Below are 144179 nucleotides of genomic sequence, written 5' to 3'. Positions count from 1 at the left end.
TGAAATGAATTTTTATAAAAATAAATATCCATGTGGGCAGGGGTCCTTATGAGGACAAAGTGGACTAAATAGAGACTGAGGGAGTATAAAAACACACCTGTCCAGCTTCCTGACAAGTTGGTGCAAAGATTATACTTTAGGATTGCTTGTAGGGGCCAGGCAGTAAATACATGACATCATATTGCACAATGGAGAAAGGTGAGGTTTCCAACAGAGGATTCAACACAGAAATTACCAACATGACAACCTTTGTATTCCACTTTGCTTTAACATCACTGTTGAACTCCAAAGATTTGAAATTTTATAAATCTGTGAGCCCAGGTCCTGATAGGCGAGATTGACGTGTATTTATTAGTATAATTCAATGTGATGGTCTTTGGAATGGATCTTTCAGGATGGATCGATGCTAAACAGCTCCTGAAGATTTTCTCCAAATGAACTGTTTGTCCTAACCACTCTGCAGAGATTTATTCAATGGGCATGATGGTTGGAATATCTGAGAAAGCACCTGGTCTCATAGGGCTTACAAAAAGGAAAATGAGACATGGGCCCAGCTATGGATTTTCCACTGGGCACAGAATCTGTTCCAGGATTAGTGCAGTACAAAATGCTTTAGGTGATCTAATGTATTTCATGCTTTTCATAGTTATAAAGTTTGGAGATGAGTGTCTTTGAAGGCAAACTGCAAGACAATGATCTTGAAATGTGCAAAACTAATGGGCATGTCTGGTATGTTGCTGATTCTTTTGGAGAGATGCTCTATTGGAAAGAACTGCTGCCAACACGTGTGGGAAGCACTGTGCCTCTTGAACTTTTTGCAGCATTTTGAGAAGGCTGATGGACAAGTCAGCTCAGTGTAAGCAGTGAGGAAGTAGGGTTGTGCAGCAATTTAGAGCAGATCAGTGCATGTTTGCCACAGCTCTGTGCTGTGTAAATAGATACCACAGTGGTGGGCACACTGTGGCTGAGGGATGGATTAGATGGACTCAATGCATGAGCAGCAGCTGCACATACTCAGTTTCCCAGGTCTGCCCTAAGCTTCTCTGGTGCTGAGTTAGCCAGTTGTGCACATATGTGTCCTATTATGCATGATGTTGCTCTCTCTTTTAATTTTTATTGACTCCATATTATTTTCCATAAATTCTGATTTTGCAATGATGATCACCTCACTGTCTTCTACAATCTCACTTCTCCATGATGCAAAACAGATTTAACTTCAGTCAGTGCCTACTGCCATCATTCCAGTTTGCTTTTCTGTTCTGGGATGGCACCCATAAATGTACAACACTAGCTATACAGATAGAGTGTACAGGTAGAGGTCTTTGTGTGAACAGGAAAGTTACTACTCAATCATTCTGCTGAAAGGGGCTGCAGGGAGCCACATTCCTGGCCACAGGCACAGACCTGTTCCCCCAGCAGCCTTGGCCATGGCCAGGCAGAGATGGTGGCCAGGTGATCACAAACCTCAAGGCCTACCCTGGCAAATATTTCTTCTGCATGCCACTATGCAGAGACCTGCCAAGTCATGCTAACACCCTTATCTGGGAAAATGTCCCTTCCTTGCTGAATTCTCAGCTTGAAAGCTTCTAAATCAACTGCAAAAAAGCAATATAATCCGAGGATATGCAATATAGTTCTGAGGATAGCTTCAAAATACAAATGCTACAAATAAAATTGGAGGGCTGGGATAAGATTTCTTTGATTTCTCAGAAGGTGTTTCACTTTCTTGATGTTGTCCTTTTTTCACACAGTTCCTAGTCCTCTCTTTGCATCTCTGGTGCAATTGTGCATATTTACTGCAGCAGGTACAGAGGTACATGAATTTTATCTATTTTTTAAATCTTCCTGCCAGTGGAAGTTGTCTCAGCAGTATTTTGTTTAATTTCCACAGCAAAGTGTGTTTTTCTTGTATGAAACAAGCAAGAGGTGCAGAGCCCCATGCTTTTATCTGGTTTATGCCATTTTAGTTATATGGAATAGTAGCTTTATTTTGATGTCATTTCATTTGGTTCTCTGATAATATGCATACTGTGCTGCTAACCTTTCTGATGATCTTTTCCTAAGGAGGCTTAACCAGTACAGAATTCTGATCTGTGCACTCAAGGTGGTAGAGAAACAGAAACATACACTCCCTACAATGAACTCTTTTTCCTGCTTACTGCAATTCAGCCTAACCACCTGCAGAATGCACACCTGTTTTTATATTGCATTGATGCCTGGCTCAGAGAGAGTGGTAGACTCAGGTCCTTTCCAGGTGTATTTGCAATTGTGAATGTCAATAAATTACCCTGAACCACATGGGATCAGTGAAGACCTTTTTACTCGCCTTGAAAGAGCTTGAAGTCTTTTTGCCTGTTTTTATCCAACATAGGATATTGATCTGGAGCTCAAAAAGGAAAAGTGTTAATGTGTCATGAGAAATTCATACTGCAAGTCAGTGTGCACCATTTGTGTGTTGTTGTTTCGCTGATCTGAGGCACAGTTTTAAAAATCTCTTGATGGAACATCTGCCTCTCCCTGAAGTGATTCTTGTGCTCCTGGGCCTGAGCACCACTTACTTTGGAAGCAAGTAAGTACAGTTCCATTAAAATAATCAGGACGGTACTGATTTATAGTACCTAGGGATCTGCCTGTTCTTTACATAAGTAAATGCAAAAATGTGTGTTCTCTGCCCTTGTTTGTCAGTTTTCCAGCAAGGACAGATGGAAATTGTCTGGAAGTAGAGTTTTAACTATATGAACAATTTCTTTATAGAAAGAAGCTGGAGAAAGCCCATATCTTCTGCATTATTTTCCCCAGCTATTCTCTTGCCACATTAATTTGTACCTGTGATGGATATCTCGGGTAAAGGACTTCAGTCTTTACCCAAGTACAGCAGATTTTTAGTAAAATATCTGTTCATGTGCACATATACATACGAAGAGAGAGAGTCCTTATTCATGTGTCTCCTGACAGAGGGTCAGCAGAGACAATAACAGTTTTTCATAAATAACAAAACATAATTATCCTAGGCAAAGAAAGTTTGGTGATGCCTGGTTGTTCTATTATTTCTTCACATATTTATGTGTGCTATTTCTAGTGTATTATGAGACCTTCAGGGGTTTTGGCTGACAGCTCTGTCCTCACTTACTCCAGTGTGACTCCATCAGCTTCCCTGGTACTGAACCAATTGTCCTGGGGTGACTTTATGACTTTACACCTGAGCATACCAGTAAACAAATATTAGTTTCCATGCTTTGTTACACAGATGTGATGCAGAGCAGAAACAAACTGATCCTCAGGCCAAACATGTGGTATGGATTGCAATTACAAAGATCAGTAATGAGGACAACACCCTTCACTTACTCCAGTGGTTTCTGGTAAATCCTCCTTTTTCCTCCTCTGTAAAAAATAAAAATACTATGAAACACTCCACTCCTCTTCATATCCTAAGCAGTGAATCAGTACCCACAGATGTTTAATAGAACTGGTGAAAATTTACACTATCAATCACTTTTTCTTGAGATAGGAAGGAGTGTTTTGGTTCTTGCCAGACACAAATGTGTCTCAAGCTCTGCTGCTGCCATGTGCTGCCCCGGTGAGTCTGCCAGCACTTTCATTAAGAGCTGCTGCCTGAAAAAGTGAAGCCTTGGTGCATGTATGACATTTTGGACTATTTTTTTCCCTTTGGCTATGTTTTAAAGCTAACCACAGCTTCCTGTGCAACCTGACCTCTGTGTTTCCAGCATACCTCGGTGTCATTTCCGTGTGACTCAGATCTGGGCTGGTGTTTGCAGCCTGGCTTTCTCCTCGGGCCTGACCCACAGTGCCAGCATGCACAGGGAGTGAGGTCCCTGCTCCTGGTGGTCCAACCACGTGTAGGTCTTCACTGGTACACAGCAAGAGGTTGTCAGAAGTTTGACAACAATAGCACAGGAATATGCTATTCGAGGCTCTGGGACCAGTTGTTTCAGAATGTCAACAAGCAAGGTTTGTATTTGGGTTTGGTGTTATATGAAAACAAGAATATTGAGGAGTAAATAACCAAAAAAAATTTTTGGAGAGGTTGCAAAGTGCCAAGTGTTGAAGGCTTAAACCAGTCATCATGAACTGGCAGGATGTCTCCGTGGGGAACTATTTATTCTGACCAAAGTTTCTTGCAAGTGTTCCCAAACTAGCACTGTTAGGGTCAGCCTATAGGCTCCACTTAAGCTGCCCACTGGCCTGATTGATTTTTAGGTGCCAAGCTACAGAAAATAAGATTATGTCAGAGGTTAACCCATGACACATATTAGTGACCACAACTGATGTGACAGACATGATGTACAATTGCAGCAGAGAAAGCAAAACCATTTTCATGAAAAATAGAACGTGCCAACCAAGAAATGACTCAGTCTTTGCAGCATTTCAGAGAAAATATCTTTGACATCCTGCCTGTACCCTCATATATACTGTGAATAGTTTAAGACACCCTATCTTGTCTCACAATCTCAGGTCAAAAGGAAATCACTCATTAAAGGAAAAAAAAATGAAATTATTTGAGCACTTTTGAAAGGTGCTGTGCTGGCATGCCTGTGGTATCCAGAAAGCAAGCACAAAGTAGATGGATACATTTCCCTACACTGACATGGTGTTGTTCCTTGCTCTGGTCCCAAAGGACGGCCCCACCTGAGGGTGAGAGCTTTGGCTGAGGAGATCAGACAGTACCCAGAGCAGCCCAGGATGTGATAGATCATCCTGTCCCCAGACTGAGCCTGCACAGGCTCCCATCAGCTCTGGGACAACTGCCCCCACCTTTAGCCTCATGACCCCGGGAACTCTCTGTATCCCACTTGTTGGGCCTTGAAACAATACTCCCTCCCTGCTCAGCTACAGGCACTCCCCAGTGCCTGCTCAGCCGCCCTGCACGCTGCCTGGGGGCTCTCAGTGCACACCAACAGCTGATTTGCGCAGCTGTTGGCCTCTCCATTTGATAGTCAGCAGCATTCAGCATTCTGTCTCATCCTGGTGACCTGCCCTCTGCCAGGCTGCAGCTCCAGGGTGGAGCTGGGGCCCTACGAGGATGTTTCCTCAGCAGGCAGCCATGGAGGCTGCCAGCTCCTGGAACTGGAGGAGAATTTGGCAGCACTGGTCATCACCCATGCCTGAGGCACCTGCAGCCCCAGCAGACAAGGCCTGGTGAAAACACCCTAACCTGTCCTCAGCAGCAGGCTGGGTCTAGATTAATGCCAAAGAACAGAAGTGCAGCTGCAGCTCAAGTACAGAAAATACATTCTGCTTATTGTTACAGCTCTCAGTGACATCAAAGCATCAGCTCTTTACTCCAGCCCTCATCTGTGCTTTTGTGCTGTTCTCATCTTATCTATAAAGGTCTTAAACAAATTTTCCATCTCACTTTGTGGTTTTGACACTTGTAAAACAGGTGTGGTTTTTCCTGGAGCCATGATCTCCAAACACAGCACAAGGAAGATGATGGTGCTTAGATGGAGATCTGGGTCTACCTGACTCAGCCACATTGATTGGTGTTGTGTAGCCCTGTGGTAGTTTGTAGGTAGCAAGCTACTTTGTTACTCTGAAAGAATCTGTCCTCTTTTAGGCTTAAGGTGGGAGTTTTAACAGCCATTTAAGTGTGCTCTTAAGGAATGAGTGATCTCTCACTTCAGTGGTGAAAAAACTCTTCATAACTTCACTCTAATTTACTCATTCACATCAATTTTGAAGATTGTCTGGACTGTCATACCCATATTACAATGAAACAGCACTTAATACTTGATTAAAAAAAGCTAAGCATGAACAGAAACAGAAAAATTACCAGCTCAGTAGACAGAGTACAGGAGTCTGCTGAGTTAGGTATGTGTACAGTTATTTTTAACCCAGTTAAACATTACATGTTCATATGGCATGTTGTGCAACAGATATACACTGGTGTCATGACATTCTGTCCAGACACTTGTTCTAAATTTAGCTCTAAATTTAACCTGAGATGTAGGGCAAATAATTAAATGTCAGCCTTGTGAATCAAACCTGTTGCTTTGTGATTTGAACTTAAAGGAGGCATAAACCTCTGCTTTTCTCTGGTTGCATGCTCAGTCAGTGCAGGACAAGGAACCTTTCTCCATGGCAATATAAAGGACAGTTCATTTGACCAGGGCTTCAGGGATTGTATTTATTCCATACAAATTTGACAGCACACAAAACCAGCACTGGGTAAATAGAGAGGCTGGTGCAGTGTCCTTTAGCACAGCCTATTCTGGAGCCTCTGCTGCTCTTGCAACCACCCATGTCCCAGGCCTGGCCACCTCATCAGGGGAGTGGGCCAGCACAGCAGGATCGATGTGGTGTCCCCTTGCTTTCAGTCTCTGAGCTCCACAGCAGCAGAGTCCCTTGCAGATGAGTTGTCAGCAGCAACCTCCAGCATCCATCCCAAGCCAGGCTGCAGCCCCTCTTTCTAGAGTCCTGCATCCCTCCCCTGGGGCTGTGCACAGGAGGGTCCTGCTCTGCCTTGCCTCTCTGCTAGCACCTGCCTCAGCTTCCCTCCAAGCATACAGGGACCTGCAACTCCTTGGACTTCATTGTGGTAGAAGCTATGGACATTACTGCAAGCTGCTGAATTTAGGCAGGGACATTTTTTGTTTTTTGAGGTCTGTTTATCTGTGGCAAGAGTAAAGCAAAGACAGATCCATATGCAGAAAGCCTCTCATGTTGTTGCAGGAAGAGGAGAGCCATGCAATAGGTCTTACTGCACACAGCAGGCACAGCAGTTAAAAGCAAATCAGTCTGAAAGGAATTAGAGGGTACCACAGAAAAACTCCAAGAGAGACTTTGTTAATAAACTATCCTAAGAGACTAAACAGAGAAGTAAACAGCCATTGCATATATCCAAGGATTCATTTTTAAAACATATTAAAAACTTGTTTTCCATAAAAATTGGTTTTCATCTTTCCATCAATTTGGAGACACTGTTTTTCCCAGGACCTTTGATATTCACAGCAGCTTGTGTCTCAGGTTGCCATTCCCATCCTCCTGCTCCCCTGCAGGAGCCTCAGAGCCCTGGGATTGCAGCAATATCTCTGAATTTTGTGGATTTTGTAAAGGTCAAGGTAAATGCAAGTCTTCCATTAGAATTCTTACTAACATACATTATAACATAAATTATATTTGCACAGCAAAGAGAACTAAATGATAATGTTTGTGATTTCACTCTTCCTCCAAGGAACATGCATTTGTTTATACAGTCTTTGGGTTGTGTTCACTTCATATTAGATTTTCATGTTCCCTCTGACTGATTCTTCTTTCAGGTTGAGTCAGTGGATGTGACCTTATGGTGACATTTGCAGAGTGGCATTGACTGTAGTAGCTGTACACTCTTACAAAGCTCACTGGCAGGGCTGAGTCATTGGATACCTAAAAGTGGTCTTAGGACCTGGATACTGGGTGTTCCCCTTTGTGCTCATGTCACATTTCCAGAGGAGTGAGGACTTCATTTTGATTGGGTTTGGAAGGGAAAATTTTCTGTGAGGAGCTACTGTGCAGAGGTGGAAGTCATGCACTGAGGCAAAGTCTACCCTAATTCAGGATGTGTGACAGCAACCACTGAAACTGAATAAATTCCTCCTGAAAGGGGAAATATAATCATGGTAGAATGATCTCAAGACAGCTACATCTTTCCATCAAAGAAGTATTTAGGCAGCAACATTAGTAAGGAATAATGTATATCATATTCATTACCCCTGGGCATGCATGACCTCCTGCACCTTTTCCCATACAAGTTCCTCTGGCTCCTCTCCTCTCTCAGGGTATTGTAGCCAAAGCAATCATTAGTTCTTGCAAAGGAAATTGAAACCATTTTTTCTTGTGGGAGTTTCTATATTCTCATTATTTGAAGGTGGGTTGTGTAGCAGGAGGCACAGGAGATGTGCTTGTGGTTCTGGTGTTGGCATTTAATCTTTGGGACTGCCCGATGGAAGCACAGCATGGCAACCCTGAGTGCAAAGCTCTGCTCACTGGATATGATGGTAAAGGATGTGTACTCTAGCTCTGTGCACTTAGGGAAATGTGCCACTCAAAATACCTTGCTGTCCTTCTGCAGGAAAAACCTCAGACCAGATGTAAGTAACAAGACAACGGTTAGAGGTAACTGGTGCACAAAGACATACTCTGTTCTCAGGCAAGGTATTATGAGGATTTTCTGTGCAGGAACTGTTACTACCAGAACTAGTCAGTATTTTTTTCCTTTCAGAAGAGCCACACATGTGCCAAGTGTTTGGATGCAGCAATGAGTCACCATTGGTAGACACAGGCCATGGACAGCAGTTTGTGCTGGTGCCCATTCTCACCTTCATCACGTGAAGGCACATCTGTGGCAGCTCTGCACACAGTGAGTCATAACAAGCTCACTGGTCTCCTGGGATGCACAAACCAACTTTGTTTCTTCCTCCAGCCTCAGCTGCCAGACTCAGCTGTGTAGCTTAGTAGAGCTGAAGGGCTTAGTAGTGATGACAGGCTAATTAATTCAACTAATGGAAGTAGAGACAAAGGAAAGAAATTTTAAATGTGCTTTTCTAACTGGCTTCTTCTGGCTATTTTGAGGAAATATGAAGGGGAAAACAATCTTGATTATTATTCCATTTGCTTTCACATGGTCATCCTTCTTTTCTCCTCCCAGATTCAAATCTCTTCTACTGTGCCTTGTTTGTGAGACCCTAGCTGACTCCCCCCCATCAGCATGGGTTGGCCATTTCCATCACTTCTATTTAAAGGAACATATCTAATATGCAGTGTCTGAGTTTGAAATCTGTCCCAGAAAATAGTGGAAATTTACATATTTATTTTTGCAGGTGACATTTGTAATCTATTGAAATGTCTCAGAGTCAAGCTGAAAATGCAGATCTGTAACTTTGCATGCCCCAGGGGAAATATTAGCCAATCTGATGCAATGCTAATAAATCATGATTGTTATTATTATGCTTTGGATGTGTTGTAATAAAGCCACAATATTGTTTTATTGGGAAAAAAAATCAACTCCCAAATGTATGATTTCATTTCTGTATAGTATTATTTCTGTAATTAAAATTCAAACTTATATGAGGTTGTCTCTGAGGATTTCACAGATAGTAATTAAATAAGGTCTTATTCAGCAGTCTCTATCCATATAAGTACTCCCATTCGCTTCCCATCTACAAGGAATTTTGGACTGTTCTCTGAAGTTAATACATTTGATTATTTCCACTTCACTAATGTAGAAAATGATGCACAGAGGAGTTAAATGATTTACTCAAGACAAAAGGGAGAGCTAATGGTATCTGAAAATAGATCTTCTGAAGCAGAGTCCTGTGCTTTTATTGGAAAATGGTGCATCAGCATTCATAGCAGCTTCAAATACATCAAGGGTGCAGAGTTTTGCAAGGAAGGCCAGAAACGTGGGAGGGAAGGGAATGCAGTGTGCCTGCTGTGAGTGGCATGGGGAGCCTCCTGCAATGTTCATAGCCCCAGGGACCTCGAGTGCCCAATGTCTTTTCATAATCAAACAGGCCATCCTGGAAAACCCAGACACCTTTGCCTTTGCCAAGCATGAACCTGCATCACAGTATCAGCAATTTTTCCTGAGTTCAGTGATCAAGGGTGAGATATTGCCAAAAAGCAAGCAGAAGGGTTAAATGTGGGAGATGCTCATGGTTTTAAGCCAAGGCTAGTTACAATCTTGAAATAGTATTGAGGAAAAAAGCAATGGGTGTTGTTTAAAAGTCACAGAGGGTTGGCTGACATCTTGTCAAGGGTGTAAGAGTTTATCACACTCTTGGTGATGACGTTCAGGGCTCCTTTTGTCTGTCACAGTAACTGCTGAATGACTTTAACTTTGGACAGAACAGTCCCAGCACTAGATATGAGGGGCAGATCGTTTTTCAGGCAGCAGGGAAGGAAGATGTGCCATGTACTCACCATATCATGCTGGAGCAAGATGGATTCAGAAGCAAGCACAGAGAGGGAATGATGCTGGTCCTAAAAGACTCTAAAAACAAAGCAGATTAGTTGAAAGGAATCATATATCAGTGGATGATATGTTCTTGCTATGTTTTTTCCCTCTAAGATTGCTCTTGCTAAGCCTTAGATGGGGGTGTTCATGCATTGACAGGGTGCCTTCAGTGAACCTGAGCCTCCACAAGGTACTCAGAAAGGGCTCCAGACCCACTTCCCTCTAGGCTTTATTCTCGGTGTGTGCAATGTTTTGCCATGGAAATGAGTGAAAGAGGAGCTGAAGGAAAATGCATAGGCATAACTTTGATATCCTATTATTATGGTTTCCCTTCATTCATTGTACTAGCTGGACAAACACATGGAAACCTTCCCAAAGTGAGCACTATTATTCCCATGACCCAGATGATCCAAGGGTCAGTTTTCCTATATGTGCCTGACTCTTTTCTAACTCATCCCTGGATCAGTGCTGTCTCCTCCTTGGCCAGCTTGCCTTCTTCAGGATGTGGGGAAGATGTGTACCACTTCACATTTATGGCCTTGAGAAGTCTGAGAGAGAGGCTATTGTTCACATTTAGGTGGTATGAGAGCAGTCCTTTTCCACTAGTAAGCTCTTAAAAATACTACTTGGAACAGGTTCACAAGTGCTGTTGTCATCTTTTGGAATCCTGAAGTCTCCAGCTTCCAGCCTTAAAAATGTATGAACTCCAAGACATCAGTAAATACCCAGTAATGTTTGGTTGTTTTGTTTAAAAAGCATCAGCTAAAACAAAAGTAAATGGAGGTCACTTCTCCCCAAGCAAATAAAACTCTCCAGGACAGCATATTTTACTTGAAAATTATATGGCAATTTTTTTTTTCTTCTTTAGGTTCCAGAAACATATCCATATATGGTCTACTTGTCAGGGACAATAAATAATGATGTAATAGAAAGGTCAGCTTTGTGTCATTTAGCTCCAGGATGTTGATGAAGTGAAGTTCTTCAGATAATGCAACAAAGAAGAACTTCAGGATTGGTACAAGTTTCTGCTGTGCATCTTCAAACAGGAAATCTGAGATTGGGAACAACTTATATTTTGGCTTGTATTCACTGATCATGGGGTGATCCAGAAATAAACTCCAGGCTTCAAAGTGAGCATGTTTCAAAGCTGTCCTGCAGTTGATCGAAACATCCAGGCAAAGCAGGGAGACAAATACCAGCGAGGATTTTCTGAATTAAGACTTAACCAAGGAGATAACCCATTTCAACACTATTCTATATCCTTTTATTTCAGAACAAAAAGGTAATGCAAATCTGCATGTTTTGAACTTATTAAGTACTTTCAATCTCTCAGTTCATTATGTCTATGCAAATATTTATTCCTACAGCAGTTTGTAACCTAACACCCTAACAGTCTTGGGAGCTTTGTGATTTGCTTTTGTTTGTTTTGGGCTTTGGTATTTTTTTCAAATATGCCATAAAACACTGTCTGTTAAACAGAACAGTAGCTCTGTCATTTCCTTATTTTCCTTTTACTCGCAGGTGGTGCCTGTATCTTTGTCCCTAGAATATCTTGCTCAGAAATCAATGCTGTAACTACAAGATACTGAGGTAGAATGTAGCATGCAAGGCACAGTGTGAAAGAGAAAAGATTACATCAGCAAATAATTTCTTTAATTTTTAAATTTCTAGTTGGCTTGACATGAAGCTAATATTGCACTAATTTCTGTTTGAATTAATATGTTCTGAGAAGAAATAAGAGCTTTCAGGTGTATGATTTCCAGTAAAGAATTTGCACAGAATCATGATTTGGTGGCATCAGGGCATATGCCATGCTGATAGGTGACCTGTTTTGACAGCTGGGGCTGAACATGGGGATTTGTTTACTCAGAGGATTCCTTTGGGAAGCCTGGCTTTGCTCCTTCAGCACTGGGCTAGAACTTGAGTGGTTTGCATAAACTGTCACTACTAAGAATCCTTGCCTGTTGCCGCAGCAGGACAGCTGAGGTGTCATCCTTCTGATGTCTCAGCTCTGGCAGATCTGATGGGCACTGAAATCTTTCTGTTTTTAAAAAAATCACCTGCTTCCTTGTAACAACTATCCAATATAATACCCTTGGAAAACTGCAAAGGTTTATCAGGAAACTGATCTAAAATGCAGCAAAAATGCAAGCACTTTAAGTGGTGAAAGTCAGTCTGGTTTCTGTTGCCCACGGAGGATCTGAGCTGAAAGGTGCCACAGTAAAAGCTGAAGTAAGGCTCAGTTTGCTGGGAAAACGTCCAGCCTCTGTGCCTTCCCCCATGTGTGCTCCTGCTGCTTTCAGAAGTAAAGACAAACATGTGAAAGGCAAACACGGATCTGCAGAAGCAGGAGCTCAACCATTCCTCGCAAAAGGCAAAATGTGAAGCTGCTCCTCTTCTCTCTGTTTTGCAGCCCCCAAAGACTTGGTTATGTTTTCACAAATGTGGTTTATTGCACCCTGAGCCATAAATAACAAGGTTCTGTATTCAGTTACAAGCTGACTGGAATAAACTCAGCGCAAAGGCAGGCAAAGTCTGGCTCTGTTCCCTTAATGACCTTGTCACTTACCTGCCATTCTTCTCTGACAGAAATAAGTAATTCTGCTAATTCTGCTGCCTGGGATCTATTGAGGGGGGGGGGGGGGGCTAAGCTTTTCTTTAAAGAAGTGGTATCAACGGGGACCAGTTGTTTCAAATGCTAATGGTATTGAATTGCACGGTTCTGCATGTTCAAAGCCAGCTGTAATCCTTATTTACGTTGCATCAGGGATCAGAGGCCCATTCTCCTAAGCAGTGTGTTGACAGAGCTTGTAGTCTGAACATAGTAGCAACCTAATTGTGTTTGTCTCTGGCTTTTGCCATCGTGTAGGTGATTACTAGTAGTCCCCCTTGTGAGTAGTACCTTTGGTTTCAGAGATCTGCCAGGTACAGCTGCTCATCAACACAGGTTAGAAGGTCACAGCATGCTCCTTGCACAAGTATTTTATTTCCAACCTTACCTTCTGGTCACTGGATGCATCTAAGTTGCCTCTGTATGGCACAGGCCTGATTACACATCTGAATTAACTCTCACTTAAATCAGGATGGCAAAATTAAAATCAAGATCAGACACTATGTGGAAATGGTGGTAAGTTTAGATTCCAGAAGATCTTGTCAGACTGAGTTACTAAATGGCAGCACAGACAGCAGAATCCCAAAACATGTCTCTGCCAAGACAGAGCACTAGTGAAGCCATCAGACCTGAAAGGAAAGCGCTCTCTAATAAGTAATATGGGCCCTATACCCAGAGCTTTAAAAATCAGGTTCTGCAGTCCCAGTAGATGCTGTGTGCTACCTGTGTGTGAGGATGGGCTCTTGGGCTGCCAGAGAAATGCAGAGTATAGCCAAATGTTAAAATACTCCCCCAAATCTGAAGTTAGGATGAAGAATAAACACAGCATTTAACTTTTAAATCTAATTCCAATACTTTAAACCTACAGTAAGCTTGTTTAGAGCAAGGAAATAGATTCAAGATGCATTTAGAAAGACCACTTTGGCCAGATCTTACTAATCCAGACCTGTTCAAATATTTCTAGCAACAAATATAGATTTTTTTTTCATACCTTCATTACAGAAGGTGGAAAATATTTAGCTTATAGCACATTAGCCTAGTGAGTTTTTATAAGTCCGTGGTTGGCAGTTCACTGATGGCCTCAGATGGGGTAAACTTAGCCCTGCTGTGTCAGCTGAGCCAGGCCACTGCCAGGTGATGCCACTGAGTTTGGCTCAGGGAAAGAAGGGTAAACTGAATTAGGCTGTTGTGCATTAGCCTCCAGCCAAGGGCATGTGCTCAGCCTGTTATTGCAGCTCAGCTGTCTCACTGCAGCTTCTCACAGACATAACTCAGACCTGTGCCCCTGCCCTGTAGTCCTGCAGCTTCACACAGAAGCATCCTGAGGTGGAAGGGGACGGTGGTGGCTCTGCTGTGCTCTTCTCTGCAGGGAGCTGTAGGGAAGAGGGCATGTGCCCTGCCTCCTGCCAAACTCAGTCACAGCACACAGGCAAACTGCACACACACACTTGTCTGAGCAAGTGGAGGCAGCAGGGGGATGCAGGGACAGCTTCAAGCCCAACTAGAACACTCTCTGCAGGGGCTCAGGGCAGCCAAGGCTGTCCCTGGCTCTCAGTAAGGATCCAAAATCTCCTGCAGCCCAGGATGTGACCCGTACACCTTCACAGTGTCTGTGCAGTGCCATGGGCAGAATGGAAAGCTTTCTCTATTTTGAGCCCTATGAAGTTTCTCCCTGCAGGATGAGTCAGTGATGGGAGCTGCAGCCAACACTGTTGTTTCTGCACTCTATGGAACTCCTGTCAAAATATTTAGATTAGCGAGGCTCACCAACACGCAGGAGAGGTTCTCCCTTTTCTCTGCAAGTTGGTTGGACCCAGTTAACCCCTACAAAGGATAAGAGGATGAAATAGGAGTGATCCCCACAAATCTAAAATCTTCCCTTTTGCTCCCTTTGCCTTAAGAACGTGTGAAACAAAAGGAGGGAGGGGAAGAAGGTCCAGAATGGGCCTTTATACCTAGATCCATTTGGGATGTGGTGCACAGCTGTATCAGTTAGCTCTTCTGTGCCAGGCTGTGGAGCTGTGTTGGCAGAGGTGTTCTGTACAGTACTTAAAGCCCAGGCTCCCACAGAAGGCACTGCAACACCCAGCTCAGATCACAGCAGCAATGGATTCACTGCCATGAGAATGATGGCAATGGGACTGGGGGGACACAGAGGAGGGATCTGTCCCCACCTGCACTGGTTCACATTGTCCTCAGAGGGGAGCAGCTTCATCTCCATTCTTGCCTTCTCCAAGGATTCACTGTGCATCACCTCCATTAGGAGCTTAAGATCAGATCCTGCCCTCCCTGCTGACGGCTTTGTTTAAGTTTCTGAGTCACCACTGGGGCCAGGTCCCTACATTCAGGCACTGTAGTGCTGGATGCTGCGGACGACTGCTGGATGTTCCTGCCAGCTCCAGCCGGTGATTCCACACATCTGCAGCTCACCAGGCACCACGTGAGTTCCTAGGCTGAGACTGTGGGAGTACTGCCCAGCATGCCAGGGGCTCAGCAAGCCCAACAGCAGCAGAACTTCTGGACAAGCAAAGCTGTGTCATGGTTCCTAGCCAAGAGCTGCTGGAGAGCAGCCAAAGGCAGGTACTGGAGCAGTGGGGACACAGGGAGGCTGTCAGCAGGGTGATGCCTGGGCTTGGATCTTTGGGACAGCAAGGGTCATAGCAGAACTGAGGCACCAACTGGAAAAAGGAAGCAACAGCAGTCATGACAGATCTGGCTGAAAATAAAGGGGAAAAAAAAACCCCCGATAAACAAAAAAACCCCACCAAAACTGGTTTGCATTATTTACAGCAATTGAAGGTTTTATTTTGGCATTTTTCATGGCTGTAAAATACATCCTCTGTTGTTAAAAGTCATAATGTCAGTCTGAAATCTGCTGGGCTTCCCTTTAACCTGAAGTCTTCCCACTTTTTCTGGAGTGGGCTTAGACCCTGAAGTGGCTGTTGATGTGGGAAATATCACCATGTCTGAAGCAAAAAGCCTAAATCCAAGATTTTAAGTTACTTGAGTGATTCAAGCTCTTGCAATTTCTTCAAACTGTATTTGGGGAGCTGCCATTTCCTCCAGGTCAGGACGTGGCTGTGCACACAGCAGCAGGGGCTGCTGCAGCAGGGCACTTTCCTGCTGGTGTGAGCCTTGTGGCCTGCTGGACCCCTCTGGTTTCACTGTGAATGCCCAGGAAACCAGGCTGAGCTGGGTACTGGGTGGGGAGAGCAGCTGTGCAGGGCAAGGGAGCTGACAGCTCCCCTGAGGCAGCTCCTGAGCAGTGGGGAGCTGGGTGGTTCTGCTGGCCCCACGCTCATGGCTCTGCTGGCTGGCCCACATCAGCAGGAGCTGATCCTGGGCAGAGCAGGGGCTGTGAGGAGCTGAAGGCCAACCCTGCTGTGGCACTGATGGGACAGGGACTGGCAGCCCCAGGGTGGGGACAGGGAGCTTTGCTGGCAGCTGCCCTGGTACGCTCAGCCAGCCCCTCACCTCTCTGCTCCTGCATGTCCCCACAGTCCTCTCCTGCTGGGCCCCTGTCCTCCCCTGTCATGTCCCTGTCCTCCTGAGCAGCTTGTTCCCATTTCCCCTCACCCCAGTGGCCCCTGTTATTTTACACAGTTCTTGCTCAGTGCTTATAAAATCAAACCTATTCTGCACTGGCTGTTATCTTCTTAAAGAGGCAAGCTTTTCCACCTCCTCCCATAAAATAAACCCTTAGCCCTTGAACACTGATGGCCAGAGTGCTCTCTGGCATCCAAATGAGATCCTGCTAGAGCATTGTACCATTCATGGTATCGGTACTTCCCTATCACTGCTGGAAATTCTGCAACATTTTGATTGTCTTTGCCTTTTAGAGTCCTGCAGTGGTGGTTCACAGTCATTCTGTGATTGCGGAGTGTGCCCAATGTTTCCCACTTCGCTCATTCGCATCTCACTCATGACCTTGAACTTTGTTCTGTGAAAAAGCAAAAAAATCAGAAGTGAAACAGACCAGTGTGGTGTTGCTCTCCTCGCTAAGTGAAACAAAGCCACTTCAAAGCATAGCTTTGTATGTTGCTTGAAGATCTCCAGATAAGGTGGAAAAAATTGCAAAGCCTCTTTGCACTTCATGGTGGAGAATCTGTACTTACAGAAAACCAGCAAAGAGAAAACCTCTTCCCTTAATTTCCTTCAATTACAGCAAAAAATAAAACAAACAAAAAGAGATTTCCATTGGTCTTCTCCTAAATAAAATTCAAAAACTTGTCTCTTTAATCTTAAGGGGATTTCCTTTACCTATTTTTCTCTTGAGATGTGGTAACTAGAATAAGCAGATAAAAACTTGCCTTGCTTGCAACAACTCCCCCTTTTTAAACACCAGCTAAACCAGTTATTTCTGTGTAATCGAAGGGAGATAGTTCACTAACTTTACATGCAGATTTTAGCTGATAATATGAAGGATTTTTGGTGAAGGATTTCTGAAGGGTTTTCTGGTCAGCCTAATTAAGTGGCAGACCCAAATGACAGTACAAGACAATTGAGGTTTTTTTTTTTTCATTTTCCAGATTTTGATGATTACAATTTTCCTTTTACAGGAAAGCAAAGAATTATAAAAATGGCCACGACGGCAGCAAATACTCAAAGACAAACGATAGGCTGCGAGGAGTACAGTCTGTACAGCAGCCTGAGCGAAGATGAGCTGATAAAGATGGCCATCCAGCAGAGCTTGGAGGAGGACACAGCAGCTCAGCCAGTGGCCCAGAGCCCCCAGAAGTCGCTGGTGGCCCGTGCTGGTGAAGCGGCCGCGCCAAGCCGTGCCAGCCCACACAACCCTCCCTACCGCATCTACCCCTGGCAAAGGTGAGCGAGTGCCCCCCGAGCTCTGCCCAGAGCCCTGCCCGGCAGGGGAAAGCAGGATCCCTGTCCGTGCCCTGTGGGGAAAGCAGGATCCCTGTCCATGCCCTGTGGGGAAAGCAGGATCCCTGTTCCTGCCCTGCAGGGGAAAGCAGGCTCCCTGGGTCTGCCCTGTGGGGAAAGCAGGATCCCTGTCCGTGCCCTGTGGGGAAAGCAGGATCCCTGTCCGTGCCCTGCAGGGGAAAGCAGGCTCCCTGTCCCTGCCCTGTGGGGAAAGCAGGATCCCTGTCCCTGCCCTGCAGAGGAAAGCAGGATCCCTGTCCCTGCCCTGTGGGGAAAGCAGGATCTCTGTCCCTGCCCTGTGGGGAAAGCAGGCTCCCTGTCCCTGCCCTGTGGGGAAAGCAGGATCTCTGTCCCTGCCCTGTGGGGAAAGCAGGCTCCCTGTCCCTGCCCTGTGGGGAAAGCAGGATCCCTGTCCATGCCCTGCAGGGGAAAGCAGGATCCCTGTCCCTGCCCTGTGGGGAAAGCAGGATCCCTGTCCCTGCCCTGCAGGGGAAAGCAGGATCCCTGTCCCTGCCCTGTGGGGAAAGCAGGATCCCTGTCCCTGCCCTGTGGGGAAAGCAGGCTTCCTGGGTCTGCCCTGTGGGGAAAGCAGGCTCCCTGTCCGTGCCCTGCAGAGGAAAGCAGGCTCCCTGGCCGGCAGGGCAAAGCAGGCTCCCTGTCCCTGCCCTGTGGGGAAAGCAGGATCCCTGTCCCTGCCCTGCAGAGGAAAGCAGGCTCCCTGGGTCTGCCCTGCAGAGGAAAGCAGGCTCCCTGTCCCTGCCCAGGAGGGGAAAGCAGGCTCCCTGTCCCTGCCCTGCAGAGGAAAGCAGGCTCCCTGGCCGGCAGGGCAAAGCAGGTTCCCTGTCCCTGCCCATGCTCTCTAATTAGCTCTGCCAGGCGGCTCCTCTGCGAGTCTGTCATTAGTGTCAAAGCCAGAGCCTGCTATAAATCCAATGAGGTCAACAATCTACGTGCTCGCAGCAAGAGGAGGATTTGCTTGATGTTGTCTGTTTTAAGCAATAAAAAAAGGGGCACAGCCACAAGCTTTCATGAACAACAGAAGCCCTCCCAAAGCCAGCTGCTCCTTTCCCCCGCTGTATGCCAAGCTTAGGTTTTGTCAGAGAGGGAGCAAAGCATTTGTTATGAGAAAACATAAAAGAGGCATAAAACCCAGGTATATAAAACAGTGAGACCTGACTACCTGTTAAATACTTCAGTTTTTAAAGGATGTGATTATTTCAAATCAGTCTGACTTCAAGCACACCACTCTTAACCAAGAGCAACTCCAGACACCAAATCGTGGCAGCATCCCCCTCCCCTGCAACACTGAGCTGTGGTCACAGAGACCTGCTGACAGTTTCAAACCCAGACATTGTTCCCCTTTCATTTTATAAAAGGTAGATTTCTCAAGGGGGATGGGAATAGATTCCAAAGTCACCTCCAAAGCAAGGAGAAATATCCTTTTAATCTTTTAAGTTACTTTAGTTTTCCCCTTCTTAATAAACTGAGAGTTACTGAAGATCTGTTCCTCCTCCCTTTTCATAACTCGACCACCCTCTGATGCCTTGCTCATTACCACCTGTGGTTGTTTGGTTTCCAAGGCTGGGAAATTGGGGACAATTTGATGAGCAGCAAGCATGGACATAGGTGTGGAATCAGGATGCTGTGTGGCCAGCAGTCCTGCTGCCAGCAAAGGCTGTGGTTTCTCAGTGTGGTTACTGTGCACCTCTCCAGCCAGCTCTCCTGTAGAGACCTGATGCACAGGAGAATAAGGACTTCCCTGGCCATTTGGTCCTGTCCTCGTTGAAGGTCCTTTGACACCTGCTATTTTGGCAAAAAGCAGCATTAGCAGTTCTGTGCATCATCTGTCCTGTCTCAGCCCAGCAGTGTCCGACCTCTCCCCAGAGGGAAAACATTTGGGCTTGAAGCACCAAATCTGTAGCATTGCTGAACTCTTCTGCCACCTGGGAGAGCAGAGATGGAAACTGAGCTGACATCCAGCGGCTCTGGATCCTCCTCTGCCCCCACCTCTGACTTGTCTGCATGGCACTTTGGAGGTGACGAATGTCACCTCCCCTCACTTTGTGCCTGCTTCCTGTGTGGTGGTGGTAGGGTTAACCACACTGTTGTCTTATATGGTCATTTGAATCCCCTGACGCTTCCTCAGAGGGCCAAAAATAAACTCGAGCCGAGTGAGCAGCTGAATCCAGCGCAGAGCAAGCCGTGGCCATCTGCTTTTATTCAAAGCCCTGACCGGCAGGCTCGCTCTGTCTCTGTGCATGTGTGTCTCTGCTTCTGCCTCAGCATGACCTGTTTCTCCTACTCGGAGTATTTCTCCTTGTTTCATTCATGTCATCGCCACTCCAGATTGGCCCAGCAGACAGGCCGTGCTCAGCCGTCCAGCTCGGGGGCAGCCTGGGGGGTCAGGCGAAGGTGCGACAGCAGCCAGCTCAGCACATCCCAGGCCGTGTAAGTGTCTCCCTCTCCCTCTCCTGCTTTTCCCTGCAGCCACAACAAGCCTTGCTACATCTCTCTCCCCGAGACATGTCTTCTGGGTGGTGATGGTGCCTGCTGGGGGGAAATGTGGTGTTCATCTGGAGGAGGTCTCACTGACACCTGCACCTCCCCCTCGCTGCACTCCTGTTCTTCCTTCCAACCTCCCCGCTGCCCCAGGCCATGCCTGTGCCCTTGCAAGTGACCCACCTCAAATATCCCTTGTTCTCTTCTCCCTCTTCATCTCTCTCCATCCCCCCAGTGCTCATGTCCTGGGGACTCTGGGTCAGTCAGAAGCTCTGAGGTGACAAGGACAACAGGGAAGGGATGTTTGCACTGTGGTTAATTTACATAGGCTGGCTCACTTATCAACAGGATAGACGAGGCAGGCAGATGCTGATAGTAACTGCACTGGTATTAAGTTCAGGGCTCAGCAATGGGCAAAAGTATTTTATAAATGCTCCCAAGATGCCATACCTGTTCCCAGCCATACCTGTGCTGTCCAGTCATACAGAGGAGGGCTTACTTGTCCAAGGAGGAAACTGTCTTGGCTGACTGATCCTCCTGGCCATGTTTTGCTGTTGGCAGGGGCTGCAAATAAGCTTAGTTGAACACAGTCATGGATGAGAAAAGCAGACAGTGGCCCAAGCTCTGTCCCAGTGCCTGTGTGTAGTGGAAATGTGTGGACCATGACAGGTTTATTACAGCTCTCTGCAGTGCAGAATAGATACATGCCCTTAGCTATCAGATGACAAGGAGTAACGTGTTACAGGCAGCACTTCCCTGTGTCCTGCAGAAAAGCAACTCCCCACCTTTTCTATCTATCCAATAAAAATTTTGTTTAATCCATCTTACAAGTCCCTCCCTGGATGCAGGGACTACCCTTCTTCCTTTCTCCTCTCACCCAGCTCTACAATCTCCCCCACCTTCCCCTGCATACTGGCTGATTCAGACTCTGTTCCTGGCCCTTCACTGGCATTGCACTCCCTGACCTTGTGAAAACCTCTTCCTGCTACAACATGAAGCCTGCCTTATCCTTGTCACCTGCCAGCTTCCCTTGGCCACACTGAAATCACATCCTCTCACTAGGTGCTCTGCACTCCTTGCATGCCTTTTTTATGCAGTAGAAGACTTGAGGGCAGGCTGTTCTTCTCCACCAGGTAGCTGCATAGAGTTCAACGTACAAGAAACTAGCCCTCCTCTGCTGCCAGGTAGAGCAAAAATATAGCTGGGAAGTCCTAGGAGAGCATGATGGCATGACTGGCATTTTTACAGCCTTAGTCTCAGATCTAGGCAGGGATGCTATTTGGCTTCACCTGTGGAAGTGGTGTTCCTTCATCCTGCCTGCATCTCTCCAGACTGTCAGGAAAAGAAAGAGCTTCTTGAACCTTTCCATGCTCCACTGAACCTCTTCTTCAACTCTCAGAATTGACCTCACCATACCTCTCATCTGCAAGGGGTATTTATTATCTTGCCTACTGGTCTTCGAAATGCAGTAATTCTTTTGAGTTGCCTATAAGGTTAAGATTTGCTCATATCTTCAAACTTCCTCCATAGTTTTAATGCTAGTATTTTCTATAGCTGATGAAATCCAGGCAGCAGAACGTGGTGGGTTTTTGTAACAGCCAACTATAAGTCAGGCAGAAAACAAGGATTTCACATGGAGATTCATTAAATCTTCTGTTCTGATCTGGAATTTTCTTGGCTAAAGCATCCACAGCCTGGTCCAGCAAACCCCCTCATCTTACTCAGGAATCATTTAAGGTCAAGGAACCCGACAGAAGTTTGCTTCATTCAATATCTGAGGGCTTAAGCAGAATAGTAACTGATTCTTCACACATTTTTAACTCCAGCACAGATCCAAGGTACCCTCCTGCTTTCCCTGAGGTCTCAGATAATGTGATTTACCTTGCATTTGCTGCCAGCCGGCCCATGCGCAGACCCCTGCCATGGCCCACCTGGCATGCAGTAATTCATTAAGCACCAGTAATTATATCATGTGCCCAAATCCTGAGGTCACAGCCCTACATGTGTAACTTGAGCTTTTGTACAGAACAACAGATGGTTTCAGCAGCCTTGTGCAAGAGGTGTTGAAAGATGAAGATACCCCACCTCCGCCTCCTCTCCCAGCCAAAAATGCCAATAGTTGCTGTCAGCAGACTTCAACGAAATGCTCAAACACCTGTATAAAATTCCATTGTATGTACACAATTAGGAATTTTGGGTTTAGTCCCCAGGGTACCCTAAGCAGTATGGAGATACAGCTATGTCCCTGGGACATGCAGCCAGCAGATATCAGAAGGTCAGTTGATTCCTCCCGGGGGAGCTCTGGCCAGGACAGCAGCTGCCTGTTCTAGCTGTTATCTTCTCAGGCAAAATGCCTGGCCTTGTGTCCCATATCTCTTCTCATTCCAGTGTTGCTATTTTTGTGACCCTACTGTCTTGAAATCACTGCTTCCAGCTATAGAGAAGGAGCAGGTGGCACCAAGTACTATTTCACCTGGGAAATGGTGTCTTTTCCCATTCTCTGGCACAAGTGTTGAGATCACCTGTTCCACTCCTGGCCCTGAATTTATCCTCAGAAAACCAGCTTGGTGACTTCTTTCAATGCTAATATCAGTGTTCATAGCATAGATTGTGTGCCTTTGGGCAAACTGAAATTAGTGAGACCTGTGTGAGTTTCAGACTGTTGGTCTGTCCAGCCCCTCCAAGCAACAGAGTTCAGTGCTGGTCCTGTAACTCCCACGAGGTGCAGAGCTTGCACCAGTATACTGCTTTGTGAGGACTCCTGTGCTGACCTGCCCATATTTTTCTGTCTCTGATCCCACTCTGTTGTGGTATTTTAGACTTTTCTCTTGTCATAACTGGAGTTTCTGGTTGTTCCCATCATCACTAGCCTGCGTGACCTCCATCACATGCTGTATTCCTGCCCTGGCAATGGTAATAGACATGCACTTCTCTCCTGCATCTCTCTGTCTTCAGGACTGCAAGATTTTCTCTGTAGAGTTAGTTCAAACCACAAATGCTCCAGTGCTTTCTGCAACTTCTTGTTTTCTGTCTCTGAAACTACAGCCCACGTTCATTTTTTGCAAGTCCCCATTAGAACTGGTAAAGTGTTTCCTTCCTTCGTGCTGAATCTTAGTCATTCAGTGCCTCACAGTAGCAAAGCTGTGGCTGCCTTGTCCCAGCACAGCTCAGCTGGAGCCCAAGCAGATGTCCACACTGGAAGGCACAGCTCACCAGCATGCACAGAGCTGCTGCCCAGCACGGGCGAGGGTCCTGCCTGCCTTGGCTGCAGGTACGAGCTCCCCAGCTCCCTCCCTCTGCCATGCTACCAGCAGCATCAGAAGGGGTGGAAGGAGGGTGGCAGGTCCTGTTCAGGTGCTGCTGACTTGGGGAAAAGTGGCTGTCAGGCAGTGTTGGGACTCCTGCTGTGTCGGGAGACTCACAGGAGCTGTCAGTGTTGCTCTGCAGTGGGATTGGTGTGCCCAGGTCAGCCATGCTCTGCAAACCCTCAGAGAGCTCAGAGAAATGGGCTGCTGCCCGGAGTGTGCAGAATGCATGCTTGGCAGAGGGAGCTGGGTAGGTGGAATTTTTTCAATTTTTCAATCCTCCCTGGATGGAGAAAGGAGAGCCAAGGCCAACACCCCAGTGTTCACATGCTCTAACCAAAGCTCTCCCTACTCCATAAGTGGACTGGCTAAATTCTGAAAACAGGACTGTGTGAGGAAATAAGAAGTATCTTAAAAATACGAGAGTAAGATTTATTGATAATTTCTGTTAAAGCTACCCACAAATCAAATCTAAAAATTTCTTCAAGGATGAGCAGGGGTAATTATCTTCAAAGCTGATCTTATTTGAAAGATCTTACATGGAAGCACCATGCCACATGGGACAGTGTGGTGATGCAACTATCACAGTCATGGACACTCCACACTGTATAGAGCAATGTGAGAGCCAGCCTTCCATAACTCCTGACACCTAAAATATAAGTGTTTGTGTCAGACATTTGTTACACCTACCTAGTTCCCTTACATTCTGAGGAGAGTGATCAGCACCTCCACACAGTGATTCTTCTGATCTGCTGACAGTAACAAAATTAGAGAAGACAAATTTTACCTTTACAGGCCTTATGGTGTCTCACTGTATAAATACATGCTATATAGACTGCAGGGGTTCACTCTTTTGGGCAAATAGTGATGTTGCTGCAGAAAGCTTCTCAGTAATGAAGGAAGGAATAACCAAGTTTTAATCTTGTTTTAAAGAGAAATTGACCCTGTAGTGGCAGCAATCAGGGATGGAGATGAAAAAGCAGTATTCAACATGATGAAATCAGGAAAAAACCTTTCTGTACCTAATAAGGATGGCTGGATACCCCTCCATGAAGCTGCATACTATGGCCAAGTGGGCTGCCTGAGCCTGTTGCAAAAAGGTCAGTGAAGTTAAAACTAACTAATTACAATAGGGAAAAGAAGAACATGAATAAACTAAAAGGCCAAATTATCAGTATTTCAATCCTAGCCTGGGGCTGTATATGAAGCTTCTTTCCAATCTCCCTGCCTAGATACTAATTTCATCTTCTCTTGGAAAGTAGGTTTCCAGACTGAAGCCTCGAAAAGTTAGGATAGTTGGGAGAAAGTGATATGAGATAGATTCTGCCAAGCCCTACATTTCTCATGCATCCTTGAAGCTGAGCTCTCTCCTGCTATGAGCTGCTTGGCTGCTGCAAGCTGTCAGAAGTAACCCCCTTTTCCCCTGGAGGGAGATCCAACCCGGCATCTCTTTGCTGGTGCTTGAAGTTAATTGCTGTAGTTTGTTTTCAAACTTCAGGTGAAGAACAGTTGCTCAACAACTTTTTGCATGACTAGTGGCCAAAGCTGGACATTTTAATTTAAACTGAAGACAGGTTTCGATACTCAACCTGAGTTATAGTAACATTATATTAGTATACATTATATATATACATTAGTGTGTATATTGTACTATATCCATTAGTATATTCCTAAATTACACTGCTTATGGAAATGAATAAACTAAAAATATGTAAAGTAAAGTAAAAACTGAAACCCTCAAGGACTTAGAAGGGTGGTGGTGCTGCAGATCCTTTGCACTACATGCCACAGTGACTCTGGGCTCCCCGTTCCTCCCCAGCGTACCCAGGCACCATCGACCAGCGCACCCTCAATGAGGAGACAGCTCTGTACCTGGCCACCAGCCGGGGCAACCTGGACTGCCTGCTCACCCTGCTGCAGGCTGGGGCTGAGCCTGACATCTCCAACAAGGCCAGAGAAACACCGCTCTACAAAGGTGAGGAGCTGCTCTCACAGAGGTGCCGAGCTCTGCTGGCACCACCAAGGCAGAACTGCAGGATCTCTTGTGATGAGGTGCTGAAAGTCAGTGATGAGCTCTTGTTTTCTGCTTCCCTGTGGTAGTCCTCTATCTCCTGTGCCTGACCTGCCATGCCATGGCCCTTTATCTCATCCTGTCTCTGTAAACAGAAATAGCAGCTGTCCTGCAGGCTGTGATGGGGTGCTGAGAGTGAGGGACATTCTCAGTGGGGCCCTAAGCACAGCAATGTCCCAAACTTTCAGCAAGCTGTCCAGTGAAGGGCTATGTATGCACTGCTGAACAGTAGGACCTAAACAGCTGTTAGATGTACAAGAGATGGGCAATGTGGGGAGGATTACACACACAGTAATTGTAGACATGCCAGTGATTCATATACCGTGGGGGTCAGGCCAGGCTGCGTGATATAGGAGAGTCATAAAGTTATAAACAATTCAGTGAGGTAGATAAAGTGTTTAACACAGACATATTACTTTGCTGCTGGTTGGAAAGAACACTTTCTTCTTTTAGCAGACTAGCAATATATCCATGATATCACAAACACTCAGAGGAGACCTCTCACACCTTCATGTCTCCTTTGCTCACTCTAAAACATTAAAACATATATTACAGGTTAAAACAGCAATCTTGCCTCCCGCTTTGGATGCCTAGCATTACATCTGCTTTTAAAATGCTTTTGTTTTAAAATACTGGCTTTTAGTTGACATGGGAAAGGCTGTTCAGCTGTGCATTAAAGACACAGTAATGACTGTAGTAGTAGTAGTAGCAGTAGTAGTAGTGCTCATAGTAATAATAATCACAACGACAATGATATGAAAACACCCTTTAGCCAGAGAACTGTTACTAAGAATGGGCTAGCCTTGATGCAGTATCTTCTACACTATTCTCCAAGAACAACAAAAAAGAGTTAAAAAGACTGCCATAACAAAATAGTCATCATATAATATGTAAGCAAATGAAATCATATGTAAGCAAATTAAACTCTGCAGAGCTATGGATAGATAATTAGAGAAATGTCTAATTACATAGTTGCTTTCAGTATATGAGTGACACCTGTTTATGGGGGAGAACACTATGGAGCTATTGCTAAGATGAATCAGAACTAAAAGGCGGGACCTCTGTGAGAAAAAGACACTATTATTTCAAGGAAAAAACTGATTGCTATGAAATATGCTTCTCTTCTGTACACTTTACAACAGATGCTAACTGGGGTTTTTCCATGTAGCTACCCCTATGTACCTTTAGGTTGGAGTCCTGCCATTAAGGTGCAAGGGAGGCCCCAAGATTTGGGATTCAAAAAGCTATGGGCAATTGGTAGAATAAAAATCAACAAAATTATATTAATTATTAAGAAACTATATTTAGTTCAGGACGGTCCTGAGCTATAAATTGAGAAAGTGCTACTGACTCACACAACTGTTGATTTGAGCTTTCTGTATTTTCTTGTCTACATGGAGCTTTATCTGCAGTCCATGGCAGTAAGAGAAAGAGTCCGTTTGCACAGAATTTGGAAAGAAAGTGTTCAGGTCATGTGATTTCTCTAACATATTTATTCTTCATAAATTACTTCCTGTACCTTATCACCCCACTGTGTCCCTGGGGTTTCCTGTTGGTACAAAGGTGCTGGGCTGGATTCCCCCAGTACCAGACTTGACACAAGCCCTGCACAGGACACTTAGCCAGGTCCAATTGAAGACTGGCTTCACTGTCACATCCTTTCTGAGCCTCAGACAATATCACTTGGCAGCAGCCTTTGCTCTCGTGTAGACCTAAATGGATCATTGGTCTTACTGTGGCCCACTTGTATGATACTGCCTGGGGCTGCATGAAACAGATACGCAACACGCAGAGTATTTTCAAAAGCCTGTCCTACTGTCTTTCCTTTTTTTCTAAAACAGCTTGTGAGCGCAAGAATGCGGAGGCTGCAAGACTGCTGGTGCAGTTCAATGCAGATACCAACCATCGCTGCAATCGGGGATGGACCGCACTCCATGAGGCTGTCTCCCGAAACGACCTGGAGATCATGGATATCCTGGTGAAAGGGGGTGCCAAGATTGAGTCAGCAAATGCCTATGGGATCACTTCCTTATTTGTGGCAGCTGAGAGTGGGCAGTTGGAGGCTTTGAGATACCTTGCAAGATGTGGTGAGTGCAGCTTACACACATCTATTCATTTAATTCTTAATAATTCAGAGTTTCCCAGTAATTCTCCTTGGCTCAGTTTTTCTGTCTCTGGAGGCCAGGCCTAGCCTGCAGAGGCACTAAGACCCTGCTGCTCCTGCTGGTGGAACTGGGTAGGGTCTTTCACAGAGCATGATCTAGACACATGTGCCTCTTCAGCATTCATTCATGGTCACCTACTTTGAGAAGTCATGTGGTGCTGTCTGACTGCATTTCCTAACAGCTTTCTAAACCCACACTGCTGCAGACATGTAGCCCAAAATCCAGTCAGTCATAAAAGGCAGCTGCAGGTGGTAATAGAGGGCAGAAGCCAACCCCATCTGCTCACGAACATGTGCAGTGATGGGCAAGGTTAGCTGTCCTCATAATGTATTGATAAAATACTACTGCGAGTTTATGGGTTTATATCAAATAGAAGCAGACTCACTCTCCCTATGTGTAAATGTTCAAACATATAAACAGAGTGAATTTTAATCTAATTTACTAAACCAGTCATGTAAAACAGCTTTACAATAAGCACAATAACTTCACTACTATTCTGAAGCATATTTTATTTTCACAATGGACTATTATCTTCAATGAAGGTAAGACTTGGGTCTTGCACTTGCAAAACAAGAGTTTACCAGTAATGAAGATAAGAAAAACTTTTGAAAAAATTAGTATGATTAAGAAAGATGTGAGAATTGGGAACCAAAAATTGTGCTCTGCTGCCCATCTAGTCTTGTCAGAGAGTTTTGTATGACCAGTTAGTCCATCATGATGCCTATGACTTAAGAAACTAAGCCAGAATGTGATTTGTGTTTCAAATTAGATAGATAGTACGATTTCCTTAAAGTTCAATTTTGAGAAAAATACACAAAAAAAAAATCCAATAAAACTGTCCAATTTTTTCAAGCTCTTCAAGCCCTGAATAGCTCTTCTGAGCATCCCAGAAATTATATCATTCATTGTTTATGATGAACAATTTTTCATCATAAAAAGGGTTTCTTTCTCATTAGGAACGTAGTTCCTGTGTTATGTTTTGTCACTGTAATTCTCCTGTTGTTTCCAGCTACAACATCTTCAAAGGGCCAAACACAACACAGATGTTTCAGCTTAGGGTGAGAGCCCAGGGAAATGTTCTCATTGGCAGGGAGTTTTCATGATCAAACAGAAGACTGATCAGTTTCTTTATTGGAGTTTAGAAGCGAAACTCCAGTGAACTGTCATTCCCATTTAGGATACACATAGAGCAGCCTTCCTGAGAACATCATGGTTCTGTACATGACAGCCAAAATTCAGGCTTAAGGGCCTTAAATATCTACAGCAGAAAAAGTTAGATTCCATATTTTTTATGGCAAAAAAGTATTGTCTTAGTTTATACTTGCATGATATTTATTAAGCAAAGTACACATTAGAGCCCAAGAAAGAAATTACCAAATAGTCTAGTAGTTTGTTGGTAATATTCCTCTTTTTTGTAGTAAAACTTACCATTTGAAGCCTAACTCCAGCCCTCATGAGGTGAAGGGATATGGCCTAGGTGCTGAGTTTTGAAATACAATAATCATTGATTAAGGCTCTCCCAAATAAAACCTTAGAATTGTTGATCAGCACCATGCAGATGTCATTTTATAGAGTATTATTTTAGCCTGGATACATACTAAAATTAAAAAGAAGTATAAATACTATAAATCTGTGTAACACAGTGTGACTATATAGAGTATAAATGATAAATATAAATAAATATGCAGTATAAATAGATATCCATAGAATTTTGGAGAGCACCTATTGAGATAATCTAATCCAAACTCCTGCTCAGGAATAGTATATATACATAGTGTAAGCACATAAATATTAATGGAATTGCTGTGTTTGAAGGAAAGGCCATGCCATATAAAGAACAGCCCAATTTAAATTTTTTTTGACCTTTGAGCTGAATAGAGACTGGATTCATGACTGGGACCTAATAGCTGCCACCATGATAAACTGTCCCTCATAAAATTCCCATCATATTAGAGACCAATGTAAATCTATGATATAAAGGTGTAGAACTGATATGACTGTGCCACCTGTGATATGACTTTTTTCACATCCCCATCCAGCACACTTCATAGCTCCAGTGTCATGGAAATATAAGTGTTCATTCAAAGTATGTTCCTCCCATCTCACTTTAACTTTTTGGTGCTAAAAGGGTTTCTTCCTTCCTAGGTGCTGATATAAACACACAAGCCAGTGATAACGCCTCTGCTCTTTATGAAGCCTGTAAAAATGGACATGTGCCCATTGTGGAGTTTCTTTTGTCCCAAGGAGCAGATGCTAACAAAGCCAATAAGGATGGCCTCTTACCTCTTCACATAGCAGCCAAAAAAGGGATTTGCGAGTAAGTTTTAGTTCGTTTCATGGTTTCATCTTTTAGATAAGAATCCAAAGTCCTTACAAAAAGGAAAATGGAATGTCCCAGAACCAATTCTGAGCAACGTGAGCAAGGCAGGTACCAGCTGAGAAGTGGGCTTTCTGCCTGCAGAGCTCAGGCTGGAGAGTGTGTTTGGAGGTTGGGATGGGATGGGGTGAGCAGGAACGTGGGGTGAAAGATTCCTTTAATTTTACCAAGACATCATCTATTACAGCTAAATAATATCATATATCTTGGAAGTGGATTGAACTGAAGTCCTCAAAATATTCTTAAATATTTATTATTTATTATAATATAATATTTATTATTTATTATAATAGAAAAAGTATTGGTGGGGAGTGTTAGTCCTTAATAGCATTTGCAGCATGGTTTGCAATAATTTTCCTACATGGGCCCATTGTGATTCTTCTGCACAAGCAGAAGATGCTGGATTCATCTCTGGTGTGTTCAGGTTTTAATAACAATAATTCAGTTGCTGACAGTAGGAAGTGGTTAAGTGAATCTCTAGGGCATTAGTGAGATTGTCACTAGAATATGGTGTCCAGTTCTGATATCCTTCCTTTCAGAAACCTTTCAGGAAATTGTAAAGGCTTCAGAAAAGAGGAACAAGAATTTCTCATGGTCTAGAAAATATATTTTATTAATGAATGATCAAATATCTCCTATTTGTAACAGACAAATCCATAAAAAGACCCACTGCTTTCTTTCTGAAATTAAATGTGTTTGGGACAGAGATGAGTGTATTTTTTAAACAGGGAGACAAGTAACTAGTGGAAAAAATAAGTAGAAATCAGGTAGAATTACCAGTCCTCTGAAACAGAGATTTTTCTAGGAAAGTAATAAACTATATCCTATGATAAAGAATATCAATTTAGAAGATGCTATCTGGGGATGGGATGTTGCACTGTCATGTAAGTAGTAACCTGGGACATTACAGCATGCTTCTGAGCCTGAACTCCATAGCATTTACTTCTGATCCTAGAGCAAGTTTTAGTTCCTGCTTTTAATCCCTCACTGCTGGAAGAGTAAGTGACCCACAGCTAAGTTTTTATTGCAGTAACAGATCCCTGTGGTGACTGTAGAGGACTCTTCTGACTATCACAGTTTCTACCAAAATATTTCTACAACAGGCAAATGAGAGTGTCTGTCCAACTGCAGTGCCTGTTTCTGGACAGGACAGCTGTATTTGCAGAGAACTGCTCCAGTGGATTCCTACATATCTTTTTATTTATTCCTCAGTATCTGAGGAATAAAAGCTTTTAACATCACTACACCTTCCCAAAATGTTTTTCATTCTAGAATTTAGATTTGTTTTGCAATGCAAATTAAGCTTCTTAAACCACTTTGATAGACCTGAGGATATTAATATTGGTTGGAGTAGGCCTGGCTCCTTGTGCAAGCTGTGTATTCTAGAGGGCAGCTCAGTGTCAAGTTATGTAACAGATTTGTACACTTACATCATGTACATGAACACACTGCACTGACTAACACGTGCACGATTCAAAATTTTCTCCAAGGTTTGAGTCATAAAGTCATTTTCAAGTATGAGAGACAGAACTCAGCTTCAGTTGTTCACTTTCTAAAAAGTTTATCTGAAAGTACAGTAAGTTGATCTGAAATATAAAGAGTATGGGCAAGCTCTCTTTTCCTCCCCTCAGTAGTTTCACACTCTGACCTGAAAAGAATTTACATGGAAACTCCACAACTTAAGTTCACCCTGGATTATGGAAGGAAGGGCCTAAATCAGGGCTCATATCAATTATTCCCAACAACCAGCAGCATAAATGAGACCAGAATTTAGTTCAAACTCTGCCTTCCTTCACTTGTAAAAGACTGAGCACAAATTTTGTGCATAACTGCTGCAAACTAAGTAGAAAAGAAAGACAAAAGAAAAATATATTGTCTTATAAATATTTATCTAAATGACAAAACTTTAGCCTGTTTGGCTGATCATTCTTAATTCCTCTGGTATTCAGTAAAATAACACCCTTCATGGTGACCTCTGTATTCCTGCAGATTTAGTACGTAATTCTACAGGAATTCCACACTTCAACTTTTTGCCAGAGCACGAAGGCTCCCTACCATCAAAAAGCCAAGAATGTGGTCCCAGGGCTCAACTGTCAACTCTTGTTGCTTGGTGTTTGTTTATTTTAAATGACACCTTGTCAATTCTGACCTGAAATTCATAAGGGTCATCTCATAAGCTGCAAGCAGTCATTTAACTCTTTCCCCCTTAGAACTGAGATGTTGAAAAGGGAAGACTTCATGAAGTGGGGGCAGATTTATTAAGTAAATATAAGTCAGTAAACTCTTGGCATGCTCACACTAAGGATGCTCTGCCTCCTCCTCCATATAACCTCTAACAAATAGAAAACACAGAAGCAGGTGTCAGGGATTAGGGAAATCTTGGCACTATTTCAAAACTGTACATGAAGCTCATCCCTGTGACAGACATGGGATGTGGTCTGACTTGTCTGGCCTTGGCTGCCTTCACTTGAGTTGCATTCTCCCTCTAGAGAAACAGGAAATGCTCCAGAGGCACCATATTACTGAACTGACCCACTTTGGAGGGTGAGAAAGAGAGGTTCAAGCTACACAATTAAACTGGTAACAATTTGATGCTTCCTGCTTTTCACACCAAAATAAATGTGGGCTACAGGGACTGTACTGAGCTCTAGGACACTGCAGCATTTGGATGCAGAGCCTCAGCATGTCACCCGTGCAGTGAGGTCCAGGTTCCCGTTGCAGACAGAAATGATCCAGTGCCTCTTTAAGTCAGATGTGAAGAGCTGGCTGAAGCACATATGCTGGAGGGAAAGAACAAAACAGACCCTTAAATCTTCAAAACATTTGATCATGGGATGAGTAATGCTGGTACTTGGCGCAGTGTCCTCACAGTGCTCTGTGCCCTTTTTGTTATTAGGCTCTTACAGAACATTTGCTGAGGGTGGGAAGTTGCCAGCTCACCAGCACCCAAACCTCCCTGCTCCCTGGCAAGTGTCACAGTGCTGGAAAATTAGTGTGACTGCTTGGAGAAAAAAAATAAGTGCTTAATTTCCCAAGATATTTACATAATTTAAAAGCCTTTTTGTTTAAAAATGAGATGTAGAGTAACTTGGAGACATCAACAGTACCTCACGTAAATAGGAACATAATCCTGTAAAATTATATCTTCAACCCTTATTTCAGCTCCTGGGAGCGTTGGAGGCTCAGTGTTTCACAGGATCACAAGATCATCACAGACAAAGGTTTTACTGGCTTAGCTCATTATGCAAATATATGTTTGAGGGCCCAGTGTTGGGACCAGCTATTGCAGTCAAGCTGAAGATATGCAGCATTTTAAAGGAGGCACACTACTTGGTAGGAAAGTGAGCTTTGCATGTTTGTCTGTCACCAGAGCTGATGACTGCTGGGTAGAGTAGTCTGCATGGGAGGAAAGGAGGTGGAGAAGGTGTGCTTGGCTTCCCAGCTCACACAAGTTCCTATTTAAGATATCCCTCTCTACACAGATATTACAACGGGAGTGTGGGCAACTCCTGACACAGCAGGCAGACTCAGGTTGGATGAGCTATAGGCTCTTTCTAAAAGTAAGTTTCCTTGAGGTGACTTGTCTATTTCTACAGAATCATCCTAGAGCCTTGGCTACATTACCCAACTTCATAAGCAGGAAATGAAGGTTTAACCCATAGGGTTGGTCATGCAGCTCCATTGACACCCGTGCAGACATAAAAATGATCATGGGTTTGTGACTGCAGGGCTCCTGTGCATCATATATTTGAAATTCATATTAAATATTAGATCAGCTTGATTTATGTTGGTTTGTTTGAGACCACATCACGCTTTCCAACAGCAATCCCTCATTACTGGGGTTTAGGACTTGGCTACACACCTTCTCTCCCTCAGCTGAAACATGGAAACCAGCCTGGAAAATATTTTTACTTCTTTTTCTCCCTTTTACTAATTGTCTTTTTGGCTCCCTGTGATCTGGGATGGACATTGATAGCCCCATGAACTTGCCATAGCCAAAAGCTGCACTGTGAAGGCCTACAGGATAGAGGACCAATGCAGGCTAATAACTGAATTGTAATAGGGAAGGCCTGGGAACCAAATCTGTTGTTTATCCTAGCTCAGTCCTCTAGACATGGGGTTTCACCTCCTGTCTGGTGTCATGCCTGTTACTGTGGCTGTGACCCACAAAACCTGCCAGCACTTTGTGTTGGCACCCTTCTCTGCTGAGCAGTAAAGCAAAACCTGAGAAGGGGAGATGCATTCTCTCTGCTGGCACCTCAGGCTGGAGATTGTGCACCTTTTCCTCCAGTCCTACCCACAGCATGATGATGAAGGTGCAGAATGTCTGGTAGCTCCGGGCTGGTCGTCTGCCATTTGGGCTGTGGAACCTAAGTTACAACAGGGTGGCTGAGTGCCAGCATGTCATGTCTTCCATTGCAACTGTCCCTGTAGCTGCCATTACATCACAGAAACCGGGTAATAATCTCAAAAAATGTGTTCCTTCATGAAAGGGGAAGGTCAAACAACTCATATTTTTTGCAAGGTCAGTGCACAGGGAGTTGCTGACAGGTTTGAGGTTTGCAGTCTGGTTTCTATGAGTTGTTCCTGAGTTAGTGGGCTCTGCCGTGGGGGTGAGCTATGAATAGCTCTGAATAAAGCTTGCTGCAGGTTTGTAGATCCCCTAGAGCTCACTGCTGCTCACTGAGTCTCCTCCTGGCAGGATTGTGTCCATGCTGATCCCTGTGACCAGCCGCACCCGTGTCAAGCGCAGCGGCATCAGCCCCCTGCACTTGGCGGCCGAGCGCAACAACGACGAGATCCTGGAAGAGCTGATCGAAGCTGGCTACGAGGTCAACACCGCCCTCTCTGATGAACGCTCCTGCCTCTACGAGGACAGACGCACCACCCCACTCTATTTTGCTGTTTTTAACAACAATATCTACGCCACAGAGCTGCTGCTGCAAGCTGGAGCCAACCCCAATGTTGACCTCATTAACCCCTTACTCATCTCCATCCGCCACGGCTGCCTGAAGACCATGAAACTGCTTCTTGACCATGGGGCAAACATTGATGCCTATATATCAAGTCATCCCACCACCTTTCCAGCTACCATCATGTTTTCAATGAAGTACCTTTCTGTGCTGAAGTACCTCCTGGATCTGGGCTGTGATGCAGGCTCCTGTTTTGAGTGTCAGTACGGAAATGGCCCACACCCTGCATTAAATTACAGGCGGGAAAGACTGAATGATCCTCAGGTGACCAGGGAGCCAGCTGTAGTACAGGTAAGCACTGCCCAGTCTACCTGCAGGACTTCTAAGGACATCTCCTACCAGTGGGTTCTAACAACATTAGTGTATTTTTTCTTCCAAATTTTTTGCAGGAGAAAATCATAAATAAGTAGGGATTGCCAGCAAACATTCCAAGTTTGTGTCCAATGACTGCAGGAAGGTAGAGAAAAGCCACTGTGGCCATAGCTTGAATTTACAGTGAATTGTAGCCATCCTGACAGTCTTACCGAGAGTTCTACAATGCTCTTTTCCTCTGGACCTGAGGTGCCAAAAGTGAGGCATATTTTCTTGACAAACATATGGATGATAGCATATGGGAGGTAGAAACCTTCTTTTTTAACTTGCCCTGTAGGATTTGTTTAGTCTGATACAGAATGTTAGCTACTGGTTACATGAAAACAGTCTAGTGCTTCACTCTCTGAGGGTAAACCAGTGAATGTGAACAACTGCAACTTCTGAGTCTACTGGAAAAGCAGTCATGGAAAGAGAGCATAAATTATTACATTAGCTATGTGACTGAGTTATATTTGAAGATTTCACAAGAGATTAGGAGATTTAGGTCTATGATTTAATATTTTTGAAGCCATTTACAGGCTTTAGATATCTACATTTTATACAAGTATCTTTGCAGTCCTTTCTAAAATGCAGCTGGTCTTAGCTTCCATTGAGCTGGAATGGGACTCTCAATCCCTTAAAGGACTTTGCAGAATTTCATATTATACTTTTTTTTCTGATTTCTGTATCTCCTCTCCTTCCAATGTATCTCAAAATCTAATGCTCCACTCAAAATTTTCTGTCCTTCAACATGCTACTCAAAAATGAAATCTCAACATGGCAGTTTTTTTATTTTGCAAAAAATTGAGGACAAAATCAATCAGCTTCTATCTAGTGTAAGTGCAGCTTTGAGGGATTCAGCAGAATCCCAAAGGTATGGTTACCAATATATGTTCTTTTATGGTGTAAAGAATAAAGGAAAACATTAAATGATTCTAGGAAATCTTGACCTTTTTATCAGTCCTGTCTTCTAAAAGACTTTACTCTCAGTTAACATATCTGGGGAAAAAAGCCAATTGAAAAGAAAATCTTATAGAGAGAATTTTAGGAGTCCATCACAGTACTCTCTTCTCCTAAAGAGGACTTTACCCTCAAGAGTCTTTTGTCACAACAAAATTCCTCCAGTATACTATATTTTTTGTCAAAGAAAATTTATAAAATACATCATGTCTCGTTCTTGATCTGTGATATGGTAGCACACTGAGTGAACAGAGAGATGGAATTCCAAGAAAAGTAGTCAGGGTTTGTCTGTAGCCCTCTATGGTATCCTAGCCACTCAAAACCAGTTCCTTCTGGATCTCACCTGAAACAATTGCCTAGGAAAATATTAGGTCACTCACAAAAAGTCATTGCCTCAAAGGTCACATCGTATGAGGCAGAGAAAGAAAAAATTGTATAAAAATTTATGTGTCCAGAGAGAAAGCAGTGAGGAGATATGCACACAGAAAAAAAAAAAAAAGTAATCCCTTCCCTCTAATATTGTTTTTTATTTGCTTTTACTGCTAGGGCTAGGATTTTGGCTAATAAAAGTGAGGTTCCTGTGGTAGCTTCATAATATGTAGTTATGATATGATTTATATTCTGAAATATGGAGCATCTTATGAAACTACAGCCTTGTCCACACAAAGGATGTTCTTCTATTGTGTAAGATTACGAAAGGATAGTAAATCTTAATTATTAGTCTTTATAAAGGCCACGAAGTACTGTAACTGGGTTTGGAAAGTGCACAAATATAAATAATAAGTGATGCTACTAAATGAATGTGTCCTGGAGAAAGTGAACACAGAAGAATGGTTGCTGACCCTCTCCACACCTGGGGAGCTGCTGCTGATGCCGGGCAGTGGGGCGGAGGGCAGCGGCGTCCAGCCACGAGAGGGCATTCGGGTGTCTGCCGAGAGCGCAGCCTCAGCGCCGCCGGCCCCGCGCCAACCCCGCTGCCTGCTGCTGCAGCTGGGCAGTGCTCTTCTTTAGTTTGCTACGCTTATTGTCCTGCAATGTGTTTTGAAACGTGCTCATTCCAGAAGATGTTTTTGTAAACCGAGTTTGTGGACAGGGAAGAGAGAAAAAAGGCAGGCAGGGTGTCTGGTGGAGACAAGAAGAGAGCAAGATCCAGTGTTTTATGGCCCTGCATGTGTCTTCATTTCAACTCTCCTAAAGCAGTCACTGCAAGGAGGTGATGTGCAGGTGCCTGGTCTGTGTCTCACACGGGTAACTGCATGGCAGTGACACAAACACTGCAGTGACAGCCAGACATACAAAACTGCACTCCCTATAAGCAGCCCAGGTAGGAAACTGGGTTATCTGCTGCCATCCTTCTGACACTACTGTCTCTAATTGTCCTGGGAAACATTACATGGTGATGTTTGGTGAAAAATAAGAGTCAGAAGAGTAGTAAACACCTCTGTAAATGTTCTCACCTTGAACAAAATAACCTTATTTTCCACAGCTCTATTTTACTAGGTGAACTAATAACATTTTACTTCTGAATAAGAGTATCCACACAAGAGTTTAATGATTTTGAGTTAGGACTCATGCATGAATAATCAAATTTGATCTAGTTAAAGGAATTTAAACTGAGAGAGCTTTAAGCTAGTGCATTTCCTTTCCTGTTTGATGTGGGCTTAGAAGGTGTTTGCAGACAGGCTGAGTGACTAAGTTGATGGATGGTGCTTCAGCCACCAGCATTCAATAGGGTTCAGCCCTGTGCCTGAATTCTCATCCACAAAGCATGATTTAATTGATGTTAAACTTCCTGACTGCTTGCATGCAGATTTTGTCCACAGATATCTTCACCATATGCAGAGCCCTAAGAGAGACAGATGAAACTGACTGGTATAAAATACATATTTAGATTAAAGTGGGCAGATTTTTTTAAAAATGAGACTGCTGAAAGTCATGTTCTTAAATCTGTTCTTCAGTATCTCCATAAGAAGCCCTCAATGCAATGAATTTTGGTACTCTGCAGCTCACACTGGAGACAATAGAAAATTTGCATGATCCAGAACTGAGCAAGGAAGGCACCCTCTATAAGGCCAAGGATAGTTCTCACACGAGTGAGTAAAATAGCCAGGGATTCATCTGTGCAGAGATTTCTCCACACTTGTTTCTAGTAAGATGTTTGGTCCCCCAAGCTATAGATACAAGCAGGTCCACAGGAAGTAGGAGGTGCTGCATTCTTCTGAATCTCCCTCTTTCCCTAAGATTCCATTTTACCTCCCAGAGCCCCACCCAAGAGGGGAAAGGACCCAGCATGCTATGTCACAGGGCCCTGGACTGCATGGACCTTCCAGTAGCCCCTGACTAGCTTGGGGCAAAGTTCCTCTGCCCTTGTATTTCTGTGGAAGTAGGATCTTGGGACTTGCAAACAATTCAGCATTATTGCATGCTCCAGAGCTCCTGACTTTGCCAGGGATTTGTGTCATCCTATGATTGCAAAGAGGGGGTTCTGCCCTCAGCTGGAAAAGAACAGGCTTTAGTTGAAGTTTTCTGAAGGGAAACTGGTGATTGCACTCACAGCTGGTAGAAGGAGGGTACCGTCAAAGCTATCAGGGCTATTGCAATTGCTGTTTCCACAAGTGCATTTATGTCCCACTGATGGTAGTCCATCTGTTTTGCCTTGAAGTTTTGTGAAATGGTGTCTACTCCAGAGATAAGTCGCTGGGCTGGGCCGATCATCGATGTTCTTCTGGATTATGTGGGAAATGTGCAGCTCTGTTCCCGGCTCAAGGAGCATATTGACAGCTATGAGGACTGGGCTGTCATTAAAGAAAAAGCAGGTATGGTCTCCCAGAAGAGAATCCAGCACAAACAGTCCCACTGTTGGATTCAAAACCTCATTCACCATCTCCTCTTAGTATTCATCCCATAAACTTGAAATCCTTGAAAGGATTTCCCTTCTGTGACTGACCACGTATGAGTGTCAGAAATTTCTGGCATGTCACTGGCCCTGTGGTGAGAAATGCACATCAGCCATCGATCTGACCCACTGGGAATGAGCACAGCAGTGCAGAAAGGCCCATTTGGATGTAGCTGGGGTTCAATCAGATCAGGACAGGTGGGCAGCACAGCCATCTCCACAGCAGCCTAGCAGGCACCAGTGGCCTTTAAAGCCTTTATTAATATTCCACTCTCCTAATAGCCTTTCCCTCAGGAAAAAGTCTTTCATAGATATTTTCAGAATCAGTTTTTTGGCACCAAGCTAAATTTGGTACCTATTGCGTTTATTTTCATTGGGAAGGCTAAACACTTTGAAGTAGCTTTTTAAAATCCTCCTAGAAAGCCCATTGCTGTGGCTGAGATGGGTACAGCACCCCATCCTCCAGGCCCACATCCTTCCCCATGTCATGCCTCAGTATATATGTTTTGCCACCGGACATATTATCCCTTCATTACAGAAAAAACCCTTTTTTTCATTCTTCCTTCTCCCATTTTCCTCCTGATACTCCCCTGCCCAAGCTGAGCTCAAGTCCCTCAAGTTAAAACCCGTTCTGCTCATGTTTCTGACCCACCTGTCTTTCAGAACCTCCACGACCTCTTTCCCACCTTTGCCGCATCAAGGTCCGGAGCCTGGTTGGAAGGAACCGCATTAAACTCCTGGACACGCTGCCCCTCCCCGACAGACTGATCCGCTATCTACAGCACGACTACTCACAGTGACCCCCCAGCACACTGGATGTGCAGCAGCTTCCCAGCGTGGCACCCAGCGTCACCACGGTGGCACAGGTGCACAGCAGGGAGGAATTGCTGCTGGCTTGGTCAAGCACCCTCCCGTGACTAATCTGAGAGAAATGCGCTTTTGAAGCAGGAGTGAGAAGAAAACGGAGGAGACAGCTAACATAGGAGACTGCTGTTAGGTTTTTCAAGAGAAAACACATACAATTCACCTCAGACCTTAGTCTGCAAAGAAGAATAAATGAAAGCCAATACTTACAAATGAGTAGTGCTGAAGCAAGTATCAGTGAGGAACTCAAAAGTGTCCTGAAGCTGTGGTGGAGCTTAGCATCCTTGATGTGGTCACAATTCAGAACTTGTCAAGAATCAACATGTTTGGGAAAGCAATCACATTACCTTCACTGACTGAGATTTTTATTGTAGTTTCTGTTCTATTGTTTGGATTTCTGCTAAGTGTGTTGGTTGCTAATTCTCTGATATTTTGATACCACCTTGCTAACACCTTTACTTCTTTTTTTGTACATTTCTTATTAAGTACTTGATTTATGAACCTTCAAATCTCAGAACTCTTTAATAGACTAAAATCCAGAAATGCTGAATCCTTTAAAAGTCAAGGAAAGGTTTATTTAAGGAGGATGGAAGAATTATATTTGCACATAGTGAGCGGAGTTCATTCTGTATTATATTTGCAATAGGAAGTAAGTGAAATTTTGCTTGAGAGAATTTCCTAGACTAGGGATTTGAAAGCAACCCTTAGCTCTTTCAGGTTTTTTTGGTGTAAATTAGAAGTAGCTGCACTGTAAACAGTACGTTTATGCTTTCATGAAGCTGGTGTCAGAACAGAACAAAGCCCTAGAGGAGCAGGAACAGAGAGAGTGATATGAAGGAGAGAGGCAACACTGCTGAACCAACTTATTCTCTTCCTCCCCCAGAAGATCTTATCTCTATAAAACCCAGCTCTCCAAACTCCTTGGACCTCTGTGGCTGTAACAATACATGACTGAAAGTAAGAGAAATTATTTGAAAATTATGGAATTCAAACTGCAAAACTTATGGAAATTAATACCCAGAATTAGGTTTCCAAATCCTTACTCAGATGCCGAAACAATGGCAAGTTGCTTGCACCAGGTGTTGTTCCACTTAAACCAGGGGAATCATATACAGTGTCAGATATTACTGAGGCAGAATAAAAAATCTCAGAATTTAGCCCTGAATTTTCTGACTTTGGAAGTTTGAAGTATCTTTTAGCTTCCTTTGACACTGATGAAAGTTATTATCTCAGCTTCTTTGAAAATTAGGGCACCTATTTACAGCTCAGATCCACAACTGATTTATGGCAGCTTAACAAGTCACCATCTATCTGCTGAACCACTATAATTGTCCGTGAAATTCTTTTATTGAAGTTTTTAACAAGTCACATTCCCTCACAGCTGGGGAGGCCAAGGAGCCCATGAACAGTTATTGGCAGAGACTACAGATCCCTTGACAGGTGTGACTTGGTGAACTGCTTTGATGAGTGCTTTATTCTTCACTAGGCACCCAAGAAAGAATGGAAGAAACTAAATTTGGAACTACATCTTTGCAGATCTTATGCTAGAAGCACACTCCTTACCTTAGGTGACAGAGGAGCTGTGCACCATGGCCTGCTTGGAGTCCCCACCAGAGACCTTACAGATCTGGTTTTGTTTGTTGGTCTGCATACCATCCACGGGATATGACAGAACTCTAAGTAGGGAAAATACATTGCACTGAGTTTTATTTGTGTGGAGTTTTATACCTTATCACAGGACTAAAGTGTGTTGCACAAATACAAGTAATACAATCTGTCTGGGCACACAGACTGTGATGACTTTGCATGAAATGTCATCACTTGTGGGACAGGATGTGAGCAGAAGAAGCACAGGATTACAGGATTGCTTACTCTGTCCATTGCTGTCCCCTCTAAAAATGCAAAAATTGAAAAACCAACAGAGTTTCAATTCACACTGAACACTGCTCTTGTAAAGCTTTGAAAGAAAGTCAGGTGAGATTCCTCCACTGGTGAAATTTCATCCAGTAACTTCCTTTACTGCCAGTTTAAGATCTACTCCCTTGTCTCCTGCAGGGTGAACAGGAAATTGGTTTAGGTTAGAAAAACATTGGGTGGAGAGAAAAGGAACAAGAAATCACTATATCAGTTCTGCCAGTGAAGGCCCTGTATTGGTAAGCAGTACCTGGAGAAATAGGAAATCACTGTGGAGTTCATGCATCTCTTACTTTTGGGGGCTGTGCAACAAAGGTCTGGGTCTTACATCGATATAAATCAGAAGTCCTTGAAATAAAGTGTAAAAAAGCAGAGTTGTAGAGGGGATGGATACAGACAGAGCTTGGTGGAGGCCACTTCAGAGTCTGGTGAGCAGTGACAGCCCCGGAGACCCTGGCAGGTAGAAGGGCTCACAATCACCAAGTACATAACTCCAGAAGTGGGATTTCATAAGCATCCCAAACTGGGAATTTCCCCATAGCCAACATTTTTGTGTCCACAAAAGTCTGGCAAGTAGCAATTTCTTTTTATGTCCTTGGAGAAGCTGAAACTGGGTTTGAACAGGATAAATATGGAAAGCCCATTTCTTCTTTCAACCAAGAGACCTTTATTTCTATTGGGAGACCCATGTCCTAGTTGCTGTCAAAGATCTGTCCTGAGCAGGAGTCACTGAGCCAGAGAGCACTGGTCTGATGGGAACATAACACAACTGTGGGAAGGATACGGGCATGCTGTGCACAGAAACTGAGGTGAGAAGAGTCTATCTGTTAGAGGGGGAGTCTGGTAATTACAATGTTATTAAGTTCTTTCTGCTTGATCTTTAAAGCAAACCTTCACACACTCAGTTTACATTTATTTGCACTGAAATGGAGCCCACTAGCTCTCCACTCCAGTCACTGACATACTATTTTGTGCACAATACTGAATCTGCACAAATTCAATGTGCCTTTAATGCATCTATTTACATTTACTGTGAAAAGAAAAATACTCCAAAACCCAGGCAAGCCAGGCTTTGTAAGCAGATCAGTAATTCTAGTGCAAGGTAAAGTGGCTTGTTTCACTGAGTGTGATAGTTAGACTCCTTCAGAGATGATGACTTTATGTGAAATGCTCTAGGAATATTTCATGACCAGGTTACTGTACTTTTTTTTACTGCAACATGTGCAATTCACTTGATGTTCTTGTGCACTTTTTTGATTTTTTTGTTTCATTTTGTATGAAAGTTTTTTCATTTACTTCCCCCTTCCCATTATTTATAAAAGCTGTTGTGTTTTTAAAAGTTTAAATCTGCACTGTTCTAGTAAATAGCAGCTCTCAAATGTTATGTTTCCATCTTTCCAACAATGTATGAATAAACAAGTAGATTCTTAAGGACTATCAGCTGTCCTGAATAGCAACATCAACCATCAACCAGCCAAACACAAAAATATCCAGAAAAATTCTGAATCAATCCAAGCTTGAATAATTAATAATTCCATTGTTAATCTCAGGGATGAGAGAACAGTAAGTATTGCTAGAGAGGAGACAGAGTTGCTATAATTTGTAAACCTTTTGCAAAGTCTCACACATCCCCATTCAGGGATTTTGAATATACTTAACAATTGTCCTCTGTTCGTTTGTGTTTTACTTCACTGCTGCTCCAGTTCAAAGCCCCAGCAAGGGCCATTGCCTGCCTTGGGCTGGGGGGGCATCTTCCATGTCACAAAGGATTTTGAAAAATTAACATTAGTTTAAATCTGAGTGTAGGAGCATAAATATTTGAGTCAGAGGTCATTTAGAATGGTCTGTTTCAATCCTTTATCACAACTTTAAAACACATTATTCTACTACATGGAGAATGTGGAGCAATATACATTCAAATAAAAAGGAGTTTTAAAAAAGTAAAAAAAAAAAAGGAATTTAATATTCAAAATATAGAAACTTGGTTTTAACTCTCTTCTTCCTCTGGATTTCTCCAGAAATAAAATTTATATAGAGGCTATCCACTTTGCCAAGTATTTTAATTTTTACTGAAGTCCTTATTCTGGTGTGATCCACAGCACTTAGAAATTTCCCTAATGAACTCAAGGAGGAACACTTAAGCACAGCAACTACTGCAATACCAGCAGTTCATCCCATGACCTGGTCTGGCCACCCAGATGGAAATCCAGACCAATACCAAGGAGGCTGCTCTGTATTGATAGTACTGAAACAGAGTTCAGCATCTGGCTGCATCTGGATTATGGCAGCAACACAGAGCTATTGATGTGAGAAAAGCCCCCCCCCCCACTTCCATGTAACAAAATCCTTACCTACAGGACTGTAAATGAAAAGCTGTTGTTCTCCTACCTTTAACTTCAATGGCTCTGGCTTTTGTTACACCCCTTTTGGAGAGGGACAGTTTCCTCATGGATTTTTTCCAAAAAAGGGAAAGGCATCTGTTTCTATCTTTACTTCTGGATCAAGAGTTAACCTGAAGTCTTCGGCCCCTAGATTGGCTCTTTAGCTCCTCACATCTTGTATTTAGTTGCAGGTATGTGCTACCAAAGGCATTTCCTGCTCTCTCTCCTACAGTCTATACTGGCTTGATACAGAAATCAAGTGCCATAGTGGGGAGAAAGCAATGAAAGCCATCTCTATTTCTACTGTTTGCCTGCACTACAAACACATTGTTTCCATAAAAGTGAACATTGGTGGGATATGTGAGGTTTGAGGAAAGAGTAAACCACTTTTAGCCTGGGAGTAGAATCATAGAATATTTTAAGTTGGAAGGGACTCACAAGGATCATCAAGTCCAACTCTTAAGTGAATGGCTCATAGAGGGATCAAATCCACAACCTTGGCATTATTAGTACCAGGCTCTAACCAATTGAGCTAATCCCAGTGGTAGTTCATATCCTAATAAAAGTTGCAACCTGGTTATATAATACCAAGGCCATTAGAAGATACAAAATTATACTCTTCAATTGCTTCAGATGATATTTTTTTTAAATGACTGCAATGCATTCAAATGAAGCACTTTCTGGTTTTCCCCTTGTAGAGATATCAAGAGTCATGGAGAACTACGCTAGTCACAGACCAACCAACCAAGGCCACTTTTTTATTGAGTCCTGGGGGAAGTTCCCTTTAGCTTCAGCAACAGCAGATTCAGGCCCTGGGAGATCATGGGTGTCCATTCTTTGGCCCTTTTTTGTCCCAAAATATACTTTTCTTGACATCAGTGATTTACTCCAGTATAGCCAAACAGACACATATACCTGCTGTATTAAACCTCTCATATCTCATTTCTGTGTCTTAGTACCACTTTCTCCATGGGTTTAAGAGAAACCTAACTTAAAAACACTTCCTAATAAATTCTCCAATGCCAATTTGCTAAAAAAAAATTAGGAAAATGCTAAGCAAAACATTTACAGCCAGGTCTTGTGAAAACATCTTAAAATCAGGCAAAATAAAAGATATCTCTCAGCCAAAAATCAAGGCAGTCTATTCTTTACTTTTTTCTTCCATCACACCCAATGGTTTTGTGTTAAACTAATAAGATTCCTTATTTATTCTGTTGATGCAGAGCAATTCCTGATGTGGAAATTCATCCCTATTTCATTTGCACCAGCTTAGCTCTGGCTAATTACTTAATAATTAGCTAAGATTTACTTACAGGAAAATTACTTCTGATTTGTATAAATCTGAACAGGCAGAGATTTCAGCCGTCATATCTCCCCACCAGTTGCAAATCAAACCCATGCCTACCCAGTGGGGCAAAACTAAGACTGCATTTGCAGAATCACCAAAATAAAATTACCTTTTTTCTTCCCTTATTTTTTTTCCTTTAATTCTGTCAGTATTTACATACAACAAGAGCTTGAATCAATCACAAGTGGGTTTTATATCAAATACCACCCTTCCAGTCTCTTGCATGCAAAACGAAATGACCTGAATATCTTGACTTCTCTGGAATTACTTTAAAATACAAAAACTCTTTGAATGCGTTTAATTCATTCCATTTCACTGCTGCTGCCGCAGGGCAGCCCCAGAAAAGATGTTCCCACGTGGAGGAGGTCTCCTAGGTGTTACAAGTGCGGCTAGGAATGGCTCGCAGCCTCGCTCGCCGCGGCTCAGACTAAGGCCCTTCGATGAAAGAGACCAGGTCATGCTCCGTGCCACCGGCTTGGCAAGGTTTATTCGCGATTCACCCCCGTGCACAGAGAGGAGAGTGTGCCCAAGTACCTTCCCAGCAGTTCCTAATTCCCTGCCGCCCGCCCACGAGGCACAGGGTGCGACCGCCGGCCTCCTTCCGCTGCCGCTCGGCGCTGCCAGCAGCTCATGCCCGGAGGCTGGCCGGGCGTTTCAAACCCCCCTCGGGAGCTGTCGTGTTCGGCATGACTCCGACTCCCGCCCCGCTAAAGATAGCCAAAAACATTGAAGATGGGAGGGGGGATGGCGGGCTTGGTGGGGATGGGCTTCAGAACCATGGGCCTGTAGAGTTTCTGCCCCGGGCCATCGGCCTCCTTGCAGAAGGGCGGCACCTCCGCCGGCAGCGTGGCCGCACTCTTCCTCCACAGCCCCAGCCCCGGGAAGGGCGACGGGGGCAGCGCGCCCGGGGGCTGGTACACGCCTGGCCCGGGGCAGGGGAAGGGGCAGCAGGTCCAAGCACCCACTCGGCCCGAGAGGGCCCCGGCGGGGTCCTTGTCCCCGGCATGTGGCGCAGTGTCAGGGTGGCTCTCCGGCCCAGCAGCGTCTGGACTCCGTTTGCTTTTCTTCCCCTCATAGGGAGGAGGGTCTCTGGGGGCTTGCAGCCCTCAGGGCTGGCAGCAAAGGCTCTGGCCGTCAGGCTGTGGGCCGGCCGTGGCTCTTCCCAGAAGGAGGCGGGGAGCTGTCGCTTCCTCATAGGCACCTGGTCGGGTCGGGCAGCCTCGGGTTTTTGTTCCTGCAAAACCGTTCCCCGGTGAGGCTCTCCTCTGCCTCGGCTGCCTGCATCACTTTGTCGGCGGCAGCCCCGCCGTGCGGGCTGGGCTCAGGTGCCTCGGGCAGGGGGCCGCGGGCCCGGTCCTCTGCCCCCCTGCGCCAGCCACACTCAGGGGCTTTGCTGGGGTGACACCGTGGGATCCGTGAGTACTTCTGAGAAAACCGCTTGAGCTGCTTCTGCAAATATTTTCTGTGGTCAACTGACCGGCGACAAGGAGCTGATTTATCCAAAGCCGCTTTGATGTCGCTCGAAGCCAGGTTAACGAAGTTCAGTAGAGTTTTTACCTCGCTGTCCGATGCCATCTCACTGGATGCACCGCGCAGAGTTTCCCATGAAAAGTTTATAATCCTTCTTCAGACAAACCTCGGCAAACCTGCGAAACATGACAGGCAGACTTTTGAGCGAGAAGCTTTGGTTCAAACAGCACTAAGCAAACGGAGGGAGGACATGTCAAACTTCTCAGCCACACAAACAAGTTGTCGGTCAGCTCGCTGCCATGCAGGGAAGCTGCCGTGGGACCGGACGCGTGCCCGCAGCCCACGGCCCCGCACGGCTGTCCCGGCACACACCGCACGGGGAGCGGCTCCCACGGACAGCACGGCTGCCCCGGCACACACCGCACGGGGAGCGGCTCACAGGGACAGCACGGCTGCCCCGGCACACACCGCACGGGGAGCGGCTCCCAGGGACAGCACGGCTGCCCCGGCACACACCGCACGGGGAGCGGCTCACAGGGACAGCACGGCTGCCCCGGCACACACAGACCGCACGGGGAGCGGCTCACAGGGACAGCACGGCTGTCCCGGCCCAGACCGCACGGGGAGCGGCTCCCAGGGACAGCACGGCTGCCCCGGCACACACAGACCGCACCGGGAGCGGCTCACAGGGACAGCACGGCTGCCCCGACACACACAGACCGCACCGGGAGCGGCTCACAGGGACAGCACGGCTGCCCCGGCACACACAGACCGCACCGGGAGCGGCTCACAGGGACAGCACGGCTGCCCCGGCACACACCGCACGGGGAGCGGCTCACAGGGACAGCAGATCAGCGCCTAATCTCGTTAGGGAGCGCTGAGCTGGACAGAGCCGCGGTGGCCGCCCTGTAAGCGAGCACGGACACTCACCCGGCGAGCGGCAGATGCTTTTCTCACCGGTGCTGGCGGCAGCGTCGCTGCAGAGGAGAGAGAGGGAGAGGGAGAGAGAGAGAGCCCCTTCCCCGCTAATCTCGTTAGGCAGGTTACACACCGCCAACCTCGGCGGAGGCAGCCGGGGCCCGCCAGTGTTTGGATGTAGTTTAGCAAGCACTTGAGCAAGCTGAATGAATATCGACTCCAGCGAGTTCGGGACTCTCCCAGGCCAATCAGAAGCCACTTTGCCAAATACAAAGCATCCCAATCAGGCATCAGCCTCCCCTCCTTGCATTCTTTGCCATCACAAATTGTCTCCATGGGGACAGCCGCAGAAAGACAGCTAATAAATACAATCATTTCCCCATGATTTCTACCATTCTCCCTATCCCCTTCACCCCGATGGAAACCTTTCATTTTAAAATTACACAATTCAAAGCAAAAATGCTGAAGAACAGTTAGGAAAGTTTAGACACCCTTTTCTCTGCATTCTCGAAAGCTGTCTGGGGGCTGATACTAAACATGCTTCATTGGCACAGGACAATATAATACGGGGGACTGGACTAGCCTACTTTTAACTGTTCCCCATCGGAGCATTTTTTTTTAAGGGTAGGATGATGTCAGAAAAAGGTAGGAAAGGAACAAATCTCTAAAGAGATGTGCAGATATCCATGGAAAGGGAGCTTGAGCGCTCAAGAATCTTGTCTTTATGTTTGCCCCCTCAATTGAGTTACACAAAAGCTGAATTACCCATTCAAACTACCCGAACAAAAGGATGGAGTTGGATAGTACTCTTGCATCTGTAGTCAAACAGTTAGAGACTTAAATCGAGTCGTCATGATGGAGAAAGAGTTAGACAAAGCCCATAGAATTGCCATCAGCAAACATTTTCCTGTGTCATATTAGTGGGTCTCCATGACTCCCCCTGGCCTGGGGACAATAGCACAAGTTTGCACACTCGACTACTGTCACCCTGCCAACGCTGGCAAGGAGCAGAAACAGGACAATCCTTTAAGGGGAAAGCATGCCCGCTGCAGGGAAGGTAAGAAGAGAGGGAAGAAAAGGCGTGTGAAATGCTAATTGAACTGCTTCCTTTACTGATCCAGAGTTATGCGAGCCCTCTGCCTTCTCGAAGGCTTGTCCCTAAGGGGTGACAATTACTTAAAAGCACAGTAAAACCTAGAGCTAGAGGAAAAGGAGAGCAGAAGAGCTGCCCTTGGTGTGCACTGATGACACAGAGCTGGCAGCAGCCTATATGCCAGCCAGCACCTGCTGCCTCCCACAGCTGAAGAAGCTTTGCTCCTGCTCTCTAGTCCCCAGTACCCTGGAGATGGGAAGACTGGATAGGGGCACAGCACCTGTGCACCCACCATCAGGGAGTTACTGCCAGCTCTGAACCAGACACAGATGTGTATTGAGGAAAGCAGGGACTGAAGTCCAAGACATTTTGCAAGTAAAATCTGTTTTACTATTATGAAGCATCAAAGGCCTGAGCACTGAGGGATGAAAACAGCCACATTTTACATGTATTTTACTGACTGTTATTTTATTTTATTTCTGTTTATTCGATTTTCATCACAGGAAGGCAAGATCCAGACTATGCCATTATATAGAAGTCTGGGCAGTGGCCTCAGGGATGACTCTTCATGATCCTTGTATTGGTGCACTCATCCCTACTCACACCTTTTCTCTCAGTCTGGCCTGAGCCCTATGTGGTGGTGCCCAGGCTGAGGTGTTTCTGGTCTAGGGAGACCCTGGGTCAGTAACAGAATGTGCTGCAGAGCTGTTGGCAGCACGGTGGGCTGTAGCACAGTGGCTGATTTGCTACTTGCAGGTGTGCCTCTCTCCTCCTAGTGTCTGTGTGGCCTGCACAGACACTTCTGTGCAGCTAAGGCTGCAGGGAGAGGTTTTGTTTGGCTTATTCAAAGAGATGCACACCAAGGGGTCATGTCTCTCTTTGCAGGAATAAACTGACTCCTGTGCTTGAGGTTTCAAACCCAGCCTGGGACACCACATTTCATGGTGCAGTCTCCCACTAGAGGTAGTTGGTTTCCCAAGGTGGAAAAAGGGAGAGATAGATAAGTGGCAGGTGCCTGGGTGACAAAGATTATGTCAGGATATTAATGAACTATGTCCTCAGAGGCCTGGGAAACTCGTGCCATGTATTATGAGACCTACATCCAATCATGGTGGCTCCAGAACCCTGGGCTGTGCTCTGGGCCTGAGGGCTAGTGGGTTGCTTGGATTGAGGAGGGTGGATGTGACTTGCCTGCCTTCTGGGGGATAACAGACCTGCACACCTCCAACACACTCACTGCAGGAGCCCTTTCTAAGCTCCTGTGCTACAGCCATGCCCATCTCCTCCCAGAAGGATGCTCGTGCAGGATGTGGCTCCTTGGGCACTACATAGCAGGGGTGGAGGGGCTCCCCACGCCTAGCTATGCTCTCTGCTCTGCCATCCCATTCCCCTGCAGCTGGAAACAGTGGGGTGCCAGAGGGGAATGAACCAGCAAGCAGGATTTAAAAACCAGAGCAACCCACCCTTTCAAGGTCAGACTCAGGTTGAGCTGCACAGGGTTTTCTCTAAGAGGCCACCGGAGCCCTTTTGTTCCTCGCTGCTCTCGCCATGTTCATCCCAATGTACATGTGAAAGGAACAATTAACAATAGGGCACTCCTCTATGAGGATCCAATGCACTTTGAAGTGTCCACCAAGCAAAGGCTCAAGAATGATACATCATTTTCCACTGTGAACATGTCAAACTAGTACAGCAATTGAAAAAATGTCTCCACATGCCTTCCCAGCATGCAGACAGGGACCAGCTGGAGAGCTACTTCATATCCGACATGTCACCTCCTGACAGCTGTCTTCTTGGGAATTGTTGGTATGTAAAGTTTTCTAACTCCTTTTTTTAAGTAAAGCACAAGAATAAATTCATTCACTTGAAAATTGCAGCCAGGCCTTTTCTAAAATGAAGCATTTCCTTTGAGACTAAATGAAGAAGAGAGGAAAGAAGATCTTCTTGCACAAATATATCCGCAATTTTTTTTTAATTGGGTCACTAATCATAAGCGTTGTCAACTTTTAGTCACTTCTATACCAAAATCTCACAAAGTTTTTTTCCAGAGTGAGGGGCCCATTTAGCAAAGGTATTCCAGCATTAGGTTATCCTGAGCCATGTGAGCACACCCACTAACCAAAATGCACACCATTAGCTGGGGCAGGGATCCCTCCCCATTAGTGCTACAAGCATTTGAAATAGCAGGAACACCTAAATCATGCTGGTAAAGCAAAAGGCAGCTCAGTGAACGACTGAGCAGTACAGAGGTGATACAGAGGAAGAGAGGAGAAAAATAAATTCCCATTGTTTTATAAATTTTTTAAACTATTTTTCCCCAATTGGGTGACAGTACTGTTACTCCTTGTTGAGCCTAATGGATGTGGACTTTGAAGCAAAGAGAAAATGGGGCTCCAACTGTTTTGAAATGTTAGAAAGTTAGCTGGAACATCTCAGATGTGCCACATGTGAATTGTTCCTTTTCTTTGTCCAGTCAACTATGGGCAGTTAAAAGCAAAGATAATTCAGTTGCATGATCTGTTTTCACTCACCTGCTGCCTCCTAAGTCTCTGCTTTGTCTTCACACTTGAAAAGGAGAGCCAAGAACCTGAGGGGAGGTGATGGTGATTCATGGTGAAACCAGAAGTACTGGCCTGGAGAGTAGTAATATTGGGATGGAGGAAGGCCACTAAACCTCTTCCTGTGGAATCCTGATTTTAGATTGCATGTTGACAGTGACTGAAGTGGAAAGACATTAATGATGCACTGATGGCATAAAAATGGAAGATGTTATTTAACATCACACTGCAAGAACTGGGTGACTGGGTGAATGCAATGGGAGAGGAAAGGATTGCAGTGTTCCTGAGCCACACACCTCAGGAACTGATAGCAGGAATTTCTGTCATGAGGAAAAATGTTATTGTCTGTAAATGAGAAGGGAAATCAGGTCATAGGATAAAAATGAATTTCCCTTCATCTAGTCTGACCTTCAAAGTGTGGGCAGGGGAGAGGGATGAGGGAGAAAGGTGGTGTGGTACTGATGGCACTCAGGATCTCAAACTGGCTAAGAGCCTGGCCCCTGCCTGGGATGGAAGCTTGTCCATTCCAGGACCTGCAGGTTCATTTGAAAGTGATGTCTGACAGTGTGTGACTGCAAAGGGGTGCAGCCAAAGGCCTTACCATTCCTTCCCGCACCCAGCACACAGGCGCTGCAGACAGCAGCAGGGACATCTCTCCCTGGCACTGACACTCACACAGCCTGGTGCTGCCCCAGAGCTGAGTCCTCTAAGCTCAGGGAAAAAGAATATGGGATTTCTCCCCATTCTCGTGCTATCCAGTTGTCCCCTTTCCTCACCCTCCACACCTTGTTGAAACACCTCTGCTCCCAAGAGAACAGCAGCCTGGCACTCCAGCAGATGAAGCTTTGACTCTTTCCCCACCCTCCTTTTTTTTTCCCCTCTTGACAGTCTGCTTTGACCTGAGTGACATCCTCTCTTTGCTTTCAGTCCCTGATTTTCTGCACTTGGGGACAGACTTTGAGCAGGCAGTAAGTGTTGAGGCCGTGCAGACAGCACGGGGGGGCTGCTCTGCCCCAGAGCCTGCCATTCAGGCAGATGGTGGAGGGGGTCGATGTGAATAGCTCCTGTCAGTCTCATTGAGAGAACTTTACAATTGTGCTACGTGTTGGACTGCACGTGACTAATGCCATTCTTCTGCAGGCTGCAGGCAGGACACAGCTGTTTCTTTAAGGAGAATTTTGTTTTTCTGGGCAGAAAAAAAGCACCCATGACAATATTGTAACCATGTATCCAATATTATGCTCCATAATTAGGTATGATCAAAGCCCATCCTGCCTTTCTCTGTCTTTCTTTCTGGTAAATAAGATAATGCTTTTTAAAAAAGCATGGCCTTGGTTTGGTCCTTCTGAAGGTTTAAATTCTATCTCCCCACATGGCAGGTATGCACTGAAAAAAAAGCAACAGGACCAAATATAGGTTTCTTTACATAATTCTGAAGTAAATAAGTATTTCAAGAGCAGGGTGAACTCCATGACAAATGGTACAGGGTGTGTCTGTTGAGGAGAAACAGAAATGCAAAAAGAATTCAAAAAATACAGACATTAATATAAACATATGAAAGGGTGGCAACCTTCTGTTAAAAGCTGCAAAATAAGAAACACGCAATGGGCTTTGGACAGGGAAAGAGAGTGCATGGTACAGAAGAGCCATGCCAGACCAGAAGGGTAGTGTGTTCCTCCTGCCCACATTACAACCAGGCTCACAGCCCCGCTCCCTGCTCCCCTCTCTTTGGCAAGGCTTCTCCCCATGGGTATTTCTGCACTGAAATCCATGCTGGGCTCCTCAGCCCAGCAGCACACTCCTGACACTCCTGCACCTGCATTCTCTTACCACGGGGCATGGCCCTGTACCACAGCCCAGCTGGGGCTGCACTCGCACTTGGCAGCCTCAGCACTTGGACAAGGTGCAGGCAGCCCCAGGCAGTGCTGCCGTGAGCCGGCCCCCATGCCAGGATGACCATGAGGCTTCAGGCAGGCACAGTGTGTGCTTCTATCCCTAACAATTCCTTCTGGCTGCCTCCCTTGCTGTATTTCCAGACACGGTATCTGCCCCTAGCGCTGGTGAATCACCCCATGGAGTGTGGAGCAGGGCAAGAGCCTTGGTTTGGCTGGTGTCTGAGCATCACCCACAGATGTGTGCAGGAACTGGCTCAGCACAGGGGGAGTTCAGAGAGGGTGAGCTTTGCTTAAAGCACTTGGACCATCCCCTCTAAAGGGCGAGCCAGGAGATGTCTGAGCAAAAGGGTGTCTTTGATCTCTTTCTTCTCCTTCCATTAAAGAGCCACTGAGGCTGTAACAAGCTGCATTTCTGTGGCATAGCAGTCCCAGCTCAGAGATTGACCTTGGACCCACACTTGCTTGAGGTATTTCATACATAAGATTGATAGAGACAATAAAAGCTAATACTAGCTACTATTTTAGTTTCTCTTCGTTGAGAAACAGTTAGAAATAACAATGGTCATTATTGACAAACCAAAAAAAAAATGCCTTCCTTACCTATAATGACAGAAATAGCTGATGAACTACAACTCTCTTCTTGGACCAGATCTTCAAATTCTCTTGGTGGTTTGCAGTACAAAAGCTATGGGGGAGCTCTTGCAGTCCCAAAGGTCCTACTGGAGGGATTCTAAGATGAAAACTCAGTATCCACCCTAGCTGGGCTGAACTATCCATGCAGAAGGCTTAGACAAAACTCTAAAGATCTCTAAATCTTCTCTACACCTGTTGTCTTGATTGGTAACTTTAGCACTATTCATGGTTGGGGAATTCAGCCTCCTTTGCAGTAGGCAGCTGTTGCACAAGGAAGTAGAACCAGAATGTACCAAGTTCGATGTCATCCCTCCATCCCAGTTTTGGAAGTGTCCTTCTCTAAAACTGACCTTATGCTTCAAAGGAATATGTGAAGGTGACAAGGGCTGCAGCAGTTTTTGAGGGTCCCTGTGGGAGCCCCTAGAACAGTCCATAGGAGATGAGTGCCAGGAAATGAGAAGAGCCAAGTGCACACTGCACTTGATGAGCAACCTGGGCACAAGGAGCTTTTCAGGGCCTGCCATTCTGCAGGTTGAGTATACGGAGAAGGTTCCACAGAAAAGGCAATAATCATCATAGAGACTGAAGAACCAGGCACTTCTCTGCAGTGCCAGCTGTGGCCACCCTCACTTGCCTTAATGGTCTCCAAGTGCGCACCCTTGAGCTGAGCACCGAGGCTAACTGGGCTATGTCAGGTCTGCCTCTCAGAGTGATGCATTTGATTCCTAGGCTCTGTTGCCCCAGGTAGGTGGCCATCGCCTGTAGGAAACGCCGGGATCAGCCAGGCCGCCCGTGCGCCCTTCCCGGGGGTGGCTGGGAGAGCCCGAGGGGGCCGTGCGGCGGCGGGGCCGCGAGGGGGCGCTGCGGGAGCCCGGCTGGGCCCGGCCGCGCTGCCACGAGCGAGACCGGCGCTCCTGCTGCGCGCCCGGCGCCGGCGGCCTGCGCTCCTGCCGCCGGCCGGCCTCCTGCCCTGCCTGCCTCCTTCCCTGCCTGCCTCCTGCCCTGCCTCCGTGCCTGCTGGTCTGCCTGCCTGCCTCCTTCCCTGCCTGCCTTCTTCCCTGCCTGCCTGCCTCCGTGCCTGCCTGCCTGCCTCCTTCCCTGCCTGCCTCCTTCCTTGCCTGCCTGCCTTCTTCCCTGCCTGCCTGCCTCCTTGCCTGCCTGCCTGCCTCCGTGCCTGCCTGCCTCCTTCCCTGCCTGCCTGCCTCCTTCCCTGCCTGCCTGCCTCCGGGCTGTGCTGCTCTCTGGCCGGGCAGCCGCAGCCTTTACTCCGGCCAGAAAAGCCAGCATCAGGCGTTAATTGTTATTTATAACAAATCCCCTCCCCTCTTCTCCTCCTTCACTCGGCGTTGCGGAGTGCGGTCGGGAGGTGCTCTCCTCTCCCCGCACGGTGCTGCTGTAAAATGCCCCAGGGGAGTAGGAGAAACCATCGCGGGCGAGCAAACAAGCTTTTGTGTCCGCGGGTCCCTTGCTGGGCAGAAGGTTCAGAGACGCCTGAGCAATCCAGCCTCAGAGCTCCCTCAGTTCAGTGGTGCCTGAGCAATCCAGCCTCAGAGCTCCCTCAGTTCAGTGGTGCCTGAGCATGCTCAGCACTTCCCAGGTGCTTGAATCCAGTTCCTCGGGACCAATCCTGCATAAAGCATCAGGAACATTGACAGAGGAAATTTGGGTCTGCAGAACGTACTGCACTGAAGAAATTGAGCAAATCACAAAGCCAATATTAAAGTATTGATGATCAGAATCAGTGTCTGCTGGAGTCAGTATTTGCTCTAGTTGTTCTGGGCTCATACTGAAGCCAAATTTTAAATGAGCATGGATTTTTACAGTTACCAAATTAGGTTCCATCATGAGCTTTCATTAAAAATACAAGAGCTGGGTACTTGGAGCAGATTAGCACTCTGCTTTCCTGGGATATAGGAGTGTTTATATCCACTGGGATCCTATAGTGGGTGTTGATGGGAGGCAGCAAGGTTTGGTATGTGCTTCTGCAGAATGTAATGGACTTAGAACTCTAATATGGTGCATTAAAAAAAACCAAAACCACCAAAACAAAACAAAACAGAATCATGTTTATTTGCCTTAACAAAGTCTTTTTAACCATCTTTTGCAGAGAGAATTCAAATAAAGAAAAAAAAATACTCAATTGTTTATGACAAATAACAAGAATACATTGTCTAAAACCTAATTTTTTCAAGTCTGATGTTAGGTCTGTTATTTTTCTTTTTTCTTTCTGCCCTCAATGAACCTGGTACATCTGTCAGTGTTGCACAAGCTAGATCTGTGCACGCAATTGCCAGGCATGAGCAGAGCTTCATATGAGAGACAGTGATACTGGGAGTCCTGGTCTGATCCATCATGAAAACCAGGGAAATTAATCCAGGTAGATGGTGCTTTTAAGCAGTGCTTCACTCACAAAATTCTATAATAAGTAGCTCATGGTGAATGAGAAGATTTGTAGCTATTTCTGAGAGTAGCTTAAATGTCTGTTACTTGCAGTGTGATTTGCACCTTGGCAATGTAATGTAACAGGCTTTATATCTGATGAGACTTTTATATCTGAGGAGGCTTTTATACTTAAAACACTTACCAGAATTTGTATTGTTTTCTTCATGAAAGCATATTGTGAAGCTCACTCAAGGACAGCAGAGAGTGATACAAGCATCACTTTGGCACAACTTTGGCAATCCTCAGCCTAGTGACTGCTGTTTGTTCTAGCACAGAGGGATGACACAAAGTAAACTAGAAGAGACTCACCAGTTTGCCAGCCTGACTGAAGCCAAGCTCTGCACCTGCTTGTTAGAGAAAGACCTGTAGACTATAGAGCTGCCTGTGCTGAGAATAAATGGGGAAAAAAGGATGAAAATGCAACTTGCTGTCCTGCTAGAAGTCTCCTCACTTATAAGAAGAGGTATAAGCATATTATGTGCATTGCTCCAGATCCCACTTCAGGGAAACACATGAGCACAGATTTTGTGCACTTTACTGATGTTAGCACAGACTTATTCACATGGACTCTACTAAATGAACTTTTGATTAGCAGCAGTCAGTTCTCCCTAACCCACTTCTTTGGTACAATACAAAAGGCTACTCCACTGCACTCCCATGCTCGACAGAATGCTAATTCTTGGATACTGAAGGAGTCCCCATACCTGAGCTCAGTCTAGGTGTACAGGACCCTTAGGATTAATTTTGTTGGAAAATGCAAAAGGATGACATTTCTGATAAACAGGTAATTATTCCTGCATTGTTGCCAGAGCTGAAGCTTTGATGGTGAGGTGGAACAACTGTGGGCAAAGAGAATCACAGACAATGTCTGTAAAGCAGACCCTTGTGGATAAATGGACCCAAGCCAAACAATGAGGACAAAATACCATCCAACTAAGTGTGCTAAAAGAGCTCAAATATGAAATTGCTGAGCTACCAAAGCAGAGCTTAAACCAACCACCATCTCAAGGAGCAAAAGTGAGTAATGTGGTAGGTAGTTGTATGAGTGACAGAATAAATAAAGCAACATTTTCTCTGGACTGGTGGTAAATTTACAAAAGGCGTTTCCAAGGACTTATGTTGGGCTTGGTGCTGTTCACCACCTCTGTATGTGGCATGTCAAAACGTGTGAATACTGGCAAAGTTTGCAGATGATACAAAATTATTCACAATAATCAAAGCTAAAGCTGACTGTTGCAGAAGGAGCTTGTAATACCAACTGACAGTGAAGTGCCAGATGAAATTTAATATTGACAAGTACAAAGTAAGGCACTTAGGGAAAAAATAACTCTACTTATACGTGTGCAGTGACAGTCTCTAGATAGAAACACTTAAGAAAGATCTTAGGTAACTAAAATTAAGATATGAGGCTTTTGAAAACATCGCTTACTGCCCTGCAACAGTCAAAAGGCAAATTGGATTGTAGGAGTTGCTGAATGAGGGAACACAATAAAGTAGAACAGAAAATAATATTACAGTGCTGATCTGATAAGTTTCAAAAAGATATAGAACAGGTAGCAAGGATGGTCATAGTTTTCTAACAGTGTATTTTTCAGGAAAGACTAAATTAGAGCTTTTCAGCTTGGGAAGAAGACTACCTGAGGGGATTGATATAAGTGTATAAAATCACTAATGGCATGGAAAAGGTAAACAGGACAAGGTTTATTTGTGTTTCTCCAATGCAAGAATTAGGGGTAACAAATTGAATTATCCTACAGTAGATCTAAACCATAAGGAAGGAATTTTCCACATTATGCATTAAACGATGGAACTTGTTGCCAAAACAGCAACTTGTTCTTGCACAAATATGTTTAAAAAACTTAGACAAAATCATGTCATATAGGACTAGTATTAAGATGAAATATCCACCTTTAACCTGTAGCTCAGAGGTTCCTGAAATTATCAATCATCAAAAGCACAGACCATTGTGTACTGACTGGCCCTGTCCTTGTGCACGTCTTTAAATATCCACATGGGCTGACATCTGAGGTCAGGTCCTGGACTGTAGAGACCTTTAATCACAATCAGTAGAGCATTTTCTTTTGAAGGAATGGGAAAATGCATCCTGGATATATTATAAAGTAAGAGGAAAGGGTATACTGGAACCATACAAAAAACAAGGTCCATTTCTCTCTACCTACTATTTAAAAGTTTGTTTGGGACAATTTTGCATTGATAGCAATTTTGTTTTGATCCTCATAAAAAGACATCTGCAACTCAGAAAGGTTTAGTTATGATTTCTTTAGAAGATTAAGCTGTTCTAAGGGGAGCTAACATAATTCAAAGAGTCATCTGTCATGAAAAAAATATTTTTTGAGAAGATTTTGTTGTTGCTGTTGTGTTATGGTCTCAGTCACAGCATCTTTCTTTACACCAGAATATCCAGTACTAAGCCCATCAAAACAAAATTCCCAGTCCAGTTCTGAAAGCAGCAACATCCTGCTTACCTCTGAAGCCTCTCTCCAGCATGGCTGAAAGTCAGGGTGGCCATTCATTTCCATACACTTGAGAGTGTGTGTGTGTCTGTGTGTGTGTGTGTGCGCTTGCAGATTTGTGGCACAGGACAAAATCCAGGCAGAGAGAGAGAAAATTACATTCTTATTTGTTTGTTAGCAGGCCCTGTCAGGGGTTCAGATGCAGTAGCTCAGTAGCACAGTATCTGCATCCAGACAGAATGTGGGGTCTAAGACAAAAAGTAGGCAATTGTTGAGGGCACCACACAGTTGCCAGCAGCCAGATGTGGGCTTTACAGCAGGAGCAGACAAGCTCCTGGGGCAGCACAAATTCAATTTTGTTCAACTTGCTGAGTCTCACGTTGCACTGCCTGGTCTGCAAACACAGGAGGCACATTCCCAATGGAGATAAAACCACTGAGATGGAGCTGTTCCTGCTGTCCCACTTTAACACACAGATTTCATGACCGTATTTGAAGACATATTTGACACCTAGACAAAAGCCAAAGAGTTTAAGATTTCCTAGAATGAGACAAATACCCATCCTCAGCCCCACGAGCTTTCAGATACTGCAATGAAGTGTTTGGTAGAAAAACTTTGGTTGCTTTCTGTTCCAAACAGCTCAGCTTTGATAAATGCAGCAGGATTGATCTGTGCTGTGCATCCCTTAACTGAGTTACATGTATAATCCTCCCTGGAACAGAACATTTACATTTCACTGACCTAGTTGAAAAAATGCATTAATTTTAATTTATGCAAAATTCTCCCAATAGAAGAGTGAGAGGAGAGAGGCTATGTCTTATTTGCAGTCCTTGCCTGCTTGGAGCTAGAAGTGAAGCCAACTTTTTAATCAGGATTTTTTGAAAATGCTGAAGCATTTCAATGGATGTCTTGTTCATATAAATCCAGACAGAGCTTTTTTACCTCCCATGTATCTCATACGGTCACAAATACAAAATGTGCCATTAACCCATTTCCTCTCCACTGAATGGTGCCTCTCTGCCTCTGGAGACCCTGGGGCAGTGGGGCACCAGGGACAGTTTAACACAGACTTCAGCCAGACACCTCATTTCAACTCCCCCTGTTGCACACCTCTCTGGAAGCTGAACCCGTATGAAGATGATAGAGAACTTTATTGTTGAAGAAGGAAGTTAATGGTGCATGTTCCTATGTCATCTGATCTGAAAAGCCCCAAGAGCATAGTTAGCCCACAGCCCAGCCCCAGTGCTGCAGCTCTCTCAAAGGATAAATGGCCAGTAGTGCTTGTGAGAACTGGTTGTGTAGCTCAAAATTTGACTGTAGGGTCACTTCATCTCTCTCAGTAAGTCAAACACAACAAGTACATGTACAAAAGGGACTGAGTGGAGGGCGGTTTAATGTTGCCTTAGCATGAAAAATCAGAGGGATAGATGTCCTCATGGTAGAATTCCCTTTACTAAGGATTACTTTGGGGTCTTGACTCAGAAATGTTGCTGCTACTGCAGCCAGCCAGCCCTGTTTCCACATGGGAGGTTGTCAGAGCAAGGAAAAGCTAGGAACCATCATTTTTTGCTCAGCGGGCTTTTTGGCACCTACCAGCATTGCTGTAGTCAGTGTGAAGTAAAGCAACTAAGTAGCTTTTCATGCCAAAATGGCCCAGGAAAAGGAGAGCACCACAACAGCTAAGTCATCTTCTTTCCTCCTGCTTAAAGGGTAGATGTGGAGCAGGTGAGCACGAGGTCCTTTCTCTGTCCCTGGAGGCTCAAACCCAGCCTGCCTTATTCATGCTGACAGCCCAGCTGTGGCTGAGGGGCTTTTCTCTCTGTGCCCAAAGCAGGAGCTCTGAGAGCCTGAACAGTGCCAGAGCTGTCCACTGGAGCCTGTATGTGACCCAGGGGAGCAGCTCAGAAAGCCACTGATCGGGGGAGATGTTCAGATCCAGACTCTGCCATGAGCCCCCCCGGAAACATCAAAGGCAGCCCGTGCTCAGGCAGTTTTGCTGCACAGCATGTGGTCTCGTGTAGTCCTTGACAGCTACCGTGTAAACACAGGAACCACAACCTGAGCAAGGGAGAGGAAAAAAGTAAACGTAGAGGTATCTGCAACTGTGTAATTCTTCCATCTCCTTATCATGTAGTACCCCTGCTGTTTGTAGTCTTGCATCTTTCTTTGTTTCAAATTCACCTTTGTTGTAACTCTAAGAATGAGAAAAACGTCCCTTGTAGATGCAAGTAAGCATCTGTGTTTATTGGAATATCACAGGGATGAATTTTATTACCAATGTGTAAGTGCAAGAGCCACCATGCTTTCAGGAGATTGCTGCCCACCTGACGTGGTATTTTTTCGTGGTTGGTGGTATCTTTAGCTTACAGTAAAGCTCATTTCAGATGGAAAGTACTGTAGATGCTTCACTCATTACCAATGGAAATGCGATGGTGTGTTCTCAGTAAGGCTCTGAATGTGCTTATCTCCAGCTGTTTAACACAGGTATTGCTGAAGAAGGGCAATCCCTGCACTAGACTGCAGCTGCTCTGAGAGATATAGTATCATAAAATGCAGACAGCGATTTGTGGCAATAGAGAATTTTTTCTTCTTTTCCCCAGCGAAAAAGCAGTCATTTTGCACTCTCCCTTATGCAGAATGAAAAAGCTTTTATGAAAAGTAACTTCCTATTTTCTAATAAATGAATACTGATAACATTAGGGGTACAGTATCAGGCAGGTATAAAGAAAGAAAGGCAAGGAAAGCAGAAGGAATAGTGCCCAAAGAAAGTACCCCATCAGCTCCCAGAACATTTCCAAAGATTTATTTGGTAATTAAACCAGCAATATTAATTTCAGATATTAGAACCCAGTTGTCAGCTTCTCAAGCTTAGATAATTCACAAGCTGTCAGATGTCCTTTGGAATGCACATCCTCTCTCACAAACTTACATTTTCTGCAGCTGGACCTTGGAACAGTCTTAGAACAATTGCTTCAAGACAGAAATATGGCTCTGCAATGATACAACTTTCGCTAAAAAGAAAGTAAATAGAAATAAGTAATATCATCTCTCTGTACAATTTAAAATTTGGAGAACTCTGTCAGGACAAAGAGAATTTTATTAACCATTCTTCCAGGCAGGGAAGTGTTGAGAAGAGACCAGAATGGTTCACTAGCATGAGTAGCTATGGCTTGGTAAAAGCAGTCTGCAGGTGGAAATATTCTTTCAGAAGAATCTTTATTTTCCATGGAATTGCTCATGATCTTCAGGAATTTGATTAACTCCTAGTTTATATGGATTTGCTATTATTAATCTGGTTTAAGAATCAACATGTTATTCTGTAATGTCACTCTAGAGGCAAAGCTGACCAAAGACTTGCTTGAGAGAGAAGATTGTTCCGAGGTTTTGAACACACCTGGTGCATCTCATCCAGACACTAGCTGAGAAAGCTGCACAGAATCACGGGTGTTCTCTGTCACCAGGTAGGATTGCTTCAAATAGGTGTAGTGCCCTGTGCCATAGCCTGGACCAGACCCTGTTCTCTGCACAGAGTCTCTACCAGTACGAGCACTTGGCAGACCAAACTGGAGGTGCTGGGAAATGTGTTTTGAAGGAAGAAGTGATCTATCAAGAGACTGGCAAAGTTTTTTACATGAACTGAACTGACCCAGTGTGATCTCACAACATCTAGGAACAAAACTATCCCTAAATGTGTGTTTTGTTTGACTTTTGTTTACCACTTCTAGGACAGGCTTGGTTGAATACTGCAAGGGTTTCTGGCATGGTAGCTTCATTGGCTTGATGCACATGCATTAGTTCTTCTTCATGCATTCCTTTCTTCTCTGCTTGCTATTACTTTAGTTCATATTTATGTGAGCACACTGGACAGAAACTCCTTCAGACTAAAAAAAAAAGCTTTTTTTTCTTTTTAATAAGAATTAATCAATAATTATCCATTCATTATTTCCTGGACCATTTGGGTTACCCATGTTTAATCTAATGGGTTAATTGATTTTATGTCAGTTCAGCTGTGTCACATTGTGTCATGTTTCTTGATTGGGTGACTGAAACCTTTGAAATGGGGTGTAACAAGTAAGGAATACCTTGTTCATGCAGTAGAGTCATTCTCGGGTTTGTGCCTGACTGTTCAAATGATTACATCCAGGTCAATGCAGCCAGCCACCAGCAGGGTGAATGCAGCATGTCAGCTGCACAGAGAGTAAGTGGAGTTTGAAAATGTCACGGCAGACCTGGTCCCACTGCTTTGAATGAAATATCTCCTTTTTACAAACCTTTTGTAAGAAAAAAAGTTAACTGGCCCTACAAAATGATCAGCAATATCATCTCCTTGTTTGTTTTTATGTAACGGTGACTTTCTAAAACCTTTTAAATGCCTGTTTTCACTACTGGACTGAGTCTGATTTTGTTATCTGAATGCACTTCTCAGGAAAGCAGTTACCAAAAAAAAGGGAGCAAAAATGAAGAAAATCACCGTAAAAAAAATTCAGTTGAACAACGTTAAAAATTGAAAATTGATTCAGAAGGAGGTTTTTCTAAATTTGTTTTTGTATTTTAATGCACAAGCATGCCCATCAACTATTCATCCTTATTTCAGCAATTATAGTACACAGAAACCTTAACGGGCCAGGACTTCATTGTCCTTTCCTTTAGTCTTCTGTCCAGGCTGAGCTTTAGCTTGTCCTCTTTGTATTTTCCTTCATCATAGATTCGTTTTATTTCTATCATCATCTTGCTAACAGCTCTTACTTAGATGTAGAGAAAAGTAGGATCTCACCCATATGTTTATCTTGCTGGGAATTATCTGAATAGAAAATGAGCACAAGCAACACTCATTTAGCATGAAAAAGCAAGCTGGAAAGTGTCAGAGAGCTGCAATGAATGAACTCCTCTTGCTAATGACTAGCTGGCCTTGTTATTAATATGGTTATAATAATGTTAAGCTTCTCTACTAAGCCAACAGACAGGGGCTATTGCTTACACTTAATTTCTAAGAAACAGGCCCATCTTTCAATTATGCTGTAATTCATGGTGCCTTTAAATGCCTGGAAAATGCAAGTTCAAGAACATCTCATTGAAGATGCTGCAAAGTTTAACTAAAAGAAAAACCTCTGTTTAGAAAGACCACATTTGCTGGCTTGTGATTCACTTCTTCCCTATTCCCAGATGAAGGGAAGAAATTGATTACCCCTGTGCAGATTTGGAACAAAAACTCATAACAAATAAAACTGAAAGTAAGTGAAGATCATTCTGAGGATGTGACTGAAGTTGTGTTCTTAAAAGCCTCTGCCAGAGCCCTCAAAATGCTGAGTTACCTGGTTATGCTCAGCAGTCACATACTGGTGTGCAGCTGAAATTCTGGTCAGCATCAGGGGACAGGTGTTAGAGCACCTTTATCTTCCTCATGCCTCTGGTCCAAGGGTCCATTTTCAGTCCCTACCGATTTCTGGGGCCTAGATATGGTGCAGTCCATTCTGGGGCTGTGGGCCTCCCAGGGGAGCAGGGCAGCAGGATACTCATGTCTCTCAGGTTTCCCAGGTGTGCAGGGAAATACTGTTACCTCAAGGCTGCTCCTGGACAGTGATGAAAGCAAAACTCAGCCCATGCTGTTTGCATCACTGTACACACACACACCGTACATATCTGAGCTCCCAGCCTTGCCCAGGTCCCAGCAGCCCTACTGCCCCTTCCTGCAGTGCACACGCTGTGGGGCTGGCTCCAGGTACAGCCTGTGTCACCCTGCCTGCTCAGGAGGGCAGCAGAGTCTTCTTCCCTCTTGGTGTTCTTGGCAGGCTCTCTCTGTCTCTTTCTCATGTTCTTTCTGTTGGTCTAATGAGATAGCTCAGCTCCTGCCAGCATGGCAGCAGTGATTTACTGTTCACATTGTGGGTAGGGACAGGGCCTGAAGTATGTCCCTTATTCCCCCATCTCTTGATCCTTCAGCTCCAGTGACTTGCACTGCACTGTGGACATGAGAACACCTTTGTTTAAGGTCCAGCTCTGCAGGACTTACAGGAAGAGCCCTGGTCCCAATGGAGGCTGTTGTTCAGTAACTGTAGGGGTCTCTGTATTAACAGTGAGCATTTCTGACACTCTCAGGACAAAGCACTGGCTGCAGTGACATTTTCAGCCTGTGACATTTCACCTCCCTGTTTAGAATGAAGCAGTCTTTTGAATTTGAGAGTGACTGATATTCATGACCTTTTCATCTCAGAAGTAAAGGACTGTCTTTAAAATATGCTCTGCCTGCATCTTGGGATGTGCAGTGAACTGACCTGCCCTTGAAAACAGGACTTCAAAGGACTTCACTTCCTAGGGTCTTGGTCCTGTGAAGGGAAGTGAGTTGGGGTTTGATCATTCCAGGTAAGAAGTTTCAGTTTCACGAGGGATCAGGGATAGGCAGTTTCACTTTCCATCTTGCTCAGCTGTGACCAATGCCAGGGCATCCTGCATCTCAGGCTGCTGATGGCAGTAGGGCTGGCTGCTGGAGGGGACATGCCAGAGCCTGTGTGCAGGTCCCACCACAGGAAACAGACAGAACTTGCCCTAGTGCCAGCCAGGTTACAGTGACGTGTAGCTTGTTGTCCTCTCAGTGTGTCTTGTACAGAATTCCCACCATTTTGTCGTGGGAATTGCCTCACCCTCTGACAGGGTTTGAGAGCTCATGCTGCCAACAGCTTGTCCCACTAATGGATTTGAAACCACCTGAGTGGTCATGAGGGTTGGAAAACTGAAACCATGTTTTGTAGAGCCACCAAACTTTTGCAGTTGCCACAGCAAGAGGAGCAACCCCTGTGTAAGGTGCAGGGAAATGCTTCCTTAACAGGGATGAAAAATTAATTTAAGGTATGTGCTATCTCCCTGCACAGACTTATAAAGGCAGCATGTACAAATGAAAAAGAGGTTTGAGGTGTTTTAATCACAGCTACAGGGCTCTTAATTTCCTACATACCTAAATACAGAATCTGACAGGTTTAACTGTGGGTCTGATTCCAGTTCCTTGCAAGAAGTAATAAGGCCAGGATTGCTGCTTGCAGGCTTATGAAAATTACAGCAAGACACAATTCTCTATTAAATGATTGAAAAAATTAAAAAATAAATAGAATGAAGGAGTTGGAGAAGATGATCATAGCAATCTTATGATCATAGTGAACCTTTTAAGTTTTAAAATTATGATACTGTAGATATTATTTTCTGTGCTATACAAAAATGTCTGCTAAGCTTTATTATTTTCATTATATCACTAGTAATGCCTAAACCAAGGCAGAGTTTGTTTCCTCTCTACATAGTGGAAGTGAAGTCCGGAGAACTGCAGAGGTGCAACTGAGAAGTAAATTAGGTTGATGATATTTTTGCAGCTTTTGCCTTCATTTAGTGTACCTCCTTTTGCATGAATGCTCTTTTGAAGCTGGAGCTCTGCAGCTGTATGTAGGCACAGGAAAAAAAAAACAAGAAAACTATATCTCAAGTATATATATTATCAACTAGTCTTGAGGCTCATCTGAAGCTGTTGTACCTACTTAGGCAGTGTTTGAAGAGCTTTCAGATCATAATGAATTCATGCACCCTACTTCATTTAAATACACGGAGACGCCTTTTTTAAGTGCATAATCCTGAGCTCTTCTGTTTTGTTTTACACATCAAACAGGAAGGTAGTTGGGATCAGTCCCTGTTCACACTGCTATTATGAGGGAATAAAAACTATTTCAGTGAACTCACTGCAGGGGTGACACCTCAGGATGCAATGTTTGGGGCAGTGAGAAGTTTCCAGGGAATTAATCCAGGGACCCTGATGCCCAGACAGGCTGGGGTTTAAAAGGGGAAAAGCCCACTGCAGACTGTGCCAGAGGTACCTGAGCAGGTCCAGCAGGTCCAGCTCGCTGCAGATAAAGCAGTTGTGGGTGATGGAGAGCTGACAGAACCGCCCTCTCCTGTGCAGGGGATTGTGGATGGTGAACTGTGTGGAAGGGGAGGCTCTGGAGCAGCGTCAGCAGAGCCCATGCTTGTGGCTGTCAGTGACCACTTCTGATCGTGTACCACCTGTGGCTGATTTGTGAAAGTGAGTGCAGCGCGCCGCCCGTGCGTAAATCACAGAGTGTGGCCTTCCCCTGGAATCTCACCAGCCGTAAATGACGAGTCACAACCAGGCCTGCCCAGCATTGAGTTCTGTGAGAGCCCTTAGACAGGGTCCACACCTGACAGACCCAGGCTTTGGAGCATTTTGAACACACTCTTTAAGCTTTGCTGTCCACAGCTTGGTGTTTTGCCCTTGGCAACCTGCTTGAAGAGGTTGTCTAAAGCACAGCAGGTCTTCTTCCCTACATGTGCCCCAGTACTCTCTTTTTGAGCTAGTGATATCCAAGCCTTCCCAATGTTTTTCAACAGACTTTTTCTCATCATAAAAATGAAGGATAGGAAGTGCTATTTGTCTTTACATTAAATTAAAAAATCAAATAAAAATTAAGTAAAAGTTAAATTTAAAGGTGCAAAAAGTAAAAGTGCACCTCAGATCTAGATAGACTAAAGTCATTGCGCTTGTCAGGGGACAGATCGAGATGAAATCTCATCCATGTAGATGAGGCTGACACCTTCCCTGTGATCTGAGGGAGAACAAGGCTAGAAGATCTCCTGTGACAATGACACTAGGAGCTGGCAAAGCAGCAGCAAGTCTGGCTTGCACAGGGGTGTGCATGGTGGCAAGCTTGCCCCAGCAGGCCAGTTAAAGCCACCTCAGGTACCCCTACACAACAGGGCTGGCATGCCAGGAAGCTTCACTCTTTTGAAACAGTACTGACTTCAGCTTGCCCCTCAATCCACACTTCAATGCCCTCCTTCTAATGGAGAAAATCCTTTCACAACCTCCTAGATCCCCTCCCTGACACTGCCCCTTGCTGGTAATTAAATAAGGGACTAATGGAACATGTCATGATGGTAAGTGCTTAAAAGATTTATCTTTCTGTCTTCATCGGAGACATTTTAGTATCAGCTAGCAGTTTCCAGCCATCATGATAATTTATTTAAATGATTTATGTGGAAAAACAAGACATTCCACAATACCTCTAAGACACATCCTGGAGCGTGGCTGTTGCTGGCTAACACGGCCTCTGGGAGCAGAGGTACTCATTTACACCTTGTACTTCTCATCTCTGCAGGGAGGTGATTACCCCTGACAACACCACCCCTTGCCAGGGATTTTAAGCATTTCTGCTTGAACAAATATGAAGCTACGTGGAATTTAAAAAGCACAGTGCACAGGAACAACATGGGAAAGAATTATTTCAACAGTGCTCAATGCTACAAAATGAAACAAAAAGAAACAAAACAATGCAAACAAACAAACTTCAGGAACAGATTTCCCCAAAGTAAAACCAAAATGTATTTAAAGACTTCAGAACAAAAAATGGAGGAGATGGGGACTGATTAATCTGTGGCAATAGTCAGACAGTAGACTCTGCCCTGTTAAAGCTTTCAGGAGCATTGACTGAGAGCTGCTGCAGAAAGTACATTTTTGACCATAAAGCACTAGCAAGCCATTCTGCAAAAACATGTGAGTAATTTATGGGCTCACCATTGCCTCTAGAACTGCCTGGTTTATCCATTTGCAAAGAAATATTGCCAGTTTAACATGACTGCGGTGTACTAAAAGTTGACTTATCCTATTCTGAAGCTCTTCAGTGAGCATGCCATCTGTTCTTCTCTGGACTCAGTGATGTCCCTGCAAGTTACATTAATTTGCAGTCTGGGAGTCCCATCCCAGTCACCTCCAGCTTTACTACAAATGCCTTCCCAATACCAAGGATGTGATATATGCAGACATATTATGACATCCTTGTCTGCATGCACAGAGCTAAGGAGATTTTGAGACTCATTCTCCTGGCCAGCTGGAGTCAAAACAATGTTTAGCAATTTCTGCCTTGCAGACACTGGGAGCAGGAACAGAGTGCAAGAGGCTGGCTCTCCTGGACCTGGGCAGGGAGGTAGGCTGAGTGGAACAAGGGGCAGAGGTCAGGGTCAGGATGCTCAGCTCACACCAGGGCCCAGGGAGCTCTCCCATGTACCCACAGATACGTGTATTCAAGCTTGCTTCCAGTATGGCTGTAAGGTGACAGTTCAAACACCACATCAGAGGGCTCTGGATGCACCTTACCCAGCTGCTCTCTGTGCATACGTGTTTTCCAAAAGTCAGTGAGTAAATTAGGACCTTCAGCAGGTGGCTGTGACTTTATTAAGGCCTTGAGCCTGTGCTGCTACAGTAGGAAGGAGACAGGCAAGAGACCCTCCTGCATGAGGCAGTGTGCACCCACTGACCCCTTTCCCAGAGCACTGGTTGCCTGGCCACTGGCACACAACTCATTGGTGCAGGAGGCAGAAGGGAGCATTCCACCTTGCTCTCTGTTTGCAGTCAGGCTATCAGGACTGAGGGGAACATAATAAGTAGGAGTATTCTTATATCTAAAAAGCAAGTTATTTTCTCCCAGGGACCAGGAGGTCTGTTAAGTGTTACAGAGGGCACAGCCTGTCAAGTCAATCAGCAGATGCAATGCCTTGCCACAAACTCTGCCCAAGAAAGGGATCTCCACATCAAGCACAGAGAGCACAAGCCTGAAGGGAGTGTGTCCTTTTCTCCCACTCCCTGCTGGTGTAATGGAACTATCAAAGCTTTACTGCTACAACCTGAGCCAGCCCAGCTGGTGCTGCCTAGGTGGTAACATGCCCTGCAGCTTGGGTAAATGTTTGCCCTGTGTCTCTCCCCATGTTCCCCCCACCCCCAACCCTATTTCTCTAAGAAATTTCCACAAAACCACCAGCAGTAAGCTTGCTAGGTAATACCTGTTTCCCAAGGTCACTGCCAGTGTGAAAAAAGTTAAACAGCCTTCCATCCAACTGGGGACCTTGTCTCTGAAACACTCAAGGTTCAGGCATTTGTTCTCATTACACTTTGTAAGGCACAGGCTTTCTCAAAAGCAAAAGGTTTTTAATAGACTCCTTAGCCTTGATGAAGTGGTGTTTTTTGATAAATAATAAAATACCCAACTCAGAAATAGCTATTAATTATTCACTGAAATAGCAACTACAGCCTCGATTGCCTCATTGCCAATGCTCCATTGCAGTCTACAACCTCCTTGTGAGGGGAAGAGAAGTGGCAGATGGATCTCTTCTCTTTGGTGACAGTGACAGGACCCAAGGGAATGGCCTGAAGTTGTGTCTGGGAAGGTTTAGGTTGAATATTAGAAAAAGACTCTTTACCCTGAGGGGGTCTGGACACTGGAACAGGTTCCCCAGGGCAGTGGTGACAGCACCAAGCCTGACAGAGTTCAGGAAGAGTTTGGACAATGCTCTCAGGCACATGGTGTGACTCAGGGATTTTTCTGTTCAGAGACAGGAGCTGGACTCTATGAGCATTGTAGGTCCCTTCCAACACAACATATTCTTTGATTCTGTGAAGAACTGGTCTCTCTGTAAACAGACACTCCCCAGGTGACCAGATCATGATCCTGTTGATTTAGTGGGGTTTTTTCCCATTTAGTTCAACAAGAGCAGGAGGAACCACTTTGTTCATTTAAGTTACACTTTCAGACAGATCTACTGACTCCATGGAAGTTACATCAGTCTCTGATGTCAGAACATTTGATTTCGTGCATGCTGGCGTAACTCAGCAATAATCTGAGTAAGTAGGTGAAGTCCAACTTATGTCCATTATTTGCAATGATAAATACCTGCATTATTTGTCATCAGAACAAAACCAGCTGAGTTTATAGGCTCAAATGGGCAAATCACTAGCAATAAAATATCATTATGCCTCTAGCTGAAAGTTTGATAGCTGATAGGCAGTTTGGAATTTTAACAGTGCAAATAAAAAGTAAAGAATACTCTGAAGAGACATCCTAAGGACAACTCTGGACAGACACCAAAATGAAATCAAGAAATAGGTACTAAGCAGGAAAAGAAGTAGGCCTGCTTTTACTATTAGCAGAGTGTTTTGATTCAGATGCAGTAATAAAATGACATTAAGAGGATGGATAAAAACCTGAAGTTCTGGAAAAGGGTATCCTAGGTGTCAGAAAGGCTTGTTGATTCCCATAAGAGTCATATTCACCTGTAAAATCTTATCATCCTAATGTTGTTTTTTTTAATAAACACAAATGGGTTTTTTTACATTTTTAAACAGAATTCATCTTTTATCTGTAAAGACTAATAGCTGGTGGAAAACTGAGTGATCTCAAGGAATACAGGCTGTAGGGAAGGTCCAGAAGGTAAACCAAAACCACAATTTACTGAGCTCAGAGTGCTTAGTATTATTCTTCTGTTTGCATACATGGCCATAACTGGCTTTATCTTCCTTTAACACACTACAGCCTATGAGATACAGCACTTTCCTCTCACCATGCTGTCTCCTGAGCACAGACAATACTGGAGATGATGACTTCTAAAAACTACTGACATGGCCTAAATACCGTGGAATGTTGTATTTTCTTTGTCCAAACCAGGCAGAAAGTCAGGATTGAAGCAAGCTGACATGTCTGGCTGAGATGGGGTGGTCCTGCTCATGGAGTCTGGACTGACAAAAGCACTGAAGGGAACCCCAAGTAGAAAGCATGTAATAAATTCATACCCACAAAATTGTTATCAAATAACAGCAGCACTGCTGTGTTCTCCAGTTTGGAAGGAAACCATATAACCACAGATTTGATTGAGCTTCTGCTGGGAAGTCAGTGTAATCATCACCTTCAAAACAGGTCTGTTGTCTGTTGCATGGAGACAAATTGCTTATGACACTTTGCACTGTTCAATTATTCTTACTATAACAAGATTGAAAAGTTTCTCAGGATGCTTTTTATCCCTTTCCTTCCCTTTGCAGCACTGGCGAGGGTGCTTGGCTTTTTTTTTTTTTTTTTTTTTTACTCTTTGTGTTGAGGAAGTTATCCTTTCCAAGCAACTGGGCCTGAGGCTTTTTGCATCACATGTTGCTGCACAGGTACCTTTGGGAGCTGGCCACAGGCAGGTCAACATGAAAAAAGGTGGCAGAAATCTGCAAGATGTCATTGGCCTCAGATCTTCTATCAGCACACATTACACAAAGCAGAATTTGCCCTTAATATTCTTTTGTTGTTCTTACATCAAAGGGCTAAATTATGCCCACTAATATGTGTAAGAGGCTTTTCAGTTATCTTTCTGATGCAAATTATATCATTTTGCATCATCCACTGATTATCTGTGGTTTGAACAGTACCACAGATGTTGAGCAAAGCCTGTACATCAGTTCTCTCCTCCTCTGAGAACAGCATTCAAGTAAGCAAAATCGAAACATTCCTGTGGGAATTCTAGTTTAGCTGTAGCTCAAGAGGGAAACCACTCTGGGCTTCAGAAAGTTTGTCAGGTATTTGATGAAATTGTGATTAAAGGACTGGGTGTGCCCAGCTCAGCACCTGAATTTATACCAGGTCATCTCCAGCACATACATCCTCTCCCCTTGCTAGATGCCCATATTGAGCACAGTGCACTGTTACATTTAGCAGATGCTTGAGGTCCATTAGATGACAGCCCAGTGTGAGATCTGCCCTCAGCTCTCATTGCACAACATGGAATAAATTGTATTTGATTGTGGCAACATGCTGACAATGCCAAGGTTAATGAACTAACAAAGAATACTTAATGCAGTCAAATTATGATTGTTTTACTAGGTGGCATTTAGGATTTAGAATAATCATTACAAAGTAAAATCTCTACCCACCTCTGACTGGGCTCTTGCAGAGGTGCATAACATTTCAAAATGCAATTGAGCTGAGAAAAAGCAAGCACCCAAAAGGTCTGCAAAGCAACATCAGCCAAACATGATATTACTTACTGTTTTTAAGGAGCAGTGACAGGAAAGTATGGGGGCAAAGAAGGAACTATATAATGAGTCTGCCTGGTGTTATTATCATAATGTAAGTAGACCACCTCTGGTTGTGCCTGTGTTAATTCTCAGTAATCTGACTTATTTGCAAGTTCAAGTTTTTGTTATTCTGTAACATAGCCTGGGACTGTAGTCTACAGTTATTAATTTAATGGTGGTTTCTGGACCATATCTTATTACCCAGTCAGATATATTAAATTATGACAGAAGACTTCTCCAGAAGTCCACTGAGGTCACTCACAGAACACTGCCAGATGGTCAGACATCCAAGACAGGAAAGAGTAAGAGGAGCCTTTTCACCCAATCCCATTTATCCCTTTGAAAGTGTGAAGTTCTGTCAAACTCACCCATTCCTTAGCTTGTGAAAGATAGGGAAGATGTGGCTTTGTAGGACTCTCCTTCCTCCTCTGCTGAAAACCCTACAAGGTTGCAATGGGGCCATAGGCAGGCCTTGATCACACATCAAAGGGCACAGTATGAAAGGCACCTGCAAGAGTTAGAAGAATCAATGTCAGCTCTTTTTCTTTGCCAAAAAGACAAAGTATTGATTCTCTATACTTACTCCTGTAACTTGGCTGACAGGTTCATAGGACAGCAAGAATCTCAGCTAACAACAGTGCTGCTTCAGCCAGTTGTTCTTAATAACCCTGCCAAGGAAAGAAGATTTATAGACAGGATCTGAACAAGGCAAGAGAATACTTTTTTTTTAATGTAAGAACATATTTCAGGACATTTTGCTTGGGTACCAGTTGTCTCATTCTTTTCCACAAAGCTGCAAGAGCAAGTCTTTGTGGAGTGTTTGATGGGTAAGAAGTGATATATGAAGTAGGGTAAGAGGATATACATAAAGCTGGTTGGTCTGTGTGTTCCCTCATATAGCAGCAGCTGTACAATAGCAAAGGTTCTTAAATCATCACCTTCTAGACTCACAACTAACACATTTCCCCTTGAAGTTAATGAGAACACTCTTGCTGATCTGTATGCAGGTTATATGCTTAACACAGTCAAGGTTTGTCCCTCCATACATCCTCTTTACCTAGGGCCACCCTCTTGTTTGGCTATTATTGACATGAGCACACTTTCTTCTTCAAAATTAATAACCAGCTCTTTCCACATGACCTCTCTTCTTTGTCAGACATCTATATCCTGACCTGCTGCTACACTACCAAATCTGGCACAATGCCCTGGCAAATAAAGGCAATACAACAAAAAGGGGAATGAAGGTGATTGGTTGGATGTTACTGCTGTGGTAGAATGTACATCACAAGAAGGAATGTGCCATGCTGACTGTGGGATAGCTCTGATTTACTGTACTTTCAAACCATACCTTAAATGCACTGTGGTTTTTAGGATGTCTGCAATTTTTTTCCTCTCACCTAAAGCAGCCCCTTCTATCCATTATCTTTATGTACCTTCTGTCCTCCAGAGAATATCTGGTGGAAATACCAACCCGCCCAAAGCACCATGCAGGCTGGCACCTTGGGCTTTACAATGCTTTTATGGGAGCTATAAAGAAGACACCCAAAAAATAGACTGATAAATGAGATAGTCTGCACATGCTTGTTATGTGACTGTGACAATGCCAGATGATGGAAATAGATATTTGTCAAGCTTTACTCATCAAAAAGTAGCAGAGAAGGCCAAGCTTTTTTCATTTTTTTCTTTTATTTTTGTAAATCATGCTTCAGTAAACCACATGAGTAAAAATCTTGTTTATAATAAACTTTCAGTCTTATCTATTTGTTGAACAGCATCAAGCAGGCAATGTTTGGAGGACTTCTGAGGACTTAGAGATTCTCAGTTTGGTCTTCCATCATATACTCCATACTGGAACAAAAAGCCAGCACCCTTGGCAAGAAAAAAATCACAGTCTTTTAAAAACATTACACTTCTTGAATTCTGGCAATGCACTGACTAGGAGTGGGCTTTGAACTCTGAGATGACAAGGTGTGCTTTAGTGCCAGGGGGAGGGAGTCCCCTGGAGACATGTACTGCAGAGAGAGAATTTAATCACTAAGGTGTTTTTAGGCTGAAACACCTAAATGGTGGATTAGACTGAAATACAGTCATAGAATGTGCTGACAGGTGTTCTCCAAGTAGGAACCAATTAAAGAAAAAAAGGACATTTCTTTCTGTAAGTACAAATCTAATTTTTTGTTATTCTTCTGAATATACAATATAGAAATTATTCCACCTTAATAGATAGGGATGAATTCTAAATTGTACCTGAGTCTCTCTCAGTACTAACCAATTATTTCTCCCTTTTTCTCACCCAAAAGCCTTAGGCTAGTTTATAAAAAATAACAATATTCTAAAAGATTTGGCTGTCACTTTGCTGAACAGTGGTTTCTAGATAATAGGACAGAATTCACAATCAACCTTAATAGGCCTGTGGTAGAAACTATTAAATACCCCAGTTAGGACTGAGATGGAGCAGTCCCCAAGGGACCTTTGTGCTCTGATCTCACTCCCACTGGAAGAATAAATAAGTGCATAGCCTGTCACCCTGGCTAATAACTCCCAGAGACAGAGGTTACCATTACGCAATGGGAGTTAGCCTATGTTTCACTGATGTCTTGCTACTAAATTTGCCTTCCTGAAAGGCTTTTAATGACTACAAGAAAAAAAGAGATGTCAGACTTGAGGCTTGCGACCCAGCAGTCTGGGTCTTATGACAGCCAGCACTAATCAAGCATAGAAAAATACTTTTTTTAAAATAATGTACCAATAGCTTTTCTTTGGAGGGGAACATGAATTGTAATTGTCCCATCTGCAGTGAGTACAAATATTTCTTGACCAGGAAATATCCTGCACCACACAGGACACTGCAGGGGGTCACCAGGTCCCCAGGAACCATAACAAGGAGGAACCAGAGGAAGGACAAAGATTCAGCATGCAGTGTTCTATGTCATGTTGTAAGGCCCCAAAAAACTCATTCAATGAGACTTTAGAAGGGCTTACAGTTGTTCACGTACTCTAAGTTAGATGCATGGGAGAAATACTGATAAGATATTCTCAAGAGTTCAAAACAGAAAAAAAACCCCAAAACTTTACTGGCAACCTCAGTCAGAGAAGTTTGGCAAAAGGTTTAGAGCAGTATTCAATAAACATAAAACACTTCTCAAAGCATTACCTTCACAAGCTCTTTAAAACCAAACTTCACAGCCAGTTTGGTTTTAAATTGCTCAAAAACTCCAAGAAGATGGAAGTAGAAACAGAAGGAGACAGAAAAGAACAAATATAGCTAAAAACTCCTACCAAATCTGAGGTTCTGACCCCTACTTGAAAAAAAAATTAGAAATAATTGAAGTTACAACATTTCTCTAACACCTTTTGCATTTACAACCCTCAAGTGTTTTACAAACATTAACTTATTGCAGACTCCAGAAGAGCTTCATTACTTTTCCCCTGCTCTGTATTTTACAGATGAAAAAACAATGCAGAAGTGAAATGTCTTTCCCAAGATCACATATGTTCTGCCTTGCAACCACCAATTTTGATGCTCCTGCTCATACCACTATATCACACTGACAAGTTAGTGATACTCCCCAGTGTGAAATGGTCTGCTGGGAATAAAATGTGTAACCCATCAAATACACACTGTTTACTCTTTGCTTACATTTAAAATACCTCTTTAAATAATATGTTTTCAGTGAGCAATTTGAACATCTCATTATTTACACCATTAAATCATGCTAAGGTATTTTTTGAAGTCAAATCTAATTAAATCACTGTTAACTTCAAGCAAGAAGTTGAGCCAGTGATTCATTGAAGGATTTATCTCTGTCAGATTTGCAATTAAACATATTGATCCATTTATATATATTGTGCTCTAGTTAAAACTATCAAGGTTATAAATTCTGAACAGTCACCATACTTGAGGTGAGGAATACCAGTTTCAGGAGGTCAACATTCAGAATAACCTTTCTTTTTGCACTAAAAAGCATTTTTCTCCATGACCTGCGTGTTTAACCTCTGAGGTTTCTCCTTCACAAAGCACAAAGAATTCTGTTTTGCTTGTGTTTTAAAGACTATCAAGAGGCAGTGTACCTTCTTTTTCTTTTCTTCAGTGAGTGACTGCCTTTGAAATCACTGTAAGTGTAAGGCATGAAATATTTCTTTGTGAGTTCAATATACCTCTTCTAAAAGCAGCAGAAATGCCAAACTAATGCCTTTAAAACAGGTTGGTTTTGAGGCTGTTTCCATATTTAGGTGTCTGATTTGGGGTGTCTGGAAAGAGCCTGCTTCAAAGGGTGGATTTTCAGCTTGATATGTTTCCCAAAAGATCGTGTATATTTATGTATGTAGCATGTGTGTGCCTGTGCACTGAGCTCTCTGAGTCGGGGACTGGTTTCTGCTGTGAATGTTCCCAGTCCCCTTGAACGGAATCAAACTTCCAGATTCCAAATTTTGTATTTTGATGGGAAGTGAGCTCAGATGTCCTGGGCTCTCATGGTGTTTAGCCCCACTGTGTCACCTCTTGGGCCACAGCTGCTTCCATTCAGACTAAAGACCATTATCCACTTGAGCATCCTCCTTGGGAACTAGGATTTTTCTCTTACAGAAAATTCCTCCCAGTCTCGTTTCTCCTAACAGTTCATCTCAAGCCTTCAGATTTTTCTCACTCTTGAATCTATTTTTAAAACCATTTTTTTCTATAATATATAATCAGTACTCACCTGACAGGAGAGTGTACTCAAGACTTCAAAAAAGCTGCTTTAGGACCACATGATAATAATTCTTCCTAATCCCAAATATAGACGAGATACAGAGCAGGGCCTACAATAAGTTTTATAGAGAGCATTAGTGTCAGCAGTTTAGAGAGAATTAAAAAGAAAAATAACATTCCATCCCTGAGGAAAAATCCAAGTAGTGCATAAGACTAAAAGGAACATTTCTATTGGGAATTGCTTATGAAAGAGATTTTTAGTTCAAAATAAGGAAATCAGTCAGCACTGCAAAAAGATTGTATTGATCAAAAATAGTCTTCTGAAATATTAGGATTCAAAGAAGAGGCCAAGTAAAAGACACGAATGAAAGTAAGCAACCCAAATGCAGGAGAAACTAAATCTTGCACTTGCAGCAAAGATTGTTTGTGTTCAGACTCCAAATAAGACAGATGCTTCTTGCAGTTGGGAAAATTTGAAACCTGACTTATAGCTATGATCCATAACAGTGCTAGATTTATTGACCAGCTGCTGTGAAAACAGAGCCTTTTTTTTCAGCAAAACCTCAGCTCACCATTTGTGAAGTGTCTCCTGTGTCATTTTCACGATTTCCTAGAAGATGCGATTAACCCAGATGCCAGTGCTGCTCCATTCCCGCATGCTCACCAATCAGTGCAGGATTAATAAGATGCCAGGTGAGACCACTGAACCTCCTGGTGAGCTATTCAAAGAAAAGTGAGTGTGCTAAAAATATTTAGAGATTTATTTGATTTCTCCACATGAAGTCCTCTATAATTTATCACTTCAGTTCACACTTGTTCTGTTTTCTGCTTTGTTTAATTTTAGAAGGGGGTCTTTCTCTCCTGTTTTTTCTGTGGCCACATCACAGGTTTGGGTGTGTGACAGCCATTAGTGCACTCCAGTCCCTGTGTTTAGCTATTTTTCAATCTGCTACACTAGCAAGCTCCTCCAGTTGTTCTGCTGAGCACAGAGATGCTTAAGCTACACAGATCTCAAATGCATGTGTACTGAGCAATAAGGTTAGGATATTCTCTGATTTGTGAGTAATGCTTTTCATAAGTATCCAGAGATATGAATGGGCACAGAGCTGGAACAAGCAGGGGATTGATTCTTATTCTTCTGAGCTGCAGAAAAAGTCTGCTCTGCTTTACTAAATCACAGTAAAACAACCCCCTCATCTAATGTTTATTTTAATTTTATCCAGATTTCCTTAGAACAGGCAGATTTTTCTGTGAGAATCTGAAATCAAAATCAAACATGACATTTTGGGATGTTCACCAAAAGCAGTTGAATGGATGAATGAAAACACCAGTTTTTCTCCAGTAGTTCAATATCTAGGGGTTGGAGACATGACAAGTTTTATAAATAAAAAAAATTGGATTTTTTTAATTTATAAAAAAATGTAAATTGCTGACAAATAGAAGTGATCTATTAAATTTATTTGAAAACTTCTGTTTACTTAGCATTATAAGCATAGGAACAGCACGATGGAGCTGTTGGATGCCATGTAGGCAATAACAGCAACTATTCCAACTATCCTCTGTATGAAAGTCTTCCAAAATCAGCATGGACTGCAAAGTGCAAAAGCTGTATAGGTACATGAACATAAAGGTAGTGGATGTCATTGCCACTCTGGATGACCCTCAACTGGGTCTCTCACTACATATAAGCAAGATAACAAGGCATATTTGTTTCTGATTTTTCTAAATAGACACCAAAGCTGACTGCAGCACAAGGATGAGCAATAGACTGGTTGGTTGTACAGAATAAAATCAAGTTTTTACTACAAATCTATCTCAAAATGGGCAGTTTCAGCCAGATTGAGAAGTCAATATATACCAAGCTACCTTGCAGGTGATGTTGAGGTAGAAAAATAGATAGGTTCATATATACCTGGGAGGAAAATTATCTGGAAAGGTAAGCAGTCAGACCAGTACTGATCTGGTGTAAAATGGATGTCATGAATGATACTCAGAAAAATGTTTTGGTGAATGGGCATATTCACCTGCTTGATCGTTTATATGGAGAGCCATTTGCAGGTGAGTAGGTTTTTTTAAATAAACACATTGCTGTATCACATAAAAAATACATTACATTATATTACATAAAAATACACTGCAGCACCAGTGTAATTGCTATGTAAATAAATACATAAATTAATTTATTCCATTATTCCATTATTCCATTATTCCATTCAAGAGAGAGCTGTGGGTATGTTATATTTATCTCCACTGAGCATTGAATAAAAGCTTAAGGGCCTGTGGAAAGAAGTAAGGGTTGAGTACTTCTGAAAGGTGGAAGCAGGCATTTCCTGTCCTGCGTACTGCTTACTACTGTTGTACTGCTCAGTCACAGTTTCACAGGACTTAACCCCAGACAGAGATTAAATGGCAACCTTTTATGAGTTTAGACAAACTTACTGAGCTGACTGCATGCAAGAGGACATTTTCTTTCTAAGGTGATTTATCTCCTTTATGTGGCTGGAGCGATAAATACTCTGAAAATTAACGCCGTGCTCGCCTGTAAAATAAAAATCCACATTAATCTCGGCTATCAGAGACAACTATAAATCAAATGAAAGCAAAACAGGGCAAGGAGGGGTTGGAAACAAAGTCCCATCCCTGGCAACACAGCGCTAGGCAGACATTATAGCAATGTTGGCTGAGACTAGCTGTCAAGAGGCCCCAGAGAACTGGCTCTTGGGGCACCTGCTGCAGTGTTGAACATGAATCCTCAGGTCTCCATGAGCCATATGCTGGTCCTGGATTCCACCATGGGGAATAATTACCTCTGCTCCAGGAAGGAGACCAGTAGGAAAGCTGAATCTTTTGTCAACAGGAGGAGTAATGAGTAACTGGAGAGCAGAAATACAGAATGCAAAACGTAGCAGAGTCTTTAAATTTTAACGCAAGGTACCATTGGTCCTCATGGGTCAGCAGAACTGAGCAACACACCTGACGTACCTGAGTCACAGGTGTGTGTACCCAATGTGAGAGTTATCCTGGCTGTCTTTCTGCAGCCTCTCTTCTGGAAGAATTACTGAACTCTTCTATAAAAATTGTTTCTAAGTTATCTCTCTTGGGTTAAAAGCCAATGCTGTTCTTTTTGAGCTAGCTCTGAAGAACCTCCCCCATAACTAAACATGCAGGATTCCCTACAAGCAGTACCTCTCGCTGATGCCAATTGAGGGAGCAAGAGTTGTTCCATATTTGAAAGCTAAAGGTAAGGAGATGAAGGAAAAAAGTGTACATAGCTATTTCAGAATGTGTGGGCAGTTATTTCTACTGGATTCTGACATATAGTGGAATTCCTATAATTTTCTTAGCTTGAATAAACATATTCATCAGGGCACCCTTTCATCAAAGAATGCTGCATGCAGATATCTGTGGGTGCATGGATGATACATCCTACAGATGATATACAGATTCATTCTTAGATATATACTTATAAAGCCCCCTGATCTGCAATCTAAACAAGCATCATTTGCTATCAGATTTGCAGCACTCTGATATTCTGTGCTCCAAATTAGTCCTGGGTGAATTCCATCCATGCAGCTCACCCATTTTTCTATTACAGCTAATCCAATTACTTCAGACTCTTATCTTCCTTCCAGTGTGCACATATGCCATCTTCCTCATGGAAGTCATCCTGCAGAAAAGTTAATAAGCATATTTATGTTAGAGAAGTTATGGACCAGAGTGTTTGTGGGCACAGGAATTTATTATCTTTGTGCTAAGCGAAGAAACATATTGATGGAGAAGATGGATGAGCGATTTAAACAAATGAAAAGTAACCATGAATGGATAACTGAGAAGGGCTACGCTTCACCCCCAGTTCATAGAAATAGCACAAAGAGAAATATTCTTGAAAGCAGATGGTTGGCACTGGAGAGAGCTTTTGAACACAAACTTTCTCCCTTTCCAAAATTAAAATATGCAGTGCACCCATTGCTGATGGAGTTTCCCACCCTGTATATGTAGGGTCTGACAGTGCTCACCAGAACTCTCTGCTTCAAGCAAGTCAGAGCTAAAATTTTACTTTGCTCTAACTAAAACTTGTTGTAAAGAGAGAATCAGTGTCTTCTTGTGCTTGAGCTAGTTGCAGAAATGAGTTGGAGCTGTAAGAGATGGATGTTACCAGAGTTGAAAATGCCTGGAGTCCTCTTCACATAGAGGACCCCACTGAAGCCTGAGCGTGAAAATGCACCCACAGAGTTTGTCAGCTTACCCCAAGTAATTCCAGCAAAATCCTTCTGCTTCAATTATTCTCTTTCTGCATCTGTATGGTGACTTATTTTCCAAACTTCCAGTGGCGAGGTCAGGTACCAGATTCAAACACCAAAATGGGGTCCAATAACTGCTTATCTGCAATGTCTCAGAAGACACCTGATGACTCAGGCACATTTTGAAAGAGGAAGGGGCAAGACCTCTGCTAGCTGAGAGCTAATCCTGCTCCAGCACCACAGATTTGGACAGAAAAGGACTAATGCACACCCTGAACAGTGCTGCTGTCCCCACCATGGGGGCCAGGAGTAAATGCCCTGAGACTCTGGAGTTGCACCTCAGAGAGTGCTTCTGCCCTGTCCACCCCTCCCCAGCCAACAGGGCTGGGAAGAAGGGGAGATCAGCACCAGGCTAACCCGTAGAAGGAAAAAGGTGGGGAAAAGGGGGAAAGAGAACCAGCGTGTTTGCTCTGGGACTCAAATCAGCCCTTAGCTGTTCTAAATAGCTCTGTGCAAGACTGTGAGCATAGCAGATGTTGGATTATTACAGCAAAAATAAGCGTTATGAAAATATATTCAAGTGCAGGAGAAGGATGGGGCAAACCAGTATCTGGTAAAACAGCTTTGTTGTGAGGCAATTCTTTATCTCAAGAGTAAACATTTAGTCCTCCAGGCAAGAAATAATCACTGTTAAAATCCTTCATAATTAAAGGAGGATTATATTATATATAATATATATATATATATATATATATATATATATATATATATATATATATTTAGGATCCTGTATTATATATAGGATATATGATCTTCAGGACCTATTTCCTCTCCTGGTGGGAGGAGACATTGCAAAAACATTCAAAAGGACAGTGGGGTATTGTTATCAAAAGCATCATAGCAGGCCCAGGGAGTTCCTAACTCTGGTTCTTCCTGAAGACAACAAAGACAATGGGCTTCTGCCTTCAATATCCAGTACACAATGGCAGAATTACATTTCTAGACGTCTAGGACAAGTGTGTGGAGCTGGACTGTGCATTTCCAGTTCACTGGACACTGGGTTCATATAGGTGCTGCAGGCATGTCAGCTTCTCTCCCACAGCTGGGACTTAGCAGGACTGCTGCTGTCACCTGGTCAATTTTTATAGAGAAAACCAGAAAAAGGCAGCTAAGGAGGTGATTGGAAACAGCAGGGTGTTCCCAAGAAATATTAAACTACCCTTTGCAAATAAACTTATTTCACAGACAGAGGATTGCTTCTCAGTTTCCTTTAATGCTTGCATTTTATGCCTTCTCACTGTTCTTCTCTTTAAGACTGTAAGTTTGCTGGGGCATCCCTGCCTATTCCTCAGCATTTGACCAGGGCCTTATTAAGTGAAGGCCTAATATTATCTTATCCCTTGGCACTGCAGCAATAAGCAAAAGAAAATAACATTCACATTAGACAGCCACTATAGCTTTGGACACAATGAGAGTAAAATGGATGCGCTTGTTCATAAATAGAGAAATGTTTCCTTTGTTTATGGGTTTCCTCCTTGCTCATTATAAAAAATTGTCAATTATTCCTGCCTATAGGTACAGCAAGATTACTCATCACCAAGTTAACAGCAATGCACTCCAAAATTGCTTCTGTAATTCAGGTTTAAAGTCACTACAGCAGCACAAGTCAGAAGGACTAAATGAGAAGGAGGGTATGCTGAATATAGGAAAATACTGTATGCAAATTGTGGTAATTCATGACTGAGTCACAAAAAATATGTATTCAAAATCTGTCATGATTTAAACATTTAAGAATAGATTGCTATGCATTTATGTAATAACTTTCATTAGAGGATCTCAAAATGCTTAGGAGGCACTGAGATGAAAGCATGATGATGTCAGTCTTTCAGGACAGCTCTAGGTGCGTTTCTTTTCAAATCAGCAGCTAGTGGCTCCCAGGGATTTCCAGCACACCAGACTAATACTTGATGGTCTGGGGAAGAGAAAGGGCTGACAAAGATACATCTGATAACTCTTCTAGTCCTTAAATGGGTTCAGGCTCTGTTGATCCTTACAGATGCATTTCTAATATCCTTTAAAATATCCAGTGATAGAGCAATTACAAATATATCTAGCCTCTTTCTTTTCTCTGATTATACCTCAGTGCCTTCATGTAAGCAGCAAGCAAATATGTTGCAAATAAGCAGCAGGAAAATACATTGCAAATACAGTAATACCCCCAAAATTTTCTCACTAGACAAGAATTCTTAGTACTAGCAAAGCCATGCTGTAGCTCATCATTCATCACAACAAAGAAAGCACTGGAATTTTTTAGCACATTCCTTCACTGGTTTGCAGTAGGCTGAGCTGAATGGAAATTTGAAGCAAGAGAGAGCACACCTCAGGCTGTGTGGAACAGAGTGTGGGCACTGATGTTAGGAGTCATAAAGATAGAAACCTAAATCAATGTCTTCCTGGGACCTCCTGACAGCTGTCTCACTGTTTGGTGAGACAAAGACTGCAAGATAGTACTGCAAGGTGTAAGCGCCTCAGCTGGAGGAACTATGGACTGCCAGACCCTACAGAGAGATTTCTTCCTCTTCCTAGTGCATGTATTTGTTAAGATGAAAAAGGAAAAGGAACAGATCAAGGATTTGAATGTTAACAAAAAGACAGAAGACTAATCTTAGAAACATAAAGATAATAACTGAGATTTTATTAATAGGAGATAATTTTTTTTTAGAATGCAATAAGATCTAAATCCACTGGCTGATTCAGAGGTGTGTTGAAACTGCTGATACATGCCTGCTGATGTCAGTGGCCTTAGTAAGAGACATCCCCACATTTTGCATAAGATTCTGCCAGGGAAGCAATTTGGCATTACAGTGCCAACATGTCACATAAAAGAAGTTACAAGCAGTGTAATCTCTGTTTGATTTCATCAAAACATCCATAGCATAGGCCCAAGGTAAAGTATTTCAGAACTTATACCTTTTTTCTTAGGATTGTTGCCTAAACATATTGTTGCCTTTCCCTTATGTCTAGCTGAGAAAATTCTTTGCACTGTGTTTGTCTCCAGGTCTACCCCTGCAGAGAGCGCTGCTGCCAGAAAAATGCCTCTGACCCTAGAAAATACTTAGAGGGGACAACAGAAACCCACTGGCACAGCCTGGTAGGACTGCTTTAGGAATACATGGTTGCTGCCAAGAGATGTGAAATGCTTTGCTGTACCTCAATGTTTGAAATATTTTAAGATGTAGATTTATGAACTTTCATAGCACCATTTATCTATGTCCTTCAAAGGCCAAGCCAGGATTAGTGCAGTTGTCAGTGCTGTAAGACCCATGTGTTTGGCTGTCTTGTGTACAGGGAAGGTAGCATGGTGTGTCAGGCAGTCCCCCTGAGAGCCAGTCTGAGCCACAAGGAGCCATGCTCCCAGCTACTGCGCTAATCTAACAAAATTCTAGCAATACCTCACAGAACACTAACCTACCACCTACTGTCAGCAGGCAGATCCCAGGATATATTCTGCATACCAGAAAGCAGAGGCACCACTTTAGGTATCGTTCTTCTCTTTCTTCAGATATTAAAGACCACACAGGATCTAAGAAATTACAGCAGTGGCTAATTGGATTGGTGTACCTCAAGAAGACTTCAGACACAGGAAATGCAAAAGATTTGGAAAGATTTAACAAGCTGTAAAAGTCTACAAACCACTGACAAATCACTGGATTTTCCTTTCCATCTGCAAATAAAACCAGAATTTACTGGCAGGAGACTACAAATATGTTGGACAGTTCTGAATTCATATATAAAACAAAATCCTGTATTCCATACAAAAAAGGCTTGCTAGAGAACTGGGACCTGCTACCAGTAACGCCACTGGGACCTGCCAGTGATTGTCCCAGAACAGTGTTTGGTGCTCAGCATGCAGATTTCTGAAAGAAACTCTCCCCATGAAACCCAGTGCTCTATGACTGCAGTGGAGGTCACTGGCGAGCTGGTGCTGTCTTTGTGATAGTCCTGCACTAGCTGGGGCTTATAACCAATCAATAGCTCTTGTTATGAGACAGATGGATCCATTATGATCTGACCTGCTCAGACTATGGCTCTTAACCCTTAACCTTAGCTGATGTAAAATACTCACCAAAATTCGCTGTTAGACATCAGAACAGCCTCATATTTCTTTCCCTGCCATTAACAAATGTCACATATTTGTCAACAGATTATCTCATCCACCTCATCACAGTGTATGCCATTGATGTGTTAAGAAACAGCAGAAGGGATTTTAAAAAAATGCACTCTTGTGGAATTTACAAGTAGATGAAGACAAAAAAAAAAGTTCAGGCGTGTTTCCACCAGGATTTTCTGACAACAATTAACACATTTATTGTTTCGCCGGGGCTTAGGGTGTTGAAATGCACAAAGACCAGAGCATGAGGCACACTTCAGCCACAAAAAGAATCCCAAGAGGAATGCAAAACTGCCACAACATGGCATCCTCCACTGCTTTTTCCTTGGAGCCAGCTGTAGCCCAAGGATGCTTTTCCTGCCAAGGGTTAAGGTGAGGGTCGAAGCTAGGGTTAGGGTTTTGAAAACCACAAAGCCCAGAGCTCCCTGCAGCCACAAAAAGCATCCCAAGGGAAGTGCAAAATTGCTACGACATGGCTTCCGCAACAGCATTTTCCTTGGAGCCAACCGTAGCCCAAGGCTCCTTTTCCTGCCTAGGGTTAGGGTTAGGGTTGTGCCTAGGGTTAGGTTAGGTTAGGTTAGGTTGAAAAGCAAAAAGCCCGGAGCTCCAGGCACCTTTCAGCTGAAAAGGCATCCCAAGGGGAGCCCAAAACTGCCACAACATGGCTGCCTCCACAGCTTTTTCCTTGGGACCATCCATAACCCTAAGCTGATTCACCTGCCTAGGGTTAGGGTTACGGTTACGCCTAGGGTTAGGGTTTTTTAAACCAGGAAGCCCTGAGCTCCAGGCACACTGCGGCTGTGAAAGGCATCCATGGGGAGCCCAAAACTGCCACAACATGGCTGCCTCCACAGCTTTTGCCTTGGGACCATCCCTAACCCTAGGCTGCTTTACAGACCTGGGGTTAGGGTTAGGGTTATGGTTGCGCCTATGCCTAACCCTAGGCATAACCCTAACCCTAAGCCCAGGCAGGTAAATCACGCTAGGGTTAGGGATGGTTCCTAGGAAAAAGCTGTGGAGTTGGCCATGTTGTAGCAGTTTTGTGCTCCCCTTGGGATCCCAAGGCTTCTTTTCCTGCCTAGGGCTGGTGTTGGGGTTGAGCCTAGGGTTAGGGTTTTGAAAAACACAAAGCCCACAGCTCCAGGGATCCTGCAGCCACAAAAGGCATTCCAAGGAGAAGGCAAAACTGCCGCAACATGGCTTCCTCCCCAGCTTTTTCCTTGGATCCCTCCATAGCCCAAGACTTCTTTTCCTGCCTAGGGTTAGGGTTAGGGTTTCACCTAGGTTTAGGGTTTTTTAAACCAGCAAGCCCTGAGCTCCAGGCACACTGTGACTACAAAAGGCATCCCAAGGGGAATGCAACACTGCCACGACATGGCTTCCTCCACAGCTTTTTCCTTGGAGTCATTGATAGCGCAAAGCTGCCTTTCCTGCCTAGGATTAAGGTTAGGGTTAGGGTTAGGGTTTTGAAAACCACAAAGCCCAGAGCTCCAGGCACCCTGCAGCTGCAAAAGTCAAACCAAGGGGAGCGCAAAACTGCCTCATCATGGCTTCCTTCACAGCTTTTTCCTTGGAGCCAGCCATAGCCCAAGGCTTCCTTTACTTACCTAGGGTAAGGGTTAGGGTTGCGGCCCCCTACAGCTTGGAACCCAGATAAGAATCCAGATGATCTGTGTGCTTGCAGTAACAATGACAGGCTGGACATTCCACACCTGAGATCTGCAGACTGACAGCTTTCTAAAATCTGGTTCCTAATTTTTCAGGCTAGGTTTCATGTCAACTAGAAACAGAGGTAAAAAATAGTAGAGAGTGGAAAGAAAGAGAAATTAGTGTTGTCTGAAACTGATCGTTTTTCATGGATTTTTTAATGAAACATTGTCAAATATACAGACCTGCAAACAGTATTTTAGTCCCATATTTTCAGTAGTGAAATATGTGACTTGGACTTGTAGTTTTAGGGAGTATTCTGATGCTTAGGATTGATTATTCTGGTAACCAAAATTAGATCAGTCTGACCAAATATGTGCAGGTTTCTCCTTGAAGGATGAGTTAAAAAAAAGAAGCTATAGTGATAATTTTTTTTAGAAGCAGTGATTCTCCATCCTTGCCTTTCATCTGGATCTGCTTAGACTCTTGTACATTTACTTAGCCCTGTCCTTGCCATCCCTCCATTTCCATAAGATGTAGGCAAAAAGAGTCCAAGAGAAAATGTGAATGCAATGCTTTCATACCATCTTTTACACATTCAAATAACAAGTATTTGATCTTTGAGACCAGAGCAGCAATGTATAATGACTGAAAAAGTGACATAGCACTTAAGTGATTTCTGCAACCTGCAGTTCACTCAGCATGCAGAGATTTCATTATAAAGTCACAAGTGAATGAAATTGTAATATATATGTGTTGTGTGAACAATTGATAAAGCTGAAAATAGGACATATTTGGGGCATACAATCTCTTCCTTACATCTAGGATTTTTTCTGGAGAGTTTAATAACTAATCCCACACATTTTACCTGTATATTTATAAACAAAGAGCAAGGATACTGCTGACAAAATCCATTTTTGAAGAGAAAAAAATGTGAGAAACTACTGCAAGTCAATAAGCAGAAGGCCTGTTTATCACTGAAAGTAGCATCTCAGAGTCAGAAAAATACAAGAACAGGCTTGTATGATGTATAGCCACAGCTTTTTTGACCACGAATAAAAATCTATCATGTCCTGTACTTTCAGGTGAGGGAACACAAGCTAAAGGTTACACACAACTTGCCATGTTGGTGCTATTCAGTCCTCACCTAACCTGACATGGAAACATTGATTTTGATTACAGTGTTCCTGGCCTATAGCATGAAAAGGGGGCACCCTGCCACTGTTTTCCAGATGCAGTGCAATAGCCTGAATTTATCTGAGAGACAACTTTAAGAGCACCTATTGAAATTCAGATACTTATGAAACTTAAAACTCATTTCCAAACCTTTAATATGATGAAAATCAAAGAATCATTTGTTATCCAAATGTATTCTAGATATCCTCAAAGTTGGGAATCTTTTCCCAAGTTGGAAATATTGAACAATAGAATAATAGCATCTTCCAAAAATCAAATCTGTTACTTGTATGGTCCTCAGTTTTATTAAATAATTGGGATCATCAAGAAGAATTCTCTCCCCTCCGTGGGCAGAGATTATGGTATTTTAAGAAATACAATTTCAGCCACTGTTTCTGTTGCTGTGATCTTTATTAATTCCTGATCTTCTAAAAATATCGCAATAAATTGTGGATTGCTAGGTAGAAACTTGAAATCCAAAACCAGTAAATTTTCTTTCCATGTGTTGAAAGTACTGCTTTAGATATATGGAGTAATAAAAATATCTTTTAAAAATAGCAACAAAAATATTTTCAGTGCAAGCAAAAGTGATGTTGTACATTTACCTGCTTTAATGTAAATGTAACCTGTTGTTACATTTACCTGCTGATGTTTTTCTAGACTCAAACCCAAAAATTAATCTGGGACAGACCATGCCAGGCTAAAGAAGGCTTTAAAAAGTCAGTGCTAAAATGTTTTCTAGCATGTTTATGTTTTCTAGCATTTCTCCAGGTTGGACACTCTTCTTGAGTTCATTGACTTGCATCCAGAAATGTCATTAGTAAAACACTGCTTAAGTGGATTCTTTCTAGGCCTGACTGACCACAGAGCCTGAGAAGAGGCTGTGTTTGCTTCTCTACTACTGGCTTCAGCTAAAACCCCTCTGGTGTCTCTAAAGACATAGGGATAAAATTCGCCTAAAGTCAGACTGGGGAATATCTATTGATTTTAATAAAGTTTAGAAAGTCAACATCAAAGAGAACCTTCTCCTATGCTCTCTGAACATTTGAATTTATGTGGTAAACTCCATCAATACTGACAAAATAAATAGCCTCTTAAAGGCTATTATGGCTATTTAGATTAAAGAAATATGATAATATTTGTAAGTACAGCTAATCAGTGTCACAAGCCTTACTGATGTTTCCGGAGTAGTTGCTCCATTGGTGCGTTAATCACGATTTCTCTGATTATCAGCAATTGTTTAAAAAATAAAAACATGAAGCAAACAAGATAAATATTCTTCCTTGGTAATCAGATCAAAGATGAAAGGGAAAATGAGTAATGGTCATCATTCCATTGACCATTAATATTTGACTTAAATTTTTCAAGAAACAGCTTGAATGATGCTGTTTGTGCAGTCTTTTTCTGAAAACAAAAAAAGAGAACACCCTTTTAAAATAGTTTAAGTTATTATTTTGAGCTGTAACACTTACAAATCACTTTTCATCTCCAGAGCCCTGAACCAGAGCACGGATCTTTGTTGACCACACCAGCAAAGGATCTGCTACTGTTCCTTGTTTCTGTGATGAGCTAAACATTTAGGAGGACAGGACCTTGTTACTGCCTTTCCCATCAAACACAGGAAGAATTTTGGGTAATTGGATCTCATTGTGCTGTTTTGACAGGCAGGGAATCTGGTATAGGTAATTTTTAAAATATACCCAAGGTAGCAGAGCGAGTTGGTAATAGTGGGACTACACCCCAGGAAATCCTGTTTCTGATTCCAGGATGGCCCTAGCCATTATCCTTTTCCACACTTCAGTAGTGTGACTGCTGCAGACAAATCATCGTGTTCTTCCACAAAGCAGCCCTGGTGCTACAAAATACTTAATGCATTATTAAGCAAAACATATTCCAAGCCTGTCATTGATTCAGGGCCTACAGTCTTGCAAGAATTATATCATTTATCTTCCTTATAAGTGGAAAAAATTCCTGGACTCTATTTTCTCTCCATAGAAACTACAGAGAAGACGAAGTAATTAATGAAAAGTACTGGTGTCATGTGAACAAGAACAGGGCACACATTCAGCCCTTTCTTCAGCCATTCAGACTAATGGGAAATATGCTTCTGCGTGGACCGTATGACTGGGTCCAGAGGCTGGATTTAATACATTTGCAGCCCAATAATTTTCCCAAGTGAACTGTCAATTACCAGTGTGAGACAGAAAAGATGCTGATTACCTGGGCCAAACTCTGCTCTTGTTTGTGTCAGAACAATATCCCTGATTGCGCTTGCTTCCGTGCGACTGTGGGTTGAGTTTGGCTCTGTCTCCTCGGTTCCCTGGGTTGTCTTTGAACCACGGGAACAGTGCTTTGAGACAGCTACTTGGGCAATCGCTAATGGCAGGAAAATCCACAGTTCTTCAGACATTAAGGCATTGTAAATACTGAAAGAAAATAAATCTGTGTTGTATTTTTTTGGCATACAATGCCTAAAGCCTTATCTCTCATTCTGTCAGGAACCAAGAACTATGTATACAGATGGTGCAATTTATTATGTTCTGTACTGTGACCAAGTGCTGAAATACCTTCAGGAAATCACCAGAAAGCCTGAAAAGCTTTGCTGTCTCTTGTGACTCCAGCTCACTAAAACTATAATTGAATGAGCACACTATATTAAGCCCTGCGTATTACACAGTAGGCTTACAGAAAAGGACGCCATCTTTTTCAGCATCATTACAGAAAATATCTTTGCTGTACAATTTCTGCCTATACTCAAGATCATAATGTCTCTGCCTCTCTGAATTCTGATCTTATAAAACCACAAGACAGGGATTTACAAACAGATGCCTGGGTTCAACGACTCCACCTCAACTCAGGTGTAACACCATTAAATTCCAGTGTGCTGTTCTCATTTGTAAAATGCTGCTGGGCCTGATAGTCCTGACATTTAAAACAGTGCCTGTCGGGGCTGAAATGAATGGACATGAAATGAATGTAACAGTGGTATGAAAAAAGAATTTTAGCTGTGTATCAGTTCAGAGGTTAATGTATTTCCATTCCTTCTTCTCTGAGCACATTTTTATGAAACCGATGATTAAACTTGGCTGAGTGAGTGAAAGAAATACAAAGAAAAACTAAAGTCGATATTCTCAAACTCATTCATCTCTCAGTATGAAATGTAAACCTTGGAACTAGTATTTTGTTCATACCCATGTGCTTTACTGCATTTGAAACATTGAAAACAAGATCCCTGTGTCATGGACCCAATAACAAGTGTTTTATGGTCATCTTGATACCCACAAGGCCCAACTTTCAGCAATAGCCCAAGTCACAAAACAGCTGTTTTGCTTTTAGTGCTTCATTGGAGGCAAAACCATCTTCATCCTTGATTTCCTACTGTTTCCTTCCTGTGATGCCTCGATATTGGAGGGTGGTCTATCCATCCACTTCCCCTCATGCACTGTTACACATTTCCGCGTGTTTTGTTGGAACATAGAACCACAAATGCCATGAAGCGTCTTCCCTATTTCATCCCAGAGACAGCGGGCCAACCCAGCCCCATGTCCCGCCTGTCAGAGGACAAACCCTTGCGTCACTCAGGAGAGAAGGGAACACCGACAACCACTAACCCCAAAACCTCCCGGCCGCAGTTCGGGGCTCCCCCAGGCCGGGGGTGCCGGTTCATCCCGCGCCTCCCTCGGGTGGCTCCGGCTCTCGGCGGCGGGGAGGGCGCGGGGCGGGTGCGGCGCTCCCCGCTCCCGCAGGTCCCCGAGCCGCCCGGGGCTCAGCGGAGGGCAGCTGCCTCCGGGAGGAGCCCGGGCGGGGAGGGAGAGACGAGGGGAGCCGTGCGCGGAAGGGACTGCCTCGATGGGCTTGAAAAATCACTGCAGCAGCGGCGGCGGGCCGGTGGCAGATGCAATGCCCGGGCTGCGCGGCCGCGCCGCTCTCCCCGCCTCTCCCCTCCGGCTCCGGCTCCGGCTCCGGCCCTGGCCCCGGCCCCGACCCTGCCTCTTTTTTTCCGCGCCTGGCTCCAAACTTTTCCCGCTCCCCTCCCGTGTGAGCGGGAGCCCCGAGCTCAGCGGTGAGCGCCGGCCGGGAAGCCCCCGGCACGGAGAGGCTGCTGGCGGCGACAGCCGGAGCATCCCAGGGAGGGGAAGCCGGCGGGGCGGGCAGGGAGGGAGGCGGGCAGGGCGGGGGTGGAGGCGCGTCTCCCTGCTGAGGGAGCCGGGACTTGCAGGGTTCTGGGTTTTCCCGACCACTCTTTCCCCTCCCCACCCGCCCATCTCCCTGCCTCCCTCCCCCCCTCCTTCCCTCCCGCCTTCCCTCCCTCCCCTCCAGAATTAAAGTTGGGACAGTCGCGCTCCGGGGATGGGTGCGAGCCAACGCCTCTGCTGCCGGCTCGCTCTGCTCCCTCCCCAGGTCGCCCGGAGCCCGCGCCCCCGCCCGCCCGCCCAGGAGGGATGCTGCTCCGGCAGCTGCTGGGGCTGCTCCGCTGCTGCTGGCCCTCCCTGCTGCTGCACTGTGCCCTCCACCCGCTCTGGGGGTCCCTCCAGGTAGGGCCGCCCGAGCCCGCTCGCAGCTGCGGGGCGCGGGGGCGGCGGGGCCGGGGCGGGGGAAAAGCGGGGCCGCGGGCAGAGCCCCGCCGGCACCCCCGGCGCTGCGGGGAGGAGGCCGTGGCGGGGCGGTGGTCGCGCGGGCGGCCCCGAAGCCGGGAGAGCTGCAGCTGTCCCCGGCGAGGGCCCCCCGTGCCGGGCGCTGCGGGATGGCGGGTGTGCGGGACGGGCGGCCGTGCCAGCCCCGGAGCGCTGAACTCGGTCCGAGAGTGCTCGGTCCCAGCAGGATGGAGTTGAGTTTCTTCGGCGCGCCGGCGGTCGGAGGGCTGGGAAGCGCATTTTGCTGTAGGTGGCAAGATGCACGGGAAGAGGCAGCGGCGGAGCGGAGCCCCGGCGGCCGTGCCTTGCCGTGGGGTTTCGGTATTGATTGCGAATTGAATGGAGGGTTTTCTGGGTAAAGGGCTGAATCAGCTTTTGCCAACTCCGACGCCGTGGTGTTGTGTGACCTTGATTGTAATGTGGGTGGCCAGCAAGAGAGACTGGGAGCAATCGGTACACAGTGAGGGAGAGCGCCCATCCAGTTTGGAGAATCAGAACAGCAGCAAAGCTCATCTCAAATGCGTCACTTCGATATTTCAAAGTTTATTTATAATATAAGTCTTCAGAGAAGTGATTGATGAGCCAGCCAAGTGCCGTTCAAGAACAGACCAATTACAGTTTCTTTCTTGGTAAAACAAAGTGGAGACTCCACATCTTTTACTCCCTGATCTAAACTTAGTGACTCCCAAGAGATTAGAGAGATGTTGTTTGTTTTAGCATCTTGTCTCTTGCCATGAATGACAAAGAGGATTTGTGCTCCTTGTGGATTAAAATGAACAGAAATACAACAAAAACAACCTTTAAAGCAATGTCCTGTCATAAAAATTTCTGCCAGCGCTACCTTCCTGCTGTCCTTCTCAAGTATTGAGGTAGCTAATCTTAAGTTAAACTATAGGTGAATTTCTCACGGAAGCGCAGTTGGGTGAAAAGGGATGCCTCCTGCAACCTCTCCCCTATCAGTCAATTGAGCAGAGAAAAAAAACCCTCTGATAAACATATTTCTGGGAAACTACTCACATGATCTAAAATTATTTTTCTAAAACAATTACATTTATAAAAATTGAAACAGGCTCTGAGAAATACAAAAGCCAAGGAGCTCACCAGCCTTTCCTTGCAATAATTTGGAATTTGGATGAATGACCCATTCATCAACTGTACTTGTGCTGTTGCTTGCTGTTCTGTGGAAGAACAAACACTAAGCCTGCTTTTTTCCAGTTTTCCCAAAACTAGGCTCCCATCTGCAGATTCCAATGGGAAGGGCAGGTGTGGAATGCTCACTGGCATGCCAGCCTTCCATCCTTCCTGTGACTGAAATTCCTTCATGGTTGAACCCCTCCCAAGATTCCCTTCTCCATGTTGAGTCATAATCCTTGTCTTATCTTCAGTCTCACAAGCCATTCTCTCCCTGGCTAATTCTGTGCTGTTGCATCATTGCTCCCCTGCCCTGCTCCATCTCTAGCAGCAGGCGTGTTTGTTTTCTCACATCCCCCAGCCCCTCTGCACGCATTTGTCCCCACAATGACTTAGTGTGGCATAGCCTTCCCTCCCACCTCGGCTTTTCCTCCTTAGGCCCTGCCTTGAGACACTTAAAAGAATCAGTCAGATGCTAATCAAAGGAGAAACATTTGTCTTACTAAAAACAAAACCAAAACAAAACCCACAATCTTTTCTTATTAGCATGGTAGCCAGTTCTGTGACAAGAGGAAAGGGATGATTCTGTCAGAGGCTTTTGACATAACTTTAAAAAGTGCAGAAAGAATCATGATAAATAACAGGGACACATTTTTTCTGGTTTTGTAAACATGGATCTGGATTAACTGATGTGAATTGCACAGAGCTGTCCTGGGATTTATGCAGCACTGGTGAGATCTCATCTCATCTCTGTAGACTGCTACCAAGAGACAAAGCTCTTGCTACATCAGCAGGCTTTTAGAGGTCTCTGTGCCTTCAGTCAACTGCACTTTTCTGTTAAAGCTTTCCTCCTTTTACCTGATTAAAAAAAGTCACAAGAAGGCCACCCTCCAGGGACTGTATTAATCCTCTTTTCCCATCCCACTCTCTAGAACGTGCTTGTGGACTGCTGCAACCCCATGGGACTCTACTAAAATACTAAACAGTTCTGACCACATGCAGATTTATTCTTCCATGGTATGCAAAACAGGACTAGGAACACTGTTTCTAAAAGATACCATGAATTAAAGAGAAATATTCCACAGGCATAAACTTCAGAGACAGAGACTGCAAAAGGAAACCACCAGTTACCACTTTCTGTTTGTTCTTCCCTGGACATTTGTGGATCAGATTTTAATTTCCATAAATATTTTAAAGCATTTGTTCTTTTTGCAAAACATGTTCACATCAAATGCACAAATCCATAAAGTCAACTCTATTTATTTTCAGATCAGGGGAAAAATGTATCAGCTTGAAGTCCAGGCAGCATATGTCTAGACTGGCCAACTGCTCAGTGTGCTAAGAAAGCCTTGTGCCCAACAAGCAACCAAGTTTCAGATAGGCCAAGAAAAGGTGCTCATGGCACCTCCAGCAGCAGAGGAATGGCTGGGAGAGCTAGGGAGCAAGGGATCCATCTCCAGAGTGATCCCCTGCCAAGGCAAGCCCTGTGCCACACACTGCCTGGCAGCCTGCTGGGCTTCCAGGTACACCTTACCTGCAAAGCTCTTCCAAAGCCTTCGGGGCCATGGGAGAGTCTGCCAGAGCAAATAAGCAGTAAAGTTTGAGGCCAGATTCATTTAGTTGACCTGGCCATAGAAAGGTGTGGCTCTTTCAAAACACTTTTCCTGCCACATGCTGTAAAGGCAGTTTACCTTGAATTGCAAGCATTAAGAAAGAAACAATGGAGTATTATTTCATCATCTCCTGCCAGAGCAAGATTGTTCCCTAAAGCATATTTTCTAGTGATTTTTTCTGCTTACCTTTAGAAGACACAAGTAATAGCCTTCATTTCTTTCATAAGAAGACTAATAGACATCAACAGGGGGATTTTTTTTCCTTGAAAAGGAGCCAAATGCCTTCCTTTTTCTCCTGATTCTATCTTGCTACTGTTATCTGCTGCTTTGTATTACTGTTACTATTCTGTCCTCTTGCTGTAGTCCTTGACTATTTCTCTCCTCCCTGAGGCCCTCAATTTGGGTATTTCCTTTTCTTGGCAGATTTCAACAAACTTAAAATATCTTTGTTTTTAAAACAAAGCCTTTAAGACAAACCCATCAAGGTAATATTTATGTTCCTACTTCTATCTTCTAACAACCACACATTTCACCCAGTGACAGGAGAAGGGAAACAAATAGTGATAAAGCCCATGCTTTTAAATGTCAGTTCTTTCCTGACTATTTAAAAATGATCATGGGAAATTGTTACAGAGATTCAGGCTGAAGTATTGAGAAATAAAGCAAATTTTCCTTTTTTTTTCTTTTCTTTTTTTTTTTTTTTGTTTTTCTCTAAAATAATATTTTTAAAGTAGACAGGAGCAGGAGTAGCAAGTGACTGGCCATGATAGTGTTAATCTTGTCTGAAAAGTAATTGAGAAAATTATCCACTATTTTCTGAGGACACTCTATTACCAGCCTAAGGGAGGAGAACCTCCAGGGATTTAAAAGTAGTCAATAGCTCTAAAAAAAGACAGAGCAAGCCTTTGCTTCTGGTTGATATTAAGTTAGAGCAATAAGTCAATGTAGCTTTGCCATACCAGCACTGTCTTCAAACTTACATGTGCAAAGCTGCTTCTGATCTGCAAAGGAAGCTGGCTCCAAGTCTGCTCAGGGCTATTCTTCTCTGTGCCCATCTTCTCCCATCATACTGTCCCCTGCAAGACTGCACTGAGCTCTCAGGATTCGATAACCCAGGGCCCAGGCTGTAGCTAGGAGTTAATAGCTGCTTCCTAATCAGCTGCCAGCGCCACTGGAGAGGTGTTGCCCCACCTCCTTCTGTCAGCACAGTAAATCTTGTCACACCTGTTGAACAAGGAGGTACCCCAGGTATGCCCCTAACACTGCAGGGAAGGACACTTCTCTCACAGGGCTCTTCTTGGGAGCATGCCTGGAACACCAGCCCCTCATGTGAGCAGTGTTGGAAGAGCTGAAGCAGCATGGAGGATATTCTGCTGCCTGGGATCACTTACTTTAGAAACAAATAAACCTTCTTTGCTGACAGATTTATTACTAGTCATGAGGGATTACACAGCCAAGTCGCTTTGATTCATTAGAGTGTTCAGAGAGTTTGTGTAAGTTCCTGGAAGCTGTCGGGGATGATCTTTAACCATCCTCTTACTGTTACCTGACGGTGAAGGGGAAAGTTGGAAAGCACTTGTGCTGAATTTGTTTTTCCCTATCTTTGGTAATAGATTTAGACAAGCTGTTTAAAGAACTGAGCCTTCTGCCTTATGCTATGCTGAGCTGTCCTTCCAACTTAGCTACACGTAGCCTTTTCTATTCTTTCCTCCCTCCCCATAATATTTAATCAACAAAGCCCTACCTCCATTTCCCTGAGGCCAGAGTAATGCGTCTTTCTGCATTTAGAAACCTCCTACGCATGTGAACACGTCCTTTGTGCAGTGATGTTGTTTTAATTTGCCACATCTCTCTTTTTGGCCAGAAATATATGAAACAATATGTACAGCTTTCCTGCAGGGCGGTGCAGCCCCCTTGGTGCTCAGCTGTGGGCAGTGGAAGAGGTACGCTGGCCGTGCTGGGGGCCAGGGTTGAAGGGGAGAGGAGACAGACTGTGTGCCCAGAGCTGGCAGGGGCAGGGAAGCAAAACTTGGGCAGCAGAGAGAAGTGGGGAGAAGGCAACCCTGGGTGACCCTGCCAGAGAGGCAGAAGAAGCCTGCCTAAAACAGATCAGAGAGATGGCATGAGACATCTTTGTAATGACCAACGTGTTGTGGAAAAAAGCTAATTAAAGAAGGTGATGTTAGGCCAAAACTATTAGGACAATAACCCGCCTGAGACCAAACTTGACAAGAAAATATGCTAGCATAACTGTCCTTAGCTTCAGCAGGACACCAGTCTGTCCCAGGCGGTCTCCTAATGCTTACATTCAAAGTGCTTGTTAGATAACATGCTTATTAATCTTTTAGGCTTTGCTTTGTCTCTTCGAAATTGTATCCTGTATAAGTCATTCAAAAAGAGCTGGCTTAGAGACCTCTGAAGTTAACACCTCTCAGAAGCTTCTGTGATGCTCAGCAAATTTCCTTTTCATCGGGGACTGACTCCATTTTGTAACATTACATTTACCGAATTTTGCTGAATATTCCTTGAATCCCTAGTTATGTAAATACTTCTATGATAAGAAAACTATGCTGTTAATAAACAGTCCTTGTCATGACTAGATCAAGCTACTGAATATATCGTATACCAGTGCTGGCTAAATTATTGCTCATGGCCAAGTGATGCTTATGCTTGGGTTCTGCAATGCCTCATCCTCACTTTTGTTATTAACCAACACTGCATCTCACAGGAGGCTACAATGTGGCATTTCCATTTAAACCATGTTATTGCTGTGGTCCACAGATGATTAAAACGTGGGTAGTCTCCCCTCTTGGCAGGAAGTGAAACACCCTGTGAAATGCTCTCTGAACTTCCAAGTGAGGCTGGCAAAGCAGAGGAGGGACGTCCTCTGGCTCTCAGTTCTGCCTTAAGGAAAATGAACATAATCCTGACCCTAACTGTCTTGTAATTTTTATTAGCTCTCTTTGGCTTGCAGCAATGACCCTGTGAATAATGCATGCTGCTAGATGGCTTTCCTAAGGAAGGAAGGCTTATGCAATCGTATTGTCTGCCACTGCCTGCCTTCTCCTTACCCCATAATAACTCAGAAGCCAGCTGGCCAATCTTAACCAAATTTGACAGAGGGAAAGAGTTCTTGAAGATATTGTGTTAAATAAAAGAAATATTAAAAATGGGGACCATGCAGGGAAGGGACCTCTTAGGAACTTTAGCTCAGTTCTTGCTACAGGTCTGAGGTGCCACTCAGGTTCTCAAGCCTAAAAAACACGTTCACCAGTTTTCACTGTTCTGCTGCTCATGCAATGACTTGTTTCTTCACAGATCACTCAGGGTGAACCCCAGAAGTCATGCTCCAAGCCTGTAGCAGAGAAATTTACAGAGAGCTGCCAGGAAATTTGCCAGTGCAGGCCACCTCCTCTGTTACCACCGCCTCCTCCACCTCCGCCACCCCCGAGGTTGCTGGCGGTGCCAAGTAAGTACCTGCTGATACTGCTGGGGTGTGCTGAAGGAGGGCAGAGCACGGGGACACCTGGAGAGACAGCAGAAGGCATGTGGGAAAGGGCACAGCTAGCTCATTTGTCATTTTCCACTTAGCAAATGGAAGAAGAAATGTTCTCAGTAGAGATGGAGATCTGTATTCTGATCAATGAATAATGCTTGGCTTTTGGAGAAAAGCCAGAGAAATTCCCTCCTTTCATTGTGTTAGATATGATTCCCTGGTTTTAAATTATTTCCTAATCCCCTAGCCCTGAGAAATGCATTTCTACAGAGACACAGTGCTGTGCTGGCCCTTGAGTGTCATGACCCCCTTTTTTGCCAGGTGTGCAGCTTGAAGGTCTGGGTGCTCCAAGGCAAATTAATTTATGAGCAGACAAAAATCCAAACACTCTGTCTAGACCATTCAGTATGTTTGACTGTTGTCAAGACACTGGAGCACTACAGTTTACCATAGCAGTGACTCAGGCTCACTGGTTTTAAATTGCTTACAACTGTTACAAAAATAGGAGGCATGTCAGGAGTCAATGGCAAGTGAGCAGCTTTCTCACTAATGCACATGCAGGCTAAGACTCATCTCTTTCTCTTCATACAAATCAGTGCTCCCAAGCCTTACCCAGTGCATCCAAGCTCCTCCTTATTTCCAGCCATACATCCCCATGCCCAGCACACCTGGTGCCTTCAGTTCCTGCTGGCTAGCTCTGCAGCTGCTTTCCACATCAGTATTCCTGTGCTCCCTGGCATACAGATAATTTCTGGAGAGTGACATCTGTCCCCATGGTCCCTGCACTGTGGGAGAGACCTTCCTGGTTCTACTGCACCCACTGGGTTCAGGGACACAGACTGGGTCCCGGGAGTCTGGTGTTCCAGTAAATCTCCTTAATGCTTTTGCATTTTCATAAATTCATCTCTCCCTATAAGGCTGCCTATTAATTCTTCTCCCTGCTTATATAAACTCTCCTGGGAGCAGTGTTGCAAAGTGTATCCAGTATCCTCAGCCCTTCCCCCAGGGAAAAATAAATCATTAGGTATCATCATCTGGCTGTTTGTCTTTATCAGCAGCATCTCCAGATGTGCAGAAGACATGAAGAAGGCTTCTGCACATCTTGTAGTCAGGCAGAGGACAGGCAGAATTTTTCAGTGTCTTTTCTGCCAGGAGCATGCTTTGTACTTGTGCTACACTGCAGAAAATTAAGGCAAAGGCAGAGAAAAGCCAACAGTGAAACACTTGGGAAAGGAAGTACAAAGACAGCTGGGAAAGTGGAGAGGGAGAGTTTTTATAGCAGGAAAAATCTCTTTCAATGTTCAGGAAAATGTCATGGGCAGTAATATGGAAAATTACCTTGATCTTTGTATCACAGCCAGAAAATAAAGTACTTTGTCACTCTCTTTTCTTGTGCCTGGGGTACCCTGTTACCCTGAGGGGAATGAGAAGTGGCAGTGTTGGCACAGGGACCAGCCCTGCTGACCAGCTGTACTGGGAAGGGAGCACCACTGCCAGGCTGCTTCCCCCCCATCAGGCAGCTGCTCGGAGTGCATGGATTTGTCCCCTGTCAAGTGGGAAGTAAATCATGTCAGAAAAAAAGAAGTCTGTCACACATTGCAGAAAGAAGAACAAGAAATCTAATGGGCCTGTGACTGGGATAGCCTGGTGCTTTCTCAGGCTGGATTGCCAGGTGCTAACACAGTTCTAAAAATGAGCTATATAAATCCAGATGACTAATACTTAAGCAAGTGGCTTCATTTCAAATACAATGAAAAAAAGAGATTACACATTTCTTTCACTGGTAAGCTTTAGAGTAGCAATCAAGTGTCTCATCTTGAATGATGCTTTCATTATCATCAGCTGTCTAGGCACTGTGATTTAGTCCATGTGTACAGCAATCCATTTCCTTGGGAGAAACAACAAGCCTTGTGGTTAAATATTGATGTTATAGACACTCCTTTTAAATGGTATTCAGAGGAGAGGAAAGTAAAGAGCCAAAAGCTATTGTGAAGTGGTTGATGCTAGATTTGCACTTTGAACTTGCTAAGTGAATAAAGTTTAGTACTGGAAAGACATCTGCAAAAAAACAGCAGTCCAGGAGCTGCAAGATTTTTACCCTTACAAGGTACAGTGTCTGTGTCATGAGGTACTACATAAAATGCTGGAATTGCTTTCAGAGCTTTGTGAGCAAGAAAAGGCTGCAGAGGGAAAGAGTTCTTGAAGAACTCTTTAAGGACAGCTAGGTACTGTCCTTAAAAGCTCCCTCTGCAATCAAAGTGAATGTTGCTGGAGATTTAGATCAACTCTAAAGCAGCTACCATGGTTTGGGCTGGGTGGTTAAAGCCAATAGATGCAAAAATCTTGTCTCTCCAGTCACTACAGACACTGACAGTTCAGTTGTCTGCTGTATGAAGCATCTAGTGCTCTTTGACATGGCCTCAAGCTGCTGTTGTGGAAAATCAGGGAACCCTCTGATGTGTCCTCTCTATTAGTCCCACCTGATTGTTTTACAAACCCTACTTGGTTGTATGGGATGGCACTGCATAACTGTTTGTGAGCAGCTGAATCACACCCTGAAAGGCTTTTATTGTGCTGTGAGGACTTTTAGGAACAATTATAGTACATTTAGTGTCTCTTTACACACTTCAGTATTGACAGGTTGATCCAGCAACAAATTTTTAGTTCTGCTTCCTGCAGATAGATTTATACAAAATCTATTAAATCCTAGAATTCACATATAATAGCTGGGAAATGCTGTGTTTACTCTGAGGGGAAATAACTTAATTCCCTCTGGAGAAAATGAGTAGAATCACACAGCTTAGCAGGCAGTCTAAAACCACAAGCAGTGTTAGGAGCACCAGCTTTCCCTGGTTTAGGAGACACCTCCTTGTTAGAGTTGGGTACTTACATTAAGAATGTGTGGGGAGTGTTTCAGCACATCCTGAGGAGGCACTGAATAAATGAATGAAACCATATGAATATGGGAAATTAAATAGAGTGCTTTTGTCCTCCTTCAGGGATGACCCCAGGTCTCCTTTCCCCACATTTTTAACTCCTTCACATGAACCACTTGTGTTTATGGTGCCTCATCCAACCCCTGATGTTGCCTTCACTGCCTCTGCTCTGCAGCCAATTCCATCATGGCAGCACAACCCTGTGTCTCCTCCTGGGAATCCATCTGCCTTACAGATGAAAGCTGCTCCAGATGAAAGCTGCCATCAGCCATGCTGCTCCCTGTGCATGCTGGGTCTCTCAGTATTGCTGGTTCACCTGCACCTTTTTCTGCAAAGTGGGACACATGGGCTGTTTGAGCTTTGACTTTCCTGAGCTTCATTGCAGATGCAGGTTTTTGTCATCCCAGTGAGATGCTGCAGTCTGATTTGATACAGATGTGTACCTTACCCAGGGGCTGAGGAGAGGGACTCCAGCCCATGTTAGGAGTGCCTAGGATGGTGGGGACTGTGTGATGGTTGGGACTGTCAGGAGACACAGTCCCTGAGCCCGTGGCAGCTCCTGCAGACGGTTTGGCCATTGATGTTTCCGGAGTAACTCCCCTTATGCAAGCAGCAGCCTGCTCTTTAACCCATGCCTAGAAAACTGCTCCTTGATGAAGTGAAGGGAAAGCTCATGAGGCTCTAAGGGGCCTAAGGCCAACTAAACTTAGATGCTGACAGCAAAGGAAGAAGGAACTTTCAACGAAATTGAGTGTGTTCCCTAGATATGTCTGTAATGACCTGAAGGCAATAGAGATGCTCAGAACCTGGCCTTTAATTAACTGTGTCTTTTTCTCTCCATCTGCTTTTCTCCTTGTCTCTGGATTTTAGCCAAGACTAAGACAAGGTGGATGGAATACTTGTTTAGGCAGCATTTCCAACCCAGCTTCACAGGCCCATGAGATTAAGCTAGTTCAAATGATGTTGATCCTTAAAAATCTGAAAAACTGATGTTGTCAAGCCCTAAATACTCTGTGAGCATGCAGGTTTCTCCAGGGGCATTGAAAAGAAGAATTTTTTTTACTTTATCTGGAAGTAAAAGCCAGGCTTTCAAAAGAGGAAAGGGGGAAGGGGTTAGAGCTAGATATACACAGTAGTCAGGATCAGTTTTAACCTGTGTAAGGTCTTATAAAAAAAATATCAGAAGTGACTTCTTTAAAATGATACAAGGAAGAGAAAGGATGTTCTTGCCTGTACTCCTCACTTATTGGTGAGCAACATTTTGCTCTCTGCTTTACCTTTCTCCCATATTGGACAAGGAGTCCATGGTGTTGCCATCTGCTCTCTGGACAAAGGAAGTGTTCATTCAAACATTGCTTCAGTCAAAATTTAGAGGAGGAAACTTAAGCTGAGTCTGGATACATGAACCAGTCTCTGGTGGTTGGATGCTGGCACAAAGGTGCACAGTGAAGTCTTTACAGCTCCTGACCTTAGTGGAAGCTTGCCCTGAGCTGTCAGCTGAGATCAAGCACAATCATATCAGTGCAGGGCCAAAGTGAATGACATCACTGCAGAGGACTCTAATCTCCATGCAGTAATTGTATCATTTTGTTTTTCAGAGTGAAATCTTTATCTCTGGAGACAGAGCATCTAATTAACTAATTATTTGGACTGGTGAAAATGCCAAAATAAAAATGACCAGCTACAAGAAGGGTGAAACCTTTTGGCAGCTGTATAAGCTCAGATGTACAGCCTCATTTCAGAAAGCATGTAGGGTCCCTTTAGTGCAAGTAGGAAAGATAAGGGCATTCAGATCTTTTGGGACAGATTGTAGATTAATGAAATGGTTCAGGTTAAAAAGTACCATAAAGATCATCTAGTTTCACCCCCCTGCATGGCAGTGATACCTTCCCCTAGACCAGGTTCCTCAAAGCCCCATCCAAACAGGCCTTGAACACTTCCAGGGATGGGGAAGTGCTCCTTGAACACTTCTGGACAACCTGTTCCAGTACCTCACCACCCACACAGTAAAGAATTTATTCCTAACATCTAATCTAAATTTATGATCTTCCAGTTTAAATCCATTACCCCTTGTCCTTAGCCATACCTTGTAAAATGTCCCTCTCCAGCCTTTTTGTAGGCTCTCTTCAGGTACTGAATGCTGCTGTAAGGTCTCCCTGGAGTTTTCTCCAGCTCTCTCAGCCTCATAGAAGGACCTCTAAGGTCTCATAGAAAAGGTGCTCCAGCCCTCCGATCGTCTTCATGCCCCCCTCTTGGAGTGAGTCCACATCCTCCTGATACTGGGCCCAGAGCTGATCATGGTACTGCAGGTGGGCTCTCATGAGAGTGGAGCAGAGGGGAGAATCCCCTCCTTTGACCTGATGGTCACACTTGTGTTGGTGCACAGGACACGCTTGGCTTTCTGGGCTGTGAGCACTCATTGCCAGCTCATGTCAAACATCTTGTCCACCAGCACCCCTAAGTCTTTCACCTCAGGGCTGCTCTTAATCTATTCTCTTCACAGATTTTGTTTGTACTCATGATGGCCCCAACATGGGTGCAGGACCTTGTTGAACTTCACAAGGTTTGCACAGGCCCACTGTTCAAGCCAGTCAAGGTCCCTCTGGATGTCATCCCTTCCCTCTGGATGGCATCTGCTCCCTCTGGGTGGCATCCATCCCCTCCATCATGTTGAGTGAATGACACATCTTGGTGTCATCAGCAAACTTGCTGAGGATGTGCTCAATCCCACTGTCTGTGCTGCTGACACAGATGTTAAACAGCACCAGTTCTAATACCATCCTCTGAGGAATGTCACTCATCTCTGGGCTGTCACAATGTGTGTATATTAGACAGGGATCTGAAGAACAGGAATAGTCTGTAACTTCTTAAACTTTCTGTAGGTTTCAAGTAAACAAAGTTTTCAGATGTCTTGCTAATTGTTAAAATAGGCTTTCAGAGCAAGAACTTGTTATAGAAATAAACATTACATGGCCCTAGGACGTAAAAGAATAAGAAATGGGTTTTCCTTGGGATTTTCTTGGTCCTAAATCCTGATGGTGGAATGCACAGGTGATCCACCGTGGATTCAAAGAATGAGTTAGAACCTTATGCTGAAAACTGTCTCCATGTTGCTATTCCAGCAGGAAAACTGAGCATGGTCCTGATGCTCACCACTACATTTCTTGTACTTGGATGCTGATGTGTTTGCCTACTCAATGCCTAAAGAACTTTTGTCTTTGGCAGAGGTCTGATTATCCCCCAGGAGTGGAGGGCAAGCTGTGATTGCAAAATGAATCGAAGCCTTCCTGGAGGTCACGATGTGTCTTCAAATACGAGATACCTGATGGTCATCTTGGCTCAGTCTGATTTAGGCTGCTGCAACAGGAGTTGAGCACCTCAGCGAGCTCTGAGTTTAAGTTTCCCTTTGGTTGAGCATTTCATCTTGTGAGGGCTCTCTGTCTTTACAAGCACCCACTGCAAAGCTGCTGGCCCTAAGTGCTCAGCTGGCAGGACCACCCTTCACCTACTGCCCTTCTGCCTGAAGGACTTGTTAATCTCTGAGATATTTGGACATATTAGAGGAATCTTGGGTGGATTTCTCCCAAGTGATGCCCAAAGGAATTTTAGCAAACAGACAGGGCTGGGTTTGTTTTAGAATATGGGGAAGACATTTTCCTCCATCCTGCATACAACAAAGTGACTCCCAAATCTAAACAGCAGAGAACTACAGTAGCCCCAAAATGGCAGGGGACACATTGTCTCCTGCATGAAGACATTTACAGTAGTGACTGCTACTGTGAGAGCAAGTCTGGTCTAGACAGTGACTTTTTTAAAATGCAAACAGAATGCTGAAACAGGGAAGCCCTTCCAGTTTTGGTAACACAGCTGTCACACTGTGAATTGCAGTCTTGTGTGAGAGCATTGTTCATAATTTACAAAGCAAAACCAAAATTCAATTCTTCTCATCTCCCACATGCACTTTTGTGTTACTGGAGGAATGTGACTCTCAGAACTGGCTGTAGGATTTGGAGACTTTCAAATTAAATTGAACTCTGAGCCCACAGCCATGGAGGATGGCAGAAGTAGAGTCTAGTCCAAGTCCCCATCCCGTTGTTTTCACATCACAGACACTACCTTCACTCTTAGCACAGTGAACCAAATCATTAAGCATCCAAGACTGGATTAAGCGGAATTCACCCATATAAATCAGAAATGCAGTGATTGGATTTTCTGCCTCAAATTGCAGGCACTTGATTTTGTCACCAAAGACATATAGAATTCAAAATCCTGCCTTTTTTTCCCAGGAAGCACATTTATTTCTGGTGTAGGACTAAAAGTTACAAGTCCTCACCTCTTCTCAAAATGAGAAAATTATTTTTGATGAGGAGATTCCTTAAGCAGCAGTCAAATACAAAATTTGAAATAGTTTGAGCATCTAAGATGTTATATTAAGTCTGAAGAGCAGGATTAGTGATTAGAAAGCAGGTAACACTGGAAAGGTTCATACTAATACTTTCATTATCGGATTCTGCTGTCACTCTTTCACCTAACATCTCCTCATACTGAGTTGTAAAATCTCTTTCTGTTTGAGACACTGGTAAGACCAGATGGTCAGTCTCAGCTTCCAGTGCTTTCCCATTTCAGAGTTTTTCATCAATAAATTCTGAAATTTTTTGCCAAGTCTGATTGTTATTTAGGCAAGTGATGAATATCTCCCCTGCTCTGGGACCTTGCATATTTGTTCTGAATTTTTCATACAGTAATAAATTGATATAATGGAAAAATCCTCTCTCTTGGAAATGCATTTTGAAGTATTAAAAGTAAGAGCCTCAGGCTAGATTTTGCAGTGCACGAATCAGTAGGAGTTCTGTTGTCTATAGATTAAAAGCATTGTCTAATTTTTAAAAAGAACCATCACATATTAAACTGGTTCTGCAATAGAACAGTCCTTTCTACTCTGAGATGCACACTCCAACATCTTGATTTTTTTTAAGCAGAAGGAGTCAGCTAAGCTGAAGACATTAATTCCTTCTGTGGATGGCAGTCCATTTGTACATGCCTACCATTTCACTGATTAAGAAGATAACAAATCTTCAGTGAAGTTACTGATGAGTCAGAGGCTGCTGATTTACAAGTAATTGTAGGTTCACCTGCTCCTGGCAGAAGGAGTTGTGCCTCATCTTGACAAGTCAAAAGTAAATGCTTAATTGGCGCAAGCTGTTCCAGCAGGGAGGGCTAAGCAGCTGACCTTGGCAAAGCAGACCTGAAGAAATATGTTCTTGTAAGGGTTTTGTGCATTGTATTGTTATGAACAGGATATAAAAGTGCTGCCCTGCTTGTGTAATTGCAGCTTAAGGGCAATATTTAAGTCAGTGTAGCAGGTCAAGGAAGCAGTAGGCTGGAAATTCGGTATGTTATCCCAAAGTGAGGACACAGTGTCCATTAATATAGTATGAATATCAGCTAATAACTGATGCTGCTGCCAAAATCTGTTATTAATAATTATGCAAGTTAATTTAACCCTTCCACTAGTAAATTATGTTGCATTATAACTATATAAATATAGCAGCAAATTGTGGCTCCCTAATGGCTGTTTAAATGAATTATTTTATTATTTTGAAATGTCTTTTAAATGGAGCTAGTATTTCATCAGTTCATTGGTTAGAAATAATTTTAGACAAAGATCTGTTCCTTGACAAATGCTGCTATTAAACTGGACTTTTACCAATGGAGCAGATTCTCTTGAATCATCCCTGGACATTTTCCTTTCCTTCTGAAAGTGATGCATATTTTTATTTCATAGCCATTATCAAAGGAAATGACTGTCAGTGGAGCACAGGGAGGGTTTGGTTTAATTCTTGTTTCAATCTGGCCAGGTGCAGGTGCTCTGCCTCAGCTTTTCAGAGCATCCTGTACAGGGGGGCTGCCCTCTGCTGTGGGCTCAGGAGGGAGTCATGGTCTGTATAAAGCCTGGGGGCAGTGCAGTAGCAACCTGTAACCAATTTGCTTGCCTTTGTGGCTGAAAAGAAACCTGTGCCTTGTCTTTTAGCTTTCCAGGAGTTCCAAATACACTGAGTGGTGATTGAGGACTTCATATGAGGGCATTTGGCAGGGTGAAATGCCTCGATCTGCTAATGTGATGTAATTGCCTCTTCAAGTGTTCTGTATTTTATGGAAACTGCATGAAAAATTATTAGTTGATAAATGTAATTTTACTTATATTAGAATTAAATTTACACCTGGTTTGGAAGGCCTTTCACATTTCAGTTCCATTTTATTCTGGATGGGTCATCAATTTAATTTCCCTTAAGTTGAATCTGAATACAATTTGGAAAAGGAACTTGAGAGCAGTAGGTATGGGAATTATTCACTGATCTTTTAAGGGACATTTTTAAGTGATCATTGTAGCCCTTAATTCCAGCGATAACTGAGTTATTGAAGGGATACAAAGAATAAACCACATAATATCAAATAGGAGGATTATGTTTATATAGATGCCATACATCAACAGAAGTATCAGCTACACAGTCAGCTGGCTGTTCCCTAAAACTTAGACATATGACTTGCAAAATGGCTTTCTTTGTAAAATGAACTCTTTAGAGCCACCTGCACTTACCAATCTAAAGTATATGTCTGTTATAGTCACTCTCTTCATATACTGGGGTGCCCAACAGGCAAACCATTTATTTTTCAGAGATGGACATAAACCAGTACCTTAGAAACTGTCCTATTAACACATTAGGAAAATATGAAGAGTGTTTCCAAGTCTTCCACAATCTGTTTTAGGAAATTCAGTCTGCAGTTGGTGTTGTCTCAGACTTCCCTGAAGGTGCTAATTTTGAGAAAGTGTCAGCATTAAGATGTGAGGTTTGTCTAATCTTTGCTATTACCTAGAGGTTCTCAAGCTCTTGAAAAAGCTGTTAAGTATCTACAAGTAAATGATTTAATACCAGTAGCACTGAATTTATTCACTTTGCACAGGTTGTGACTGATGGCACCACTCATGGGAATACTGTTGAACTCTAAGAAGTTGTGCAAATCTGGACTTTAATTCAATCTGTATATACAACATTATACCAAGAAAATCTGTCATCTTTCTGTGAGATTGAATCTGCCAGCCCTGAGGTGTCTCATTAATCATTTGCTGGTGAAAGACTGGTCATCACTGTAAGAGTGTAGACTCCTGAAATCACTGCTGCCTGAATTTCAGCCTCTATCACCCCTCCTTGGAAGGTCTGTTCAGTGTAAGAGCTGAAAGACTGATATGCTTTCAGAAGGTCTGAGGGTGACACACCGTGACTCCCACAAAGGAAGCATCTTGCCCACCCTCCAGGGAATGGTGAAAAGAGAATCCAGGGCACTGCTTCTGCCTCTGCCACCAACCTGCTGGGAGATCTCAACAGAGTCAGCTACAATATCAGACACCCAGAGTAACCATATCTGAAACAGAGATAATGTTTTCATCCTTGTAAACTTTGTATTTGAAACTAGTAGGTGTCAGGCACTGAAGATTATTAATATTATTATTATTGTTATGCTCAAAAGTAATGGTAATTTTTATAGGATTGATCAGCTGTGTCCTGTCCCAAGGAATAGGAGGCTGTACCATCACACAGTGAGGCTGTGGCAGGGCTGAGATGCAGCACCTGCAGCCACACCATCACCATGCAGTAATGAATGAAAGGAGGCAGCCTAAAAACCAGAACTATGGCTTGTCTTATTACTCCTCTGCCAATGATAATACAGCTTCAGCAAAACTCTGAAAAGGAGAATATATCAGATAAGTATATTCAATAAGGGAATGAACAAACTGGGAAGGCTCACTGTATGAGCTTACAGTGTCCATACAACTACCCCTACCACAGAACCTTAACAGGCTCACCAGAACCTGCCTTCATGGCACCTTTTGGGGCATGGATTTCATCCAAGGGTACCTGAGGCAGTGTAGAAGCAAGGGCTAGGTTTTTAAGGGCTTTTATCTCCTAAAAATTCAGATAGATGCTGAATAAGCTCTCCAAGCCACTTAGCTCTCAGCAAGTGTCTCAAGCCATGATTCAATCCACCTTATTTGGACTGGACAGCTCTTTACTGATGTTTACTGTTTACTAATCTGTTTACTGTTTACTAATCACTTCCTCACTGTGATCTGAGGTGAGTGGTGGCCATCAGGTCACAAGGGAGGATGAGGCAAGTTTTCTACTTAGTGTCTTTGCTCTTTGCCAGTTGCTTCCCCATGAGCTGCCCTCTGCAGTTGCACTGCACCACAAAGGAGCCTATTTCTCCCAGAAATTCCTGGTACTGATGATGAGCCCATCTTCTGCCCTAAAACAGCCTCTGAAACAGCCTGAAAACAAGACAGGTTGACTGGGGAAGAAAGAGTCCAGAATACTTATTTCTTTTTATACCTGTTTTACTGCAGTGGACCTTGGAGGTGGTATTGGCTATGGGATTGAGGTGGGAAAATGCATGTCCTGGACCTAGTGAGTTCCAGTTTGGAAGCAACCCTTTATTTCTTTCACTGGTTCCTACTTTTGTTTGATGATAAATGGCTCAGGGCTCAGTGCCATAAGCCTGCAAGCAAAGATAGTCCTTTTCCCTGGCAGCTTGAAGAAGTCTCCTCATATCTGATTCCCAGAAGCAAACTTCTTCCTGCCCATGTTGAAGTTATTCACAGAGTCACAGAATCATTTAGATTGCAAAAGACCTCTGAGATCATAAAGTCCAACCTATGACCAAACACCACCTTGTCAACCAGACCATGGCACTAAGAGCCACATCCAGTCTTTCCTTAAACACCTCCAGGGCTGGTGACTCCAACACCTCCCTGGGCAGGCCATACTGATGCCCAATCACACTTTTTTTAAAGAACTTCTTCCTAATGTGCAACCTAAACCTCCCCTTGTTCAGCTTAAGACTGTCCTCTTGTCCTATGGCTGGTTACCTGAGAGAAGAGACTGACCCTCAGCTGGCTGGAACTCCTCTCAGGCAGTTGTAGAGAGTAGTGAGGTCTCCCCTGAGCCTCCTTTTCTCCAGGCTAAACACCCCCAGATATCTGTGTGCATGTCTGTGTGCATATGTGGATGTGGGCTTGTTAATGGAAATAAGCCCAAGTGTGCTGAAATGGCAGATTTAGCATGAAGGTCCAGTGTTTTCAGGCCTCTTTTTTTCTGGATGCTTTTTCACTTTCATCACTGTAACATGATGAAGTCACAGTTTGGCAGGACAAGCAGATTGTGTTCAGCACTGATCTTTCCTCACTGAAGATTTGCAAGTGCTCATGAAATGCCTGTGCACATCAGTTGCCACTGAAGAGCTAGAGTGTGTGTTTGTGCAATGAGGTGGATGGTACTGGCACGTCTCTGTGCCTCTCAGTGGTGCCTCTGTTCAAAAGAACTGAGAACTACTGTCTCCAGGTCAGTGTTGGGCTCTGCTGTTCTGTCACTGACCATGGCCTTGCTGCTGTGTTTCCTTGAACTGGGGGTTCACAGGAAGGTCAGGTAATTACAGCTAGTTCTTGTGGAAATATAGATGAAGTACTTTTAAATGGGTACTTTAAAGTCTGTTCTATGAAAGAACTGGGAAAGAAATAGCAACAGTGCTGACATGCAGCCTTATGTTGCACATAAGGCAACATAAGATCCCTACACCTTGCAACCATTTAGAAAGCTGGAGCAACTGTTCCCATCCTGGAGAAGGAGAAACAAGGCTGGAGTGGAAATTGTCCCAAAATCACTCAGTGAGAAAGGAGGAGAACTGAGCCTGGAACCCACCTCTTGAGGGGAATTTCTGTCTTCTGCAGTGACATGGTGCCTAAGTACAGAGAGGTTAGAGCCTGTGTCATGAAATGCAGAAAATTGAACTTTAGGTTGTATGTCTTCATACCAAATTTAAAGCATCCTGGTTCTCAGAGTGCTAAGAACCTCTGGAAACCAGGTTACCTTCTAAAATAAATGCCAGGGTACTAATTTAACACCAAATGCTTTGGCACTTGTGACCTGTTGGTTAGATACCCACTAATGTGATTGACATCTCCTCCATTTCAGCAAACAGGCCACCAGGTCTGGCAGGGCTCCCTCAGCCATGGCTCCTAAGGAGAGGCAGCACTTAGGATTCCTGGGGGTGCCATGGGGACTTTCTTGGTGCTGCCCAGCCTGGCAGTGACCCAGGCTGTGGAGAGCAGAGGATGTGACCATGCCCATGAGGCTCTCCCAAATGCCTGTGTTGCTGCAGGAGGAGGTTGCCTTGCAAGGCACAGGCTTCAGTTCTCATTTGCTTGGGACAGAGAGGGACAGGGTGTGATTCAATCAGGGTAGAAACAATTCAGTCCTTTATGCTGAAAGAGAATCAGATGAGGAGTGAAAAGCAGTGCCTCATGGGAGACTGCTGGTTAGAAAAACACCAGACAAAGTCAGATCAGAGGGCACTGGCTGATGTGAGCATGCATTGTAAAGATAAGTGCCAGAGCTGAGTATTAACACAGAAGCTAGCTATGATGTAATCTCCTTAAAAGCCTTTTTACCACAAGGTCTATAAATGCTACTCCTTCTCCAGATCATGCTTTAGAGAACAGATTCTCCCTCTGTGCTCTCTAACCCTGCTCCCCTCCAAAAGACCTCAGCAGCTTAAAGCATGTTTTGCCCCTAAATGAGGGGTACCTCAGTTCTGGTGCATCCCATCAGCTTCACCAACCACCAAATAGGATTAAGGCAGGCAGGTCTGGCCCTCACTCAGCCTGTTAATCATTTGGAACACAGACTTTCCATTCCTACTTTGTTTGACAATCCCTTGACTGCTCTGCTCTATGCATTGCCATATTTCCATGTGTATGTAGAACTCTAAATTGTTCTCTAGTTTCCCTCTGCAATTGTACAAAACCAAGACAGGTTATCCCACAAGCTTAGTGTCAGCCATTCCAGGGCCTCCTGTGGGATCCTGCCTTGTGTCTGACCTTAGGGCTTGGCTGCACTGAGCTGCTGGGCATGGTGTCACTGTGCTGGCTTGGGGCAGAGATCTGGCGCCTGCCTGGCAAGTCAGAAAGGGAGTTTGCTGTTTCCACCCCTGTAATGTCATTTTAGCCAAATCAGTTGTTTGTGTTTACTCCCAAAGAAGAGGAAATACAATCCAGAGAGGAGGACTGGCCAGGAGTCAAAAGTCATTTTGTCTTTCTGGCTTTCTCACTGAGGTGCAGTGAGTTTGCACAAGCCACTTTCCCACAATGTGCTTTACTTACATCTGGCCAACCAATATTTTTACTTATTATTATTTTATTTTGGTCCTAACAATATGTTCATTTTCTGTAAGAATCCCAAATCTGCCAAGGAAAAGCAGCTGCCTGTCACCTACCAAGAAAGCACGGTAACATGGAGCTTTAGTGAAATCTATTGCTAAACCCAAACCTAAATGTGTGCAGGTTCAATAACTCCTAAAGCTCAGATTTTGAGCATCACCCTTAACCTCCCCCTCCCAGCTGCTCTCTTCCTTACTGACTATCCATGCTCAGGTTTTTTCACCTGCAGTTCCAGTTCTGTTTCTTGCAATAAGCCACGCACTCCTCTTGTGCCTGTGACCTTCAGAAAATTCCTGCAGAACTACCCCTTTCCTTCACCTCCTGAACACTCCAGTCTCCAAAACTAAGCACAAAACTGGGTGTGTTTCTTGTTTCAGAAGAGAAGTGTTTTTAGAAAGGAGGAGAAAACTAAGAAGATGAGGCAACTGAGAGTGTAGAATAACAGTATCTACAGTGTAAGAGCTGCGGGGGAGGGAATTTCTCCAGCATCATTCCCACACATGTTTTTATTATAGCAGAAGTTCCCGCTGCGTAGTGATTGCAGCATCCCCCTTAGAAGTGTAGTAGGAACATATGCACAGAGCAGCTGCATGATATAAACTTGTCTGCAACAAAGTGTGATAAACAGAAGTATCATCTGCTACAGGAATAGCTGATTCCTACCAGTGTTATTTAACCTAGCTACTCCAGGGAGGCCATAAATCAGTGTGGGCTTTGTGCCGAGCACACCGCTATTGCCTGGCTGTTCACCCAGATGGATCATGGCACGCTGGAAATGGCCCTGGGCTTACAGGGAGGGCAACAGGAAGGGCAGAATCTGTAAGGGAGTGAAAAAAACCAAACTTGACAGAGCTAGACAAGCCACTTCTCCGTCAGTGTGGAAAATGCCAGTCCTTCCTTTGGCAAGCCTGTCTGTCCCTGATCACCAGCCCGAGGGCTGCCTCCAGCAGGGGCTGTGGCTGCCACGTGAAGGTGAGCTCAGGGTTCCCTCTGGCCAAGCACAGCCCCAGGCCATGTGCTTTGGGGTGCCCTGAGGATGCAGGTCGTGTCTGCAGTCATGGCTTTCTGCCCCTGGAACACACACCAATGTCATCCATTTCTTCGTCAGCCTCCTCCCCCCATCCTCCCAGGAAATTTTCCACTTAAATCCAAGAGCATGGAAGGGAACACATACTTTGCCTGTTCTCACAATGTGTTTTAGAATAACAGCTGAAGATCTATATTTGTATCAAGTCTAGCAGCACCACAAACCCCACTAGCAGGCTCTTTTAAAGGATTTGTTTTTCCCTTGCTGGCTGCCTCTGACTGTGAGCAGCCCTGGGTACACGCAGCACGTTCCTAGCGCATGCATTACCCAAACACATCTGTAGCAGTCCCTACGTGATGAAATGCAGCAAACAGAGGGGATGCTTCAGCTGACACTGACTCACTGATCTCTCCCCAAGGCCCTGGGTTAGGTAACCAGTTTCCCAGAGAGCCCTCAGCCTCCAGGGCTCTGGAGACACTGATCCTGACCTTCAGCTACATTTCTCTGCTGAGCATCATCATGCAGATGCTGGGACAAGGTCCTCAGCTGGCACCAGTCTCACAGCTGGGTGGACTTCTGCTAGTTTACATCACTTGAGCCCTTGGAACTTCTTTATTAGCTGCCTAAGGCTTCATCCTACCATACAATTAAATTAATCAGCATTAAATTAATCAGCACTCACTTTAGGGTGAATCTACACTGCTGAGGGGAGTGAAGGGCCTTATGCAAAAGTAGACAAGAGGCCTCAGGCTCAGGACTGAAATCTGCTTCCTCACAAAAGACATGAGCATGTGATGGAGGCTCTCCTTGTTTCTTGTGCGTTACACAGTGCAATGCCTAGAGTAAATATCTGAGCCTTGGTGTTTGTGTAACTTCCTCTGCTGGGTTTTTCCTCACAGAACCCAAATTATTCATAGTAATCAGGGGATTAATTGAGCTCCTCTATTCCACAGGAGCTTGGATGAGATGCCTTGATGTGAAAAGACCCAAACTGTAACACATTCAAAATCCTTCTCCGTATTTAACCAGGAGTTCATATTGGACTCTGGAGTGTCCTGGGGTTTTTTTTCATACACCTTGACATTTGAAATCACATTAAAACTTCTCAATGCTTTCTGGAATTGTCCCTGCATCCCAGTGTGATAATGGCTGCAGGAATTAATGTCTTCTCTGTCTTGTAAATGGGACATCAACATACAATTTATGTGAATACCAAAATAATAAATAAGAGTGAAGATGAGACCAGGACCTCAACCCTGTTTTTGCCAGAAGATTAACAGGTCTCTAAAATATGTGACATACATAGAGATTGCTGAAAACACACTGCCTGCATCTTCCTTTTAATTTCCAACCAAGACTGATAAAACACTTGAGGCCCTTGCAATATGAGCCTGCCTTCAAAATAAAATCCTATCCTGCTTCCTAGCATGCTAATTAAAAGTGCATGGCTGATTCAGGCAGCCTTACAATAGCAAGAGAAATGCTTCAGGCATAGAGAATGGCAGAGTTTAGCCTGTTGTGAGTATACAATATTAAAAACAGGCAGATGTCTCATAAGGATGATTACGACAGCACTCTTGACCTTTCTGCAAGAATAGGAATAAGAGCAAAAGAAAAACAATAATCAGTTTTATCTTGAAAGCGCTCTTCCTTTCTTAAGGCACGGAGTTGCTGTTGTAGGGAGGTGATGGGGGTCTCTGTCACCCTTCCCCATCACATCAGTGGACACTCAGCTGCTTGGGTCTCAGTCTGTGAGTGAACTGACAGACTGCACTGGAGACACCTCCCCTGGATTACGTGTGGGAGCACGGGTCACTGCCTCCCTTAGCTATTTTCCGGCTCAGCCCCGTGTTTGGTTTTGTTTTGTTTCGGGTTTTTTTTGCTTTGTTTTACTTTATTCAGTTCAGTTTTTCCTTGCTTTGCAGAGCTGGCTGCTGTGGGATTGGCAGTGGGAAGGGGTGCCCTGGTGCAGGCTCCCTGCCTCAGCATCACTGCCAAGAGCTGCTCAGGGGCACCAGCTCAGCGTGGCCCCCCTCAGAGAGCCCTTTCTGTCTCCTGACAGACTTGGTTGTGTTACTTGTTAATGTCCCAGCATGCCCATGCAAAGAGCAATTAGCCTAAAACCCATATGGTAATGGAAAGTAATAACACTAATCAAAATAAATTATGGGAGCACTAGATTTTGAAATTATAAGCTTTATAAACTACAGCCATGACCACTAAAGATAACCTGATGGTGTATCCAAGGATTCCAAGTCCTGTTTCTAGATTCTGTCTCAGGCAGTACATGTATCACTTTTACAACACACACAAAACTATTTAATGCTGAACCCAGAAGATTAAAACAGCTTCATCACAGTTTTTTGTTGGAAGCTGAGAGCAATTTTGAGAATGACCACTGAGATCTGACCAAAAAATATCAGAGAACTTCTTGGGAATTTTATGGAAGCATTCTTTCCAGTGATAGAACCTTTATTTTTGTGCCTAGACATTGAGGGAAACCCTCAATAGCTGAGCTAATCTTTTCTGGTATGCACATTTCTGGCTAGAGCCAGCTGTGTACAGATACCTTCTAACATTAGAGTCAGAGCTGTGTCTTTATGCTGAGTCTTCAAAACAAATTTAGTCAAAAAAAGCAGGTGTAAGATTTTTGTGATGCTGAACAGTTTGATCTGAAAGCACTCTTTTGTTAATTTGCTTTGAATAAGTTGGATCCGTCTACCCACCACAGGGCTGAAATGGGTTTATTTGCTCATTGTATTTATTTAGGCCTGGTGCCTTTGGGAGTAGGAGAAGGTGATAGCCCTCTAAAAGTAAACCTAACCAACATTTGTACTTCATAAATTTTAAGGCCAAGAGATAAAAGGCACTGTACTCATGTGGACTTTCCAGAGCCAAAGCATTTTCTTTACTTATTCAAGTCTTATACTGAGTCCAATCTCCTTAGCTGAATTTAGACCTCTTAAAGTAAAAATGAAAAGACTACCTTAAACTAAGTTTTTTGTTTAAATATTCAACCAGAAATTATAGACTATGGTAATGACTAATTATCCTTAATTATTATAATTACCCTATTTCTAATCTAAATATGTTTGTCTCCATTTGTAGTTGAATGCATTCCCAAGTCATTTGCAAACTGTATCAGTTTCATCACCCTATTTTGGGGGCTGAAGAGGGAGGTCACTGTTAAAAACCACATTCTTCCTGCAGTGACTTTCCATTTATAGTTAGGTTTTGAGACATACTGGTTCTCTGGCTTTTAACTCAATTTATGTGTGCCACACTGTACTGTGTGTAGCTTTATAGTGTCATAACCCCAGCATCACAGAGCACCCTCTGTGGCCAGGCTGGCCAGCCCTCAGCTCTCAGTAGCCCAGAGGGATGACAAAGGGACTTCTGGCACCCAGGGGTGTCCTCCACTCCCCAGGTACACCTCTGTGAGGGACAGCAGTCTGTGGCTTCTTTCTTTCCTCAAGGGAAAGGGCACAATTTGGCTCTGAAAAATGCCATTTTTGGGGTTTTATAATGTGTTTGAAAGGGGTGGTACAAACAAGGAGGCAAGCAGGAGAATTGGTGCAATCTGCAGAATCTCCTGCACTTCATCAAAGGTGAGGACGATGAAACAAGTGGACACTGATATTGTTAGAGGTAGCGTGGGACATCCTCTGCTCAGTGTGTTTTGTGGTGATGCCAGTATCCCCCTGAGGAGTGTTTGGGACCCACATGTGTGCTCATCCTCTGCTCAGTGTGTTTTGTAGTGATGCCAGTATCTCCCTGAGGAGTGTTTGGGACCCACATGTGTGCTCATCCTCTGCTCAGTGTGTTTTTGTAGTGATGCCAGTATCCCCCTGAGGAGTGTTTGGGACCCACATGTGTGCTCTTTCAGGGAGTGCCAGTGAAATGCGCTGCTACTCCATGCAAGGTGCACGGGGTGCTGCAGGTGCCCTCACACAGGGTAATTTCTCATCACTGAGAGCCCATTGGCACCTGTGGACTCAGCCCTTCTCCCCAGGTGCAGGTGATAAGCTGAGATCTGGGGGTCAAGCAGGAGATGGAGAGCCACCCCAGCCCCAGGGAAAGCTGTGAGCCCCAGCCCCAGGGAGCTGGGACATCAATGCCTCCCCAGCATCCAGAGCTCAGTAGGAGTGTCTCTCTGAAGATGTGGTTCTTCCCAGGCATCTTGCTGGTTCTTTTGGGAGTTTCCCTCTCAGCTGACATTTCTTGCTGCACACAGAGGAGTCATCCAGGCTCAGCCTTCCCACCATCATAAGGGGATTAAATGCAGTTCTTCCTCAGATGATAATTGTGAGGAGAAATGCATTAAGGACATAGAAATGCCAGGGTATGAGGGCTATGTGAACACATACTGAGAAAGACAGAAAAGCACATGTAACTGTGAGCTTATTGAAAAAGGAGTGGACATTTCAAAGGAAGACAAGATTAGCACTGCATTAATAAGAAGTAGAAAGATAAAGTAATTTTTTAATTTGAATGAAACCACGAGTCACTAGGAAACAGCTTGGTAGCTTCCAGCAGGATTTCTTGTGCTTCTTTTTGAGTGCCCAGTCTGGACCAGTGGGGGAATGAACTGAGCCAGGTGGTGGATTAGGCATCACTTCCACATTAGCAATTCTTATTTTTCTGTCATTAATGACTGCATCTAGGAGTAATGTTTACTATTCAATTCCACATATATCTGTTTATTCTCCGTGGAAAAATACTGTGACAGACCATCAAGGACTACATGGTGTACAGACATGTGACAAGCCTGGCTTTATATCCTGCCTCTGCCATTTGTCAGTGTCATTTATTGTGCTGAGAGCAGCCCAGGCTCACCACTGTTCTGCTTTCTGACTAGTTTGGTTGATCCTGTCTTTGAAGAAGAACAAGGGCTGGAGAAGGATAGCCCCACTTCTCCCATCTTCTGTGCTCTCATCAAATTTTACATGGCACCTGCTGATCAATGTTTTTCCTTTCACTTCACTGCTCCCTTTTGTGTTTTTCAGGACAGCACCAGAAGGGTAGAGTTGACCTTGACACTGCCTGCTCCTTCATGCAAACATTTTGTCATCTTTGAAATGCATTCTGTTATGGAATGTAACATTGAAAACTCCCAGAGAATATTAAAATCATTAGCTTTATCAAAACACAGTAAATAGTTCCATCACGCACTGAAAGCAGACTTCCTCAACTGACAGTAATAAAGTAGAAATTCAGTTGCTGGGGCACTCTAGAAGTGAACATTGTCAGAGGGGAAGCTGGGAACCACTAGCTGTCCAGCTGTTGGGTTTATTTCCTTAATTGCTTCTTATAGTTCTTTACCTAGTCTTTTCCTAAGGTGCTGCTGTAGATTCCTTGGGGTCAATGTTGCCAACTCCTCTATACATCTTGCAATTGGAAAAAAGAAGTTTTCTCAGGAATTGTGTCATTTATTATTTAATCTATTGAGTGATAATCTAAGGGTATGTGTATCTTTTCCTAATCAAGCACAGGAGACAGAGGAGATGTCAGACCACAATAAATGATACTGGAGTGATGACATATTTTAACTTGTGCAGCAATTTGTGATATGTACTGGACATTTAGAATATCAAGTTAAACAATGAGACTCATAAAAGAGCCTTTTGCTATATTTCATTCTCTCACCTACTTACTTGAGAATATAGATAAAGGCAGTCCCATCAACTGATTCATTATTAAATGTCACTTAAGGTGACCAAAATTCTCATGGAATTTATGTGGTTGCAGAGGCTGTACTAAGGCTCTCTCCTCCCTCTGCAATACACTGATACTGCTCTAGGCATTGGCTATGACTCACCATCCTTCAGGAAATGTGTCCCCTGAAAGCATGGGAAAAGGAACATAGCCCTGAAGGAAAATATTTTAACTAAATGTCACCAGATACAAAATATTTCTTGTGTTGAGCGATACTTAAATAGATAATGCTAGCCCTAAATGTAATAAGAAAAATATAATAATAATAATAATAATAATAATAATAATAATAATAATAATAATAATAATAATAATAATAATAATAGCTTATATTTCCACAAGTTAACTTTTCTTAATGTTAACATATCTTGACAACTTGGCTTAGAATTCAAAGGTAGTGTAAAGCAAAATAAGATTGTCAACTATAATACTCTGAAAGCAATTAGTAAATGTAATAGAACTCATATTCTTTTAAAACAAATCCCCCTTCCTCACTCCAAGGTTACAGTAATATTAGCTACAATACAGATTGGTAGGCACTGCTTTGGCTCCCAACTAACCTCCCCTAATGGGGTTTGAAGACATGCTGTTATCAGCATATTATCCCTCTCTAAAATTAAATCTGATGCAGCTGGAGACGGTGAGTGCAGAGGAAGATGTTTCCCTCAGGTAGCAGAGCTGAGCCTTTCTCCTTTGTGCTGAGTACCAGGTTTAGATAACACTGACACAGAGAACTTGGTCATCTGGGGACTGAGACAAGAAATATTTAGTACCAATAAGAGAAATTGATTGCTTGGGGAAAAGAAAGAAATGGGTCCTAAATGTGAAATAACATCTTTGCATGTATCTGTGGTCCTGGTGTAGTGCTACTGCTTGAGTGACTGAGCATATTTGATAATACCCTGTTGATTTGGGAGAATTAATGCATTTTTCCTCTCTCTTTTTACAGCTCCCAAGTCTACCTTTTGTCCCACTGAAGAGACCTGGTGGCCAGGCCTGGTTATTATCATTGCAGTATGCTGCGCCACACTAGTGTTCCTCTTTGTAGTTGTCATCATTTGCTACAAAGCCATAAAAAGGTAAGGCTCCAGAAGCTTTTACTGTGCTTAGGGCAATGCAGCCCCACAGAGGCTGACCCACGGCTTGTCTCATGATATCTTGTCTAGTTTAAAGGCCCAAGACTTGTCTCATGATATCTTGTTTAGTTTAAAGGCATCCAAAAGGCCAAATGCATCCTGTAGCCAGTGTGTGTTTTCATTGGAAAGTCATTTCATGTACCATATCCTGCATGTGTAAAGGGTGTAGTTCAATGCACTCGTGGGCATAAGGAAGAGAAAAACTAGAAACAGGACAGAGCTACATTGTTCAGATTAATAAGAACTTGCCTAAAGACAAATTGCTGCAAAATGCTGGTGAATGTGGAGAGCTTTGGCTTGGGCAAGAGTAGAGGTAGGAAACACTGTACTACTTGTATTTGAACAGTACTTGTGGTAATGTTCAAAATTTACATGTGGGATGTGAGATTCTTTGCCCAGGCCCATTACTAATTTTAGCATTTCAAATTATTGCAAACTCTTATAGCTCAAAGTCCATGGTAATATGTGTAGTTTTTCATTTGGAGACTGTACTTCTAATATATTCTTACTTCAAAATTATAACCTACAGATGAAATTCAAAATCTCTCTGTCTAATGTAAAAGCCTCTGTGATGCCTATGTACAACAGTGTGTAGTGGCCATTTCAGCCCACTGTCTTTGCAATAGCTGCACTTGCCTAGGCCTCAAGTAGTTAGGAAGTATTGACTTCAGTTACACAGAAAAATATGAGTGAAAATAATTTTTTCTTAAATAAAATAAATAAAAATTAAAATAAATAAATAAAATAAAAATTTCTATTTCCTCTTAAATAAATAAAATAAAATAGAAATTTATATTTCTGGTGGAAAAGGTCAAAACTTTAACATTTCCATTTTAAGATTCCAAATGCAAGCCCAAAGGGTTGATTTAGAAGAGAAAGTAATTTGTGGGAATTGTAGGCCAGATGGATGAAGGTTCATTTCTCCTCTGTTGTATTTAGTATGGCTCTGACAACACCCCACAGCTGAGTGAGTGTTTGTGGTGTCACTGTTTTATACTGTGAGGGTCTTGGCTGGGAGCTATTGGTACATCCAGGTGACCCAGCCTGCAGTAGAGAATGCAGGATTCCCATCCATAGCTCTCATGAGACACTGCAGTGACATCTGAATCTCAGCTTGGATTAAATGACAGTTTTTTTCAACTTCATGATTTCTGAGTGATAATATTTTGGAGTGAGGCAAAAAGGAAAATAAGTAAAATTACTTTTCATGAAAAATATTATGTGCATGCAACATGATTGCAAGATTTTGTTGAGCCTCGGTGGGGTTATCACAATGGTGGAGCATTGGATGTGTTTTGTGGTTGTTGAAAAATTTATGCAGGATTTGAAAGAGCATCAAAAAGGGAGAATTCCAGCAAGAAGAGAAAGTCTCTATTTTAGATCTTATTAAATTTGCATAAGTATTTTTGCTATTCTAGTTTAGCTAAAATGAATGTTTATTATTTTGGGGGAGCTGGAAAGCTTTCACTCTAGCAACTGCACTTCAAAAAATTATCTTTGGAGGACTCAGATTGGCATCCAATTGAATTGGTAACACAGTGCAAAGTCTCACACTTGTAGTTTCTGGTTTACCATTGCTACTCATTTGTATTTGTCAATTTACACCCACTGCCAAATTGTGAATGATTTGTGTCAAGCTGCAAAGTATCTGTATGAGAGCAGAAACTCTCCAGGGCAACTTGTGCCTCACGAGGAATTGCTTTTCAAATCTGCTGTGATGCTGGTAGATAGGAGCAATAGATGGGAGGAACAGAAATTAAATTAAAAGAGACAAATTTAGAGCTGCCTTGCAAAGGTTTGGGGAATTCACATGCAGTCTCACGCTTTGTTTCAGTGCAAAATAATACCAATACTTGATGAAGACACCCATTATTTGTCAACAGTATGAATATCAACCTATAAGTCAGCTGCTTGAACAGGCATTAGGCTCAGAGAAGAGTGAAAATTCCTCTTAGATCTTCTTATTTTTGACATTCACACTGCTGACAAATGCTAAGCTGAAAACTGCTCAGATGTGGAATGGACAGCTATGAAAGAAAATCGTATTAATTATAATTTTACAGGGTAACTAGAGCATTTCTTTTCATCAATGAGTCCTTGCTAAGACAGTTCTGCTAAAAGAATGCCCTGAAGGGCCTGGCAGCATTCCCCAGTAGTTCAGATTTCTTGATCCACTGTAACAGATATCTGTCAATAAATGCTGGGATATAAGATCAGACGCTTCACAAGAAAAGCATCTCTGGCTTCAACACAGTATTATTACATATCATTGAGCTGAATTGGCTTTAGCTAATGTGAGAAATCCTCCCTCTGTTTTTTGCTGGAAGGTAGAAGTGACTAGAGAAAGAGTAAGGGGATTAATCTGGGTAAGGCAAAAGCCAAGAGTTCCTCCAGTGACTCTTGGCTCCATAATCCCAGCTTCTTGGGCTCCATAACCATGCTCTGCCCTGTCCTTCCTCACCCCCTCATCCCCAGCTCTCCTCTGCCCATCTCCTGCAACTGGGACCTCTGTCACTGCAGCACCTCTGACAGATCTGTCTCCTCCCTCCACTGAAGAGGTGCTGAGGAGTGAAGTTACAGCAGTCCTCTGGTTGTAGGGTGTGACAAGGGTTAAAGGCTTTAGTAGCAAAGTGCAGGCAGGGATTTATTTGCATTGAGTCTGGCTTTGTAGTATTAATCCCTCACTTTCGTAAGAATCAAATTTGGAGTAAAAAGAAAAAAGAAAAATCCTATTGTGCTTAAGTTGAAATCTCATTTACTGGTTTCAAAGGGCCAGACCCAGTCAAACTCTCTTATGTCTGCTTTTCTGTAGCAGGAAGAGAGGTAGTGACCTCGAGGTATCATAACTCAACTGTGTTTTTATTCAATCTATATATAAACTGTGTCTGCTGGGGTAGTCTGTTTTCCCTCATAAAAGCTAAAACTTCAGTGTATCACCAACTTTAGGCACTAAAGTGATTTGTAATAAAATGCAGCCTAGTGGATTGGTGCTTCTCTGTATATAATAACTACCAGAACTAAGCAAATACACTTCTACCTCCATTTCTGCATCCACCCTGGAAATACTCAGGTTCTTCCATATGAAATGGTCCTAAGAAATGCTGAAATCCATCCCAGTGAATGGATTTGACCTCTCTGGTCCATGAGGGGACTTTCACCAAGTTGCATCCATCAACTTTAATACTCAGATGGGTTGAACTTTGGGAAGATACATATGAATTGATAGTTCAAAGGTGCTTCAAGCAACTTCTAAATTTCCTCTCTGTGTGGCTGGTGACTGCAGCATTGGACACAACATGACTGGCACACCAGGTACAGATGTGTGCTGCTGCATAGACCTAGCACCAGAGGAGACCACACATGATATTATGTTGGGCTGCAGCATGGTTACATGATGAAAGCACCCTCAGTTTGGCAGTGGAGAAATAGCTATTTTCTATGGTCTTGGTGTTAGAGGGGTATTTCCCCTTTTTAAAAACATTTAGATATTCTTTTAAGAATTTTCTCCATAGCACATCAGAAAAAAAATTAGCAATAGTCAGTTAACACCACCTGTGACATTTGTAGACTTCTAGGACAGCCTAATCACTGGCTGGGGCTCAGCCTCACTGTAAGCAGTGGGACTTTTCCATACATTTCATGGATTAAAAAAGTGATCTCACAACCAGTGATTTCTGTAACACATAGAAAGAGCAGATGAATAACCGCTTCAAAATCTAGAATGCTTCCAAGTAATTCTTTACTATGTCTTTGTCTGTGAAAACCTGCCATTCTCACTTTTTCCCCAAAAGACTGTAATCAAGAAGTAAAGGCAGGAGGTCTAAAGACAATCCATAAACTAACACAGGGTGGAGAAAACCAGATTATTTCAGTTTTATGTGATTTTGGGGTTCGGGAATGTGCACCATGAATGCCAGCAGCTCTAACAAAACTTCCTCTGGTGTAAATCAATGCAGATTCAAAAACAATCAGTGGAATTCAGTTCATTTTAATCATCTCTGGAGGTGACTGTCTCTTAAGCTTTTTTTAACATCTTCAAGTACCTGAATAATAGTAAGACACTAAGACTGGAGGGAAGAGGGAAGTAAACACAGTAAAGAGGATTAACAAGAGTTGTTTGGTAAATAAGCAAGTGAGATGGGGGAGAGTGGGACATGCAGTGTGTAATCCTATTTCTGCAGCTCACTGGTGTGTCAGTGTCTGTGAGGGGAGTAAGATATTTACATAAAAGGGAAAAATAAATCCCTGGCTCCCTGTATAAAATTAAGATAACAGAGCCATCTGTCAAACCTCGAAGGGAAAAGCAAAGCTGAGCATCCTGGTCTTTATGACAAGTGATGTGGCACCTATTCAACCTGTCAGGGAGTGTTTCAGATGGCTTTCAAACATGTGAAAAATATATTCTCAGTATCTCTGGAACATCCCTGTAGTCTGAGATGACCCATGAGCAGGTCACTGTGCCTGGTGATGTGGCTCCTTGGTTCTGCTGGATTTCAGGTAGGATGGATCCATCTGTTCTCAGATGTACTGCAGGGGTTGCTGCCAAAGAGCCCTCCTGCTAGATCAGCAGGGAAAGTGGGCTGATGATAGCCAAGCTTTACATGATATACCTTTTATTCACTGTTCTAACTTTGTGAAGCCACTTTTATATGTTTCTCATAGTCTGAGAAAAAGGTACCATAAATGCCTACATAGGCACTTCCTTAAGGAGGTGCTGAGTTCACCTTCAAATAATAATTAAATGGAAGAAAACATTGTACTGAAATAAAATTGACAGGTCATATTTAAACTGTCTTAAAATTCATTGCTCAGGTATTTTTAGGGTGCTTATCATTTGTGTATGATTTATGGCCTCTGTATACTGCAGAGTTTCAGAAGCAGGAGCAAGGTTCTGAAATTTGGCTTTGTTTATCAAGATACTTGCAAGAGGAAGACACTGAGACTTTCTAAGGAGGCCAAGAACCGGCAGTGGGGACTGTGGTGAGGGTGCCCCATGATGCAGGGATTTATGTCCCACTAAAAAGGGTCATAGCCCTGCACTTTTTCCCCAGCCAGTTTTGTACCACTCACTCCCCTAAAGAGAAAGAATTGTGTAGTCCTCTACATGGTAATCTCCTATGAGCCACTGAGACTAAGCATGGTCTAGTCCAAAGTCAGTACTAATTGCAACAAAACAGTGCTATTTAGCCTGAGCAAAGAAGACAGAATCCTAAATGTACTTAATTGCTTTGAAGAGCAATTCACAGCATGACTGATGACAGACAGGTCAAGGTGAATTTAAATTGTTAATCTCTCCTATTCTCCCTGACACATTAGAGGAGTTTGTACTGAAATGGTGCCTTAATTCCTTGCAGATGAAGGGAAAGACAGTAATTGCTTAGAAGATAGAGTGAGATAGTTGGTGGAAAGGATAGATTTAGAACTGCTGTTTGAGTGGGAGATGCCCAAAGGGAAGAAGAAGGTTTGTGGGGCAGATCTCTGTGCCTTTGATGCAATTCATTGGTGCCAGACCAGATCAGCTCTGCAAAAGGGATCAATCCTTAAGAAGTCATCCCTAAGAATCATAGAAAGGCCCCAGGAATGTTACTGAGGGCAGCTGAGAAAAAGGCAGACTTTAATATTTTGGAAAAGTAAGGAAAAGATCTTTGCATTGTGGCCTGGGTCCACTGTCTGAATGTTGGTGTTTATCAGCAACAGGATTAGTATCAACCACTGGACACCACTGTCCAGGTCTTCTATCACCTCTAACCAAAGCCCAACATCCCCATGTGTTGCTTTCCCTCTATGTCTAATCATCTCCCCGTGGTGAATTGACTCCCATCCTTGGAATAAGGCTGCAGATTATCTACTAAAGACAATTTAAGTACTCTGAGCAACCAATCTTTCTGCAGGAGACCCCATTTCTCAATCATCAAGAAATGAGTTTGTAAAATCACTGCTTGATGAAAACTGAGTGCTAATACAAGGAAAATCAATTGTTCTTCCAAGCAGTATTGAAGTCTGGATGTTGGTTGTGCAACTTTTGAGGGTAGTATTTATGAGACAAGCTGTTGAAGAGCTTTACAGCTTGACCAAAGCCCAGTGGAGATGCCAGAACTCTGCTGTATTTATTCTGCTGATTCAGTGGCATCAGTGGGGATTTTGGACAGGGGACTGGTAGTGGGTGCTGCCCGATGTTTTTGGGTATATCAAGATGGAAAAGGATTGGTGTAATTTTTTAATATTTTTTAATAGAATATCAAAAGTATTGCAGCTACTTGTTAAGCTCTTTTGACAGTTCAAGGGCTGATGAGTGAAGTGGATAAAAGAGCCTTTTACAGCAGTGCCCACATGGGCACTGCTGTGCAGAGCAGTTTGTTTTGCTCCTGTCTGTGCAGAATGTGTTGGTCAGAAAAGCAGAAGGATCTGCTCTCCAGTGCTGTCAGTCTAACATTTTTATAAGTACTACATGTTTTTGTAAGTGTTGTAGGGCAGGATTGCTCTGTCTCTTCTAAGTTACACAAACTCACAAATTCTGCTAGGGAGAAAGTTTGTGGTCATAAATGGATAAAATACTCCACTGTTTCTCATAGCCAGGAACACTGAAAGCCTCCAAGAGGCTTACGTCTTTAGCATAAAACAAGTGGTCCAGTTGTTTCACAGAAAAGTCTCTTATGGATCATTTTGCACTTGTTTACTCCTAATTTGTGATATATTGACAAAGCTGCCAACAGAAATCTGTAGAGAATTATGGTCTGTCCTGTGACAAATGAATTTTTCAGTGTGACCAGAAACAAACTTGCCACTTTTTTCTGTTTTCTACTGCAGATGAGGGTGCCACACTAATGGGCAGAAGTCTACCCTTACAGCCAAGTATTGTTGAGAGTTCTGCCTCAATGCAACTCTGATAGCCACGGGTGGATTTTATACACTTGTGACAAAATATAATGGTCATGCTGGTCTAATTATATTGGTTGCAGCATTCCTGATTTACCCCAACACAAATAGAAGAAACAAGTTAATACTAGAGCTTTGAAACATACAGGAGAGGTGCAAGGCTCACCATGATGTTTTTATTACATTTTTCCTAAAGACAAATAAATATTTTTTTCTTAGGCATTCATTTAATTTTTAGCCAGTCATACTTTCTGTAAGCTGATGTGAGGGTGCTTGTGGCTGACCATGAGGGTGAAAAGCCAAAGCTGTGGCTGTGGCATACCCAGCACACTGTGCAGAGACATTTGAATAAACTTTCTGTCTTGATTATCTGGAGTATCCAAGTTTAGGACTCAGCTTAGGACCTGCAAGAACCCAGCAGCAACAGCCTGCAGTCTCAATATTTTTATGATTGAGAGAAAATTGTACCCATGGTAGTAGGGTGGGGGTGTAGATCCATACTCCAGCTCCTTATGACCCAGAAATTCCCTGTGCACAAAAATAATCCCAACAGAAACCTCCTTGCTGGCCTTATTGCCACTTATTTCCACAAAGGTTTTGCAGTGCATTTTGAGTACAAGCAGTAAAGCCTGACTTCTCCACTGGCTCAGCAACTGCAGCTCCTGGTGAGTTGAGTTGGTTTTGGGGGTCCTAGCTGAAGGGAGATCACATCTCACACCCCCTCACCTTGTTCTACTATTTGCTGCCTACAGCTGCATTGTCCAGAGAGCAAAGGCACAGACAGGGTCCCTCTCTGCATATCTGTGACACTCATGGGGTGCACATCACCCACAGCCACACCTGAGCCCCTTGGAGCTGTGCTGCCACTGCTTGAGGGGCTCTACAGTCTGATTTCTGCTGCCTCTGTCCTTCTTTGTCCACAACCCCTGTACTCAGTGCTCAGCATTTCTCGTGCTGTGGGGTTGCTAAGCAGCACTCAGCTCCCTGCTCGAGAGCCTTGCGGTGATGGGAGACACGCACTGGGGCAGCGTGGGCAGAGCTGCTGGGGTGGGAGGAGATGGTATCTGCTGGGGTGGTCCCTGTCCACAGCACCCCTGCCTTGCTCTCACTCCAGAGTCCCCTCATCAGCAGGCACATGGCCACCCCCTCTGGTGTGGCTGGGCTGGAGAATGATGCTGCTGGATTGTCCATCTTGGAGAGCTGTTGGCTAATTAGCCATGTCAGAGAGCATTCGTGGGGATGGGCATCACAACATCCATGCCCCAAGCTAATGCCAGGTGATGGAGTGGACAGAGGGCTCTGATGTGTGTGAACAGGTGTATGCAGAGTCTGATCCCAGCTGTGTGAGAGGTAGGAGTGGGAAAATAGGGTTGTTCCTCATTCCAGCCTTTAAAGAGGCCATGAAAGGAGGACCCACGTGGAGAAATTGTGCTGCCTTTGATGTCTGCTTTTTGAGGCAGTGGCATGAAGCCTTTATGAAAAATATTAATACTCCCAAGCAGCTAGAACTGTAGTTTCTTTCTTTCACTTGCTCTGAGCCCTGAGAAGCCAGTCTGGAGACTGCTGAACTCAATTCTTCCTCAGAAATTGTCCCCAGTTACAATAGTCTAAAGCTGCACAAAACCAAACCTTTGCATAGACATCAAAGTGAGCAGGACTTGCTGGTTTCTCTGCCTCTTCATGGACTTGTCCCATTGCACACCTGGAGCATGGGAAGGCTGGGACCATCCTGTGCAGTCCATGGACATTGTGTTTGCATTTATCCTGCAAAGAGCAGGGCCTGGCTGTGAAGACTCTTCATTGTGAGTAGAGAAAGCCAGAAGCAGCTGCATGAAAAAGCAGTGGTCTCAGTCTGGTTGAAGGCAGAGACAGATTGCCTCAAGTGCAAAGTGATCTAGATATCTGCAAAGGTCAGTTAATTTTATGAGTTTTAATTTTCTTCTCAGCTCTTTGCATTTATTTGTGTTGCAGACACTCTTCTTTCTGTAACAGAAGATCTGCAAAGAATTTTTGTTCATTTCGACAGAAATTTATCATACTACTCAAATAGTGTCATGAGATTATATTTAAATGATTCTGTGAAACAGCAGTAGCTTCATTCTTCATTCTTCCATCATTCAAGTTGCTGCCTATGTTTGACAGTGATTAAATGGCAAGGTAGTTATCTGCATTCAGCAAAATATCTGGACACAAAGTGGCATAATTTGGGGGATGGAAAAGCCCATTGCCTGAAATGCCAGTTTCTACAGTCACTTGCCTGATGAGGGGCAGGCATACTGTCCTTGAGAGAGAGCAAGAGAGCAGGGAAGAGCAGCCCTTGTTCATCTCCTCTCTCTGTCCCTTATTTCAACCCCACATTTTTCTAGTACTGATGCCCACCCTGACCCAGAGCACAGGCATCAACAGCCATTCATTTTGCAAACGTGGTAGGGAATTCCTGTTCTTTTTTTCCTCCTCCACTTTCCCTTCCAATATGGACATGTTTTTGTAAGGATACCTTCTAATGTTTTTCCAGTTTTCCTAGTTAATATTTGTTAAGCACTTTGAAGATAGCAAGCATTGAATAGTTGTTCAACCTGCTCCAGAAGGCCTAGAGAATTTTAAAGAATTAAGAGGGAGATCTAGCTTTGGGTTTCCACTGGAGTTGATGTATTACAGAATGACAGATAAGTTTGTTGCCCTCATGCCAGCACCTGTGAGAACATGTATGTCTCGGTTTTGTGGGGGCAGATCGTGCCTAATGCAGTAGAGTTACAAATAATCCCATTTTTCTGGGTGGAGCATACATTTTCCCATCCCAGGCTGGTCCTGCAGTGCTTAGCAGAGCATGGTGCAGTGTGAACTGAGCTCCATGACTGTGCCTCAGCTGCCTGCACTGCTCTGCAACAGGGCAGGCCTTTGAGGAGCAGGAGTGTGCCCAGCTCATCCCCAAAGGGCACTGCCAGTGCATACTCCACTGCCAGTATGGCCATGGCCATGACCATCCTCCAGTCATCTTTTGGCTTTGTTCAAAGTGCCTTCATTTCACACATTTAATGTCTTTTTTTAAATTTATTTTTAATTTATTTTTTACTTTTTATTTTGTTTAGTAGCTTTTTGCCAGTATGAAAAGCTGGCATTATGAGTTCATTTTTTTACATTAGTCTCATTCATTTTTCTCCTTTTATAATCAAAACATATTGACAGTGTATTCTACACTGAGAACACTCAATGGATAATGTCAGCTGTAATTTCCCTCAGTCAATAAAACCTTTTAAAGATCATTAGAGGGAATGCAAAGAGTGGGTTATTATGTGAGGGGTCACTGAAAGTACTTTTATCAATTATGTCAGTTAATTGTCCAGCATCATAATAATAAAGCTGCTTCTCTTCCTTAAGATTGGTTTCATGTAGGATCATAATTGTGAAGTTAGCTTAATTGAAGACTTGGTAGGAAATGGGATTGCATCCATCACCTTTGTCTCCCAGGGACAGATCTTCCTGTGTAACATCAGAACAAATCCTCCTCAAGTCCAACAAAGTCTGTGGAATTACTCTGACTTTGCACTGCTGAAAATAAATGGAGACTAGATTCCACTTCTTAAATTTCACATGTGGCTCAGCAATCTACTGTAATTACTTGCAATCTGAACAGTCCAGATCCTGCCTTTAGACATACCCTGAGTGACTGCAGCAGGCTGAGAGAGCTGCATTTCTGCAGGAAGAGATCTGCCCCCCATGCTTTGCAGCCCGAGTGCACCAGCTCAGGGAGCCTCTTAAGTGCTGATGAATGGCTGCCCAGCAGTATGGATTTTTTTTTCCATGAGAGAAACACTCAGCAAAGGCTCAATCCATGCACAGAGAGGGGAATTTGAGTGTGAACCATCCCAAAACAGAAATCGCCCAGATGCCATCAGGCCTTAAATATACTCCAGAAACTGGTCAGCTAAAACTGGCTGTGAGGCAGAGCCGAGTTAGCTGTAAATTGCAGGCTTCAAAACACTCACGTGAACAGTCAGAAGAGAAGAAGCTCTCCTTGGGAGTTGGTATCTTGGAGCTATGTCAAGCTATCCTGCAACATGATTTCCAGAGCTGTGAAAGAGACTTTCTCTTTTTGCATAATCATCCTAGCACTATATAGAGCACTTGCACAGATCTTCTCCCCCTCTCCACACAAAACAGACAGAAAAGGTCTGAAGATGTTAAAAATTGTATGATTACTTGCTCTTGTAAATATTATTTATCATCTGACCACTGGTTCAGTTTGGCTAAGATTGAAGTACTCAAAGGTCTCTAGGGAAAGAATGGCCTTTTCTAATTCATACAATAGTTTTTATTTGTTTTCATAAGGGGCAAAGCAGCTTGAGGAAGGAGAACTCCATCAAATGTCTAAAACTGAAAATAACCCAATAGACATAGTCCTTTCAAATGCTGCAGGTAATATCATCCAAGATACCTATAACACTTTCTAGTTTGGAAGAGTAAGTAAAAAAAAATCATGTATTGTGATAAAAAGTAATAAACACTGGGACAAGACAGTTCGTAGGTCTTTTAGATGCTGGACTATCTAAGTAACCTGAGTGGAGATGGAAATACGGGCGATACAGGTAAAAGCTTTGGGAGACAAACACTGAGCTGTAGTGAGCGTGTTGCTAAAAGTTGTCCAGATGGAGCTGCTTTTTATTATAACTGTAAAACATTTGCTTTGTATGTGGGAGGCAGTAGAGCCAGTAACCTCTTCCTACGAGTAATGAATAGTGTACTGCCTGTTTTCTGGACAGATAGATGGTCACATATGGCCATTAGCTAATTTAATGGAGAAAAACTAAGGTTCCAGAGAATTTTCATCTTTAGGGTTTCTTCTTTGACTTCTGTCTTCACATTGTCAAATAAAATATATCCAGTCTGATTTTTTTTTCATGTTTCTCTGAGACAGTGAAAGGTAGAAGTCAGAATGTGACTCTTTCCATGATTCTGAAGATTTTCACCAGAGAAGTGTCCTCCTCCAGCATGAGCCCCAAATGTCTAAGCCATAGCACCAGGCTAGCCAGCAAGGCTGACTGTGTGTGGCTGCACACAAATTTAATGGCTGTGTCCCTGAAAACAACTATTGTCAATGCACTGAGCTCCTCTAGCAGGAGTCCTCTTCACAAACCAGTCTTAGGAAGCAACTTCTCCTGTCGCACCACTTGCTCTCATGGAAGGTGATTCCCCTCTGATGACTGAGGCCAGCATGAATCAAACAGTTGTTTGATGAACGCCCCCAGTACTGAGATGTAAACAGCCTCCATTCATGTTCTTTATGTTCTTATAAACATTCAGATTATGCAGAGTGATGGTCTAGTAATTGAATAACACGACAAAATGTATTCTTCCATTCCTGTCTGCTAAATAGGGATGCATTTGAAGTGTGACTGTAGCCCACACATCATCGTGTCTGGGCTTCAAGCAGTGAAGACTAGCCTGGAGCTCTCAGCAGAGCTGCCACAGGTACTGCTAGCATCGTAGCCCTGGAGATGAAGCTGAGTGGAAATAAGCTACACAGATATCTACCCTGATTCTTGGACAACTTATTGTAACCCAGAAAGATGCCACTGCAGCTTGATCTCTACTGGTATATAGGCAGCTTGGATATTTCTGGGTGCTTCTATTTATATGTCCCCTGAGGACAGACCAATCCTATGAAGCAAATGGGTGTATTGTATGAGACCCAATTTTATTGAAAGTTGTTATCTTTTGTGTGTTGATAGCTAATGAACTATGGTTATGGAGAAGAGCTTTGAGATCACTGCACATGCAAGTGAAATAGCTCCCTGATTTGCCTTCTCCCTTCAGCCACTTTGCCCCAGAGATTAGCACTTAACCCAGCACATGCCAGCACCAGAAATGGGGCTGCCAAATGCATCTGCCCAGAGAACTTTGTTCAGGAATGAAACAGCAATTAGGAGAGAGACAAGCTCTTTACATGCTACTAAAGGCACCTTCCTGAGAGGAACTGAAAACACAAAGGGATTTTTGGCATGGGCACGCACCCCTTACATTGGCACAAATACAATTGTGCACTGACAGTACAGAGATGCCTTGTAGCCTTCACCTTTGGTAAAATCTCTCAGTTGATACTGATACCCATACAGTGCAATCTTTCATGTATATATGTATATATAGAGAGATTTTTCCAGTTGGCTTTTACAATTTACGATTTTGTACCACTGTCAGCAAAGAGTGAAGTTTCACTTTGAACTTCTGAGAACTGGCCATGCCCTCCAACAATGCATACCAAAAAAATCAGTCTTTCATCTTCTAGCTATACCTGAAAAGAAGAATGACCCTCTATTGCTGTTTGGGAAGAAACAGTATATGTATTTCCCCAGAGAATACTCCAGGGCAGCAAATCCCCAAGTGGAGACAGGTGTCTCCTGGCAGTGCTGAGTCAGGTATGGGAACCCCAGGAGGAGGTGAATTTGAGATCCTGTCATGTCTCTGCTGCCAGCCCAAGGTCACCCCTTCCTAGCTTAATTGGATTTCCTTGGAACCCAGCCTTCCCAGATGCTGGGCTGGATGCTCTGGCACTCAACAGAGTCATTGCTATGGAGGTAATGGGCAGAAACAGTTTTGCAATGCTCAGGCTGTCTTATGAAATCAGGTTTTATTCTAAACTCTCATCCCTTTCAAGCATGAAGCACCTGGAAGTGTATGAAATGTGGATTGCACTGGGAGTTTTAAACTCTCTTGCAGCTTACAGTTCTGGAGAAAAGTTCTGTTCCGATGTCAAAGTGATCTTATTCTTCCCAAAGCTTTATTAAGCCTATAATGAGGTGTGATAAAGTCATGATTAAATGAGTAGTCTGCTCTGGTTTTTCTTGATTTTGTCTGTGTAGCCATACATGTGAAGTGTGTACAAATGGGACGAGAGGTGAAGCCCTTTCCTAGTACTTGATCACATAATTGCCTGATAAACAGTAGGTCAATGCCAAATTGATGCAGTAGCCAAAGCTGGCAAGGAAGGTTTTGTCAAATATACAAACTAAGTTTTGTGACTAGACATGATAAAGGGCCAAAAACTATGTTTCCTCTAAAAAATTTTCTAAACGTAGAACATAAAAATTGTGTTTGAATGTGCATTATTGACCTTTATCCAGGACTCTGCAGAGGATTGGTACAAGCCAATGTGACAAGCTAGTATGAAATTCTTTGATAAATAAGATATATAATGTGATCAGAACCTCATCTGAAATTTTAGCTTGATGTGTGAAATACACTGTTAAACAGCTGTTTGATGCTTTCTTGATTTTAGGACTCGCACAAGTTAATGCATGCATGGTGGAGAGGTCATTATGGACTCTGAGGCACCATTTCAGGCGTGTGCTAAGCTGTACAGAGTTGCATGGCCAGAGTTTCATTGACAGATGTTTGGCATGAAGACCCAATTTGTTTGCTAAACAATGTATAGCAAATTATACTGTAAAACAGTGCAAACCACTTATTAGTGAAAAGCCTGTTTCGCCTGCCACCAAGTGAGTATGTCACAGCTATGAATAGTTCCCTACTCATTTCCTCACTAATTTGAAACATCCCTTTAACCAATCAAGAGCAACCCTGGAATTGAAATGCATAAATGTGTGTCCATAGCTTATCATCTGAAAGGGGGCTTGGAGTATTACACTTTGGAAGATCATGCACAATTTGGCGTATTAGGCAGAAAATAGGATAAAAGGGTTCTCTTTGGTGTGCAAGAAACTTTGCATGCTTGGATCTCAACAGTGAACAAAAATTGGAGTAAAAAGAGTTAGTGGCACAGAACTAGTGGAACACAGAGAGCCAATGCCCTAATGCAAGAGTGTCGCAGACATCTTTTTTCACTAAATATCCTTTCTTTAGGATTTTCCCTTCTGAGAAGCTGAAGCCTCAGAAAAAGAATGTAAACAATGGTTATCTGCTGCTGTAGAATGCAACAAGTAGATTTTTGATTGGGCCATCTTGAATGTTTATAATTAATGGCCAATCAAGACGAAGGTATCTCGGACAGAGTCCGAGAGAGCTGCCTTTGTTATCATTCTTTTCTATTCTATTCTTAGTTTAGTTAGCTTCTAGGAAAACCTTTTCTTCTATTTCTTTTTAGTATAGTTATAATGTAATATATATGTATCATAAAATAATAAATCAAGCCTTCTGAACATAGAGTCAACATTCTCGTCTCTTGCCTCATCCAAGACCCCCTGTGAACACTGTCACACAAGAGGGCACTTGAAAAATCACAACAAGCCAAAATGACCTTGTTTATCTAAATACATGGGCAAATTTCATCATGGTGACAAGTCCATACCAGCCTGCCAAGCCAGTGATTTAAATGATGTACCTGGGGCAAGTCTGACCCCAAATGCCTGCCTGTTGTGCATTTGAAAACAAATGGAGAGAAGGAGTTAAAGAGAGCAGTCTCCAAGCCTGAACTTTTGCATCTAACAATAGTCTTTTCATTGAGACTCAGGAAAATAAGTGCTCTGTTTTGCTAGCACTAACTCTGAGCAATTGATAAGGCAGAAGCAGAACCTTGATAAAATCTCCCTTCCCCTATTTGCAGGCTCTGAAAAAATACTCTTCCACTGCATGCACGTGCCAGTGGTGTGATATCCCTGGCAACCTGTCTAGCAGGGTCTGCAGAGAGATCTCACCATCAGAGGAGAGCCTCCAATCCACCCAGGTCTGTGCTGGGACACAGAGACCTGAGGAGGGGAAAGTCCAAATTTCAAGACAAATGAAGCAGTACATCTTAAAATCACTACTAGAAAATGCAAAAATGTAGATAAAAATGAGAGGAAGACATTTTTTAACATAAAGAAAAAAGAAGTCTAGTTAGGGAAAGAAAATGGAACTGGAGAGGGGCAGAAACATAGGAGACCAAAGAAAGAAGGAGTAAATAGCACAAAAACAGCAAGTAAAAGTGGCCAAAATGTCATCAATTTTTTAAATTATTGATAGGTTTGGAACTGGGAGAAAAGAAAAACGAAAGAATTTTTGAAAGCAGCAGAGATGTTTAGACAGCCACTCCATTTTTCCTGCCCTGACAAAAGTAAGCACTGCCATCAGATTCTCCATTCTTCCTATCAGGGATGTGGCATGGTGGATGTGTGCTTTCAGTGTCACAGAAGAAAGACCCACATGACCTTGTTTCAGATTCAGACAGGCACTGCATGTTGAGCACTGAAAAACAGTTATTCAAACCCCTCAGTCTCCTTAACTCTTGTCTCCCCTTCCATTTCCATTCTCTAATAGCTGCAATCATGACTAATATTAACAAGCTTTAACTTTTACCAGGTAGAGAGGCACAAAATATCACAATTAAAAGTATTTTCTTTGAGATTACAAGCAAACAAATTTACCTACCTGTAATCACTGTCCATAAAGCTTCCATTAATACTTTGCTGAAATTAAATATCATTAACCATTTTGTAATAATTGCTGTTTGTTTTGTTAAACATTGATGAGAACAATAGCACAGAATGACTGTTGTAATACATGTATCTGGTCCTCTTTTTGCCCTCAGCAACACTTTAAACTCAAGACACGCATGTCTGAAATATCTGTGTGGAAAGCACAAAGCTTTTTTCCTCCTACTATGTTTAAAGCTTCAAGTTAAGCTACTTTTGAGAAGGGAAGTTGTGGGGGGAAGTTACAAGATGGAACATGGTCTGTTATAGGACCTAAGCTCAGGTGTCCCTTTTCAGAGTAACTATAAAATCCTAAATAAATGATTTTACTCTGTGATGTACAGATGATTGATAGCTTTCTGCACTTGTTAAGAATTTCCTGAATTTTCTCACAATTAACAGTGATCCTGGACTGTGTTAGCAAATAGTAGGAGTGGCCACTAAACAAAACAAGAAGGCAATGCTGCTGGAAGTGTGGTAGGTCACAGCAGGCACCATGTTTCAGTCTCTAGCTCAGACGCCTAGAACACAGACACCTCTGTCTGGGCTAGCAGACTAGCCTGCCTTTACTGACAGTGCAGGGAAACACAAATGCCTTGGGCACAAAGCATCTGGCATATTTTGGGTATCCACTTTAAGCTGTTCTGAATCATGTTTGAAAGCACCTGTTTTTCTCCACTGGCTGTGGAGATTGTCGGTGGCGGTCACCACAGGTGTGTACATATCTGCACTGGTCAGATGAGTCCACTCCTAGTGACTGAACACGGTGGTTTCTCATGACCAGTGAGGCACTTGGGTCCTTGGTGGACATGACTGGTCATCATCCCAGTTTGACTAATATGACACTTTGAGGAGAAAGGTCATGACTGCCCCAAGGCAGCATCCCAGCCTGTGTTCCAGAGATGAAGGTGGCCGTGGAGGACATTCCTTCTAGGAGCCTTCATCTCATGCAACAGGGACACCTGTATCCATTAACAGACTAGCATGGGGACACCAAGAGCACATCATGACACCTTAGGATCAGACATGTCACCTTGCAGGTGGACTATGATGCTTGGCAAAATTAGCTGCTGCTTTGGCCTGTGTTCAGAAAGGGAAAAATAGACAGAAGTTTGGTATTATTATGTACCTTACATGTCCTGGCTTTCGATCTGTACTGACAAAGAAGATGTTGATCTCTGTTTTTCTTCTCTCCCTTCCCTGTCTGTACATCACCAAACGTGGGCTCACCCAAGGAAACCAATGAGAAAAGAAGAGAACGGAACCAGTCGGTCGGAATATGCAATGACCTCCTCCCAGAACAACAAAACAGTTGATAACAATGCGGTCGTATAATCCCCGGGAGCCCGCCAAGCGCAGGAGGTGGCAAACTTTCAAAGCACACACACAGAGTATGCAAGGTGGGTGAAATGAGGCAACCAAGGGAGCTCTGTGGCCAAGGACTTAATTTCAGAAACAGCGCACGCATCAGTGATCCAGAAGAGAAAAACAGGCTGCTCTCCAGGCTTGCTGCTGCTCCAGGGGAGGATCAGCTCACCCACCTGGGCTGCCCAGAGGAAAGGCCTCACAAAGGCATAAGCACTGCATGCTGCATCCCATGAAAGCCATGTTGCCATACCTCCCACTCCTTCTTCTTTTTCTTCTTCCTCTCTTCCCCTACTTTTGTGTTTGAACTGAGTGTCACAAAAAGGTTCTGGAGTAGAATCTTTTGAGGAGAGGGTGATCTGTCAGAGTGGCAGTAGTTTATCACAGATGGGTCAGAGGGAGGTGTCTCCCTCTAAATGGGAGGTGTCTCCCTCTAAATGGTGAGAGGTGTCACCTGTGTGCTTCTCCAGCCTATGCAGTTTCATACGCTGATGCTTCATTCTTTTCATTCTTACTATTTCGTTATTTTACAAAGGGAACAAAGGTTTCTGTTAAGCAATCAAGCAAAATTGGCCCGAACTTGTGACTTATCCCAAGAAATTTATCTGTGGTCTGGTGACTATGCAGTTTTCATGGCTGAAGTTTTCAGGCAGAAGAAATTAAAATGTAAGATTTTAGCAATTACCATTGCTATTGAAAGAGATGTTATTAAGATGTGCTTTAAACATTATGACTTCATAATCAGCCTCCTTTTTTGCACCACATTTTATTTTATTCATCTGTACATGTGGTACACAGTACAGATGTGTTCCTTTATGAAACTCCATGTTTCTCTGTGTTCGCATCACACTGATTCCCCAGGGAAACTCCTACAGGAAAGATACTGTTTACATCTTGGTGTGAGTGTTGGGGCAGGATTGTGTTGAAAGGACTAGCAGCCCTTCAAAATTCTCTTCATTCACTGGTTAGTGTTGTTCCCTCAAAGTGTTGAGTCTCCTGAACTGATGCGCTGAGGACATTGCCAGTCTGGCTTGTAGGACCACTTTTGAGGGTCTGGTAGCTGGTTGTGCCCACACTACCTCGGTCTCTGCCTCTCCTGAGCTGAGGCTGACAGTGGTGCCAAGTTCAGCAACAGTTCAGTATACTTTCCATGACATGGATTGCAGACTATTTAAAGCAAAGCTGAATCTACCCAAATTCATTTCACATAGGATCTCAGGTCAGACTCAGTAAGTAGCCCTTAGGATAAAGGTGATGATACTAGTTGAGATGCTGGTCTTTCCCTACCTCCTGAAAACTTTCCTTTGTGTCATATCTCCACCTGTATGTCTCCATTTACCTCTGTGCTGAAAGTAGTGATGCAGTCAAAGACAAATTTATACCCTGGCGTCCTGTCTGGACATAAAACTTTGGTACCGCTTGGTCTCTGTGTCTGTGGGTAACTCCCAGGCACCGATGCAGTCTCGCTCTGGGACCTGGCTGCCCCAGCTGTGTTGTCCCTCAGCACTGCAGCACACCAATACTTTTGGGTTTATATAAGGATGTGCCTGAACTGCAGAAATCAGACCTGGATTTTGAGTGCATTCCAGCCTGTGGTTAATCTGTTCCTGGGATGCAGAATTTGGTGTGATGGTAGAGGAAGACTGTGTTCTGCAGATCTTCCCAAGAAAAGCTCTGGAATGTTCAAATCAGCAGTCTCAGCTCAGGCCCATCTGCAGTTTTCTATGACCTATCAAACAATAGGGTGTATGTAAATACAAGTACCTTTTCAATTATAAAATGAAATGCTGCTATATATTGCTCTTGAGAAATTTATGTAGTTATTAATTTAGCTTTTTAGTCTGTCATCACTATGTAGAAGTTTAACTGCATAAAATTATTTTTTAAAGTTAGACTTTCTTGGGAAGTGAATGCAATTGCAAAAGTGAAAGGAGGCAAGTAACCACAAGTATGATCATTCCCAGCCACATTAATGTTGTGTGCTTGTGCAAGACACAGTGATATATTCTTAGATCCAAAGTGGGATTAAAATTACACAATTTACAATTTGAGTCTAGTATCCCAAATGTTGATTGCCTAAAGCACTTAGCCCCTAAATACTGTAATAAAAATATTGCAAGTATATTTCTAGAATATTTTTAAGCTATAACATTTATTTTGGTGTAGTTACCTATGTTTGCCTTTCTTTTTTTACTCCAGTTGTTTCAGCCTAAATGTGGAAATGTGGCATAGCTTGAGACTGGTTGCATGTTTATCTGAGAGTATAAAGTATGAATGCAGATAAGTTTAGCATAATATGGGCTCAGGATTAGCACTTTTTCCTAAAGGTTGTCAATTTTATTTGTTTCCTAATACAGCTTTAAAGGCATGTTCTGTAAGGTCAAAATCACAAAAAGGATTTGTAGGTCATTATGTCCATCAAAATATGTCTGTTTTTGCAAAAAAAAGAGTAAAAAGAGATGGTCACTAAACTGTCTGATTTTCACTGGTATCAGTGGTAAAATGTCCTCACTAGAGAAGATCCTGATGATGACACAACCCACAAGCAAACCCAGCCTAGGGCCCATGAAAACTCTTCAGGAGAACATAAACTTTAAAAACTTCCTGGAGAGTGGAGAGGCAGGGCATTGCAAGGCACAGCACATGCTGGCTAGGATCTATTTCCAACTCTGCCACTGATCTGCTGTTTACTAGCAAGTAATTTTGCCTCTCTGTGCCTCAGTTTACCCATCTGTATAATCACAATAAAAGTAGGTACCAGCTCTGCAGCAGCATTTTGAGAGAAATACACACGGCTTATTCGCTAGGCGGACAGATATACGGTATCAATATATGCAACATGCTGATAAATGTATTGGGCACATAATTGCCATCATAGTTCTTGAGCAAGCTTTCCTCATGTGCTTTTATAATGCACAAAAGAAAAGCAGCAGCAGACGGGCTGCGAGCTGCTCTTCTGCCTGCCCAGACCCTTTGCTCTCAGCCCTCACATGGCAGCATGGCAGGAGAGGTGGGAGATCTTGCATGGGGTAGCTTTGCCCTTAGATTCCTGCCCAGGTGCAGTTGGGTACATTGCACCAAAGGGATCTTGAGAAAGGCACTAGGAAAAGGGTACTGGAATCAGACACAACTCTTCAGAAAAGGGAGGCTAGACAGGGGATGTCACTGAGGAGTGATTTCTGAGGCTTGCTGATGGGGTTTAACGTTGTGTTTAATACTCTACAGACTACTTGCAAAGCTTATATAAGAGAGGCTTCTGTGTTTCCTTACTGTACTATAATTAAATGCAAAGGGAAAGGAATACATAAGCACTTCACTAGATACATAAGCACTTCACTAAGCAGTGATCCTGGATCTGGGGAACTGGCAACCCAAAACGCAGCTTTACAAGCATTTTGAGTTCCTTTTTAGCCACTAAAATATCAGGGGTAGAAAGCACCTGCCTAGCTTCATTGACAAAATAGTCAAATTCCCAGCAGATGTGAAGGTGGCCAGTTTCTACACAGAAGGTACTTGCTGTGCTCTGACCACCACCAGACAAACTCAGCAAACTGCTGCCCTCAGTCTGAGGGAGAGCAGAAGCTCCAAATCTCTTCTCATGGATCACCACTAGCAGGGAATGCACCTTAAGGGCCTGAGCTGCCAAGTGTTGAGTTTCTTCGTTCCTCACAAGACGGGAAAGTGGAGCTGAGGCCCCAGCCCTGCTGCCCATCCTGTCCCACACCTGACACAGTGGTGTGCCCAGGGAAGCATTTCTGCCTTGGACAGATGCTGCAAAAACAGACATGGAAAGAAAGGGGAAAGTTCTACGAAGTATAAAATATAAATATATTGATATATATCTATACAGAGACCTGTTTGTCCAGTCTTGCATGCTACATGGTCACAGCACGTGGAGAAAGTGGGGGCACCCTGCTCCAACCAGGTCATGACCATTGATGCTGCCAACCAATGGAGAATCAGGCCTATGGTAGATATGTATTTACTATACTCCCTGCACCTGTACAAACAAAAATATATTATTTTAAACTGCAAAATAGTGTGTTTAAATCAATGCATGAATGTAAATATTCTAAGATCTGCCTTCTTGACTGTGTACCACATGTACAGATGAAAACGAATATTGTTTATAGGAAATCTGTATCAGTGGTTAAATGACTAAAGAGAAAAAAATATCAGACTTAATGTTGTCATGTTTCTCAAACAAGCCATTAATGTATATTTAGTATTTAAGGATATTGCTCAATAAGTATGTTCTGTACCAAAAACTGTGTTGCATATACAGATTGTGCAGTACCCTATTTTAAAAAGGCACCATAATTAATTTTTATTTTAAATAAAAATGTACTTGTAAAAACTTAGCTGTGTCCTGTTGGTTATGTAGCTGAGAGCATTGAATGAGGGAATGGCTGCAGTGCCTCTCAGGCACTTCTCTTGTTACCCAAATTTACCAGACATGCTTGAGCACTTTCTGTTGTGGTTTTGGAGAAGCTCATGGCTGCTGCTTGTGCCTGGATGGGTCCTGGTTCTGCCCCAGCTAACCCTGCAGTTCTTGTCCCAGATATCTGCACTGCTGGTGGTGCAGAAACAAAGAGATTGCAATCATGCATTCCTGCAGCCCACCAAAGCTCATTAAACCCTTTCTCTTATGCTGAGGGGCTGGAATAGTCTAGTTTTAGAGTGATTTCTTCATCTTTCACATAATACTACATATCTGTATTTATTTTGGTACAAGACATGATGTTCAC

General features: G+C 43.6%; 3 protein-coding genes across 5 annotated transcripts; 2 read left to right on the top strand and 1 right to left on the bottom strand.

Annotated features, from left to right (window-relative positions):
- Positions 1-11079: 11079 nt before the first annotated feature.
- On the top strand, positions 11080-41070 carry ASB2 (ankyrin repeat and SOCS box containing 2). 2 transcript variants are annotated; one of them, XM_036384931.2, is made up of 10 exons: positions 11080-11234; positions 17123-17387; positions 19791-19892; positions 24182-24348; positions 25068-25223; positions 27161-27406; positions 29630-29801; positions 34564-35125; positions 38808-38961; positions 39705-41070. In XM_036384931.2, the coding sequence occupies exons 2-10, from the start codon at positions 17143-17145 to the stop codon at positions 39839-39841; spliced, it is 1941 nt and encodes a 646-aa protein (XP_036240824.1). In that variant the 5' UTR covers positions 11080-11234; positions 17123-17142; the 3' UTR covers positions 39842-41070. The 2 variants fall into 2 exon arrangements, with proteins under 2 accessions (XP_036240824.1, XP_036240825.1); XM_036384932.2 differs by lacking the exon at positions 19791-19892 and having other exon boundaries at positions 11081-11234.
- Positions 41071-45734: 4664 nt separating this feature from the next.
- Positions 45735-48147, bottom strand: FAM181A (family with sequence similarity 181 member A). The gene is given in 4 exon segments (XM_036384553.1): positions 45735-46650; positions 46653-46787; positions 46790-47194; positions 47949-48147. Coding segments are annotated over 3 exon segments (864 nt in total). The 5' UTR covers positions 47124-47194; positions 47949-48147; the 3' UTR covers positions 45735-46255.
- A 44938-nt stretch (positions 48148-93085) lies between these two features.
- On the top strand, positions 93086-143792 carry PRIMA1 (proline rich membrane anchor 1). Of its 2 annotated transcripts, none has more exons than XM_036384821.2 (4): positions 93086-93364; positions 99526-99676; positions 121600-121729; positions 135936-135992. In XM_036384821.2, exons 1-4 carry the CDS (start codon positions 93272-93274, stop codon positions 135949-135951), a joined length of 390 nt encoding a protein of 129 aa, XP_036240714.1. In that variant the 5' UTR covers positions 93086-93271; the 3' UTR covers positions 135952-135992. The 2 variants fall into 2 exon arrangements, with proteins under 2 accessions (XP_036240714.1, XP_036240713.1); XM_036384820.2 differs by lacking the exon at positions 135936-135992 and adding an exon at positions 139302-143792 and having other exon boundaries at positions 93109-93364.
- The last annotated feature ends 387 nt before the right edge of the window (positions 143793-144179 follow it).

Source organism: Molothrus ater, chromosome 6 (genome assembly GCF_012460135.2).
Source record: "Molothrus ater isolate BHLD 08-10-18 breed brown headed cowbird chromosome 6, BPBGC_Mater_1.1, whole genome shotgun sequence".
Taxonomy (NCBI): domain Eukaryota; kingdom Metazoa; phylum Chordata; class Aves; order Passeriformes; family Icteridae; genus Molothrus; species Molothrus ater.
This window is presented reverse-complemented; position numbering and strand designations above follow the sequence as displayed.

Bases quoted from the DNA above. Each gene is read 5' to 3' on its own strand.
- PRIMA1 (XM_036384820.2), top strand. From the start codon at position 93,272: ATGCTGCTCCGGCAGCTGCTGGGGCTGCTCCGCTGCTGCTGGCCCTCC. The intron at 99,677-121,599 runs GTAAGTACCTGC...CTCTTTTTACAG, and splicing joins GAGGTTGCTGGCGGTGCCAA to CTCCCAAGTCTACCTTTTGT. The intron at 121,730-139,301 runs GTAAGGCTCCAG...GGCTCACCCAAG, and splicing joins TGCTACAAAGCCATAAAAAG to GAAACCAATGAGAAAAGAAG.
- ASB2 (XM_036384931.2), top strand. From the start codon at position 17,143: ATGGCCACGACGGCAGCAAATACTCAAAGACAAACGATAGGCTGCGAG. The intron at 19,893-24,181 runs GTAAGTGTCTCC...CTTGTTTTAAAG, and splicing joins CTCAGCACATCCCAGGCCGT to AGAAATTGACCCTGTAGTGG. The intron at 35,126-38,807 runs GTAAGCACTGCC...TTTGCCTTGAAG, and splicing joins GGGAGCCAGCTGTAGTACAG to TTTTGTGAAATGGTGTCTAC.